Source organism: Zootoca vivipara, chromosome 5 (assembly GCF_963506605.1).
Source record: "Zootoca vivipara chromosome 5, rZooViv1.1, whole genome shotgun sequence".
Classification (NCBI taxonomy): domain Eukaryota; kingdom Metazoa; phylum Chordata; class Lepidosauria; order Squamata; family Lacertidae; genus Zootoca; species Zootoca vivipara.
In genome coordinates, this window is record NC_083280.1 from 32653882 (window position 1) to 32798060 (window position 144179).

Consider the following 144179-nt stretch of genomic DNA (forward strand, 5'->3'; position numbering starts at 1 on the left):
CATCCTCAAAGCCTTGCAGACCCCCAAAGTGTGTCTCTTCTAGCTGGGGGCACTGTCATACAGTGGTTCCGCTCCTTCCTCCTGGGCCATGTTCAGAAAGTGGTGGTGGGGGATGAGTGTTCGGACCCCTGGGCTCTCACTTGTGGGGTGCCTCAGGGCTCTGTCCTCTCCCCCATGCTTTTTAACATCTACATGCAGCCGCTGGGAGAGATCATCAGGGGGTTTGGACTGGGTGTTCATCAGTATGCGGATGATACCCAGCTCTACCTCTCTTTCAAATCAGAACTAGTGAAGGCAGTGAAGGTCCTGTGTGAGTGCCTGGAGGTTGTTGGAGGATGGATGGCGCCTAAAAGATTGAGGTTGAATCCTGACAAGACAGAAGTACTGTTTGTGGGGGACAGGAGGTGGGCAGGTGTGGAGGATTCCCTGGTCCTGAATGGGGTAACAGTGCCCCTGAAGGAGTCATCCTGGACTCACAGCTGCACCAGGAGTCATCCTGGACTCACAGCTGTCCATGGAGGCGCAGGTCAATTCTGTGTCCAGGGCAGCTGTCTATCAGCTCCATCTGATACACAGGCTGAGACCCTACCTGCCTGCAGACTGTCTCGCCAGAGTGGTGCATGCTCTAGTTATCTCCCGCTTGGACTACTGTAATGCGCTCTACGTGGGGCTACCTCTGAAGGTGACCCGAAAACTACAACTAATCCAGAATGCGGCAGCTTGACTGATGACTGGGAGCGGCCGCCGAGACCACATAACATTGGTCTTGAAAGATCTACATTGGCTCCCAGTACATTTCCGAGCACAGTTCAAAGTGTTGGTGCTGACCTTTAAAGCCCTAAATGGCCTCGGTCCAGTATACCTGAAGGAGCGTCTCCACCCCCATCGTTCTGCCCGGACACTGAGGTCCAGTACCGAGGGCCTTCTGGCGGTTCCCTTGTTGCGAGAAGCCAAGTTGCAGGGAACCAGGCAGAGGGCCTTCTCGGTAGTGGCGCCCGCCCTGTGGAACGCACCCCCATCAGATGTCAAAGAGAAAAACAGCTACCAGATTTTTAGAAGACATCTGAAGGCAGCCCTGTTTAGGGAGGCTTTTAATGTTTAATAGATTATTTTATTTCATTTTTCTGTTGGAAGCCGCCCAGAGTGGCTGGGGAAACCCAGCCAGATGGGCGGGGTATAAATAAAATGTTGTTATTGTTGTTGTTGTTGTTGTTGCTTCTGTCCTCAAGATCTGTCTTACATTTGGTTAAATGAGTTCCTAATATATGGTCATTCCCTCACTCACTTTTGCTGTGTTTATATTGTTGATAGCTTTAATATTTGATGGACCAAATTGGTGCCTCCATCTAACTGGGGTGAGAAATCTCTTTGGCTGGTAGTTGACACTTTGTCTATGCTGTCACAGTTGCAGAAAGCTGCTTGACTCCTGCGAAGCTGAGAGGTGAAAAGGGCCGCTATTAGGGTAGCAGTAGATGCTAGCATCTTGCCGTGGAAAGGAGGGAGGTCTAACAGGGTGGTGGAGGGAGGAAACTCAGAAAAGGAAGTCAAAATGGGCACATTCGTGGGAAATACAGGTCTTTTGGGAAACATGAAGGAGCTGTAAGTGAAAACTGTGAAGATGGAACAACTTCAACTGTAGCTTTTCAGACAAGCTCAGTGTCTCATACTGAAAGTGCAGTTTGTTCAAGTGGTACTTAACCATACACTCAGGATTAATAACTTTTCAGCTGAAATGGTCCTAAAACCTAAATCAAAAACATTTTTCCAGAAATTAAATATATGTTTGCATTGCATAAAAAATGTGAACAGATTGGTTTTCTCTAAATGAATATTTGCCTGTAGTGGAAAGAGCTGCACTCCCTCCGAAAGAGTAAGTCTGCTGTTTTGGGATACTCCTTGATCCACTCTGGCCCTAGAGCCCAAGTAACCTCTGTGGCTCGAACTGCTTTTTACGAGATGTGGCTGGTGCAGCAGCTGTTATCATTCCTGGAGCACAGCAACCTGACCATAGTGGTTCATGCACTGGTAAACTGAAACTGTGATTGCTGTAAAACAGCTTTCCCGTGTATCTGGGTCCAGAAGATGCAGCTAGCACAGAACGCAGCAACCACTCACAGCAGCAGGCCACTTGCGACATGTTACACCTCTGCTGAGGGATCTGCATGGATAGATCCATCTGTTGGTAGGGCATGAGACTCTTAATTTTGGGGTTGTGGGTTCAAGCCCCATGTTGGACGAAAATATTCCTGCATTGCAGCGGGTCGGACCACATGACCCTTGTGTTCCTGTCCATCTCTACAATTCCGTGATTTTATGATTGCCAATTTGCTGCTGCTGGGCAGGGTTCAAGGTTTTTCGGTAAACCACAAGGCCCTAAATAACTCGGGGCCCAAAGTACCTTAAAGATCACCTGACACCTCAGTCACCGAGATCCTCAGACAGGCCATTTCTTGTGTTTCCACATACCCCTCAGTTTTGATCGGCCTCTATAAGGACTAAACTTTTAGTGCCGCAGACCCTGCCCTGTGGAAATCTCTGCCGGTAGGGATTTGGCAGGAACCATCCCTGTCTTCTTTTAGACATCACCTAAAAATGTTGTTTGGACAGGCTTTTGAAATGTGTGGATTTTTTTAAAAAAAACCAACCAGTGTTTATAATGTTTTAAACTGATATTTTATTGATGTTTTTATCATTGCTGTAACTTTTGTATGGTATACATGGCCCTGTTGTATTTTTACAAAAATGTGGTTTATAAATATTTAAATAATACATGGATAAATAAAATTAATGCTGTTTAAATGCGACTACATCAAATCTTCCACATAAGGCACATTTTTGAGGCTAGTGAAGGAGTGGTTTCATTTCTCTTAAATATAAAATTCCTTACCCTTTAATAAACTAAACCTTTTGCATCTTTGTGGAAGGAAAGGCAGCCCCAAATAGCTTTTCCAGTACTCTGGGAATGTAAACTGAACAGTGCTCATATTATTTCTGGCCTATAATATTCAGAGGGCATCAAAAATTTAAAAAGTTCAAATCCCACCACTACTGTGTAAGATCCAGATTAAGGACACATTGACACTGATTTTTAGTGAGTGCTTTCATCTTTCATTTGTCTGTGGTTCATATTGCTAGAAGGAAAGCCTGTCAGCAGTTTCTCTATGAAATGCAAGGAGGAGAAAAACTTGTCAATTTTGTATACGTGCAGGAAGGAGGGGGAAAACCTACATTGCTTCTTAAGCAAATCTGGTAAAGAAAAAGGGAAAGTTGTGTATGTGTGTTGGCTGAATAGGGACAGCCTTAATGTCCCCTAGCTGGGTTTGTGTTCATGTGTATGAATTTTAAGAAGTGATTAACACTGTACTGGATAAATCAATGACTGTGGGCAGCTGTACAATACACTGTAATGGGCTACTACCACATAAAGTGGTCTACTCGTCAATGCTTCTTGTAGATACTATGGCTGAAAAATCCAGTAACACTCAGAATATTCCAAGGAGATGAGAGAAAAAGGAACACTGCAGATTGATTGGGGTTTTGGGGTGATTATTATTCCTCCCCCTCCTGGACAGAGATAGTGAAGAGGTGTCTTCTCTAACATAGTCTCCTCTGCATTCCATTATTTGCTGCAAAGGAGTGCATCCATTTTGTATTCATGTAATAAGGGCAGAAATGGTGCTGCAGAGAATAAGAGTAAGGACAATGAGCAGACAAAAAGAAGAGAAGAAGAGTTTGGATTTGATATCCCGCTTTATCACTACCCGAAGGAGTCTCAAAGCGGCTAACATTCTCCTTTCCCTTCCTCCCCCACAACAAACACTCTGTGAGGTGGGTGGGGCTCAGAGACTTCAAAGAAGTGTGACTAGCTCAAGGTCACCCAGCAGCTGCATGTGGAGGAGCGGAGACGCGAACCCGATTCCCCAGATTATGAGTCTACCGCTCTTAACCACTACACCACACTGGCTCACTGACAAGAGAGGATGACTATCAAGCAATCTGAGTGACTAGGAGAACCAGTGTGGTGTAGTGGCTGGAGTGTCAGACTAGGACCTGGGAGACCAGGGTTCAAATCCCCAGTTGACCATGAAGCTCACTGGGTCACCTTGGGCCAGTAGCTGCCTCTAAGCCAATCCTACCTCACAGGGCTATGGTGGGGATTGACTGAGGAGAGGGAGAACCATGTCCACCAACCTGAGCTCCTTGGAGAAGAAGGTGGGGTACAAATACAATTAAAAAGAATTAGTAAAAATAGTACAATAGTTACTACGGATTTGGATATAATTACTGTACTCAAGGAAACTAGTACGAGGGAAAGTATCCAATGGCTTGTTTAATGAAATTCAGTGCAGCATCTCTTACCATCTGTGAAGGAGGTGAAGCAGGTAATGTTTTGAAACTGTAAGTGTCACATGAGTCATAATAAACGGGGTTTTGTTTTTTTTACTTGGACAAAAAGTATGGTAGGGTGGCTTGTCTTCTGCATAGAGTGCACAGGGCAGAGGAAAGGAAACTGACCCAGTCATCTGGATCCTTATTTCCCCAAGCCCCACTGGTTGCCCACCTGTCCAGTCTCTCAACATCACAATGATACCCCATGTTTTGCCCATGGGATTTGAAATCAAACCTTGAGAGCAAAGCTTAGCTAGTTTTGACAAACTGCTGAACCTCAGGGCTTGCAAAGTGCAATGTGTGGTTCTGTGCAAACCCTCAGCAATTATCTGATGGTGAGCCTGATGGAATTGGACCCTGCTTGGAGGATAAAGCCTATGTTTGCAGTTCTTTCCTATGGTAAGAGAAGCTGCAACACCAAACTGGTTGACTTCGTGGCATTTGTCTGCAGCACAGATTCGCCACATGGTGTTTTGCATTAAAAGGTGTTTTGTCTGAGCACCTACTTTCTGTAAAGGAGGGAAGGATTGATGAAAGCGGACATGAATAATGGATGCAGCTTTGATTTTAAATGTTGTATTTTCCACCATATACATATTTTTGGGGGTGGATTTGTCTGTTTGAAATTTGCAGCATGTCTAGTGAGGTATCAATAGAATGTCAGAATAGGAGTGAGGGCGAGGGCTACAGTTTTACGTGCTAAAATATCTAAAAGAAACAGGTAGAGTCCATCCGCTCACAAAATCAGCTGCAGCTTGATTTATTTTCATCTTACCAAGTTCCTTATCTTCTTCAAAAGTGGAAAAAAATAAGGAAAGGAAAGGGGAGAAAAGCTTGGTCAATTTATTCCAAAGGCCAACCTCACTTCTTTGCAACATTAGACATCTTAAGAATTAATAGAAAGGATAAAGGTTTTTAATGATTTTTTTAAAATAAAAAAACCAACCCCCCCAAGTACTCTGATTGCTGGCTTCCCTGTAATACATAACAATCATGCATGCATTTGTAGCTACAGGAGAGTAACTCTGTGGTTTTCAATCAATAACTGGAATTTGTGGGCATGTCATTACCTTCTGTTTTAGCTAAGAAGAGAGGCCAAGAGAACAGAGAGGAGCTGCTTTTGCAGGTGAAAGAAAGAGCATTTAGCTGTTAATCCACTTTTTCTCCATTTGAATTAGACTGGGGGCATGCACTCCACACATATTTTAATTTGTATATAAGGACAAACTACAGTCTTTGCCATTCATAGCAGTAGACATTCCCTTTTGTGTTTGTCTCCGCCTTATAATTTGTTTATTCTATCATGCTGATTTAAGTACTGACAAGGCATGCATGCAGAAAGCTGCTTGCACATCTTTTTTAAAAAATTGCTCTCAGGAAGTATGTAAAAGCACACTGTTGGGCAATTGCAAATTTGCTTGTGCAGTTTTTGTGCAAATTTGAGGGAAAGAAAGAAAGAAAGAAAGAAAGAAAGAAAGAAAGAAAGTATTGAGCAGGGCTTGAAAACGAAAGCATTTGTAACCTCTAAGCACACACTTTTCAGATCACTGTACAGTGGTACCTTGGTTTATGAACACAATTGGTTCCGGAAGTCTGAAGCGTTCATAAACTGAAGCGAACTTTCCCATTGAAAGTAATGGAAAGTGGATTAATCTGTTCCAGACGGTCCGCAGAGTACTTAAACTGAAGCGTTCATAAACTGAAGCAAAGATTCCCATTGAAAGAAATGGAAAGTGGATTCATCCGTTCCAGACTCAACCTGAAATGTACTTAACCCGAAGCATGGGTGTAATTGGTTCCAGAAGTCTGTTCATAAACTGAAGCGTTCATAAACTGAAGTGAATTTTCCCATTGAAAGTAATGGAAAATGAATTAATTCGTTCCAGATGGGTCTGCGGCATTCATAAACTGAAAGTTCGTAAACCGAGGTGTTCATAAACCGAGGTTCCACTGTACAATATTTGCTGTAGACATTTTTGAAGTTCTTTGCTTGTGTCGATTTCCACTTCTGACGAATCTAATGAATGAAAAGAATAAAATTAGGCTACATTCCTCTATTCAAGAATGTGCTGGACATAGTTAGGAGCACAGCCAGAAATGAAATGAAAGCAAATGTAAATTCTCAGCACACACTTTTCAGATCGCTGCAGAATATACCTGCTTTGTGTCTCTGTGTGGTTTGATTGCGCAGTTCTGTGGTTTGGGCAAATTTGAGGAATCAAAAGCAAAAAATAAAAATATTCTGTTCAGGAGCATACTGGAAAAGAAATGAAAGCTTTGAGGAAGTAGTGGGAATGGAAATTAGAGTAACAGAAAGTGACAATTGAGGCACCCACTCAAAAACACTGAAACAAGTTATCTGCAACCCTGAGTGGGGCAGTTTGGAGCAGAATCCCCCCTCCGATTTATCAGATTATCCCTGTACAGCATAAACCCCCAAATCAGGGGCGGAGGAAGGGTGTGTGGTGGGGGCGGGCCTCCCCAGGTGTCACCACTGAGGGGGGGGTGACAAAATGCCGGGCGGCACTCACCACAGGGCCTGCAGCGTGGCTGAGCCACGTGTCTCTCCTGGGAGTGACACAGTGGCTTGGGCACCCACAGGCTCTGCACTGCCCCAAACTGTCTGCCCACCACCTCCCCCTGAGCTGTAGGGCAGCTGAGTGGGAGGAGGCAGGCAGACTCCTCGGAGGCCCCAAGGAACATCCTGCCCTGGTTCGCCCTGCCCCTGGGAGCAGGGCATGCACGCCGCCCCAAGCGCCCGATCGGCTTGCTCCACCGCTGCTCCAAATACAGTACAGGGGAAAAGAATCAAGTCTTTTGATTGTTGTTTGAGGATGACATCATGTGGACTATGCCTATTAAATGGGAGTGCGGTTGTTTACTCTGGTGTGGAAAAGCCCTACGTTGTACACAATGGACTTAAAGGTCCATCTTTACAGTGTACTGCCAGGCATTTCTACTCAGAAGCAAGTCCCACTGACTTCAATGGGAGTCATCCCTAGGTAAGTGTCAGGTACCATCATCTTAATGGTCTAATTCAGGGGTTCCCAACAAAATTTTCTCGAGGACCCCTCATCGAGCCGCTATTGTGACAAGGACCCCCATTAATTCCTAATCCTAAAATTAAAAAGTGAGAGCCAAATTAAGAGTCTTTTTATTTTTTTATTTATACGTTTTTTACAGTTACAACAGAGTACTCCATCAGTATACAGTTAGTTTTAATTTTCAGTTCTTAATGAGATGAACCACTTTTTAACCAACGGTCCATTTTTAACTACGCGAACTGTAGCTTCCGCGAAAAACAACGCTTTGTTTACAAACACTACTGTTTTGCAAAGAGGCAGCGCGCGCCAGGGAGGAGGGAGGGGAATGGAGAAGACAGGGTACCTGCACAGTAGCGCACAAATGAAGCCGACGCGCGCAAAGCATCTTGGGGAGGTGAGCGTTAGTAGAATGTGCGCGCTGCCTCTTTGCAAAACAGTAGTGTTTGTAAAGTGCCACCTAACAGCATACAGCAGAACTACTGCCTCTATCTAATTCTAGTTTTGCGCTAGACTCTGCTCATGCAGGAAGCGACCAAAACAAAAAATCTGTTATCATACGAAATATATTTAATATATTTTTTATTCTAATAGCATCTTGGGGACCCCTCTGGCATAGCTCGCGGACCCCTGGGGGTCCCCGGACCACCTGTTGGGAACCACTGGTCTAATTTTATTTAAAAGGAATGTCTCCTTTTCAGCTTTGAGAGGCCCCTACAGCTGAATTAGCAGTCATCCTTCCTCAGTATGCAAGGTGAGAATTTTCAAAGGTCTAGGCAGCTTTCCTTTTGGAGACAAATAGATGGCAATCAGCAGTAAATAAGAATTCTTGACAATCAAATATTGAATGGGTTTCTAACCTCCAGGGTCATTTACCATTATTGATGTTTTTGGTTCGGTCAAAGGTCAGTGGAAAGACTCTGATTAATTTCAGAAACTATCAGGGTGCAATGAAACATCATGTATGAAGAGCAACATAATGCCAAGCAAATGCTAAGAGAATTTTATGCGAGTCAGAGGTTGCAAAATGTAAAGCATGAAGCTGTTCTCTTAAAAAGAGATTTTTGTTGCCCTCTGAATCTTATAAGCCAAAAATGACCAAATTTCAACAGTGGTTAAGATCTGCTGAGTCAGAACTTCAGGTCAGGTAAAAACCATGCTGAAGGAAATTGAAGAAATTTTCATAAAGTGTTTGAAGAATATGCCATGTAGAAGATAGCAAGCACCCCAAATGTGGTTGCAGGGTTAAAATTTGATCCAGAATATTGAGTTCCTACACATAACCAAGTGTTTCCTGATGTTGGTGACAAATCCTTTAACATCCTTTAATGCATCCACTGGAGTTAGTGTGCAATAAATAATTCATTTTAGACATTCAGCAAGGTCTTACTCACAGCTCCATTCTGGATACCATTTATGTACATAGAATGGACTCAAATTAAACATCTTTATCATTAAAAATAAAAATTACAGGACAATCCTATACATAACATTTCAAACATGGGAGTTTTTAAGCAGAGGTTGGATGACCATCTGTCATGGATGCTTCATTTGAGATTCCTGCATTGCAGGGGGTTGGACTAAATGACCCTTGGGGTCCCTTCCAACTACAATTTTATGATTCTGTGGTAAGTTTTACTGTGCTCAGTGGGACTTAATCCCAGGTAATTGCATATAGAGTTGGAACCTTTAGTGGAAGATATCAGCATATCAGCACCTGAAAGAATCAACAGTTGTTTGATTTAAGATCTGGGAGGTGTTGAAAAATCAATTTCCTTCAATCATATCTTTAAGAGCTGCAAAATGGGCGAAATAAAAAGCATATGCTGGAAAAATACAGAGATTTTAGAAATGATTGTGCTTTTGAGAAGAACCCATTGGCTTTCAAAGGGAGTTTGATTACAAAGGATGGCAAAGATTTCAATTATCTGTGCAATTGCTACCAGAAAGGCACTTTTGTATGATGCTGACGTTATTACAAAATAGCACCATACAAAAGAATTGAGAAGGGAATCAAAAGGACCATGTAATGGAGAGCCATTACAGAACACAACCTTTGGTAACGCACTGTAGTGGCAGTGTCTTCTCCAAACGTCTGGTCTGCTTCCAGTATTCCCTTTCTTCAGGTGGAGAGAACTGTCTGAGACAATGTTTATTTGTGTCATTGCCGCAAGCTTTCTTGGGAAAGGTTCTCAGCTGATCTTTGATTGACAACCCCGCCACAGAGCCGCAATGAAAAATTCATAAGTGCCATCCCCAAGTGACTTGGAGAGAGCTTTCATGAGATTAGAGGGTTCCAGTTTAATTTCCTGTGCCTCCACTGGCTTCTGAAGAAAAAAGAGAGAGATATGAATGCATAAATCCCCTGACATTCACGATTGACTAGTCTATCTGTATAGCATGTAACAAAGTGTGGAGTGCTGCAGAAATATTTCCACAACTGTTTGATCAGTACAAACAGGATTCGTGTTAAAGACTCTCGCTTTCCTCCCCATTCATCCCAATGAGGATTACGTTGTTCTTGCATTGCATCCATGACAACATCTGTTGCTTGTCGAGGAGCGTATTCAGTTTTTGTACATCAGGGGGAACTTGGACTAAGAATGTGAATAACAAAGCCTCACTCTTTACAAAAGCGTGAGCAATCTTCCTCAATGGGAACATAATAACATGTGCCTTTTTGATAAAAACAACAACTCAGGAAGTTTGGGTTGTATCCATTCTTGATCCTACTTAGAGGGAGGCCCATTGGAAATAATGGCTGTAACTAGCATGACTAATCATTTAGATGGTTTTATGATTAAGTGATTAAATGATTAATTCATTAAATAAACTGAGGGCAATTAACTTCAGTGGGTCTACTCTCAACTTCACTTGCCGACAATCCCTTAGCCTTTGCCCTTCTTTTAGTTATTGAGAAGATAACAGCCATCTTCAGACATTTGCTTGAATAGGCATTTAAAGTGTGTTGATGGTTGGTATGTACAGTGGTACCTCTACTTGCAAATAACTCTACTTTCGAATGTTTCTACTTACGAACGGAGCTCCGTCCGCCATCTTGGATGTGGTTTAGATAGGATTTTTTCTACTTACGAATTTTTAGATAGGGTTGCTTCGACTTACGAATTTTTTCTCCCAATGCATTACTATGGGATTCGACTTACAATTTTTTTTGACTTACAAATGTGCATTCGGAATGCATTAAATTCATAAGTAGAGGTACTGCTGTACATGCAAGAACAACCTGCATGGCTCTTTTCAGGCCTCTCTGTGTTGACTTACTTCTTTTTTAACCAACACAGAATTTCTTCCACTGCCATGCCAAAGCGTAATGTTGGCGTCCATCTGTCTTGGGAGACAACGGAGGAGTGTGCCTTTGGAGCTGATGTCAAACCATTGGAGAGTTACGGTGCCTGCTGTGGCTGTAGAGACCGAGACAGGAGAGGCATGTTTTGTTGCAGCTCAGACAAATGAAGGCATCCGGTTGTGCTGCATATCTTAGTACAGAAAGTATTGAACTGATGTGTAGAGATTTTTCCTATTCTAATCAGTTCAAGAGGGTTCTAGAAGATTTCTTGTCTTTTGTGAAAAGTTTTCTTCCTGTATGAAAGAAACAGGGAGGTTTTTTGTTTGGGTTATATTTCTGCTGGGAAGCTGAGTACAGCTGGTTTAAGCTGGTTTTGTTGTTCTTTCTGTCAAGATCATACAGTGGTACCTCTACTTACGAATAACTCTACTTACGAATGTTTCTACTTACGAATGGAGCTCCGTCCACCATCTTGGATGCAGTTTAGATAGGATTTTTTCTACTTATGAATTTTTAGATAGGGTTGCTTCGACTTACGAATTTTTTCTCCCAATGCGTTCCTATGGGATTCGACTTACAATTTTTTTCGACTTACAAATGTGCATTCGGAACGCATTAAATTCGTAAGTAGAGGTACCACTGTACTGACTATAATAGTAAGACCAGGTGGAGCCTGGGTCTCACTCACTTTCTCTTCTGTCTCTCTTTGTTCTAGGGTTATGTTTTTGTATGCTTAGTGTTAAGGTTAAGTCTTATTATAAGTCTGTAAGTTTTATTGTAAGTGCTGCAACTGGATTTTGATGGACTGTGCCAATCCTGATTGTACTGGATTTGTGACCATTTATGCTCATTTGCCTTCAGTACCAGCAAAGCTCTGCTGGGTGTAGTACAATGGCATCTGGTCTATTTTTTTGGAAACTCTGCTACGTGTTTAAGTTTTTTCCTCCTCTGGCGCTGGCATGACAAAATGCACCATGTTGTTTCTTCTCTCTGCACTCCTCCCAGCAGTCATTGCTCCTCTTATCACTGCTATGGATATATGACCTGACTACTTGTCTCCAAGGCACTGTGGTCATCTGCACAGGATTCCCACATGGCAGGGTTAATGTTGCCAGCGTTCATGTCATGTTTGCAGACATCTTTGTAACACTGAGTTGGTCTGCCAACAGGCCTAGTGGCTGAAGCCAGCTCCAGGTAGAGAATGTCCCTGGAGATCTTCCATTCACATGACCAAGCCAACATAGATGTTGGTGAGACAGGAGTGCGAACATGCTGGGAATGTGGGCTTGGGAGAGCACATCTTTGTCTGAACGTCTGTCCTGCCATGTGATAACCAAAGACCTCCTGATGTAGCACATGTGGAAGGCATTGAGTTGCCACTCTTGGTGGTTGTAAGTTGCCCATGACTCACTTCTGTAAAGCAGTGTGCTCAGCACGCAAGCCTTGTAGACCTTCATCTTGGTATTGGTCATTAGTATCACATTCTCCCATACTCTTTTGGAGAGGTGAACCATTGCCATATCTGCCTTGCCAATACACTTGTCCAGCTCAGCATTAATGGAGAGGTTGCTGTTTATGGTAGAACTGAGGTAGACAAAATTGTCTACCACCTCAAGCGTGTGGTCACCTATGCTGATGTGTGGAGTGCTGGTGGCATCCTGGCCCAGGATGTTGGTCTTTATCAGGCTGATAGTAAGGCCGAACTCCCTGCAGGCTTGGGCAAAACAGCTGATGAATCTCTGTAGAGCGACGTACAATGGGCGACCAATAGTGGATGACCTACCCAGAAGGAGCATGAAGTGTCCCCCACCAGAGATAGTGCCCCTCTCCAAACACCCCAGGCCAAAGCCTAATGTGCTTTTGCATACTGTCTGCTTCTGCATAGTGGAATGTATTTACAAAAGGCATACAGAGAACATTGGTCACGAAAGGGTTAGACATTGTAATATATTGCATAGAAGCCAACCACATTTTGTGCCAATGATGAATAGTTAGCAAAATGCTAATCTCATTTTTTTAAAATGTGCATTGGCTGAATATATATCCACCTCTTCTAATCAGAACCTGAAGCAATTGCAAAGTACACTGGTAGATGTGATAAAAACCCACCTTCTTTGTGGAAACCTTTCACAGTATCTTTCCTTTCTGCAAGGAAAGATGCAGTGCTGAGATTCTTATCAGCATGTTACATCATGTGCACCCAGGATGAGGGCATTGTGGAGACAGCCTCGTGTTAAGTCAATGGTTTTAAAGCAAAGAATAAATTACCTCGCCTTAATTTGGATTTTTTAATTATACCAATAGACAGTTTGCTTGTGGTTATCTTGGACAGAAATGTGTTTTGAGGAACTGAAAGCAATTTCGCACCTTTGAGCCGTTTCTCGCAAACAGCAGATGAAGTGATGGGCAGAGCAATCTGAAGTGAGTGTGATTTGCACCAGGGTAAGTCATGCAGGTATAAGGTATAAGGTATAAGGTATAAGGGACCCAGGTGGCGCTGTGGTTAAACCACTGAGCCTAGGGCTTGCTGATCAGAAGGTCGGTGGTTCGAATCCCTGTGACGGGGTGAGCTCTCGTTGCTTGGTCCCAGCTCCTGCCAACCTAGCAGTTCGAAAGCACATCAAAATGCAAGTAGATAAATAGGAACCGCTACAGCGGGAAGGTAAACGGCGTTTCCATGTGCTGCTCTGGTTCGCCAGAAGCAGCTTTGTCATGCTGGCCACATGAGCTGGAAGCTATACGCCGGCTCCCTCGGCCAATAATGCGAGATGAGCGCGCAACCCCAGAGTCGGTCACGACTGGACCTAATGGTCAGGGGTCCCTTTACCCTTTACCCTTTAAGTCATGCAGGTATAGTTTACCTTTCAGGAATGGGGCTGCTGCCAGCTGCTTGCTCAGGAATGGGCTCAAAGCCTAAAGCCATCAGCTCCTTCAGGAGGAAGGACAGGATATAAATTCAACAAACATAGAGATAAAATAAAAAGTGGCACCAGCTGTACTCAGCTCAGTATTATTTGGCTGTGAGTTTAGTTGTGAAAGATTGTTATGAAAACTCCCATAACGGGAATCTAACACATCTCTGTAGAATTGTTGCAACAGCCCCAAGTTCTTACAGGCAAGAAATATAAAATAACTCACTTTGTTAGTCTCTTAAAATACACTACATTCTTTAAAAGGAGGGCTGCATGTTCACTGTCACATATGGATCAGGGGTGGGGAAGCTTGTTCAGACTGAGAGGTACCCTCCAATATTGGCAGCCTTTCCAGGGGTCACTTGCCACTAATGGGCTGGACCAGAGGCAAAGGTGGTCAGATTTAAAAAAAAATGTCATGTCAATTTTCCTTCCAGATAAGCAGTAGCCCTTATTGGAGTTCAGCAACACCTTCCAGCGAGGCAAAAACACTTGAGGTTGTGTGTGAAACATGGCTGGTAAAGGCCATCACCTTCGAAGGCCCAGATAACAAAGGGTGGTGGGCTGCATTTTGCTCCTACCCCACCTGGGGACTGAGGTTCCCCACCCACTGCTATAGAGACTTGTTTGCAACAACGATTTCCTGTTTACTTGAAGGGTTTTGTCAGTGGTTTAATCTGCAAGCTCTTTCAGCCTACTTTGAGTTTGCATGGTTTGTTTTTGCAGTCATAGTAACAGTTAGGGCTATTGAGACAAAATGTAGAGAGGAAATGTTTGAAGGTAAAACAACATTTTACACAAATGTTGGCATATACTCTCTCTTTTTTCTGTGTGACTGGAACGCTCCAAATTTATCTGCAATTGTGCAATTTACATGAGAACATCAAATGAGTCTTGCTGGTACGTAAATTGCTTGAAATGTTTTGAGACGACTAGGGCATGAGTAATGGAAGACATCCTGGCATGAGATTAGTGAATAAACACTCAGATGTCTGTTGGGAAATGTGGTGTGTAGATGCATGTGTAGGATGAGGTCATAGGAACAGAAAGGGAAAGCTGGTGTTGAGGAAAGTTTGAGTTCTCTAGCCATACACTGGTGAAAACCGGGCAGGTGCAGTGGACGAAAAGTTCAGCTGTACTAGTTGCTAGAGTGATACATATAATGGACTCTTTGTCCACCAAGCCTAACATTGTCTACTGGGATAAGGGGTGATATGCCGGCAGTGGGTAGCCCAGCGCTGGCAATGAGCATGGTCAACCGCACCCTCACTCTTTCTCTCATGCGCACCACATGCAACTTCCGCAGATCCGGAAGAGATCCCAAAGGTCATCTACTGCAGCCTCCTGCAATGCAGAGGTAAGAGGAGGGGCTGCAGAGCCCCTGATCAGTAAGAAGATGGCGGCTGTCTCTCACACAAATACACAGATGCGCTGCCATATGCACCTGCAGCATTCAAAATCCACCAGGTGCGTTTTGCCTCTGGGTATCAGCCACTTGTGACCAAGGGAAGATGCCCAGGGAGGTGCATGCCTGGGGAATCCTTGGATCTTGACTGTTTTCACACACTAGCAACACATCGTGTAGAATTCTATCTGCACAGTCAGAATGAATTTCAGGAACCAAAATTCATATCATATTGAATAATATGTCTTTCAAGCTGCCTGGCCCCCAAACTGGCAACTAGGCATTCCATTTTGGCGACTGTGACCCTGGTTTAAGGAAACATTTGGTGCCTAGCTTATGTATCGGAGTGTCTAACACTGTGTCGCTGCCAATCCTGGTGATTTTCTTCTCGCTGCTCAGCTAATTGGGAAACAACTGATCTTCAGAGAAGAGGGGAGTGCAGAATCCCATGCGTGCAGTACAGGAGGGGGTGGGGTTAGCAGTATGTATAGGAGCTGATCAGGCTTCCGAAGCAGTGACAGAGTGCTCCCCACCCCAGTGGGTTATTGGGCAGGCACAGCAGAGCACTCGCTCTGTGCTTCATTAGCCTCATCAGTTTCCATATTGGCTGCAGAGGAAGTGCCTTGTCTTCATCAGTGGCTAGCACAAAACCAGTTGGGATGGTGAAGCACTGTCAGAGGACTCTTATCCCCTAGGTTGTTTGGCTGCGAGGGGAGAAGGAACAGCAAAGAGCATGCCCTGGGAAAGTAGGTCTGTTTAGATTCTGAAGCCCTGTCAACTAGATCTGGTTATTTGGGGAAATAGCCTGCAATTCTCTTTGGAGCAATTAGTTAACTTCATTTGTAGTCCAGGCTGAGCCTGCATTTTCATAGAACTTAGGTCTTTTTGATTTCTGTTTGAATTTCATTTTTCCACATTTGCCATGCATCTTGATGGAGCTTTGTGACTCATTTTATTTCCATGAAACTATTTCTGATACTTATGGGAATTGTGGCACACATAAGTCAGCTGATTTCCCCCCCTCCTCCAGCAGCAGAGGTGACCAACAAGACTGGTCATCTCAAAGTATTTTACCAATCCATACCTCTTCCCAGGGATCTCTGGGAATTGTAGCTCTCGGAGGGGAATAGGGGTCTCCGAACAACTCTCAGCACCCTTTAACAAACTGTAGTGCACAAGATTCTTTGGCGGAAGCTGTAACTGTTTAAAGTAATACAATATCACTTTAAAGGTATTGTTACATACCACCCCAATCCTCCAGCGGTGCAAGATTCCAGGGGATCCAGGAGCTTACCCAGAACTTTGTATCTTTGGAATGAAGCTCTGCAGAGACTGGCATCCTTAGGATATATGGTTTATTTACATACATATACAACTTCAGCCTAAGATGGAGGGGCGCACAGCATTAACACCCCAACAGATCTTGCTTCTCCCAGCTTTGGATCGAGCCAAATCAATTGTGAGTCTGTCTCAGCTTTTCTGCCTGTAGTCTGCTGTTGGCTCATATCACAGACAAACAGCTATTCTCCCCCTAACTCCGTTTCTCCTAAAATAAGACATACCCATAAAATAAGCCGTAGCAGGATTTCTAAGCATTTGCGCAATATAAGCCATACCCCGAAAATAAGACATAGTGATAGGCGCAGTTCTGGAGGGCCCCAAGGAAGAGGCTAGGCTGGACATGTAATAAAAAAACAAAACATCCCCTGAAAATAAGCCACCGTGTTTTGTTTTGTTTTTGAGGAAATATAAATATAAGTCGGTGTCTTATTTTCGGAGAAACACGGTACCTGTACCAGCCAGGTGAGTTGAGAAGGAACACCCACCTAGCACAGATCAACTTCTTTGGTTATACTACTGAAAGTACTTAGGTAGCAAGCTAAGGCCATTATCTTACAGTTGCTTAGTTAGCATTAGAATCCGCCAGCTTTTAACCCTTACTAGGTACAGGACCCCCCAATTGGAAGGCACATCATGCAGACTTGACACCCCACCCCCACCCCCCACCCCCACCCCAAACCTGCAACACTATAGTGCAGATGAGGCCTTTCCTACGACAGTGGTGCAGTTTTCACATCCACAGCAAAGAACACAAGGCATTTGCAGTATCCCTCATTTTTGTGGCGTATTTGCAGCAAGCAACAAGAACCTAGAGCCTTTCCTTTGAAAAGCATGACTAATTCTGAATGGTTTAAAATATGTAAGCCAATAATGCAATCTCTGTGATGAGCTAAATTAGTTTCTTGGGGTTCATTTAAAAGCTTTTGCGATTAGCATGACAGCAAGGAGCAATTAAATATGTTTTTTTTTAAAAAAATCCTCAACCCTCCTTTTGTTTCTGAATTATTTTCTTTTCTTCTGTAGAAAGCTTAATTTGCTCAACTCTTTTATCCTTTTTATTCACGAAACAGGCCATTCCTCGAATGACCCCACTGCACTAAACCCTGTAGGACCTTTACAAAAGAAAAAGGGTAGCTGTTGTATCTGTGACAGGCTTGTGAATTCAAGTACAGTAATATGTTAGAATGGGGACTGACCAAATGAGATATTATGTTGCTTGTTTGAATTAGGGAAATGTTCCATATGCAAGGTAGCTACTTGTACAGTTCGCTGACTTAAGCATGTGTGAAGCTCCATCTGCATGTGTGAAGCTCATAGCTGTCAAGTTTTCCCTTTTCTCGTGAGGAAGCCTATTCAGCATAAGGGAATTTCCCTTTAAAAAAGGGAGAACATGACAGCTATGGTGAAGCTCCATCTGTATATCTGAATCTCTCAGCGTTTTGAACTCTTCTTGAGTCCTCTAGTGTTGCTGCCAGCTGGATGTAATCCTCTGATTCCTGTGCACCTCAGTTTACCTGTAGCATGCATGGATCCCAGATTGGGTAGGTATTCAATCCTGAGCAAGCCCCAGGTTACTCCAGAAATCCAGCTTGCATAGTTTATCAAGAAAATGTGAGAAAAGCAATCAAAGAAATGTGAAAAGCTGCCACTAACTAGGTGAAGGTGGGTGAATGAGCTATTTGTAAATTATGCTTTATGCTGATATGTGTTTTGTAGATCCTTCTTTGGAGGTCTTTAAGCAGAGGCTTGACAGGCATATGTCAAGAATGCTTTGATGGTGTTTCCTGCTTGGCAGAGGGTTGGACTGGATGGCCCTTGTGGTCTCTTCCAACTCTATGATTCTATGATAAACACCTGCTCTCTAATAACTGGTTGGCTGGGGGTTACTTATGCTCCTTGCAATCCAGCCTTCATGACCACAAATCTTCTAGTAATGTTCTATCACATAGTATACTCATGATTTCCCAAAGCAGAGGAAACAGGTGTGACATCTTCCATACAATTTCCATTTCTTCACCTACTCCAGTCCTTTAACTTCTATCAACCTTCTATTGCCACAACAAGCAGGAGAGGTTATTAGGAGAAACGATAAATGGAAGAACTGGTTGGGTAGCACAGCAACTCCATCTGCTTTCTCATTGACGGAGCAGACTGGAGCTCCATGTCAAAAGTGTTTAGTGTACTAGACGGGGACTGAGGACATCTGGGTCCAAATTTCCACTCAATCCTGAAGCTCATAGGATGACCACTATCTCACCCTGAAGTATAAAATGGGTGTGGAGCATGTACACCAGCCTGAACCTCTTGGAAGAAAATCCAGATATAAATGTATTGATTTCCCCTTGAAGGAAAATCCAGATACTGTATAAACAAACAAGCACTATTCATTCCTTAGACTAGTTATTTCCTAGTGATTTCCTTGGCTAGCTTTTTAGAGTAATTAAAAGATAACCCAGTTGTTTAATTTGTTCTGTCATTAAGATGGCTGTGTCCCCCCCCCCATCTATCTAATTGAATGCCTAAAATGTTACTAGTCGGGAGTTATCAGGCAGAAGAATTGGCTCCGTTCATGGAGAGGGTATAAAAAGGAGAGCACAGTTATTTTTCTCTTCACCGCCTCCCTTAACAACAGAAAATTTTCATCCTCAAAAATAACAAATTATCATGGGAATAAGCTGGAAGAACCAGCAGATTTTTAAACCGCAAGGCCTGTTTGACAGGTCTTAGGCAGGTGTGGAGAAATAAACAGAATCTGCCTTGAAAGTTACAGCTGTGTTTAATTGGTAGGATTAAACACATCAACTTCATGTTGAGCATCCTAGTTGTAAGTGGCTGCATGTGATATATATGACTCACTTCTCATTTTTGTTGCTCTTGTTGCAAGACTCAAGTTTCCTTCTGCAACATATGTTTTCATAGCAAATGGAGTTGTGAGAACTCTCCTCAGCTCATTATTTTTTGGCTCCGTTTAGATATTTGCAGAAAATAGGGAAAATGTCAGGTTAAAACCATTACATGTAAAACATTGAAGCTGATTGATATACTTATCAGAGCTTTTGGAAACAAAGTACGAGCCTCTTTGAAGTCAGTTGGCTTAGATTCAGAGAATCCTAAGTGGAATTACTATTTGTGAGAAAAAAATGAACACAGCTACCTATCATTGGGTGGGTGACCTGAGGTGCTTAGTTATTTAAACTAACTGGCATTCCACTTGGAAATTTGTTTGTAATACCTGCTGAATGCTGAAATATTGGAATGGGATTTTATGCATACAATTCTGCACCTCCAGATAACTGAAGCTTGACACCCATTTTCATGGAAGGAGGGAGGGAAATGTGAAATGCAACACACACACACACACACACAGAGAGAGAGAGAGAGAGAGAGAGAGAGAGAGAGAGAGAGAGAGAGAGAGAGAGAGAGAGAGAGAGGAGAGAAGGGGGGGGCTCTGTGCCCAAGACCAAATGGGTTAGCTCACTCCCTCACCTGGCTGGTAGGTAAAAGACAAAAGTGAGGGCTGGTGTTATGTGTGGGAGCTGAGAGCAGAAACTGCAGGCAGAAGCTAGGAGTCAGAGTCATGCATGCCTTCTGCTGGAATCCAAGGTTGTAACTATGGGAGAAGCAAGACCTTTTGGAGTATGAATGTGGGATAAATTCAGCCTCATATAACCAACACGCTTAACTCTAATTAATGAATGAAAGGGTTAAGACCATAGAGTAAACTGTCCTGCCAGGCTTATCTAGGTCACACCCCTTCACCTTGGGAGGAAGGGTTGTCCAACTCTTTTTTCTCTCCTTTATTTCCCAGCATGTAACCCTACCAGGAAGGATGTCTGGCTGGCTGCTCCAAGCCCAGACTGCATGGCTTTAGAAAGCCATCTTTGTGTTTCTATACAATACTTTTTTACCACTTTTTGAAACTAAGTTGCATTGCCTGTCTTTCTCACTGCTGTATGGAAAAACACACGAATCGGACCTGTGAAGAGTTAGTAAGTAAACCATTTTTAACTTACCACATGTGTGATACCACATGCTAAGGGAAGTGGGAAACTTTAAAAGGGTATATTTTAAAGGTCTAGTAGCCTATATTTCCATACTTTATTTTGCTGAATGTTTTGTGATTTTAAATCTCTGACAGGGCTCTCTCACCAAAGAGTACTTGCCTCAAATCTGGATCTAGGCAGCCAAGGAATTCCCCTTTTATTCTTTAATCAAAATACTAAAAAACAACAGTTCAAGCTGTGAGCCCCTCCTTTTTAGGCTCATGATGTATATATGTGTAAGTAAACCATAAATCATAAAGACACCACAGTCTCTGCTGTCCCTCATTCCAGGGAAACCAAATCCTGGAACCTCTGGAATTTTACACCTCTCACAAATTAGGGTGTGTAACAATACAATATTTCTAAGACTATGCAAATAGTAATATTCAGGGAAGCATAATGCAGGTGGGTATGACGTTTAGCTGATACGTGAAATGTGAAAGCAATTTGTGTCTTGTCAAAGCAGGCTAAGTAACAACATTCTGGTTTTCTAGTTCTTCTGATTAGGAGAGACCTTTTCTTGATTTTTGTTGTCTACTATGGTACTTTAAATAATGATCAGAACAATGTATCTCAGTCAAAACTTGGAGGTTTTCTCCCACAGCAGCTGGGGTTGATAGTCCCATCTCCCTGGCAAGTACTAAAGTAATGCACTTTAGGAACAGGATTAAAGGTAAAGGGGCCCCAGACCATCAGGTCCAGTCGTGTCCGACTCTGGGGTTGCGGCGCTCATCTCGCTCTATAGGCCGAGGGAGCCGGCGTTTGTCCGGGTCATGTGGCCAGCATGACAAAGCTGCTTCTGGCGAACCAGAGCAGTGCACGGAAACGCCGTTTACCTTCCCACCGGAGCGGTCCCTATTTATCTACTTGCACTTTGATGTGCTTTCGAACTGCTAGGTGGGCAGGAGCTGGGACCGAGCAAACCCTGCATTATTGTTAGTGCATTTCCCCTGGCCTTCAACTTTGAGGAAATGAATTTATTTATTTTTAAAACTAAATTGGAGTTTTGCTGAAATAATGGAAGTTGTCTATGGTTCACAATTATACATGCAGAAACTGTGATTTTTAGAAATGCATAATGAATAATGCTTTAAAAACTATTTGGTGATGTTTTCCCAAATCAATAAAACCCAATGTCTCTTCTGAAGTGAGTGAAATATAAAGATCATCTTATTCAACCTTGTGAAATGTAAAGAATTGCCATAAGTTGGGTACTTCAGTGGTAGCATTGCACCCTGTTGATATATGTCCTGTACACATGACTTACAACTGTATCCCCCCTGAGTTGGCCCATTGAACCCTTCAGACACCATTTCCATTAGGCTTCTAGCAGCCCTGATTTTCCTGCACAAGAGATGAATCAGCCCATATTAAAATAGCATAAGCAATCCTGGGGTGGCGGTGTCTTTCCAATGGCCAGATTTCCAGCAACATGTGGAGAGCAATTGGTTGCCCATGCATGCTTTAGAACACGAATGCAACCTGAACATGGAGACAAGTTAACAGTGCCTTGAAAACCCCCTTGTTCAAAGGTATGGCAGACAGAAACCTTTGTGCCAATCTAAATGACTATTATTATGAACTATTTTCACACAAAGATCACCAACCCTCAGACATGTAGCTATTCATAGATGTGAGCAGTTTGTATCAGTTTAATAAACCACCTTGTTGTCAGTGCAGTTCAGATCAGTCTTTCCTGACTTCTTATTAGCAGTTTCTACAATATAGCAACCATGTAGGTTTGCATCATGAAGCATGCCTTGTGGTAGCCAAGAGAGCATCTTTGCTAGAAATGTTAACAGAGCAATCCAAACCCAAGATCTGCCAGGATGGGATAATTCGATTTGGCAGATCTTTGACTTTTCCTGCCGGTGTTAAGTTCTTCACCCTGGCTCAGTCTACAGAATTTAACGTCTGCTTCCTATAGTTAGGATTGCTCTGTTAGAAACAATTTGGTACCATTAACTTGCCCTTTATTTCCCTCTGAATGGATTCCCAATTATAAAGATGACTATGAATTATTTCCGTCGTAACTTCTGTCATGTGTGTTCTGCCAATTACAAAATGTGTGAGCTATTTAAGCCACCTTGCATAAAGCTTTTTGACCCATGCCTCAAATGTTCATACAGTATTAATTTAGCTGGACAGACCCGTGTTCTGCCAATGTCAAAATCTTGTTGTGAGGAAGAAATACAGTCTTGGAATGAGATAATGATTAGGTCAAGGAGGCCCAATTGACGAGGATGGTTTAAGGAACGTGGAATCACCAGTCAAGGGCTGGTTGCCATGGAGACAATATGCAATGCATGGATCAATTAGTAGGAAAATGGGAGAAACTAATAGGAAGGTCAATCAAGGTTAGATGTATACTGTACAGAGCACATGTCCAAAATGTATATACCGGTAGGGCAGGCATGGGGAACCTCTGATCCACAGGTAGTTGGTCAATGAAGCTGAAGATGAAGCAGGCTGAGAAAGCTCATCTTCCAAATGTCTGAAAATTCTGTGGCATGGTTGGTCTCCTGGAGCAATCACTGAGCAAAATCTTCTGTTTAGAATAGTCACAAATGGTTGTCTTGTCTATAGGACCACTAAGAATTCAAGCCCACGTTCTATTTTAACCTTCTAATATGCTTGGCAGCCAGGTTGATCTTGACATATTCTATGTCCGGGGTGTTTGCCATATTCATAAGAACTCATGTGTGATTATGTTTTCCTGAGGAGAGGGTTAGATGAAGATTAGTGAGAACATCAAAGCTGGAGTTAAACTGAAGGGAGATGAGTTTGAGCCAAGTCATTAGAAAGGTCTTTGAAGTGATTACAGATTAAGCACTGTCTCTTTTAAGTGGGATACTTATCTGCCTTTCAATATTTCGAGTAATAAAATGTGACAGGCTATACTTTTCTGGGGGAATTATCATGTGCGAAGCAAGCGGACTGAAGGCTGTGTGTCTTTGAACCACTGAATTCTGAAGCAAGCACTCAACTACAAATCCAGCAGTTTGTATTTATTACGATTGGATATTTTATAAAAGGAGAAAACTGCAGCCACACGTATTTGACTTTGTCTGAATAATGTGCCCCAAAGATAGCCTTTTAGAAAATATAATTTAGTAAGAAATTGCAATAACCTCCAACAGATAGGTTTCCTGAATTTAGAACACTAAATTTGGTGTAACAATAATTCATTTCATACTGGCCAAACTCACATTCTGCTCCTTTTTCTAGACCTGATAACACAATCGTTATCTTGAAACAGGAAGCCCTGAATTTACACAAACTCCTCACAGTGGCGCTCGCCCTGTGGAACGCCCTCCCATCAGATGTCAAAGAGAAAAACAGCTACCAGATTTTTAGAAGACATCTGAAGGCAGCCCTGTTTAGGGAGGCTTTTAATGTTTAATAGATTATTTTATTTCATTTTTCTGTTTAATAGATTATTTTATTTCATTTTTCTGTTGGAAGCCACCCAGAGTGGCTGGGGAAACCCAGCCAGATGGGTGGGGTATAAATAATAAATTGTTGTTGTTGTTGTTGTTTTATTTGTTTAAACATTGCAAGAGTGAATTGAAGATTTAAGTGATCTGCAAAATCGAACAAAACCTGGCAGAATGAAGACCTATTGACTACACTAAAAACTTTCAGTGCCCGTACCTCAATACGATTGTTGCATCTTCCCAAAAGGCACCTGAGAACAGCTGGTTTGTATGGAAGGCCAGAAGTTGTCACTGGGTGTCTTTAGCCTGGGCACAAAACAGCAAATTGTGCTGCTCCTTTAAGGAAGCTGTGATATTTAACTAGTTTGTATTTGTGGTGATGAAATTCCCTTCTGAGACATACATCCACACTTAAGTTTTGCCCTGTGCTTCAAAGCTCTGTGTCTGACCGCTCTCCCCCCCCCCGCTTTCCCCAGGAAAACCCTCTCTTTAACAACAAAAGGCAATTGGAGTTTTCTGCAGATTGCTGTTTGTTCCGATTCAGCGGTAAAGAGTGGGTTTTCACAAGGGAAGCGCCTGGGGAAAAGGGAAAAAGCAATTGGACACTGTGATATCTGTGCCTAGAAATACAGGCCGGAAGAGTTGGATGAGCACAGAGCCACACAAGATCAATCTAAACTAATTAAAATACTTGAATCAGTTTCAAATGCTAAAAAAATTTCACTTACTGGTCCAAGTGTTTTAATAGTAAAATGACCTCATTCTGTGAATAAGAGCGAAGAGTTGCTGATGAACCTGAGAAAGCAATAGCATAAATTAATTGGCATTATATATTATCATCTATTTATTCTGCTATTAGCTGTTATCTTATGTTCTAAAACAGGGGTGGGAACCTATGGCCCTCCAGATGTTGGCAGACATCTGTACATGGGCCGTGCAAACTAGGCTAGTGGGATTTGGAGTCCAACAACCTCTGGAGGGCCACAGAGTTCCCCAGCCCTTGTTTGACATTTGCTAAGTTTGGTCCTCGTTAAAATGCCTCCCTCTTCCGGACCACAGGACTGGGGATGGGGCAAGCATTGTTGTCAAGTATATGGTCAACGTGAGGCTCCTGAGCATGCAGAATAGGATCCAAAGGCAAGTGGTCCCTTCTTGTCTGAATTAATTCCAGGCAAAACTTCCTAAGTGATGGAGGAATTAATACAGATGAAATCTGGACTAAAAAAAGACAAACCACTCACATTCTCAAGAGCGATAGACCAGAGTACCTGAATAAATTCAATGATAGAAAATTTTATGCTGTCTTTGTTTTCACATTTTGGCAGACATTGGGGGAAATTGTATTATTTACAGTACAGCAGAATTGTTTGCCTTTTGCCATTTCAAATTTAACAAGAGATAACTGCGACAGTGAATAATTCCAAAACTACTACTCTTGACAGTGTACCTTTCCCCTTGCTTGTGACATGTTAAATTGTCCAGGCTAATCTATTTGAGGAAGTAGAAAATATTGTGTGAATAGTTCTGATAGACTAGAGTACTTGCCTAGAAGACTTTTCACCTGGGTAGAATTTTGGGTCCTACCAGCTGCCTGGTGTTCAGTCATGATAAAAGATATGGAGAAAAAAACTATTACAAACCATTGCAAACAAGCCTCCCAACATTCCATGATTACCAAATTGAAAACCGGGTCAACATCAATCTCCCTTAAGATGCCCTCTGCTTGTGGCAGTAAAATGGTAACACAGGAAGAAGCAGAATATAGACACCTGCCTATAGGACAGTGTGTTTTCCAGAATCTGCGTGTCATTGTCATTTTGGATGGAGAAGATTCAGCCACTAGACAAAAATAGATTAAGAACAACAACAGAATTTTCTGTTGTTGCAGAAAATAAAGTTGGAAACAGAGTGGCAGATATGTTTTCTTTAAACTTTAGGATTTCCATTTTGTTCTGTGAAGATGGCTTCCCTATCATTTGGAAGGAAAAGGGTTCATAAGATTACATTGGGGTCTGGATGTTGCTCAGTCATAGATCACATGTTCTGTATGTAAAAGGTCCCAGGTTCAGTCTCCAGGTAGGGCTGTGAAAAGACTCCTTTCTGAACAGGAAAAAAAATACAGAGTTGGGGGCAAAGGATAATTTTACATAACTCAAATTTGTTGCCTTGATTTGTAAGGCACATTTACTTAGGTGTAAGTCTACAGTAGTAAACACACTTATTAAGGGTTAATTATGGGTTTTTGGCCTTTTTGATTATTTATTTATACTTTTCAAGTTTATACGTGTCACTAATTTTACAATCATTTTGATATTTCAAAACTAACTTCCCCCTCTTCCTGCGGTTCCTTAAATTGGTTTTTAATATCTTCTGCATATCCAAATTAACATAATTTACTCATTTATTCATCTTCTTTAAATATATACTATTATAAAACTGCGAGTTATTACAATAATCCAGCCAATGTTTTTATCTGTTTATAATTCATCAGTAAATATTCAATAAACCATTAGAATTAACCCTTAATACAAAATAACCTTTGTATTAAGAGTTAATTTTAAGTAAACAGGTCGAGGATTGTGTCGTAAATCCCATTGGACACAATGGGGTCAATCCAGGCTTAGTCATGTCAAGAGCAGACCCAGTGTAATCAATGGAACTTTACTTCCATTGATCTCAATAGGTCTACTTTAAGTTCCATTTCAACAGTGGTACCTCTACTTACGAATTTAATGCATTCTGAACGCACATTCATAAGTTGAAAAAAATTGTAAGTCGAATCCCATAGGAATGCATTGGGAGAAAAAAATCGTAAGTAGAAAAAATCCTATCTAAACAGCATCCAAGATGGTGGACGGAGCTCCGTTCGTAAGTAGAAACATTCGTAAGTAGAGTTATTCGTAAGTAGAGGTACCACTGTACTTTAAGCATGACTAACTTTGGATCCAGCTCAGTGAACCATTTCCCCCCTCAGCAAACATTTTCAAAGTCTGGGTTATGGGTAATTTGTATTTGCCTGTTCCTGCCTTTGAAATTTAGATGAACATACAAATAGTCAAGGGACATGGGTGGCACTGTGGTCTCAACCACAGAGCCGCCCTAGGCTTGCCGATCAGAAGGTCAGTGGTTCGAATCCCCGTGACGAGGTGAGCTCCCGCTGCTCGGTCCCAGCTCCTGCCCACCTAGCAGTTCGAAAGCACGTCAAGTGCAAGTAGATAAATAGGTACCGCTCCAGTGGGAAGGTAAACGGCATTTCTGTGCACTGCTCTGGTTTGTCAGAAGTGGCTTTGTCATGCTGGCCACATGACCCGGAAGCTGTCTGCAGACAAATTCTGGCTCTCTCAGCCAGTAAAGTGAGATGAGCGCTGCAACCCCAGAGTCGTCCACAACTGGACCTAACGGTCAGGGGTCCCTTTACCTTTACAAATACCGTAGTTGCTGTAGTTTCCCACTATCTCGGATGGCAGATTTGTTCTAGTGGTATGACTTAAAAGCTATAAATTGATACAGTAGGTGATTTCTCTTAAAGCTGTTGATGCGTGGTTATGGTTTAATGCAGGCATCCCCAAACTTCGGCCCTCCAGATGTTTTGGACTACAATTCCCATCTTCCCCGACCACTGGTCCTGTTAGCTAGGGATCATGGGAGTTGTAGGCCAAAACATCTGGAGGGCCATAGTTTGGGGATGCCTGGTTTAATTCATGGAATATGATTCATTGGGTAGACCAGGATGGATTGTTTTTTCCACCCTCTTCATCATCACAACAACCCTGTAAGGTAGGTTAGCCTAAGAGATTTTGACTGGCTGAGATCCCAGTCATCTTCGTGGCTGATTGGAATTTGAACCTGAATCTCCCTGGTCCTAGTCCAACACTAACTGCCACACCACACAAATCTCCCATGTCATATTTATACAATTCTAATAAACTTTGAATAGCTGCCACATTTCTGTAGATGCCTGATTGCTGTTTTATATATCCATTCTCAGATGTGATATTTCAGTAATTTTATACGTAAACATGACATTCCAAACTCTTAAAGAATTCTTCCCAAGAGGGTTTATTTCAATTTCCCCACCCCAGTGTTTAGTAATAAGAATTTTTGCTGCCCATAGCATATTTTCCCCCACTATGCTCCTATTTTACTTTCTGACAGAGCCTGCAGTATCATTTAAAAGAACCACTTGAATAAAATTGCAAACCTATCACCCTCTGTTTCTTGTATGGTTCTCATAACTTCTGCCCAATAGTTATTTATAATTTTACATTTTCACAATATGCACAAGATTTGCTTTACCTTCTTAGGATTTCCAGCACTTTTAGTATAATAACTGCATCAAGTATTTTCTTAACTGCAAGTCCTGTGCACACTTTCCTCCATTAGACACAACGGCACTGACTCCTGTGTAAAACATACATAGGATTGTGTGATTATTGTGCTATGTACAACTCCAAACCTTCTTTGATATGTTAATCTGGGGAAAAAGTTTTGCCCATTTTGTTTTTTATTTCTATTTTTGGATACCATTTCCATCAGAAGACCATAATTCTTAGATTGAAATACTTTACATATTTTTAGATTAATCAACAAATGGGAAAATTCTGTTAATTTATAGAATCGTAGAATTGTAGAGTTGGAAGGAATCCTGAGGGTCATCTAGTCCAACCCCCTGCAATGCAGGAATCTCAAATAAAGCATCCATGAGAGATGGCCATCCAACCTCTGCTTAAAAACCTTCAATGAGGGTGACAGCCCATCACCTCCAGAGGGAGTCTGTTTCACTGTCGAACAGAATCTCCTTTTTTTGTAACTTGAATCAAATTGTCTCTTGAGGGGAGGAGGGGTTTTCTGGAGATTTCAGGCTTAAACCTCCCTTCCCTGTGCCCCTTCCCCATGTGCCTATATTCATTTAATGCAGCCAAATAACATCATTAATGTCTTTATACCCTAAGAGACACACTGGAAGGAAGTTAGTGCCTTGTTAATGAAGGGCTGGTTAACTGGGACAAAACCTTGAGATCCTTGGAAGATATAGGTGGTATATAAATGTAATAAATAAAATAAATAAAACCCAGTTTAGAATATGATATGATGCAGGCAGGGCAAGGTTCAACCTGTACCAGCTGTTCTCGTATGAGCTTGAACAAACCCAGGAAAAACAGCTGGTGCAGACACACATTTAGGATATGGCTGCAACATATTCCTTGCACGGATAGAAATGTCTTAGCAGCTACTCCCATGTGGCTAGGGAATTATTGCAAAAGAGCAGATTCGTCAGGGGCACAGCCCTTTCTGTTCTCTTTCCATTCTACTAGAGAATGGAGCTGGAGGAAATACAGCAGCAAGTTAATTAAACTAAGGTTACCGGATTTTTTTCAATGAATCCAGGGACACTTTTCAACTTCCTATTAAATAGGAAGTTGGATTTTGTCAGGGGACATCCGGTAACCTTAAATTAAACTAGAGAGAGCATAATTTCCAGTGAAACCAGCATGTACAGAGAACAAAGTAAGGTCAGGGTTGTTTCACGTGCCCATAAGAGGCAGCTGACTGTCTGAACCTAAGAACACTTTTTGCAAGAGTTCAGTAAAGTGGTCCCATTATATTCTAAGGCGCTATCTGTGAAATTTCAGCTTTTCCAGCTTCCCAGAAGTTGCTTGCTTACTGTATCGCCCCCTTTTCGCATGGCATTTGAGTCTTCCGTCATTTAACCCAGCATGCAACCCCCTTCCACAAAAAAGGGCTTTTAGCACAATTATAAAATGAGCCAGAACCAAACTAAATACCTTTGTCAGCTTTTCCACAGGCTTCCCTAACTAATAGCTGAGCCTGGAATAAAACAGTTCTTTTAAAAGCAAGTGTTGCAATTCATGCCAGTTGCATTCAAAAAGTGTGTGCGTGTTTTCCTTAAAGTTAAAAGCAAAACTTCCCATTCTTTTTACACTTCCCAGTTATTTTTTTCATTTGGAACTTTTTATACTGCTCCAGATACAATGAAAACCTCTAAGTGTTTATCTAAAAGCAATAAGAACATGGCAACAAAAAACAAAATGTAGCTGCAAAAAGAAAACGGAACGGTGTATAAAGCGAACTGAAATGAAAAATAAAAATCAGGGTCCAAGAAAGTTTGGGTAAACAGGTAAGGTTTTAGAGGTTTTTATTGTATCCAGCTCACAGATTACCTGAAAAGCAACCTAGCACCCATAAGCATTTTAGCAGCTGCATTTTGCACTCGCTGCAACTTCCAAATAATGTACAAATGTAGTCCTACATACAGCACAGACCTGCTTTTCAAAACAAAGCCACAATATCCAACGTACCATTGCACAGGGTACTATTGCACTTCAACACAGCAGACGTGGGTGTCCATGAGAAATGGGGCTTCTCTTTCCTCTTTTCCTCTTGCATGCCCCAAAATCTGATCCAGAGATGAGATTTGCACAGCACCCAGTCTGTATGCCCCCGCATCATCGCCTTCCTGTTTGTGGCATCTCTTATCACATCTATGCCACCATCCCAGTATGCACCTTCTTCAACATCAACTTCGTTGCAGATGCCTGATTATCGACTTCCAAAGCAACTACTCTATTCCGAACTTAAAAATGGAAAGCGTAATGCTGGTGGGCAACAAAAGAGATTTAAAGACTCTCTCAAGGCAAATCTTTAAAAAATGCAGTATAAACACCGACAACTGGGAAACACTGGGCTGTGAGCGCTGCAATTGGAGAGCAGCCTTTACCAAAGGTGTCATGGACTCTGAAGACGCTCGAAGTACTCAGGATGAAAGGGAGAAACATGCTAAGAGGAAGGCACGCTTGGCAAACCCTCACCATGATCAACTCCCACTCCCCCAAAAACCTATGTCCCCACTGTGGAAGGACATGTGGATGCAGGACTGGCCTCTACAGTCACTTACAGACCCACTGCTAAAATCATGTTTATGGAAGACAATCTTACTCGGCTACGAGTGATCGCCAAAGAAGAAGATGCACATAGTTCTTTCTGCTTCTCAATGTGCTGACAACAGGAGGAGGGAGGTTTAGATTTACACCACCGCCTATCAATGAAATCCTCTAGGCGGCTTACAAAACAAAAGTATCATAAAGAAGAAGAAGAAGAAGAAGAAGAAGAAGAAGAAGAAGAAGAAGAAGAAGAAGGAGGAGGAGGAGGAGGAGGAGGAGGAGGAGGAGGAGGAGGAGGAGGAGGAGGAGGAGGAGGAGGAGGAGGAGGAGGAGAAGGAGAATCTTGTTTTTAAAAAATGTTCCCTAGTGATATATAGACAGGCTATATGATCCTCATCTGGTGCTCACTGTCTCGGGGGGGGGGGGTCCTGCCCTCTTCAGTCTCCTTTGCCCCGTGTAAGCAGCTGCAATGGCTGTGCTACCTCTTTTCTCATTTCAGAAGCCATTGTTGCCATTGCATAACTTTTGGCTTGGGGCTGGGATAGGGGGCATTTAAAGGACAACTGGAGAGGGCAGGGCTCAAAAGGTTTGAAGGTTTACCAAAGGTGGCAATGGTAGTGCAGCAGTCTACTTATATATAACTATTTTTTAATCACGGCTTTTTTCAGAATGCCCAAACTTGAGGTAGCACCAGAGGTAGGAGAGGGGGGATTCCTCATGTGTAATGTTTTGAGCTCTTGAAATTAGTGATGATGGGCGAATCTCAATTCAGAATTGGGCTGAGGAAACTGAGCTATTTCCATGCCCTGCCAGGATGGAAACTACTACAGCTATTGCAGCACTGAGAAAGGAAATTAGTGTGGAGAGAACTTTTTACATACGGTAGCTCAGCTTACAATCCATGCTCAAGAACAATAACCAGAGTATGGCAACTGGTTTGGAACACAGATCTGTGCTATTTCTGTGCCAAACCCCTATTGCAAACTGAGTAATTACAGGTTTGGGCAACACCACGAATTTGCCTTTTCAACTCATGAGCAGAAGTTAGATATACACTGGCAAAAAGAAAAGGAACACAGTAATCTTCAAACAGGGCCATCTTCTGAAAAACACCGCTTTAATAATACACTGGCTTTCCAGTTTTAAGGGGATTTTGACATGGGAGTGACATTAAACTTTGACCCCACAGGCATGCTGCGATTGGACAACTCCATAAGGACTTGACATGTGCTCTTTCCGAATGTTTGAATAGAATCTGAGTGTATTTATTTGTCTGTCAGCACACATAGTCAATGTAATTAAACTGAAAGAAAACTGCAAGTTAGCTATAGACTTACAGTACTGTATAACTTTGAGCTATACGCTTTCAAGCTCTGGTGCTTAACTGGCTTAGAAGCAGATTCCATTAAATGTCAGTATGACTGAATTTCCAGTAAATGTGTTCAAATCTGGGGTACGTGCAAAATAAGTCCCATATGTCAAGGGGAATATTACAGGTTTGTTGTGATCATGAATGATTTAGGGATTAAAAAACACTTTCAAAATATAGATTATTTATTGTTTTAGTGCTCTGAATGATAAATCAGTCCACTGTCCATATTTCCTCTGCCAAATTCCATTTCCAGAATCATGTTATCAGATAAGCAGATAAATTCCAACGAGAAGACAGCAAAACTCTCTATTCCCACTGCACACCCCCACCAAACAAAACACAACCCAGAAGAGGGTCAAAACAGTCCCATCACAAATTTCTATGAAAGGTCCTTTATGGGTTTGCTCTATTTTTTTTTTTACTTGAATTGCCTCATCCTTCAAAATGAATTCAAATGTTTGATAGTAGAAAATTCCAAATGATCACTAAGAAACTTTGGTGAAAGGAAAGCCAAACAATGGGAGCAGATAACATGTTCTAGCATTCAGAAATACAGGCGAAAGGAAATTCCGGGGCGCAGGGATCGTTCCTTGAGTAGTTCAGAGCTTTAGCTTTTGGGGGCCAATAAATCGTGTCCTCCCTCAAAGAGACCTGGCAACCGAACCCTTGTGTTGTGGGTGGGTACAATTGGATAGCCACAACACCCGATTGGTAGGTCCCTTAATGCTGGGTTTAATCTGACCAATGGGATGCTAGCCAATTGGATCAAGGGACCTATATATGCCAATGCACATGACCCTGAGCTTTCTCTCTTGGTCAGTGAATTCGGAACACCCGCCCACCTCTCCCTATATTTAGGGTTTGCGTGCTTCACCTTGCTATGCCATTGTGTGTCGTCTGTCGTTGGGACAGGGGCACGGCAGGAATTTCGCCCACTTGGCTGATTGGCTGGTGCCACTTGGGTTTCGCCTGCCGCGAAGCAAATTGTCACCACTTGTAAGGTTGCAGATAGGCTCTGGGGGATAGGGATGGGGGAGCACTCTCGCCATCCCTATGTGAAGGGGCATTCCGTTAAAGGAATCCAGGGACTCAATGGTTTGGTCATCCCTGCGAGGGGTTGTGCCCATGCCTGAGTCCAGGGGGACGTCTGGGTGGTGGACATAGCATGTCATTGGCTTTCCATCACTCCAGGTATTCACCCTAGGCTGACCTACGGTAGGGCCCTGGGTCAGCGTTACCTGCAATGGTGCAGGGAGCTAGTCAAACCAGAGCCTGTGCAACCACTCACTGTAATCAATAAAGTTGTGGCCTGAATTCTGCCAAAAACCCAACCAAAATTTGAGTCTTGTGGGAATTTATTTAAGGGGGAGGTTTAAAGGTCTGAACATGCAAAACATTCTGATCATTTGCCTCAAGTTTCTGGATGGATAAATCACTTATAAAGATTTAAAAACAGTAAGATTGCCATATTTCAAAAAGCAAAAACCAGTTGTTGTTGTTGTTGTTGTTGTTGTTGTTGTTGTTGTTGTTGTTGTTGTTGTTTGTTTTTACAAAAAAAGTGATTTTTGGAGCAACTTGCCTAAGATCCAGAACAAAGTGCCACCTTTCAGAAATTCCCCCCAGACGCTTTGTTTTGTTAACAGCCTTTCCCAGCCTGGTGCCCTCCAGATGTTTTGGACCACAACTCCCATCAGCCCCAGCTGGCTAATTTAATAGTGCACAGACTCCATTTACAGGAGGGTCCCACCCACTTCAATATACCCTCCAACATTTCTCTGATGAAAATAGGGACGTCCCATTCCATAATGATAATTTTACTATTTATACCCCACACATCTTACTAGGTTTCCCCAACCACTCTGGGCAAGTTCCAACATATATAAAAACATAATAAAGCATAAAACTTTTTTTTTTTTAAAAAAAACCTTCTCTATACAGTACAGGATTGCCGTCAGACAATTTGGGGGGTGGATAATTCCATACCCTCCAACATTTTCCCCTTGAAAATAGGGACATCGTAAGGAAAAGTGGGACATTCCGGGATCAAATCAGAAATAGAGACACTTGGAGGGTTCTGCTTCAAAACTTTTGGGACGCACTGCTTTAATGCCAGAGGAGCAGCTATATGAAAGTGATTGCAGTCCTGTAAAGAACAGGCAACTTGGTTTGGCAATTCTGTATCTGCAAAAGCTACATTTTACTTGTCAAATCTTCAGAAACAAATGTTTAATTCAAGGGTAGAAAGGCTTGCTTAGTTGGCCCGCGCGTAGTGTGTGTGTTTCACCTTTGTTCACCATCTGTCCCAGCTAAAACTGATGGCTGCCATCTGAGGAGAACTTCCTGATGTTCAGTTCTCTGTTTAGATGATCCTGTGTTCTCCCCCACCCTCTTTTGCTAGGGGGGGCGGAATACCACACACAACAAAAGACAGCGGGCAGCCTTTGTGTGGTGCACACGTCCATTTCCCCAAGGATCCTTTGTATTTGCACCCTTACTAGCTGCCTTTTGTGTTCTTAGCCCCCAGATGGTTTTCAGCAGCCATACAGCCCTTGCATATTCAAATTGAGTAATAGGTGATATAATGTTTTCCAGGCTTTAAAACTAAATGGGTACTTTCAAGTTTTAAAAAGCAAGTGGGCACATTGGCCAAAACATCCATATTTGTGCAAAACTCAGTAAAGCAACTAATTTAAACTAAAGACTCAATGATATTATTAAGCATAATTGAAATCCTTTTTGTTGAAGTAAGCTCTCTCTCTCTCTCTCTCTCTCTCTCTCTCACACACACACACTTGTAACAATGCAATAATCCGTGGTTCAGGAAATGCAATTCAGTAGGATAGGAGTTGAAATAAAATAACTCTGTAGGCCTTATTTGGTATTCCAGATATATTGTATTTTGATTGTTTGTTTTACTGGCAGTACATTTGCAGGAATCAATCTTCAAGACTATTTATGTAAATGTATTCCCTGATATTTTAAATCAGCTATCATGGTCGCTCAAAGTCTTTGTGTATCATTTGGTTTAGGCGAGCAAAAACAGTGCCAGAGAAGATTGATCTGCTAATCATAAAACTTTGTTCTCTTAATTTTTGACTCTATCCCAGTATACATCATGATAATTATGAGAGAGAAAAAACCAACCAAACCATATTAATCAAACTCAGATATAACAGCACTTTTGTTTGCATGATATTTTGGCAGAAAGATAATTAAATAAATAAACCAAGGTCAGTGGACGGACTTGTGGGAAGCTGAGTAATCTTGGATCTGGGCCACAGTGAACAAAGCTCTCAAGGGGATTATTTGCATAGTCTTGCAATGTGTGTGCGCGCACGCACAGACACACACACACACACACACACACACACGATATATATATAGTCATACCTCAGGTCTGTATAGTTAAAGCTATGGTTTTCCCAGTAGTGATGTATGGAAGTGAGAGCTGGACCATAAAGAAGGCTGATCACCGAAGAATTGATGGTTTTGAATTATGGTGCTGGAGGAGACTCTTGAGAGTCCCATGGACTGCAAGAAGATCAAACCAATCCATTCTTAAGGAAATCAGCCCTGAGTGCTCATTGGAAGGACAGATCGTGAAGCTGAGGCTCCAATACTTTGGCCACCTTATGAGAAGAGAAGACTCCCTGGAAAAGACCCTGATGTTGGGAAAGATTGAGGGCACTAGGAGAAGGGGACGACAGAGGACGAGATGGTTGGACAGTGTTCTCGAAGCTACGAACATGAGTTTGACCAAACTGCGGGAGGCAGTGGAAGACAGGAGTGCCTGGCGTGCTATGGTCCATGGGGTCACGAAGAGTCGGACACGACTAAACGACTAAACAACAACAATACCTCAGTTTAAGTACGCTTCAGTTTGAGTACTTTCAGTTTAAGTACTCCGCAGACCCTACTGGAATGGATTAATCCACTTTCCACTACTTTCAATGGGAAAGTTCGCTTCAGGTTAAGTACACTTCAGGTTAAGTACGGACTTCCAGAACCAATTACACTCATACTTCAGGTTAAGTATGCTTCAGGTTCAGTACTCCGTGGACCCGTCTGGAACGGATTAATCCACTTTCCATTACTTTCAATGGGAAAGTTCGCTTCAGGTTAAGTACACTTCAGTTTAAGTACTCCATGAACCGTCTGGAACGGATTAATCCACTTTCCATTACTTTCAATGGGAAAGTTTGCTTCAGGTTAAGTACGCTTCAGGTGAAGTACAGACTTTTGGAACCAATTGTGTACTTAAAGTGAGGTACCACTGTATATGACAAAATACTAACTGAATGTTTTAAGATGAAGCAGCTGAAATATGTAACCTGACTCCAGTAATATGCCTCTTCTACAATGAAAACATCCATGGAACTAAAGCTGGTGCTTATTCTTGAATCCCTAAATGGCTTAGACACAGAATACTTAGGGACTGCCTCTTTCCATATCATCCTGCCCCCTTCCAAAGAAGCTTGCCCCATGAAGTACAATTGGACCACTCTCATCATTTTCAGTCTGTTATATAAGACTCTGTTCAGGTTTGTGGGGTATTAGAGGAGGGTTACTACCTCTGGTAGGGACATGGGTGGTGCAGTAGTCTAAACCACTGAGCCTCTTGGGCTTGCCGATCAGAAGGTTGGCAGTTCAAATCCCCGAGACGAGGTGAGCTCCCATTGCTCTCCCCCAGGTCCTGCCAACCTAGCAGTTCGAAAGCACATCAGTACAAGTAGGTACATAGGTACTGCTACAGCGGGAAGGTAAACCGCATTTCCGTGCGCTCTGGCTTCTTTCATGGTGTCTCATTGTGCCAGAAGCCGTTTAGTCATGCAGTCCACATGAACTGGAAAGCTGTCTGTGGACAAACACGGCTCCCTCGCATGAAAGTGAGATGAGCGCTACAACCCCATAGTCACCTTTGACTGGTCATAATCATCCAGGGGTCCTTTACCTTTACCTTACTACCTCCGGTGAGAGACATGTTGTGGCCATCTGGGGTAGTTTGCCTACCTTTGGTCCTCACTCAACATTCAACTCTCACTGGTGGCTCCTAGAAGCTCTCAGCCTGCTCAGGTATTTCAACGTGTTGGATCTTCCTTTGCTGGGTTCCATTCTTGTTTAGTGGCTTTTGCTGATTTTATTGAGTTCACAGGCTTTATGGAGGCTGCTTCTAAGATTTTGTATTTATTATTTTAAATGGTATGCTGTCTTGGGAGTTTTGTACTAAACAACAGCCTATAATCTTATCAAGCAAATAAATAAATAAATCAAACAAAGTGATGCATAAGCTGTTCTGAGCTCCTTGCAGGAAGCATAAGAAATATGAGTAAGCAAGGGAGAATGCAGTCGTTGTTTTTTTTAACTTGCTCATAGGTGCTATACAGAGCTGTGAGTGGCTGGGGGGATATAATGATGAATTGTTGCAGGCATTTGTGTTTCTGTTTATGTAGCACAGGAGACAGTGCTTAATGAAGGAAATAAAATTTTAGTGAAGTGATATGAACTGTGGTTTATTCAATATGCTAATTAAAGAGTTCACTTTTACATGACCCAGCATAGTGGAAAAATGTCTACTGAATCTGGAAGCTTGGGTGGAAGTGTTTTAATGTGAGTTCTGCTATCCAAATGCACATGGCTGGTTAGCTCCCCATTTTTCTGGATCAGATATCATGAGTGAAATTGACACCCAGCCAATTTTCTTGGAGTGACACTGATTCAGATCTTAGGAAATGGGTCTCGCAAATCTTGACTAACTTAAACCAGAGCACCTTAGACTGCTTTTACCACTACTGTATATGGTTGCAGAGTAGTACTAAGTCTCCTGGTTACTGACATTCTCCATGTAGGACTGAGAAAATGTTAGCTGTGGGATTTGAGGGAACTATTTTATCTTGGTATTTCTGAATAAACAACTCAGTTCCTTCTGCAATATAATACTTAAAGATTCAAGGATCTTTTGGGCAAGGGTTTTCACGATCCTACTGGCCATGGAAGAGAACAACAGATATTTATAAGGACACAACCACTGCCATTTCTCCACAGATTTCATCAGTGTGAAAGAATCATAGAACCATAGAGTTGGAAGGGATCCCAAAGGGTCATCTAGTCCAACCCCCTGCAATGCAGGAATCTCAATTAAAGCAGCTATGACAGATGGCCACCCAACCTCTGCTTAAAACCAGCCAGGCTGCCCCTCTGTACTCTCCTCTTCACTGCAATCCTGTTGGTTGGTTGTATGTGTGCATGTCTTTGGTTAGGAATGGCAAACCATTTGGTCATGCTGGCTGACGGTGATGGAATTTGGGAATCCAACAACATCTGGAGGGCCACATACTTTCCATCTCTGCTACGGGTGCCTTCACAGGCCTCTCTGTTTCCTGTGGTGTTGTGCATATACCGTAGGCTCATTCTGGACTACACGTCAAGGTTTTTGCAGAGCACCGGTACATTCCATCACTTTTTGGACTCTTGAGCCACTCTTTTGAATAGTTTTTTTTTAAAAAAGAAAAGAAAAGAAAAGAAAAATACAGAATGTATGGATCCATTCGACACTGATTCAATCTACTTTTCTGGGATCTCTTCATTTGCCCAAACTCAGTGATATTATACTTCCAGTGTGTTGGGGGAGAGGGAGCCCATCTTTTCTGCGCTAAGCTGTGTACCAAATGGATGAAACAGGAGTTGCAAGAATGCTTACTCCACTTTACATGGAGAAATAGTTTTATATTAGCATCCTGGATCCACGGAGAAATCAATTTACGTTAGCTGAACCTGACATAACCTTAAGGACGGCAACTTTGATGAGAGTGAGGCATGAGCAAAACGTAAAAGGAATTGTGAAGGCATTTCTCTTTTACTTTGGAATGTTTGGTGTAAACAGTCAGGAAAACAAATATTTGGGTTGTGTTTGCTTCGTTGCTGGGGCTCAAAAGAGTTTATTTTGTGCCAAGGCTTGCAGGCCTGTTGATATCATAGTCTGATTTTTCACACAATGACAAGCACTGTTTATAAGGCAACTGGGTTTTTAAAAATAATAATAATCACAAATCATTTCTTGAAAGATTACACATTATGAACTTGGCTACAGACCTGAAAGCAAGACAGCTCTTCCTAGAAAACGAGAATGAATCTGGCCGACATTAATTAAGTTATCATGGCCTGTACTGCTTTTATGATACCTATATTTGCAATGTATTCAGAGAAGCAATGAACCATAAAAGCAAGAAATTACCTACCATTCTTTTCTCAGTTTCTTCAAAAGACTAAGACAAAAATCTGAAGCTGCCTTTACTTAGCCATATTCATGCCCTATGATTAAAGCCCATGACTCCCCCCAAAAAGGATCCTGGGAACTGTAGTTTAAGGGTGTTGTAGCTCTGTGTAGGGTAAATCATGTTTCCCAGGATTCTGTGGAATGTTAGTCACTGTGATATATGGGAGAAATATGGTTTCAGGAACACAAATGGAGAACTGGCTTTTCCTGAAGGGTGCATACACATTCATGCTCATGTACACACCATGTTTTTAGGTACATCCATGTGCATTAAGTGCATATGGGATGTTTGTGTACTCACGTTTCTGCGGCCCGCTCCATGCATCACACAGCAATAAAACCAAGCTTGCTAGGGATGCGGGTGGATTAAACCACAGAGCCAAGGGCTTGCCAATCAGAAGGTTGGCGGTTTGAATCCCCGCAACGGGGTGAGCTCCCGTTGCTCGGTCCCACCTCTTGCCAACCTAGTAGTTCGAAAGCATGTCAAAGTGCAAGTAGATAAATAGGTACCGCTACAGCGGGAAGGTAAACGGCGTTTCCATGTGCTGCTCTGGTTCGCCAGAAGTGGCTTTGTCATGCTGGCCATATGACCTGGAAGCTGTATGCCGGCTCCCTCGGCCATTAAGGCGAGATGAGCGCCGCAACCCCAGAGTCGGTCATGACTGGACCTAATGGTCAGGGGTCCCTTTACCTTTACCTTTATCCACTTGGCAGGAGGGGGTCAGCCAACCCTGGCTCTCTTGTGAATGTATTTTGCATGAATGTCCATATTGGTATGCATTTCCTATCAGAATTCTGTGAGCAGAGCTATCAATGTCAGTTTCCTTGAGGCAATGCCTCTTAAGGCTTGACAAAGGAGTGTTGATAACCCACATTGTTCTGGATATCCATCTCAATGGGAGCTAAGATGACCTGCACAGGCTTTTGGCTTGTCCTCCCCATCAGAATAAGCATGAATCACCTCCACCTATCACATCTTGTTTGGGCAAAAAAATTAATTAAAGGAAGCAGCCACAGTAGACTACATCAGAATAAGAAAAGGATAAAGTTGTGCTTTTTGGAGCTCTGAAGGAGCTAGCTGTTCCCCTAGAGAAGACCTGGTGTGGGTGCAATGAACTTTTGTGGACTACAGTTCCCTTCATCAGGTGTGTGAAGCCTTATCCTGACCATGGATGGAGGGAGTTATGAACGACGAGATCAGAGGGAAATGCAATGCAGTAAGGTAATTTACATTATTAACAGCAGTCACTCCTGAAACAGTTGTTGTTGACAGTTACAGATACCTTGGCATTTGTAAACTAATTTATACATGTATTGTGATCAAAACCAAAACTCTGACAGCAGGTTCAAGCTACAAGTGATAGCACTGGGCATTTGGATGAACTGACATTCTGTGATTTCATGGTGCAATCTCCCTTGAGGTTTTTAGAATCAATAAAAAGCTTGCTGGAATGAAAAATCCTTTAGGGACCATTTAAAAGCCACCAAAAAGGGAGCCAAGTTAAATTATTGGCCAGGAACTCCACAAGTATAGAGCCACCACTGAAAAGTCCCTATTTCTGGTACCTACCTACTTGACAAACTTTAGTGGTCTGTCCAAGAACAGAGCCTCTGAGGACAATCTTGGGTGGTGGCAATGATGCTTCTTTTGCCTACTTGTCCTGCCAATGATTTTTGCTTTTGGACATATACTCTCACAAAAATCCCTTAGCAACACACACAGAGAGAAACACACACAGAGAGAAACACACACAGAGAGAAACACACACACACACACACACAAACCACACTTCTTTCTTCCCTTTATACACATATACATCTCTTTCAAAACCAGCTGCTTTGGCAATGTTTCTGTGTATTTGAGAAAGGTCAGGTTCTGAAGAAGTTGAAAACGGATCATGCTACCTAGAGTATCGCTGATCCTCTTTGAAGGAGAGTTATGTAAGTTGTCAGAGGAAGTGTTTGGATTTTATATACTCTGTCATAGCAGCTTTCCACTTTAAGTGAAGCATATACCATCTTCAGTAATGCAATAATGGCTGTAGCGCAGACAGTTGCTATTTTTAACATGCTGGGGATAAACCTTGACAGAAAGTATGTGCTCTTTTTGGCAGATGATAATATGCTGGTTGGGGGCCTGCACGAAAGCTTTCTATTTTAACCTGTATTTTAACTAATTGTTTTTCTTTCTTTATGTCTTATTGTAATTTTACTGGTGTTAGCAGCCCTGTGCCCGGTTTGACTGGGGAGGACAGGGTATGAATAAATATTTATTATTATTATTATTTACCACATTATGTTATAGGATTATAATGTAGAAGTTAAACTGTGTTTCATTAGGGCTCACTTTTAAATTTTAAAAAACTCATGTAACTTTTACTAGCAGTTCACTTATTTTTGAGAGTCCCATGGACTGCAAGAAGACCAAACCTATCCATTCTTAAGGAAATCAGCCCTGAGTGCTCATTGGAAGGACAGATCGTGAAGCTGAGGCTCCAATACTTTGGCCACCTCTTAAGAAGAGAAGACTCCCTGGAAAAGACCCTGATGTTGGGAAAGATGGAGGGCACAAGGAGAAGGGGACGACAGAGGACGAGATGGTTAGACAGTGTTCTCGAAGCTACGAACATGAGTTTGACCAAACTGCGGGAGGCAGTGGAAGACAGGAGTGCCTGGCGTGCTCTGGTCCATGGGGTCACGAAGAGTCGGACACGACTAAACGACTAAACAACAACAACACTTATTTTTCATTGGCACATCAATATAGCATAAGAAGATCCCAGTTGGGTCAGGCCAATGGCCCATCTAGTTCAGCATTCTGTCCTCACATGGCCAATGAAGCAGATTCCTATGGAAAGCTAACAAGCAGGACTTGAACCCAATAGCACTCTTCCCCACTTGTGAGTAGTCCCAGCACCTGGTATTCAGAAACAAAAGACAGTCATACCTTGGATCCTGAACGCCTTGGTACTCGGACATTTTGGCTCCTGAACGCCGCAAACCCGGAAGTGAGTGTTCCGGTTTGCGAACGTTCTTTGGAACCCGAACGTCTAACAGGGCTTCTGTGGCTTCCGATTGGCTGCAGCCAATCAGAAGCTACACTTTGGTTTCCAAACATTTTGGAAGTCGAACGGACTTCCGGAAGGGATTCCATTCAACTTCCAGGGTACGACTATATAAGTTTCTGATGTACTAGTCTGTAACACTGAAGGAAATGTATACTTTTTTTTCTCTGTTTATCAATAAATAAGTACAATACTGACTTTTAAAAGTAGGTTTTCATTAAAAGATTTTCCATAAGTAACAAAAGCACATTCAGTGTCTCTTGTTTTCAAATCGTAGAATCCTTCATACAGGTCAATTGCAGTCAGTTTGAGACTTTTTTGTTATAGGCAATGTGGGGTTGAGGAGAAAAGAGAAATGGGGAATTGGGGGAGACAATAAACTTTCATTCTTTACATACCGGTAGTACATGAGTGGAGCTTATTTTCAGCATCACATGGATAGGCATCTTGCTTTTGTTGGTGTAAGAGATTAGAGGGCCCAAGGCGTAGTTTGTTGCAGCGTGTTTTGATTGTGTGTGAGTAGGGGGGTCGGGTGTTGCTGGGTTAAGTTAACCATATTGATTCATAGAATTGTAGAATTGGAAGGGACCCCAAGGGTCATCTAGTCCCGTATTTCTCAACCTTGGGTCTCCAGCTGTTTTTGGATTACAACTCCCATCATCCCTAGCTAGCAAGACCAGTGGTTAGAGATGATGGGAGTTGTAGTCAGAAAACAGCTGTAGAGTCAAGGCTGAGAAACACTGATAGTCCAACCCGCTGTAATACAGGAATTCTTACAGTACTTATTTCAATATATACCGTGTTTCCCCTTTTTTAATACGTACTCAGAAAGTAAGCCATGGCAGGGTTTTTATGCATTCGCGAAATATTAGACATACCCCGAAAATAAGACGTACCATGTTGTATGTAGAGCCTCGGAGAGGCTTGAGACCAGATGGGAGGGGGTGCATGAATTGAGTGCGCCGCCAGGCGAGCCACGCTGGGAGCCTCCCCGCTCTTCCCAGGACTTTTTCCCACTCGGGCCGAATGCCCAGACAGGGAAACCTCTCGGCGTCGGGAGCCCTGCTGGCCCCCTCCGCGCCGCCAGAACATTGTGGGCTGCATGGCCCAAGGCAGAGCGGCGGCCAGAGGTCCGCTGGCCCTTCCGCGCTGCCGGGGCGACTGATGGCGGCGGGAGCCCTGCTGGCCCCTTCCACGCCGCCAGAACATTGTGGGCCGCATGGCCCAAGGCAGAGCGGCGGCCAGAGGTCCGCTGGCCCTTCCGCGCCGCCGGGGCGACTGACGGCGGCGGGAGCCGCGCTGCCGGAACGTTGTGGGCTGCATGGCCTGAGGCAGAGGGGCGGCGGGGCGACTGACGGTGGCGGGAGCCCTGCTGGCCCCTTCCGCCTTCCGTGAGCAACAAAATGAAAGCGAGCCAGCCAGCCAAGAGCTCGCGATCGCTCCTCCAGACCACCCCGCCGAGAGCCTCCGGCCTCTCGAGCGGCGATGCTCGGGCACCCGAATGGGAAGAAAGACCCCCTCACCGGATTCTGAGCGCTCCCTGCTCCCCGACGGATCGGGGAAAACCTGGCGCGCAGCGCAGGCGCGGGACGGAAGGCGCGATCCAGCCTCGGCAGCCCTAGTGAGCCATTTAAAGCTGCGGCCGCCGCCGCTTTTTAGCCCCCTCCAGCTGTTTGCCAGTTTTCTGCGTCTTTTTTGTGGTGCGTGAGGAGCGCTGCCATCAGGCTGCGCTCTGGCCACCTTTCTAACCTCCCCCCCCCAGTTGTTTGGTACCTTTTGTGGCGCATGAGGAATGCTGCCATTGGGACGCGCTCCAAACTTTTTTCTACCCCACCCCCCCCAGCGGTCTGGCCGGCTTCTCCTGCCTTCGCAGAGTGCTGCCAGCCCAGCAGCAGCAATGCCGGTCGCGGCAGGAGGAGGCAGGAACCATACTAAGACACCCCCCGAAAATAAGCCATAGGCTTATTTTCTTGAGTAAAAAAATTATAAGACGGTGTCTTAAAATGTGGGAAACACGGTAACATGCTATACACAAGGAAAGCTGATCTAGCCAAATTCCAGTGGCCCCAATGAAGTCATCCAGACACTATATATTATAATGGCCATGTACTGTAGTCAGTTGTGTCAGGGTTATAATCCAAAGGCACGTGATGCAGCAATCTTGCTTAGGCTAAGGTTCTGGTCTGTGCCTGGATGGGAGACTGCCTGGGAAATCTATGAACATTACACTGAGTTCAATAAAAGAAAGGTGGGATAAAGGTAGAGTGAGTAAATAACTCATTTGTCTTGATTAAATGGGGTTAGACTTCCATTTCTGTAACAAGACTTCTTCCGCCTCTGCTGTCCCCTGGAACAGATTTGCATGGGAAGAGGAAAGGGGAACACCTCTGTGCACAGCACTGGAAACAACACATGGTATTTTAGGTTTAACAGTATGCTGAACTATATGTTGATCTGAAATGGAGATACTGAAGTAAATGAAAACTGAACTTTAGCAGAGTACCTATTGATTTATGGAAGCTTCTGAGAGCATTCAGCATGACAATACTGCGAGGGTATGAGTCCTCTTGTCAATGAGCGGCTCCACACAATCACTATAGTAGAAAAACAATTGCCTAGAAAATGTATATTATGGCATAGCTAATATATACAAATAGTAAATAAATTAAGAAATAGCACTGCTATTTCAAACCAAACTGCCTTAAAGATAGATTGGATTTGAGAGACTCTTCAAAGGAAAGAACAACACAAGTTTTAGAAGATATATGAAGGCAGCCCTGTATTGGGAAGTTTTTATTCTTTGATGTTTTATTGTTTTTATATTTTCTTGGAAGCAGCCCAGAGTGCTTGGGGAAACCCAGCCAGATGGGCAGGGTATAAATAATAAAAATTTACTATTATTAATAATAATAATCCAAATGGCTTTGTAGCAGGAGGAATAATCCACCCTATAATAAAAAATCAGAAAGTTTCTCTTTTTCAAAATATTCTATTTCATGCATGTTTAAATCACACTTGAACGCCTCCCAACTGAGTACTGGATCAGTTAAATGTGTGCTTTTGTGTCAACAAAACAGGTCCACCCTCTAAAAAGGTGGTGGTGAAAGACAAATAAAATTAAAATCACATTTTTTTGGGGGGGGATATCACTGCTGATTAATTGTAATATCTATTTGAAAGGGAAGCGCACTCTTGAAAAGAGGTGTTTTGAACCCCTGAAACTTAAAAATTGCAAGAGGGACCCAATTTAAATGAGAGCAAATTAAGAAAGAACAGCTGTTACACTTGTTGAGCTCCCATTATGTCCAGCAAGAGTGAAAAATAGCATCTAAACTTTTCCATAAAGCACAGACAAAAAAGGAGTACTCTTGGTCAGCTCAAGCCAGAGCAGCAAATGTCAAAAGGGTGCGTAGTACCCTTGGTTCTTTTTGCACAGGAGGCAGAAAACCCCACATGCAGCTCTTCCCCGCCCTGGCAGTAAAAAAAGACAACGGTAATACATGCATCTGCTGCCTCTTCACCACACATCAGTGTCCACTAAAGAATAAATAATTCTGTCCCCAGAGAATAAATAACTCTGCTAAACACCCCATTCAGAAAACAAAACAAAACTAGATGTTCTAAAAACAAAGAAATCTTGAATGGCTAGTGACATATAAACAAGCCACACCCTTGTAAGAACTCTCCCATGCACCTAAAATTGCAAAAACCACCCCACCTTTCCAGAGGTTGACTCGCACCGATTATGCACAAGGGGTTAAATAATGCAGCTTCCTCGCCTGGTGTAAAACGCTGGCTATAGGGAACTCTGGTGTGGCGCGCAGGCAGGAAATGAAGCCTTGCCACCGCTGGCGAGGAGATCCGCTACCCTTTTGCAGCCTGTTGGTGTGGACTCGGGTGTCTGGGGCGCAAGCGCGCTTGCTTCGCTGCCTGTAGGCTAAAAGGTCGTGGTTGTTTTTTTTTTTTTTTTGCGGGTGGGGGGGTTAGAAAAAAAAGGCGAGAGAGAGAAGGGGCGTCACCATCTGTTCTTAATTCCCTGGCCATTGGATTAGTAGCCTTCGGTGATGAGATCAGCAGGATCAGCTTTCAGGATGGGGCACCGGCCTGGCTTCAGCGGCAGGCTCTTCCCATCTGGGCTGTCTGTGTCATGAAGGAGGGAGGAGGAGGGGGAGGAGGGCAGAGGAGAAAGCGGAGGCACAAAAGCGACGGCAGCTTTTGAAGGAGCAGCCGCGAGGCGGGCGGGCCGGAGAAGCACCAGGGCCGGCTCGCTCCCAGGCCACTCTTCCTTCTGGGGAAGAGTTTCCAGCGGGGAGTTTCCTGTCTGCGCCTCGGTCGTCTCCGGCGGGCGCGTGGAGCGCGGGAAGCGGGGCCTTGGCGCGAGTCGCCTCCAACTTCTCTCCAAAGTCTCCGCAGCCTCCCCCCCCTTTTTAGGCGGGTGGTGCGCGGAAGATTAACCTGCCTGGATCCGTCTGGTGCCTCCGCCACTTTTCAGGGAAATGCTCTCGGGAAGTCCCAAGAAGATCTCGTGCTGTTGTCTGTTGCCTTCCTAAAGGCTGGCTCGCGCGCTCTCCTCTCCTCTCCACCAGCTTTCCTGGATTTTGTCTCGAACATCCGAAAAGACGAGAGAGAGAGAGAGAAGTAATAACCCGGGATCCAGCCAGAGATGCTTTTCTGGTCCCTTGGAGGTAAGTTTTCGGAAGAGGGGCCGCTCCCCGAGGCTGTTTTACGCACAGCCGGACTCCAAAATAGCCACGGCTCCGTTCAGTTCTACAGTAGTTAGTTACAACGGGTGATGCTGGGGCAAGAAGAGGCTCGTTTTTGCGACTCAGGAGCGAAGGGCTAAGGGAGCCGTTCTGAACTTTTCCAGTCCTTGCTTTGGCGTAGGCTATATGTGATAATAGCCAGCGCTGGCCATGCTCTAAACTCATTGAAATCAATGGATTTAAACGTGCCCATTGATTTCAGTGGGTCTGCTTTGGGAATGACTAGCGTAGGCTCATTTTTTCCCTTTTAAAAAAATCTTTGGTCTGTCCAGGCTTGTAGCAGCGAGCTAAGCAAACGGTTTTTCGGATAAATAAGCGCCTTATTGTCCCCGGCCAAGTGGTTTGTGACAGGCAGCCGCTGAAGGTTTTGTTAGCAACTTCTCAAACGAGCGATTGTGAAAGAGTCCTGAGCGAGATCTGTGCAGTTGTCCTTAGCAAAAGTGAGGCAGGAATTTTTTGCACGAATCAAAGCTAAGCTTGCTCTTTTTTTTCTGGCGGGGGAGGGGGGAGAGGAAGGGTGACTTTTTAGATTTGTAGGAACTGGAGGGTTCTGAAAGGCATCAGTTCTGCTCATGCCTTTCCCAGAGATGTTCTGCAGAACTGCTGAAATTCCATTCAGAACGCCCCACATCTCACGCTATATTGTGTGGGGTTTCGCATAAGACCCCTATTGAATTTCTCAGACACCAAATCTCATTCATTCTAGAAGAAGGAAGAGGGTGGTGGGGAAACAGAACAATATTCTGATTTTAATACCTGTACCTTTAGGATAGCAAATAATGTTTTGTGTATGGGGCTGTGTGTGAGACAGAAATATCCCACCTGAAAAGTTCTTTGTCCACAGATGAGCAACTGTTTTAATCTCCCATTTGATTACAAGCTGCGATCCTTAGCGCCAATCAGCCTAGGCTCCCCCCTCCCTCCCTTTAAACAGTGCTTGCCTGCCCTTGGTGACAGAATCCATTCATAACAAGATAACACTGCATTGTGAAATGACTTATCCGGAGACAAGAGACTGGCTGCTCCCAGAGGACTATTTTTCAGCCTTGCAACTGTTTTCATCTTTGTGTGTGTGTGTGTGGGGGGGGAATAGATCTTTGTAGCTCAGACAGCCTGTAGCTTGTGATGCAATTTCGTTTATTTACTTTTTACTAATGGCAGCAGGAAGTTGTGTGAGTATACACTGAGGGGGAGAAGATCGCTGCTGGTCAGCGTAATTGTCATGGCGTTCATGAGCAATAGGCTTGTGGGGTTTAAAATGCAAGAATGGAAGCCATTCTTCCATTTGTGCCTGCCAGTGTCTTGCTGTTTGACCTAGGGCAACCTCTCTTTGCTCTGTTTCACCACTTGCACTTAGGGGAAAAATAATACTCCTCCCCTCCTCTCGCAAGAGCACTGAGGCTTAATTTATTAATGCATGTGAGGCACTCTGACTTTCTCAGACACTGCTGAGGAGGGAGCACAGTGGATGGACCAGGAGCTGTGAAACGAAAAACCACAGCCCTGCATTAACTGTTTATGGGAGTGGTTGCCTTTGCTCTCCCTGGACAATTGCTCCCAATGAATCTCATTATTTAATAGTTTCTTGCTACTTGGGGTAATAATAGGTCTCCTACACGAATCCTGGTGAAATTGTTTGCATAGCAATGTAAAGTTGAAGATAATTACAGAACTCCGTTGCTTGGGGCGCATGCATAATTTCCAGATAAGCAGCAGCCATAATATCTTACAAGTAAGTGGATACCAAATTACATGCAAAGGGGCACAGGATCTGGATAATTGCAGTGTAGATAATGGCTATTTGGGAGGATGAGGAGGTGAGTAGACTTCAGAGGAAAGTGTTCAAATGCAGGTTTTGGTTTACCTTAAAAAGAAATAGCATCTTGTAGCATAATGCTTGCTGAGTGAAAGCTGTACCTTGTTAACTCTGCAGACTTCTTGTGGCACAGGGACAGTGTGAGCTTGGTGTAATGGATTTTCCATGTTCCAAGAGCAGGCAACTATTTCTGTCTCCTTTTCTTCCCTAGATACTGTTTTGTCCCACTTTGTGTAGGTCAGTGTCTATGTCTTTGTGTCCTGTTTTTGCTGGTATTCCACCTGCTGGATTTGTCATTCTTTGGAGGAGCAAGAGTTAATTCTCCTGTTCCAGGCTTTCTTGAAGAATATTAAAGCACTTTTACCCCACTTACATCCCTGACCTGTAGGGTTGCAATTGACAGCCACAATAGGTTCACCACCTGTCCAAGCTGATCTGGGATTTATCTTTCATGTTCATGGGCAGTGATGTAGGTTTTCCAGAAACTTCTGAATTGGGATTCTTTTCCGAAAGGAATGTTTGGAAAATGTTCCCATGCACATTAGGGTCATTTGCACTGGGAATTTTCCAGATTGCACTGAAAAAAATTCTGATATCATAGACGTTGGGGGAGAGAAATCTATGACCCTAGATCAGGGTTCCCCAAACTTACCTCGCCGAGGGCTGGTGCTACCAGCGCCGATCATGCTGTGGGCCGGAGCGCACAGGAGTGCGCACCCATACACGTGTGCACACGCAATTTCCGGCACACTTCTGGAACACCGGAAATCGCTTGTCCGCATGTGCATGGGCCTCCTCCGGCCCGGAAGTGCACCAGAAATGACGCTTGCACATGCGCACAAGCTATTTCCGATGCTCCCGGTGACCTGGGAGTGGGCAGCCGCGCCAGTAAGAGCAGGCAGTGGCAGTGGGTGGCGGGGGTCGCATAAATGAGCCTCGCGGGCCGCATCTGGCCCCCGGGCCTTAGTTTGGGGAACCCTGCCCTAGATGTTGTTGTACTTCAACTCCCATCATCTCTAGCTAGGAGTGCTAATGCTCAGGAATGTTGGGAGTTGTAGTCCAGCAACATCTGGAGGGCTATGCCCTAAAGCAGGCACCCCCAAATTTGGCCCTTCAGATGTTTTGGGACTACAACTCCCATCATCCCTAGCTAACAGGACCAGTAGTCAGGGATGATGCGAATTGTAGTCCCAAAGCATCTGGAGGGCCGAGTTTGGGGGTGCCTGCCCTAAAGAGTGATCTAATTTAGCAACTTTATTTTACTTGTCTTTTGTAAAGAAACCTAAAAACGTGCAAACTGTTGAGCTTGCCTAATAAGCTGTTTGCAGTTGGTACCTATTAAATGTTACTGTCCTTTCTTTTGGCTTTGAAAAAGTAGGGGTGCTTGCATGTTACATTCAACAAGTGTACAGCCTGTGTACCTGTTCACACAGATAGTTGAACTGTATGTTTGTACAGTAATTCACATGTAATATTCAATGAATGTATAGTCTGTGTACCTGTATCATTCACACCTTATTTGCAATCTTCGTCCATGACAGACACATCACTTTAGCACAGCTCCTAAGCTGTACATTTTATTATGAATGATGATGGTAAGATTCCCAGCTTCCACTCAACTTCTGAGGATAAAATGCTTTTCATGTGTTTGAAGTGAGGAGGGAGTATAGCTGGTGTTGCATCGGCTTAAGTTGGAATTCTCTGATACTGTGGAACTTGCAAATCCAGGCCTTAGGCCAGCAGAGCATAGAATTAGCAGTGGCTGCTGTTCCACAGGGATCTATGGCCTCATTTTGTAATCAAGAAGCAAACCTTATTTCATTATGATTATTGGACAGCAACAAGGCCACAATGTATTTAATATGAGAGCTGCAAAAATTAAGGATGTCAGTATATAGTAAGCAATTAGATTATCTGAATCAGCCTTCCCCAACCTGGTACTCTGAAGATGCTAGCTGGGGTTGATGGCTGTTGTTGTCAAAAACACCTAGAGGACTCCAGGTTGGAAGCTGAAGATGACATGGCTTATTGGCATTTAAAGCAGTTGAGAGTTTGCACATTCTTCATGCCAGCTTTGGCGAATTTAACATTAATGGATACAAGATGGATACATCTTGGCAGCAGGATTTGCCAGTAGGTCTCTCCCCCACTGCTCCCTCTGCCCTGCATTCCTGGCTTAACCAGTCCAGACAACTGCTTGTCATCTCTTGTTTCTTGGGCACACATGCTTTTCTCATTGTTTGCTGGCATGGGATTATTCCAGCACAAACCATCTGCTCCAAGGATGTGTGGCCAATACTTTGCTTGTTGTCTGCCACCCTCTTTGTGTCTATGACTTGCATTTTCAATTACTCTTATGTGCCTGCAGAAGTCAATCACCACCTGCTTGTCCTTTCATGAATCTCCATTTCCCTCAAATATTGATGTGTGTCCTAACTACTATGTTTTGTTTCCCTCTTTGATGCAACAATTGTGCATTTTCAGCTTTTGCTATACTATTAGTGTAGAGCAGGGGTAGAGTTTAGAGTTCAGCATGTCCGACTTGTTTTTTCTTCATTGAATTTACATTCAATATATTCTGCCCCTTGCCCTCTGATCTTCCATGTTTTATTGTTCTTGGCACCATGCCATGCTAGGTAACCTTTTAAAGAAGTTTCCTCTTTTTCTGTATTACCTGGGAGAAATTCTAACTGAACACAATGGGATTTACTTCTGAGTAGACATGCATAGTGTTACACTGAGCAGGATCACACTGTCCTTTCCCCCTGAGACATAATGCCTCTTTTCTTGAAGAAAGGCATTGTACTTATACTTGTTTAAAATGTTGGTTGGTGGGGCTGTTGATGGTAGGGAAGATGGACTGAAAGGTCACCTTCCGTAACCAGAAGGGTAGCTTGCCATAAAGACATTTGATGGTTTCCCCCCCAAAAAATGTAAGTGTAAGTTAAAAGTCTAGGACAATATCTCATGGTGGGTACAAGCTAGCCAAGAATTGTATGGCTGGGCCCAAGGAATGGTTAATGCCTTGTGGGAGAACATTGTGTCAAAGGCTTTGAAAGAGGTGATGGCATGACCCCTTCTGGAGAGGCCCTCCATGGACCTCGAGATATTGGACAGCCTCTACCTTGTGGAATATTTTTCTGGGCAAAGTACAGTAATCCAGAGTGTGGTGGCCAGGTAACTGCAGGCGCATCTGTATGAAGTGAATTATCTTGACCCATTTCAATCTAGCCTCTGGCCCAGTTTCAGCTTTGGTTGCCCTCTGTGATGACCTTTATCAGACAGGGGGAAAAAATACTGTACTAGCCCTTTGGTTCTCCTTGACCACTTGGGAGCTTTTGATACCATGGGCCATGACACTCGAAGGATTGGTGGCCATAGAGAGTTCCTAGCAGAGAGTAGCATTGAAGGATTTGAAGTGTGAAGCCAATGATACTCAGCTAGCCATTCTTTCTGACTCAGGAGAATCTGTAGATGTGCTGGACTGATGTCTGGGGTTGTTGACAGGCTAGATGAGGGTCTGTAAACTATGACTGAATCCTGATAAAACACACTGTATAAGCAGTTCTCATGTCTGGAGATTGGGGAGACATCCTCCTCTGGGATAGAGTGGGATAGAGACTTTCACCCAAAGGGGTTTGTGTTTTGGTTTTGCATGTTTGTTATCAGTGTTTTGTGCCTTAGCAACTTCAGAGAAACAGGTTCCTGACTTAGGTACTGGGTTGCTGATAGTAGTAAGCAGTGAAGCCTGCCAGGCAGCGTTTTCCTTTGCTTATCTTAAAATAGATAGCAGAATGATATACAGCACATAATTCCTTTTTTTTAAGTGGAGCAATAAGAGTGGAGAGCAATATGAAGGTTGTTTTCCCCAGTATTGTAAAAGCTGACTTCAGATGACACATTGTGCAAAGAGGATTGCCTGCCAGCTGAACAGACTCTGGAACACTGCTTGGCAGGAAACCAAAGAATGACACTGCATTTGCAGCAATCCTCTTTTATAACCAGTTCAAATAGGGGCTTCATTCAGAATGAGGCGCTGGATTGAATTCTGGGTACATCGGGCAATCAGGAGGCAAGGGCAATTTAGTGTGCGGTGGGTCACACACTTACTATGATTTCAATTTGGAAAACAGGACTCTTGGCTCTTTCTTTACTGTATTTTCCCATTCCATCCCAACCACAGTTGAAAAGGCATCTCTTAGTAGATGAGAGGCATAATATAGCCTTCAATTTGGCAGTTCAGTCTGACAGCAATCTCTTTGTTGTGGATTTTTACAAAGTCTAAATTGCAGTATGCTTAGACTGGACACCCAGAGTTATTTAGTTTTCAATTTGATGCTGTTGTGAATTCATTCAAAGTATTATTTATCACTAAAAACCTGGCACTATCCACTGTCCAGGAGTAGCTAACCTCTATAGGATAGCAGCCAAGTATTTTGGGTGTAAGGTGACAGTGTTTTATGCCCCTGCAAGGTATCTCGGTGATGCAGCTGAACTGTGCAAAAGAATGAAATTTAAAAATTGTCCAGTAGCACCTTGGAGACCAAACGTAAGTTTGTTCTGGGTATAAGCTTTCGTGTGCATGCACACTTCTTCAGATAGGTAGACCAACACAGCTACCTACCTGAATGTGCAAAAGATTAGCCAGATCCCTAACTCTGTGAATGGAGAAGTAGAAAGGACAGTGCTGACAAGCACCGTATGCACAAAGCCAGAATTGCAACTCCATATGCAAAAGCAGGCATAGACAAACTCGGCTCTCCAGATGTTTTGGGACTACAACTCCCATCATCCCTAGCTAACAGGACCAGTGGTCAGGGATGATGGGAATTGTAGTCTCAAAACGTCTGGAGCGCCGAGTTTGCCTATCACTGCAAAACATGATTTTTTTACTGAAACCACGTCCACACAATAGACACCTTCTCTTTGTCTCTCTTCGTCTCTTTCACTCTTTTTTCAGTAATAGCCTCCTCCCCTTAGAAAACTCCAACAAACAGACTATCATGGCCCTCAGTGTACACATCCCTCTTTTGTCAAAGCATGGAATAAAGTTCTCAAAACACAAGGGATTGAGAATACAAATGGGAAGCACAGAGAGGATTGGTAAACAAACTGAACCAAGTCCAGTACCAGTGGAAAAGGATGGTTCAGAGACTCAGGAGTACTATGGTGCTCATCTTAAGCCAATCGTAGGAGAGGGCTGCTGGCTACACCTCTTTACAATCCACTTCAAAGTTGCACTCAGGCTGGTGACTTGGAACTTCCAGACGAGGACCAGTTCAGAGGGTACTCCCACAAGGCTGCAGTTATCTCAGAAGCTTATGTGGGGGGTGACTGGAGATAATGATTGTAATTAGGTTTATTGGATCATCTATCTGAATCATATGGAATGTGTATGCATACCAGGTCCTGCCAGGTGGTGTGTCTGTGAGATAAACTCCCCATTGTTGGTCTGGTTTATATGATAAGCTCATTAGAAATGTTACTCCTTTTGCACAGATTGCTGCTCTGTGGAAACAATTTCCTCCCCTTTTAGTAGTCTACATAAGGGCTGAGTTATGTTTTAAACTGGCCTTAAGAATCTTTGGCTGAAAACACTCTGCACAGTGTGCCTGTGGTTTCTGCCACTAACAGTGCAATTCTATGTGTGTCTACTCAGGTGTAAGTCCTATTGAGTTTAATGGGATTTACTTTCAGGTAAATTTGTGTAGGATTTCAGCCTAAGATTGTAGTCTTGTACACTCAGTCCTATGCATGTCTCAATTTAGTTCACCACAAGAAGACCACCAACGAGTCTTTCCAGGGAACTAACCCTGCAGTGAGATTCCTTAGGCAAAATGTGATACCATTCTCCCCACATCTGTTCTCTGAGCTAGATTCTGGGCACCAACAATTTCTTTTACATGTCTTTTACTCCCGCCCTAGAAAGTTGTGGTTGGTTCCCTCTCTTTTAAGCTTCATGTGTGTGCTTTTAGACTTTTCACCAACATTCTAGTGTAGTTTAGTATTGGTATATATTGTTATTATTATTATTCTGTTTGTTGTGTTGGTCATTTTCTCAAGTTGCTTTGAATTTATAAAGGAACATTGGGGTAGAAATTTTGCAACAAATCTTTTTAGTAATTACCTGCCCTGGATGCTGGTACGAAGTGAAAGACCCTTTCCCTGCAGTTAGAGGAGTTGGAGGGACTGAGTCTTTCATACCCAACAAAAGAGACAGACTTTGTCCCTCTCTTAGCTTTTCTGGAATCCATAGAGGGCTTGTGAGACACAGTCACTTTCTGACATCATTGAACTTTAGACCATTAGAAGGAATAAGAACTAACTTCACTGCTTCTGGGGTTTTTCAAAGCCTAACATGAAATGAAAGACCAACTCAGAACTCCCACGGCATCCTCCGTCAGGGATGCAGGATTTGTGGCCTTCCAGATGTTGCTGGACTGAAACTCCCATTATCACTGAACATTTGCTGGGGATGCTGTCCAATGACATCTGAAGAGACACAGGCTCCCCATCTCTTTTCTGTGTACCAGGAGTCTGGGATAAATTTGCATGTGTGTGTGAAGTTGGGGGTGACCACAAATTAAAGATAGCTGCTAAGGCTGCCAAAATTTGGGCCCTGTCTACAATATACTGGTGTTTTCCAAGTATTTGTCAATAGATAATTATTGTGGGTATTAAATTTACTATAGTGGCTACTCTCGGTAAACTATGTGCAAATACAAATCCAGTCCTGCTTCACTGACATGTATTTTGAAAAATTATGGAGCTGTATATGCCCTTCAGAGTTCTCATAATATGCCTGAATTTTGCACTCTAGGTCCAACATAATGGAAAAGGCCTTGACAGTCAAAATCTTTCTTCTCCTAGCAAAAGCGGTGAAGGAGGAAGCCATATCAGAGAAGTAAAATGTGATAGCTGCAGTGACCTATCACAAAACAGTAGTGGATGTCCCAGGTCCCTTCTGGTGTACCAAAAATCTCATTTTGTGTAGGCTTCAGAAAAATCTCATGTCCTCCTATAATGCTCCATATACTCAGATATCCTCCACTTGTACTGTTCTTTCTAAGAAACATAACATAACTAGAGACAAAATACTCTTGATTATAATAGAAGGGCTAAGTGCTTTATCACAATTTCACTTTTTCCCCCTGGAAGTTCTAGTAATAGCAGAGTTTATAAATACGGGCATGATTTATTTGCTGATAAATTGAACAACTTACATCTATTTAATTTGTTGTGTTTTCTGTTTGCTTAAATATTTTGTTGTGGCCTGTGGCTAAATCAATTAACTTTCTAATGCTAATAGAGATCCCCTATGCTTAAACTTTCCACATTTCCACACAGACACTTGCACCTTTTTAATGAAATAAAGCTGCTCTGTATGAAATAGAAAGTTTTATGTGCATCACTTCCAAATGTTCTGTTTTAAATTACAGAGATTTAAATATGTGGTGGCACTTCATATTACAAGACACGCTTGGCTTCTCCAGCAGCTATTTAAAAATGTTCATGTCTTATTCAATGTATTATTAGCGTACTCTGTTATCTATCAAACCTTCTCTAGGAACTTTCAAAAAAACATTGGGCTAAGCCTGCTCTTAAGTAGGAGTTCTATAGAAGCAAGTAAAATTTTGGCCACATAAATTGTGTATGAACTTTTGCGGATAAATAGAATATTAATATTTGTATTGCATGCTTCCCCAAATAATGCAAGGCAGATTGCCTGGTCTCTGCCTTCCTCTTCACAACAACTCTTCAAATGGTCTTTGATAACAGACTGAAATGGTGGAATGGTCCAGTCATACTTCATGGGGCAAGTTGTTCCATAACCAGTGCTCAAAATTACCCAGGTGCCAGGCACATTTTGCACCTGGCTATTGGCCACTTGCAACCAAGTGAAGATGCCTGGGGACCTAAATGGTGCCTGACATATCCACCATGTGGAGGTGCATGCCTGTGGATCACTGGATCTTGACTGTTTCACACACATCCTGTGGAATTCTATCCACTCCACTCAGTTGTGAGGTGTGGATTCTCACGCTATGAATGGCCTGGGTCACCATTAAAAAAAAGAGAGAGGTAGAAATAGGCCAATATATATTTGGATCAACCTGGTGGTATTATTAGCACTGCATTTGAACCATCCTAAGGAAGCAGGTGGTGCTGTGGTCTAAACCACTGAGCCTAGGGATTGCCAATCGGAAGGTCAGCAGTTCGAATCACCGGGATGGGGTGAGCTCCCGTTGTTTGGTCACCTAGTAGTTCGAAAGCACGTCAAAGTGCAAGTAGATACCGTATATTCCAGCGTATAAGACGACTGGGCGTATAAGACAACCCCCAACTTTCCCAGTTAAAATGTAGAGCTTGGGATATACTCGCCGTATAAGAAATACGACCCGAAGTATAAGACAACCCCTGACTTTTGAGAAGATTTTCCTGGGTTAAAAAGTAGTCTTATACGCAGGAATATACAGTAAATAGGTACCACTCCGGTGGGAAGGTAAACGGCGTTTCCGTGTGCTGCTCTGATTTGCCAGAAGCGGCTTAGTCATGCTGGCCACATGACCCAAAAGCTGTCTGTGGACAAACGCCGGTTCCCTTGGCCTATAGAGTGAGATAAGCGCCACAACCCCAGAGTTTTCCATGACTAGACCTAATGGTCAGGGGTACCCTTACATTTAAGGACTAACCAGGCCTGTTACCTGTCTGCTAGGGGCCTTCCTAAATAGGCAGCTGCTGAATAAATTGTTAACAACTTTCAAGGGTTCATATTAATTTACTCATATAAATTTGTAGTCAAACCCAAATATTTGATGTCTGCTGTTATGCTTGGCTACTCAGAAGTAAGTCCCACTAAATTCATTGAGGATAACTCTATATTGTGGGATTATTGTAGTCATAAATGATTTTGTCTTGCCCTTCAGTTTAGTGAGAGGCCAAGTGGGAGATGATGATGATAGATAGATAGATAGATAGATAGATAGATAGATAGATAGATAGATAGATAATGCCTTATCTTGTGACCTTCAGAAGCCTTAATTTGTCTTCAGTGGTACAGTTTGTTCTTCTGAAAAAATAGTTTGCCAAATAAAATTCTGTTAGATTGTGTTAAGGCACTACTGTGGCTTTTAGTTGTGCTCTTTAATGTCTGTGGTTTTGGAATCTTTTTGCAGGGCTGCAGTAGAAACAAATCAAGAGCATGAATCTTCAGAGAAACATGATACTAAGCTGTAAATCCTCAGCAGCAACTAATGTGCAGAATCCATTCAGACCCCATTCACATTCCTATAATTGAAATTCTCTTAAGAGTGTTGCCCCATAGCATAAAGAGATCTCTACTCGCCAGCCCCCTTTACCACCAAAGTCTTTTTTAGCCATTGTGGTGCTGAAAGCTATTGTCACATAATCAACAGATGATGGTGGAACTTGGAAAGTTAAGAATGCCAGGTCTCAGTGGGTTGTATTCTTGCCTTTTGTCATTGGCAAACTAATCAACCTCATTTTGAGTGCTTGGCTGAATTGTAATACTTCCTCCAAATTATACGAGCAAGCCCCTTCCCCAGGGAACAATGTGCAATCCCTTAATCTCTCTCATACAATTGGCAGCTCTCTTCAAAGTTAAGAGTATCACTCTTTAATGAAAGTATATTATTCACCAGTTTCTGCTTTCCATTTTTTTGCTGAGGGTATTGCCTTTACTAAAGGGTAAAATCTACCAGAATCTGCATGCTCCTGTTGGTGTGACTTGGAAGTTGGGGTGCAAAAGTGTTTAAAAAAGCCAAAGACATAATAGTAATTAAGCAACAACAACTAACCTATAACTATATCCTCTGCCACTGTACATGGCAAAATATTATTGAGAATAACTGAGTCAGACTTTTAGCTTTCTTTTTCAGGAGATAGGGGCTAGTTGCTCTTCTCCAAAATATGTAGGTAACATTATGGGAAAACAGAACTATGATTCTAGACCAGGCATCCCCAAACTTCGGCCCTCCAGATGTTTTGGACTACAATTCCCATCATCCCTGACCACTGGTCCTGTTAGCTAGGGATCATGGGAGTTGTAGGCCAAAACACCTGGAGGGCCACAGTTTGGGGAGGCCTGTTCTAGACCTTGCAAGCACACAAACTTCCATTTTTAATATCGTACCATAACAAGACAGTATAGAAGGGTATACTCATATTTTTCAAAACTGGGAAATAAATAAAGTGGACAGATTCAGCCCCTTTATTATAAATGAGCAAGCATTGTGTAGACACAGAATAGAGTTATTAATTGGAGGAGAGACCTCAATGTTTTCAATATCTACCAATACAATATTGAAGAGTATTTTACCAAAAGCACTCAGTCCAGCATACATGGTTGGGAAACTTACAACTGGAGAAAACAAGACTGGAAAAGGTACTAACAAATGGGGAAGCTAAAAGGCTGTTAGTTAAGTTTTTTGCTTTACAGTAATATGAAACTTTTACAATAAGATGAACAGATTTAAAGGTCATTGTGACAGGCATCTGGGAGCGTCCATTTGTGTAGAAAAACACGGCAATGCTAGTATACTGTTGGGCAACAGGAATTTAGGAAAAGGTAGTCTGTGGCAACAAGAGTTTTAACCCAGTTGTAGCCAAACCATGACTATACAATTAAACAGGCTTCTTTTGCATCCTAACCTGTTGCCAAACGGGTCCCTAGTCTGCTGCCAAATTTGGATATGGAGCATTGAGGCTTAATTTATGAAATCGCAAAGGATCATTAGTTTGTTGAGAGGTCATACGGTTGAGGTGATAATTTTGCAATGCTCATAATTATACTTTCATTTATCATTATTACATATTTATATATACGATCCCTTCATGCCATCTCCATATGTCTGATGGTTCAATCCAGTGTTTGGATGCTATGGCATTTGCTTTCTAAGAAAAACTTATTTGTCTTTACAAGGCGAGGTTGTGACCTTTTTCCTGGGCCTGTTCTCAGAGCAGATTAGTTACACCTGACTTAAATTAACATTCCAGATGTCTCAGTAATAATGTCAGTTCCTGAAATATTTCTGGTAGTTTATATTCCTGGTGCGCTGTGTCTGCGTATCCCCCACCCCCTTGAGGTTCCTTTTCCCACTATTTTGAATTGTACAGATTTTTGGTTTCGCTTTAGCATTGCACATAATTTCGAAATGGTGTGAGGTGCAATAGTATTGGTTTTGTTTTGGGGGTGGGTGGGTGGGGTATCTGCTTCTGAGGAGAGAGTGAAGAGAAAGGTTTCACACACACCCCTTATAACACTTGGTCATCTACATGAAGCTGACTGGCAGCGATTCAGGACAAACAAAAGGAAGCAGTTCTTCATACAGCACATAGTTAACTTATGGAATTTGCTGGCACAAGCGAATGATCATCATCTTGGATGGCTTGAAAGAGAGCTTTAGACAAATTTATGGAAGGTAAAGCTATCAGTGGCTACTAATTGCCTTTGAATGTCGGTCATTTGGGAAGCAACAACAAGAGAGAACTGTGGCCCTCATATTCTCCTTGTGACTTCCCAAAGGCATTTGAAAGAGGCATGCCTTCCCAGAAGCATACCTGAAGGAATGCCTCCCTCGTACCAGCCTGTTGCTGCTTCAAAGTCATCATCAGAGGCAGTCGCCAGTGCAGTTTGACCAGACCGAAGGCTTGTTTTCTTTTAAAGAGAAGGGCCCCTTGCATTTTCACTCTTAACATTCAGAAGTGACTCATTCCAGACTAAGAGCAGCCACAGTCCTGCAACGTGACAGTTTTGTGTCCGAGAGGGATAAAGTGTGTTGGCAGAGATGAATTGTGCTCTGGTGGCTTCGGTAGTATGGCCCTGCTGAATTCCCTGCATGGCGTATCCGTTCTTGTTTGAACTCTTTCCCGCCTCCCCCTCTTTTGACTGCCTTTAATTCATTGCCTTTCTTCTCTATCTGAACGTGCAGAATGGGAAGGATACCATGCCCGCTACTGCCTTTAAGAAGACCTGAAAGATAGAAATGGTGCGAAAATTGGTTTGCACAAATAGGTTGCTCATATGAACGAGAGCTGCCCTTGAACTGGCATATGTATGTAGCCTACAGAAGGTGTGCCAGCTTTTTTTGGGGGGGGTTGGACTTTTGTACAGAAGTATCAAGTTGATAGGTTTTGGGAGGGGTGGTGGTTAGAGGATGCAGGGTTGAGTAAGGAATGATAAAAGGGGTCCTTCTTGGGTCAAGGAATAATTTCCCTTTGCCGTGTTAGATAGCTGGGATAGCTCAGTCAGTAGGGCATAAGACTATTTAATCTCAGGGTCATGGCTCCGAGTGCCACATTGGGCAAAAGGGACATGGGTGGCGCTGTGGTCTAAACCACTGAGCCTCTTGGGCTTGCCAGTCAGAAGGTTGGCAGTTCAAATCCTCACGACGGGGTGAGCTCCTGTTGCTCTGTCACTGCTCCTGCCAACCTAGCAGTTCAAAAGAATAACAGTGCAAGTACATAAATAGGTGGTGGGAAGGTAAACAGCATTTCCATGCACTCTGGTTTCTGCCACGGTGTCCCATTGTGCCAGAAGCGGTTTAGTCATGCTGGCCACATGACCCAGAAAGCTGTCTGTAGACAAATGCCAGCTCCCTCAGCCTGAAAGCGAGATGAGCGTCGCAGCGCCATAGTCGCATTTGACTGGACGTAACCATCCAGGAGTCCTTTACCTCCTTTACCTGCCACATTGGGCAAAAGGTTCCTGGATTGCAGGGGGTTGAACTTGATGGCCCTCGTGGTCCCAACTCCTACAGTTCCATGATTCTGTGTATGCTTAGGTCCACCCTGAGCAAGAGATTCCACTGTGAGGTTCTCTTTTCGTAGGGAGGCTTTTATGCAAGGAGTCCTCCAGAAGTTAGACTTACAGCTCCCATCATTTGTGACCGTTAGGTGCTCTGGTTGTGGCTGGTGGGATTATACTCCAAAACATCTGGAGAGCATTGTGGGACCAGGCTGGGTAAGCATTGTGGGCATATCGGGCGAGTGGGTGGAAACACCAGCTCTTCTCTAAAACAGTTACAGTACTTACAATACTGTAGTAGTGAGGGATTCGTGTGTGTAAACAGGGAGGGTGTTGTTTGTTTCATTGAAAAAGGAAAACAGGGTGACTGGGCAAGTTAATATAGTAAGAAAAACATAACACGTCCAAAGCCCTGGTATCTCTATATGGAATCATTCTGCTATCCATTCAATATCTCTGTATGGTTTTATTTGCTGCAATTCAAAGAGTGTATCTAATTCGATGTTTAGAAATGATCATAACTAGATCTGCAAATGTTTTCCGGATGTTTTCAGTAGCGTTGTGTGTTGCAGGAAGTCTGACATGCTTATCTTGTCCCAGTATCAGGCTGCATTTTTTTTAACGGTGAAATAGCATCTCCCCAACTTAACTTTTTCGGGTAAGATTTCAATTTAACTGTTAGTGCTGAGAATAACATTCTTTAATGTCTTGGCAGCTCCACTGAGAGTGCTGGAAAGTGAAACTGACACTCTTTTTCCGGCTTGGATTTGGCATGCTCACTGCTGGGTGCATGCCCTGCTTTTAATCTGACCATTTCCCAGCTATGTGGGGGATGCTTGTGAAACAATTACAGAAATATTTCTGCCTCCTACAGGAGTTAATGGGGTTTTTCCCCTCAAAAGAGTAAGGCTGCAATCCTATTTGTGATTACCCAGCAGTTTGTCTCGTTGATCACAGAGAGGCAGGCTGGCTGACTTCTGAGTAAACATGCCCAGGCTTCTGCAATGAATCAGTTTCTTTCAGCAGAGCTAACCAGAGTATTAGTGCCCTGTTCATTTGCCACTGTGTTCAGTTTGTGCGAGGTGGCCAGTAGCACACAGCTTCTGTAAATGCCAAAAGTTAACCAGAAACATAAAATGTTTTGGCAGAGAAATGGGAATTTGGATGTGTCTTGAGCAAATTACCATGGCTTAAAAACAACAAGCAGTAAAGGCTTGAACTTGGCATGTTATATAGGATATAGTGTGCTTTTGCAATTTGCAAGTGAATCAGGAGGAGAATGTTTAACATGCACCATGTGTAAATATTCCTTAATGTGTACATTTATTTATTTATTTATTTGCATTCTGTATTGCAAAAGGTCAGGAAGGGAGCTAATCACAATGCTGTTAGGCAGGCAGGCTTGCCCTTTGGCTTACCTTCGGTACTATGAATTGCATCCCACAATGGAGGAAAACTGAATATTGATTTCTGGGCATACTCTCTTCCATTCCTGCTTCAGTTTATTGGGAAGAATTTGTATTTGTTTGAGGTCATGCCATTGAAACTAGCCTCTTTCCCTCTCTCCCATAATAGAAGGAGAATCATAAATGTGCAAGGCTTGTGTGTGTGGCAGGGTGTTTGTTAACTGCTTGTATCCTTCCGTCAACCTCACATATTGGCAATCTTGTTAAGAGGCTATAATCTGCTATTCCAGTTGTTCTCCTCCAGAGCCTATAGGTGGCATGAAGGTTTGCAAGGAATTCTGTATCTACAGTGGTACCTCTACTTACAAATAACTCTACTTACGAATTTTTCTACTTACAAATGGAGCTCCGCCCGCCATTTTGGATGCAGTTTAGATAGGATTTTTTCTACTTACGAATTTTTAGATAGGGTTGCTTCGACTTACGAATTTTTTCTCCCAATGCATTCCTATGGGATTCGACTTACAATTTTTTTTCGACTTACAAATGTGTGTTCGGAACACATTAAATTCGTAAGTAGAGGTACCACTGTACTAACCTCTTTGTGTGTTCATGTGTGAAAGTGTTTCTAGGTGCAAGCATTTTCTAGCCTTACCTTCACTTTTCATTGTCTAGAGTCCAGGAGCAGATTGTTTTTGCAGTGTGAGCGCTAGAGAATGGGTTAGGAAACTTGCTGAGATCGCTGCCGCTTTCTGTGGCCCAAGGATGTGTTTTCTCCACCATGAAAAGTTTTGAAGAAAAGAACTGCTTTAGAAAAGATCGGTCATGCGTAGACATACAGTGGCTGATAGGAGAAAGAAGAGGCACAAGAGCAGTTGAGAGTTCTCTAACTTGAGAGGTGTGTACCACCAATATCTAATGATGCTTGCTATTTGGTTCAAAGCCAATGGCTACATACTGTAAAGTCTGGTCCCAAAATATTTTGTTCTAACTTTTTGGCAATCCCCAATCATTTCCATACATGGATCTATCTAAAAGGCCTATGTATGCATGAAGTGGTTCCGTATGTGCACTGGGAGATTGTTTTCACTCCTTGCAGCAGCTCCTTACATCTTATGGAATTCTACTCTGAAGGATGCTGCCTTTTTGAAGATGCTTATGAGGGCCTTCTGTCAGGTGATGCTTGGCCCTCCTTTGCCTCCCAGATGCAGGTTGAAAATTTCTTGAATTCCTGAAAGACTGCCACTTTTCAATATACTTTGAGGTGCTCTGAAACCATATTTAGAAGTACAGTGGTACCTCGGGTTACAGACGCTTCAGGGGTTACAGACTCTTCAGGTTATAGACTCCGCTAACCCAGAAATAGTACCTCGGGTTAAACTTTGCTTCAGGGTGAGAACAGAAATTGCATGGTAGCGGCACAGCGGCAGCGGGAGGCCCCATTAGCAAAAGTAGTACCTCAGCTTAAGAACAGTTTCAGGTTAAGAACGGACCTCCGGAATGAATCAAGTTCTTAACCCAAGGTACCACTGTAGTTATTGAAGACATTCAACTCAGTCCATTCAAGGTCACCAAAGATAATGATTTTTTTCAAAATTAGATGGCCATCTCCCTTAACTCACCAGCTATCAGTTTCTTGAACAAGATACAACATCATATTGTGATGAGATACTGAATGTAATGTACGTGTGTGTGAACACTTACATTTAATGACTTTGCTGCTTGCTTTAATAAAAACGGTCTGTTTAAGTTGCTATGAAGACTTCATACATGGGGACTTTGCATGCATATTATTATTCAGCAGCCTTCCAATAACCTAGCCAAGAATTTGCCTAGCTACAATTAAGTACACAGTCTTTTGACACATGACATTATACAGTTTGTAAACCAGTCTTCTGTGTTGGGAGTATTCCTTCCTGTCTAGATGGGATTTTGACATTGTTTCCATGCAACCTTGGTAAAATCAACTTCTGATGTTTTGCTATTGGGCATTCAGAATTGCTGTTGTGTGAATATACATCACTTGAAGTCTGGAAACTTAAGACATGTAGCTTTCTTTTGAGCTGTGTGGACTTTGCAACCTTTTGAGACTGTGTCCTTAAACACACATGCAGAGCTGTCTTAGCACACAACTTGTGGCTCATTGTGGCTCCCTAGCACAGATACAAGTGAATATTCAGTGTCTCTTTTTCAACAAGACAGTTAATGTAATGCACCGTCAAAAAGCATGTTGGATGGGAAATACCTCATGTCAAAGACCCATGGATTTTTGGCATGGTATGTAGCATAAATAAATACATTTGCAGGCAGTATCCTGCTCAGGCTTTTCAACATAGTAGCAGCACCACTTAACACCTCCACTTGTATTTTCAAACCAAACAATCCACAGGATGGGCTGGTCAAAAGACTTTCAGAACCATAAGCATTTGTTAAATCTCTCCAGCTTCCTTTTCAGAAGCCCACCACAAATCGTAAAACAAGTTTTGCCTATATATTTATTTAAGGGGCATGACTTTTTTTTAAAGGTGAAGTATTAAGTTTCACAGCTGTTTGCTATCATCCAGGGATACCTTCCAGCTATGCTAGTCTGGGTTCCTTTACAAGGTACACCGATTGGAAAGGCAGATTTAGAAAAGAGAAATGCTAGAGGTAAACAGCTTGCCGAAAGAATTTCTTTTTGAAGCAATACAAAGAAGCACAAGTGAAAATGGATGGTCTCATGCATACCTGATAATGAAGAGAAAAGCTCTTGTACAACCTGACAGTGCTGACTAGACTATATGGGTGGAAGGGCAAAAGGTGTGGAATGTCTGTGTCTATTATGAAAAGACGGAAATTGCTGTCTGTATTTGGAACACTGCAGGCTCAATATATCCTGCTGACAGTCTGGCTAGTGACCGCTGTTGTACAAAGCCCATGAAGCCGAGAATTGTCAGTTCTTCATTTTAAAATAACTTGGCACCAATCGTAGAAATTCCGTTTTTTTTAAGAATACATATGTGGGTTATAAGGTGACTGCTTTTTAACTGGAGACTCTCTCTACTTTTTCTCCCCCCCTAGGAGTGTATTCTCAGAAAACATTGGCTCTAAACAGGTCCAGAAGGCAAGAGTGAATCCAGTCTACATGCACAGAGTCCACTGGCTCAGCTTGAAAGTGTTTTCATGAGTTAACACTAGGACCAGATCCACCCTTCGTTCCCTGCAGCCAAGCAATCTGCAGCCAAGCAATGGGCCAAAAAATCTCAGGGAGCATAAAGTCTGTCGATGTTCGGGAGCCCCCTTACAGACCTGTCAAAAGAGAACTGAGGGGTCCAGATTTCTGCAAGCCTGCGAGATTGGATATGTTGCTGGATATGCCCCCGGCCCATTTGGAGGTCCAGTACAAGCACGCTTGGAACAACGAAGACCGATCCTTAAATATATTTGTGAAGGAAGATGACAAACTGACGTTTCACAGACACCCGGTAGCCCAAAGCACAGACTGCATCCGAGGCAAAGTTGGGTATACAAGGGGCCTACATGTTTGGCAGATCCACTGGCCCGCCAGGCAGCGAGGAACACACGCTGTGGTTGGAGTGTCAACGGCAGAAGCACCTTTGCATTCTGTAGGATATACGTCGTTGGTTGGTAGCAATAATGAGTCATGGGGCTGGGACCTTGGGCGCAACAAACTTTATCACAACTGCAAAAATCAGCCTGGGGTGACATATCCTGTATTTTTGGAACCAGACGAGTCTTTTGTACTCCCAGACTCCTTACTGGTGGTTTTGGATATGGATGAAGGGACACTTAGCTTCATTGTGGATGGACAGTACCTTGGAGTGGCCTTCAGGGGACTTAAAGGGAAAAAACTCTATCCTATAGTCAGTGCGGTATGGGGGCACTGTGAAATCACAATGAGATACATCAACGGACTTGATCGTAAGTGTTCCACCACACTTCTAATTTCTTTTTCCCAAAGACCCAAACATGTTTCTAGCTTTGCCAGCTTAACAGTTTCTTCCATACTAAATGTACAGTAGGGGAGAAGTTGCACCTGCCTGTCCTGTAACCTTCTGGTGAAATAAGGTCATCTGGGTGATAGTGCTGCGGATATCTGTAATTTGCAGCTGTAGTAAGATGAGTGTGCTAACATCTAAAAGGAATGTGGCACCTACCTCATCTTGCAGCAGTTCTGTCCTCCCTCCCCAACAATTTTTTTCAGGCTAAAAACTCTGTGGAATTAATGTGTGAGTATTATTTTATGCTTTTGTGGTTTTAAGCTTCTTTTTTTAGAAGTATGCAAAAATGTACATTAGCAGTGGAAGGTTTTTTCATGTTTGCAAACTGGGTTCTTGTTGAATTGATGATGGAATGCCTTGCAAAACTATATTCTTCAAAGTCAGGCTTGAAAACTGGGTTCTGATCTCTCCAGTTTGTGTGTTTATATATAATTTAGAAGCAGCTTTCCTATTCACTAGGCAGGAGCAAAGATTGTGCACTTATAGCTCTGGAGTATAGTTGAAGATAGATGGGTTGTGACCCTCCTCTTGGACAGGATTGCATCTGTGTTTGTACAGTGTTACGCTTACATTAAATCAGGGATGGCCAATGTGGTGCCCTCCAGATGCTGCTTGACTACAACTCCTATCATCCCTGTCTACTGGCCACCACTGACCATTGGGGATGATGGGAGTTGCAGTTGGGAGAGACAATTTCAGTACTGCTGCAGTCTCACAAGATTCATCTTACGTTTGCTAAAAACAGCACCTTTAGTGTAACAAGACCTGCCCTTGGAATGCACTCTCAGTAAATATCTACAGTCCTGGTGATTCAGAGCCTGCTTAATGCTCATTTGTTCACTCAGGTTATCCCTGAGGGGTAGTCTGCTTAAGTTCATGATTAATTTGAATTCCAAGTTATACTGCTCTTTTCGTTGGTGATTTTATGTTGGTGATCACATTGAGGGTTTTTTAAATACTTTTTTCTGTTTGGTGGTATAGAAACTAATAACTTTTTGCCTGATACAGCTATCACTGGGATGCCAAAATAGCGGAGGAGAACTCAGGCTGATCTAGATTTCTCAATCTGCTGTTTTCTAGTCTGGATTTGAAGCATCAATGGCCTTCAACTTTATTCTGTTCTGTCAAAGTGAGGTCTAACTCCTGCTGTAAGGATCAGCAGGCAGCGACTTGCAAAAAATGGATTGCCACATGGAGTTTTGCCAGTGTTGTATGGTGAGACCTTTTCCATGTGTGTATTTCTATATATAAAGAGGGTTCGAGTTCTATTACACCATAAAGGTTGACTAAACCCATATCTTAAAAAACAAAACAAAACACCTTGCAAGGCTAAGCTTTTAAGTTCATTTTAAATTTATCCTATGAGTTTGCAAATAGGGTGATCTGGCTCACTAAATAAAAGCAGTGAGCAAAAACGAAAAGATACAAATACTGCTGGCTGCATTTTTCTTAGTTCCACTTTCTTCCCTTTTAGCCTCAAAAAGGATGTCTAAATTATCCTCCTTATGAACTTTCTCTGTTTTTGTGTGCTAGCTCTTAAAAAAAATCACAAAGGCCTTTTAACTTTTACTTTTAAAATAGCCCCTTCCCATTAGGAGTTTTTATCAACTGAACTCTTGCCAGCACACTGTAGCTGTATTTTAAATGAAACTTCTAACATCTTAAAAGGAAGATAAAAGGACCTCAAAGTTTTATAGCGATTGGGGTTAACCTGGAAAATATTCTCTGCACAGAAAATGCTTTGTAATTCTTTTGGAAGTTGACAGAAGTTTGCTGAATAGAAAACGAACTGTAAGCAAATAGAAATGGCCCTGAGCAAGGCTGTGTTCAGATAGCTAAAAATATGAACAACTTCACAGACAAAACAGGATTTTACTCCTCTCCCGGCAAAGGGCTTATCTATTATGTAACAGCATGATTATAGTACTGTTTCTCTATACAGTGTTGCCTCGGAACTCAAACAGCTCTGTTCTCAAACATTTTGGCTCCCAAACACCAAAAACCCGGAAGTAAGTGTTCCGGTTTTTGAACGTTCCTTGAAACACGAACATCCAACATGGCTTCCGCTGTGCAAAAACCTAGCTGACGGCCAGTTGGAAGCCGCGCCTCGAAACTCGAACGTTTCAGAAATCGAACGGTCTTCCAGAACTGATTACATTCGAGTTCTGAGGTACCACTGCATGAAACCATTGGCCGAAATCTTGACTAGGGATGGGAATGTTGTGCCCCTTCCAATGCTGTAGTTTGTGAAGTTCATAGTGGGCTGTCTGGACCACATGGGCTTCTAATGACAAGGAGCACCTCCAGACCACTCACCTGTGGTTTCATAGGATAACCACCCAAAAGCTGGTACACATCCAGTTCCCAGACGCACCCAATTCCCATCCATCTTGTCAGGATTCAGCCATGGTTTACTAGCTGTCATCAAGCTCATAAGTGCATTTGGACACCAGTTTAGGACATGCATTGCATGGCCTCTCCTGATTCAGATACTACAAAATAGAGCTGGGTATCAACAGCATCAGTAACACCATGCCCCAGTAACATTTTGCTGAGTATTCTTTTTAAATGTTTTATTGTTCTTATGAAAAACCATGTAGATATTCTTATGTTTAAAAAAACCCCTTTCTTTCCACAATATATCTGCTACTCCCAGAAGTCTCCTCAACTTGTTACAGCATCTAATCTGCTTCTCTGGGCAAATATTAATGTTCTGCAGTATTGCAGTATTGCTGCAATATTTGCATAACAATCCAGCATACTAGAGCCACCCATTCACTCTCTGGGCGGGCGGGGGGGGGGGGGGAGATTCCTAGAAAAAGTAATTAAGGACACTTGTCTAAGTGCCTTGACTGTGTGAGCTTCAAAGACCAATGGGGAACTAAACTATGAAGCCTACCGACAGATCACTCAAATACATTTTAAAAGATCTCGATCACAGTTTGCCCCCATCGCTAGATGTAAGCCACTAGTGATCTTCACATCTCACATAAGTCCTATGATATAACTCCCGCTGGTTTTAATATACCCAAGCTATAGAATGAAGGATGTTGCACTTTAAGAAAAAGGTCCTTTCTGAATTGCCTGCAGCGACTTCTGTTAGGTGAAGCAAAGAGCAGAAAGGAGTTAGGACTCAAAAATCATAGTGCAATTACTGCCCCACCCTCCCCTTCCTGGCTGGCTGGCACAAGTAGCTCAAGCGCTTGATCCCCACTGCTCCCAAGCAGGAATTTGGATAGTGCCCTCACCAAAGAGTAGCTCAGGGATGTGCTTGATGAATGAGCGATGGGACACATTCCTATTGGGAAGAAAAAGTACACATTAGCCGATTATGAAAAATTGTGCAAATTTCCCCCCTTGAATGAGAATTTCACGATTAGTATATTTGCTTATACCCTGCCTTTTCCCCCTGACAGAATCATGGTGACTTACAGCTGAAATAGAAACAGCTTAAAAACATAGGTGAGGGAAAGCAATCATTAAAAACAAATGAGCATTAATAGAATTATGATATACTGTATGTGTATTAAAACACACAGATCATTACAACAACAAAAATTGTAGCACTAGCCCAGGCTTCCTCAACCTCGGCCCTCCAGATGTTTTTGGGCTGCAACTCCCATGATCCCTAGCTAGCAGGACCAGTGGTCAGTGATGATGGGAATTGTAGTCTCAAAACATCTGGAGGGCCAAGGTTGAGGAAGCCTGCACTAGCCCTTCCCTTAAAAGCAGTCAGTTCCCAAAATCCTGTTGGATCAAGAAAGTCTTCACCTGCCAACAGGACAACGTGAAAGCAAGCCAGTTTAATTTCTCTAGTTCCAAAGTTTGGGAGCAGCCACAGAGAAGGCCCTCTTCTGCAGACAGAGAAGCAGCCATACCGAGACCATGGCATAGCTCTCCCGACAGTGGTGTTGCTGCCACTTACTGAGGCAAAGCAGAGACAGGGCAAAGAGGTTTCTCTTAGGGTGCCTGCACAATCCCAACCTCATCACCTTCCTGCCTCGCCTCTCCCTGTCGCACCCCAGCTTTCCAGTTTGCGGCAAAATGTAAATGGCCATTGTGCTCACCGCTTTCGTCTATATTTGTTAGGCTTTATATGAAATAAGTGAATGGATGGGGATGCTTCAGCGGGAAGCAAACAATTAGATAATACTTTCACATATATGCAGCGGCTTATTGGGGCAGCCTTTGCAAAGTCTTTATTGAAGGTCAGTTCCTCTGTTATGCTGCTGCTTGCAACCTATTTTTTTCACCATGCCAGATTACAAAAGCTCTCTTGGTTTTCATTGCTTTGCATAATTCTCAAAACATGCTTCTTTTTCTTGGCCGCTTCAGTATTATTCTAAAGGGGGAAAGTGTGTTATAAGGGATTTTTCTGACCCGAGGTATGTTCTTGTTCTTTATTATTTATTTGTAATAACTGCAGTAATGATGTAGAGAACTTCCCTACATCCATCTTTCTCCTCGCTCAAACTTTTTAATGGACAAGGGTTTCATTTTGAGGGGAGGGTGCAATTTATTTCCTTGTTTGTGTCAAAGAGATTTCGTCTGTCATTTGAACAAGCTTGTGTTTGTATGCCCTCTAAAATATGATATCCAGTTTTATGCTGTTTCTTGGCTCCAAGTACTCTTGTATGTTTGTGAAAGTTGAAGGGTTCTGACTCCTGCTGCTAGCATATTTGTAAAGTAACAATAAATGTCTAATAACACCATCTCTACACATTTTGCTGGTTCAGTTCATTCGAAATTCTTCACATTCTTGGCTAAGCTTCTTGGAAAAAGAAAATAAATTGGCCTCTTCCTCTGTGTAGATTCAGCAGACTTGCAAGTTGATGTAGACTATGTACTGCTCAATATCTTTCTAACTTTTATGGTCTTCTGTTTTTGTTTTTGTTTGAGTGGCCTCGATTGGTATCTCTCTGTAAAAGAGCCAGTAATCAACTTGGAAAAATGCGCTCTTGGGGCCATCAAATTCAAAAACTACAAAATGCAAAATTAATACCAGTGGAGTCCTTGTAAACTTCACAAATATTTGTAATTATGGATTCTATTCACTTGTGGATTGGAATGTCATCCAGAGTTTTCCCTAAACACCTAGGCTTTTTATAAGGGAATGGCTAATGAATATTGTAGTCTCCTTTGTCAAGTGGCAAACCACTCTTTAAATTGGGTAGGTTGATGGAGAGTTTTTCAAAAGCATTTTTCATATGGCATGTGGGTTTGAAAGGCAAAATATATCATGTGCCAAACCCTTGGGCTTGCCTAAAGTGGATATTTGGATTCCATTCATTGTGTGTTTAGGAAATATTTTCTTGGCTGGGTTTCAGAAGAACCTATGTGTGTGTTTTGCCCACTGTTTGCATTGCCTAGAGCAGCTCCCACTTTGAAATGACAAGCTGTTGTGTTGTGGCTGCATGCAAAAATATATCTTAGAATCCTGGCCTTTTTTAAACCTTGTTTTGTCTAGCACACAATGCTTTAGCCAGGCGGCAGCATTTATCGCCCAATGACAGACCTATCTCCATCTTTACTAAAAGGTAAAAGAAGGGAAGGGAGCGGGTGGCGTGGCATTGTGGTCTAAACCACTGAGCCTCATGGGCTTGTTGATCAGAAGGTCGGCGGTTTGAATTTCTGTGACAGGGTGAGCTCCCGTTGCTCTGTCCCAGCTTCTGCCAACCTAGAAGTTTGAAAGCATGCCAGTGCAAGTAGATAAATAGGTACCACTGCAGCAGGAAGGTAAACAGCTTTTCCATGCACTCTGGCACTCGTCACGGTGTTCTGTGCACCAGAAGCGGTTTAGTCATGCTGGCCACATGACCTGGAAAGCTGTCTGTCGACAAACGCCGGCTCCCTCAGCCTGAAAGCGAGATGAGCGCCGCACCCCATAGTCACCTTTGACTGGACTTAATGCTCCTTACTCATTTAAGGTAGAACTGAATATGGGGCGGAGGAAGGGGGTGTGGTGGGTGCGGGCTGCCCCGGGTGTCACCACTGGGGGGGGGGTTTGACAAAGTGCTGGGCGGTACTCACCACGGGGCCTGCATCGCTTCTTCCGCTGCTGACTGAATATAGATGTCAGTCTTTCTCACAGTTTCAAATGCATTAAATTATTCTCTTATTTACCCTGACAGTACTGAGTTGGCAGTATCTGAGGGATAAGTTGTTGTTGTTGTTTTGTTTAGTCATTTAGTCGTGTCCGACTCTTCGTGACTCCATGGACCAGAGCATGCCAGGCACTCCTGTCTTCCACTGCCTCCCGCAGTTTGGTCAGACTCATGTTGTTAGCTTCGAGAACAGTGTCCAACCATCTCATCCTCTGTCGTCCACTTCTCCTAGTGCCCTCAATCTTTCCCAACATCAGGGTCTTTTCCAATGATTCTTCTCTTCTCATGAGGTGGCCAAAGTATTGGAGCCTCAGCTTCAGGATCTGTCCTTCCAGTGAGCACTCAGGGCTGATTTCCTTCAGAATGGATAGGTTAGCATAATTCAAATAACACCATAATTCAAAATCATCAATTCTTTGGCGATCAGGCTTTTTTATGGCCCAGCTCTCACTTCCATACATTACTACTGGGAAAACCATAGCTTTAACTATATGGACCTTTGTCGGCAAGGTGATGTCTCTGCTTTTTAAGATGCTGTCTAGGTTTGTCATTGCTTTTCTCCCAAGAAGCAGGTGTCTTTTAATTTCATGACTGCTGTCACCATTTGCAGTGATCATGGAACCCAAGAAAGTAAAATCTCTCACTGCCTCCATTTCTTCCCCTTCTATTTGCCAGGAGGTGATGGGACCAGTGACCATGATCTTAGTTTTTTTGATGTTGATCTTCAGACCATATTTTGTGCTTTCCTCTGTCACCCTCATTAAAATTCCTCCTCACTTTCTGCCATCAAGGTTGTGTCATCAGCATATCTGAGGTTGTTGATATTTCTTCCGGCAATCTTAATTTCGGCTTGGGATTCATCCAGTCCAGCCTTTCGCATGATGAATTCTGCATGTAAGTTAAATAAGCAGGGAGACAATATACAGCCTGGTCGTACGCCTTTCCCAATCAGTTATTCCATATCCAGTTCTAACTGAAGCTTCTTGTCCCACATAGAGATTTCTCAGGATAAGTAGTCATGTAGATAAGTTGTCGTTCACTTAATTGAGCTTTAGGAATGCATGTCAGTATTTTATTTAGGCAGCCTTGGTGCTTTTATTTCCCTGAATCTGAACTCAATCTTGTTATATTTAAGTGAATTGGTTTAAGAACATGTTAATTTATATAGGACATGGGGGGTTTTGGGGTTGTTTTTTAAAAAGTACTGGAGTTCTGTTCCCCAAAGCCACTGTAAAGTGAAATTGCTTATTCAGATGTCTGATTGTGGTATAACCCATATGGCTGCTGGTAGTGCTCCAATTTCAGCGATATGTTTCAGTGCTTCAGAGAGAAATCAAGGTTGACTCAATGAATTTTAGAGGAGCACAGAGAACTGATGCAGATATAATGCTGCCTTCTAAGGATTATATAGCAGAATGGGCAGAGGGTTCCTGTTTATGAAATCTACCCCCCCTTTTTTTGTAAATTACAACCCCAAACTTCACCAGCTGTGGAGCAAGGTTAAAAACAGTACCCTGGGACAAGGGGATATGCAAAGAGTGTGGAATCAGTGCTTGGGGATAACCTGCTGTACTTCTTGAGAGTTTGTACATAGCAACATAGGAAGCTGTCTTCTATTACATCAGACCATTGGACTATCAAGCCTAGTCTTGTCAGCAGTGACTGGCAGTGGTGCTCCAACATTTCAGGCAGGAAATTCTCCCATCCCTACCTGGAGAGGCGGGGGGGGGGATTGAACCACAGCTGTTCTGCATGTGAAGAAGATGCTCTACAGCTGAGCAATGGCCCTTCCCTAATGGCTACAGACAAGGAGTTCTAATGCACGACTCAGGAAAGGCACCCAGTCGATGCCTTACATTTTGTAGATGAGAAATACTTAGAGACAGGAATAATTATCCCAAGATTTATAAACAGGGCAGGTACCATAACAGCCATGGGTGTGTTGCTTTCACGTTTTCTAATTGTGGGTAATGTTACAGCTGAACTGTTGTTGTATACTGCTTCAAATCATGGTGTTTTTCACAAGCGACACTTGGATCTGTGTGCTGTGTTGCATTTCTCATTACTGAAATGTAAATGTGCACTCAAAACCGGCCACAATGGGCAACTGATTTTTAAAGTTGGCAATCTTCCACTTTTCTGTCCCTTGTCAACAATAATAACAAAGCCCCCCTTCTGGACAAACCCCTTCCCTTCTCGTATCTCTTGTGAAAAGGCCTCATAATTGATAGCTGTATGTAAGAACAAGCAAGTTAATGCTCTCTCCAACCATTTTGTTCCCTCATAAAAATCATACTTGTGATAGCAGATGTTTCCAGGACAAAACGCCAGCTCCAATCACTTACCTTTATCATCTTTGACGTGCCCCATCATTGCCATACTTAACGTCTGAAAGGGATTGATACTTTAAATGGGGAGGTTTGCATATATCAGTGCCAAATGCAGATGGATATAAAGTGAGGATATTCAGCAAGAAGCAAACTATTGTTTTAGTATAATGTGACAGTTCAGATTGGCTCTTTAATACTACCGGTAAGAATGTGTGTGTGCTTCGTTGTGAGGTTATGTCTGTTGCTCCTGGCAGTTTCTCTGATTTTGCAAATGTGCCCACAGGCCCACCCCCTAAAGGTTGGGGATGCTACTAAGACAATAGATTTTTATAAAGGTGGCTATCTCTCCCCCCCCCCCCCGGTTTACTAGTCCCCTTTTTTTTTCTTGCCTGAAAGGCAGGTGGTAAATCTTCTTTACAAATGCTAACTTGAACATAATATCTCGATTCTCGGGGAAGTAGGAGAGCATAAGTACTTCTCTGGACTGTCGGAGTTTGTCATTAAAAGTAATTGCATACAGGAACGTTCTGTATAGAATATTGAATAATGTTTTCGGGCAGTGGCAGGCTAATGTTCTAGCTGGGGAGAAGAGTGGGATGGAGAACACACTTTGCATCTTTGCTCTTGGATGTTGTTTTGCAAGGCTGAGTGTACCATGAGGGATGGGAGGAAATGCTGTGTTGTCCTTGTTCAAGGGTCCATAAAACATCTTTATTATTTGTGTTTTGTTTTCAAAGGGTGTAAACAGTATCCCTTTGGGGGAAGAAAAACGGAGTCTCTGCTTTGACTTGCTCTTACAGGAGCTTATTTTGCAGTAATTTGGAGCCAGTATAAGCAAGTCACATGATTCACAAAAGGTGTATCTTTGCAACCTCTGCTAGAAAGTTTAGAAGGGTAACCATGCTGGTTTGCAGCAGCAAGTATACAAAACAATGTTCTTGGCTTCTTGCAGCAGGAGCATTTTACAGGCAACACCTACACTGGATGTGGAGGCTGAATATTCTGACGCTGCCTTTCAATACATGTGATCATTGGTCCATTTTGTAACGGCTGGCAGCGGATCTCCAAAGTCTCTTGCCCAAACGACTTTCCCAGGGTTATTATCAACAAATGAAAACAATACAGGCACTAAAAAGAGTACTAATCCAACTCTGGGGTCACTAGCATGGCACCTTCTGGGTGCAGTGGTACCTTTGAGGACTTACCCTGTTGCCTGAGAAACCCTCTCCCAACCTACTTCCTCCATCATGAGGTAAGAGTGGTTTCCTCCCTTCCTCCTTTAATAAATAGAGCTGAAAGAGCAGTTTAGTACTATGTACTGTATGTGCTAGGGACACGGGTGGCGCTGTGGGTTAAACCACAGAGCCTAGGGCTTGCCGATCAGAAGGAGGAGTTTGGATTTGATAACCCGCTTTATCACTACCCAAAGGAGTCTCAAAGCGGCTAACATTCTCCTTTCCCCTCCTCCCCCACAACAAACACTCTGTGAGTGGGGCTGAGAGACTTCAGAGCAGTGTGACTAGCCCAAGGTCACCCAGCAGCTGTATGTGGAGGAGCGGAGACGCGAACCCGGTTCCCCAGATGACAAGTCTACTGCTCTTAACCACTACACCACACTGGCTCTCCAGAAGGTCGGCGGTTCGAATCCCCATGAGGGGGTGAGCTCCCATTGCTCGGTCCCAGCTCCTGTCAACCTAGCAGTTCGAAAGCACGTCAAAGTGCAAGTAGATAAATAGGTATCGCTACTGCGGGAAGGTAAACGGTGTTTCCGTGTGCTGCTCTGGTTCGCCAGAAGTGGCTTTGTCATGCTGGCCACATGACCTGGAAGCTATACGCCGGCTCCCTCGGCCAATAACGCGAGATGAGCGCCACAACCCCAGAGTCGGTCACGACTGGACCTAATGGTCAGGGGTCCGTTTACCTTTACCCTACTGTATGTGCTTGCACATTCTCTTGTTTTGTGAAAGACAGCTGTAGAAGCTTATCTCCTATCTTAGCATTCTGGTACATAGAGCTAAGATCAGAGAGAATAGATCCTTTATCCCCAGTGTTAGTTTTTAATTCTGAGATAACAGATCCCTGTGCCAGATGTCACATGAGGTGGGTATAGTTAGCCCCGCTGCCAGCCAAATTTTCAGAGACCTATAGGGCTTAATTAGGTCCCACACCAGATCTTATTCTGTAACTTGTGCCTGGAGCCTGTGTAACGTTGAACACACAGGCTACTTACTGGGGACGGACACACACACACACACACACACACACACACACACACACACCTGTTTTCTGTAGCTATATATTGGGGTTTACCTTGAGTTTGTGTGCAACGCATTCCAAAAATGCTTTCAGAAGAAAAGAAAAAAATTGTGATCTTGATTTATTTCTTGTCCTGCATTTTTAGTTCCTAGCTAAGGACTTTGACCACCGATCCATTATTATAGTGCATTAGCACTGACCACATAGACTGCAAAACCAAAGGAAGTTTTGCTATCGGTAATGCTCATCTTTGCTGATGGGAATCCAAAAGACTGGCAAAAAGTTCATTGTTTATTCTTTTTTTCTAAGTTGTGCAGAGTCTGTTCATGTGGGATTTGCTCATTAGGAAACAGAAGACATGTCCATTGAAACTTCACCTAGTAGCAAAGAGCTTGTGGAAATGGAAATTTTATTCGAATTCGTACATGCTCAGCAGCTGGCATGTGAGTTTTTAGCTGGATTACTCAATTGTATATATTCCAATCCCCATTGGTTTGATTTCTCCCCCACCCTTTTCTTATGTGCGTGTTTATGTTTTTCAGACTTGTTTATTCTAGTTTGGCAGAGCTGCTCATAAAATTAAGTAGCCCAGTATTCTTTAAAAAAACATCAACTGTGGGGGGTTGAAGGGGCAGGGAAATTGTATAGCTCCCCCCTTGCTTAAAGCCCAAACGTTTAGGTTGGGATATGGCCAAGCTAAACAAAATTGACTTTGGTTTTATAGCATGCACGCCTCCTGTTTTCAGTTGTTGAAAAATGAAATACCTTCCATTTCTTTCCTTTTTTAAAAAAAAAAGTTCTCAGATGAAATCCATGTTGTGAACATTTTAGCACCCACCTCTATATAGAACATTGTTATATGGAATCATAGAAACATAGAAATTGTAGAGTTGGAAGGGGCATTTTGATAACTTCATCTAAGATTCTCGCAAAGCAGCTTTGAACAATGAAAATGCATCTGAAAGATTCAGTGCCTGAGGAATTCTTGGGTCATCTTCTGGCCACTGGCATTGCCCTATTGGGAAATGATCTCTCTTCAACAACAACAACAACAACAACAACAACAACAGCCTGCCCATCTGCCTGGGTTTCCCCAGCCACTCTAGGTGGCTTGCAGTGTGTATAAAAACATGATAAAATGTCAGACATTAAAAACTACCTGATATAGGGCTGCCTGCAAATGTCTAAGTTGTGTAGTTCTTTATCTCCTTGACATCTGATGGGAGGGCATTCCACAGGGATGGTGCCACTGCCGAGAAGGCCCTCTGCCTTTTCCCCTGTACCTTCACTTCTTGCAGTGAGGGAACTGCCAGAAGACCTTCGGAGGAGGACCTCAGTGTCCGGGCTGAACGATGGGGGTGGAGATGCTCCTTCAGGTATATTGTACACACCTGCACTTTATTGATGGAGGTAGGAGTTTTGTGCTGCCCAGGGGCATACAAACAGTTGTGCCTGGGGCATCATCCAGGCATCTTCAGAGTTCTGGAAGTCATGGTTAGCAACATGCTAACGATAACGGGCAGACATGGCAATCTTAAGAATGCACGTGCGGTTGAAAGATTTACTTTACACAGGATACTAAATATTCTGAAATGAGAATGAAAATCCTAGGTCAGCTAGTATGCCTGTTGAGACTCCTTTCCTTCATTAGCAACATTCATAGACAGAATATTGAAGCCAGCGGGAGTGGGGGGGGGGGGTCACAGGTGTCAGATCAGTGGAAGCTGGGGCAACCACAGATTGGCACTTGCCCAGAACGGGGAGGCAGCTGAAAATGAATATCTGAGTATCAAATGGGACACTTCTCACAGACATGTGCCCCCAAATGGTAGCTGGGCTAAGATGATTTAAACCTGTACAACAACCATGCATCCTTAAACTGGAAGAAGGGCGTTTTTATTCTTTTTATTTCTTGTAACTCATGTTGCGTAGTAACCTGAATGCCTTGCATGGTTGACTAGATAATGCTCACAACAAGAGACAAGAGAGGTTTGGGCCCACAAAGCCCATGGAGTTCCTGAATAATACATGAGCACCTGACTGACAGCTGTTTTTATAGGCCATGTGCCAGAATAAGCCTTGAGCTGTCCAACTAGGCATGAGTTTAGGGAAGGGCTTCACAGTCTCTCTCTACCCCACCCCCCCACCCCACCTTTAAATATCACATACTTGCTAACATTTCTTTTAGAGGTCAGCTAATGGGATTATGGATATTGTTTGCCATATCTACATCAATAATGCAGTGTGAGGCTCTTGAAGAATTGATTTCTGCTGCTCAAGGAGAGCAGCAAAAAGCAAGAGTTTAAGGCTCGGGTCGCAAGAGGTTTGCAATAATTCAGGTTTAACATCGGTCCTAATTAAAGCCCTTTGATGATGACTCTTGTTTTATAAGCATTTGGAGTTAGTTCCTTGGAAATATTTTTGGAATTTGGAAGTACATGTAAACAACAACAACAACAACAACAACAACAACTCATATACATATATTAAGCATTCAGGCTGACATACTTTGTTACATCAAAATGTGGCTAGGTTCACACAAGTAGGATTTTCCTGGTGATAAGCTCTTCCTTGGGGACATTGGAAGATGCATTAGACCAGGGGTCAGCAACCTTTTTTTGGGGGGGGGGAATGAACGTATTCCTATGCCCCACAAATAACCCAAAGATGCATTTTAGACCAATGTTTAATAGACTATTGTATTTTCATATTTTGTTGGAAGCCACCCAGAGTGCCTGGGGAAAGCCAGCCAGAAGGGTGGGGTATTATTATTATTATTTATTAATTATATATATATATATATTAAAAAGCACACATTCTATTCATGTAAAAACACCAGGCAGGTCCCACAAATAACCCAGAGATACATTTTAAATAAAAGGACACATTCTACTCATGCTGATTCCTGGACTGTTCGCAGGGCAGACTAACAAGGCAATTGGGCCGCATCCGGCCCACGGGCCTTAGGTTGCCCACCCCTGCTTTAGACAGAGGCAGACCCCCTGGCTCAGTACTGGCTGAAAGTGGGTTTCATGCAGATATTTCTCAGTCCTTCCTGCAAATGTCAGGGACTGAACCTGGGGCAATGCAAGGCCTTCCTTGGTCTGTGTTGTGCGGATTCCTTCTGACTAGTAATTGGAACACAAATAATGGTTCAGTTTTTATATGCTAAATATGTATGCTCTGGATTGTTGCTAGTGTTCACAGTTGGAGCACATCTAGCACTGCCTCTACTCCACAGCAAGCTATTAACACATTAAAATAGTCATACAGAATCTAATTAATTGTAGGCTGTTGCTGGCAATTAAATGGTACTGTCTCTTATTGTATCCTGGATCAGTAGGAGAAATATTTATTTGTTCATTTAAAGAAAGGCACACATCTGTTCTCCTCATGAAGTTGGCTCTTCTTACAGGATTGTCATTTGAAATCTCAAGAAACTTACCTACCAAAAGAAGCTGCAATGAAATACTTTGCCGTTTGTATTCTGATCTTTACCATCAGCAAAACATTTTTTTAAAAAAATCAAAGCAAATTATATTTTGAATCCTTAGTCCCATGTAAAGTGGCAGACCATGCAGAATTACATCTAGTTATGCTGTCACTGTGGCTCCAGATTACTTCTGATGACTTCAACGTAGAAAAATAGCATGACTCATCCTTCAGTTTATTGTAAGGCACTATAGACACTGTTGTAAATATATCCTGTCTGGAAAGATCCCACTCCAGTAATTGGTCTGAAATAACTGCTGACATCACAAATGATAACTCGAAGTACTACCCTGAAAGAAAACAACAAACTTGGGGAGTACTCCAGCTGTGTGAAGGTATACAAAGATTTTGCATCAAACTCATAAAGAGGAGGTTGGATGGCTATCAGTCATGGATGCTTCAGCTGAGTTTCCTATATTGCAGGGGGTTGCATTACAAAGATGACCCTTGGAATACCTAGAATCATAGAGTTGGAAGAGACCACAAGGGCCATCCAGTCCAACCCCCTGCCAAGCAGGAAACATCATCAAAGTTTAAGGCTTGCTATATGGCTGTCATATGTCATACCTTCCAGCTCCACGCTTCTATGTTTTTCTGTTTCAATAAAATGTCATTATGTATCATTTTATGGAATTGTATTTTGTATCGTTAACAAAAAAAATTGATAAAACATGTTCCATTTACAAACAAAACGTTTAAATAGCTACCTTTCTACTGATAGGACTGAGATCGGGGCATGTGCATAGCCAGGATTTTTGTTAGGGGGGGGGCAGAACCTCAGATTATTGCTGATTTTTACTTATTGGGGGGCAGCTATCTCCTGCCCTCCCCCATTGGCTACACCCATGGGGAGGCACAGGAAGAAAACAAGGTCGGAAGGGGACCATGGCCGAAAAAAGGTTGGGAAACACTGGTCTAAAGTAGCAGTTTGCTTTTTCTGGGAACAAGTTGGAATTTAGTGAAGGTGATACGGGCTTTGACTGGCCCGCCCCTGTGAATGTTTATTTATTCAAACTGTTTTGATCCCTCTATTCATTACACAATACATGTTGCAATGGATCATCATTAAAATACATTGCCAACAATAAAACACCAAGTAAGACATCTGCAGCCTGTAAAAATATAAAACAACACCACAGTAAAATAAACTTAGGAGCAGCATACAGTAGAGGCAAATGAATCACCCCAGGGCTTGGATAAATAAATAACGCTTTAATTGGTGCTGAAAGTGGAAAAGAATTGGCCACCAATCTGATTTGGGAGGAGAGGGCTTTCCAGAGCCAGGAGATCTCGCCCTTTTCTGTGCCACACAGCATGTTTCATTTCAGGATGGTGCAGGACCATCAAATGCCCCCCCCCCGATAGTCACATTATAGACCTATTTTAATCCAGGAATTCATCATCCAGCCCAGTGTGAACATGTTGCTGTAGTCTAGAAGAGTGTGGTGGACTCTAAACAGTGAACACCTCTTTTTAAATTATGTGACTAACCCAAGCTCTGGCTTCCATTTTTTTGCCTTCACAATCACCATGGCAAGTGCATTGCCACTGACTGACAGGGACGTGGGGAGGAAGACTATCAATCTTTTCTGCAGAGGAATGAAGTCAGGGGCTTTTTGAAGCAGAGGTGCCCAGAGCTCTATGGTTGTATCAGGCCAAACCAGGTTCCGGAGGCTGCAGTTTCGACGTTGCCATACATAGTGCTGCTTCTGCACTAGATTATTTTCTCTTGTCTTTTGATCTAACTTCAATTCACTGAGTTACTAGAATAAAATGGAACAGTTTTTTGTGTTTGTCTCTTTGAGATACAGGAAAGGGCAGGATTTAAATGCCATAAATAATGTTTCTTCAGCAAGTAACAATTTATATAACAGTGTAGAATTGCAATGCTTTTACACTCCCTGAGGTCAGATAATGAAACCTTTTATCTTCAGTCTCCTTCCCGCTTTACTCTCTTCTCTTCATTTATTTTTTTCTTGGCATTTAGTAGAACATGCCTTTGCTTAGCAAGTAACCAATGCTATATGACTGTTTCCTTACTTTCAAGGTTTTGTCTCTCTCTGTGTGTGTTTTGGGATTTTTGTTAAAAAACAAAACAAAAAACTTGTGCGGGAATTCCATGCAGCAAATTCATACTTTATAATCTTTTTTGGCCTGGCAGTTCTTTTGATTATGTTCTGTGTCCTTGTGGCTCTAACAAAACTATTTGAGAATATTTAGCTCAGGGGTCAGCAAGCTTTTTCAGCAGGGGGCCGGTCCATTGGCCCTCAGACCTTGTGGGGGGCTGGACTATATTAAAAAACATATATGAACAAATTCCTATGGCCCACAAATAACCCAGAGATGCATTTTAAATAAAAGGACACATTCTACTCATGTAAAAACATGCTGATTGCCGGACCGTCCGTGGGCCAGATTGAGAAGGCGATTGGGCCGCATCCGGCCCCCGGGCCTTAGTTTGAGCACCCCTGATCTAGCTACTGTTGGGGCTTTAACTCTTCCTATAAAACTATTGGCAAATCTTCTATCAGTAAGTAGGAAGCTGAGCACAATTCTAGGGTTTTCTTTTTTGTTTACATTCCTTCTCTTTCCTGCTCCCTATACCACACATTCCTCACATAGGTGTTCTAGAGATTTAGTACTGCTCCTAAGCAAAGTGTTTTCTGATGAAGTCAGGGGTTAGAGAACTCGTAAAGTTAAGGAGGAAAATAGTCTGCTAGAGCCTGCCATTTCGAGATCATTATTTAATCTTGAATTTATCAGTAAGACATATTTTATTTTTGCATTGGGTTTTGCCCGGTATAATTGGTTTCTGTGATATGTGTGAGGTTTTTTTGTGGAGGTGATTTGAAAGTTCACAGAAGATGCAAGGGGAGATGTTGGGAACTTATTTTCAAAAATTGACATTGATCATGTCAAAGTGTTGTTTAAAGTTGTAGTGGGGATCCGTTTCCCCTATGCGAATGCAACATTTCCTTCAGGAACAATCTTTCGGGGCCAAACGGGCCAGTTGTGGGTCAGACCAAAGGCAAACAGCAGGCAGAGCAATAAACATGGCTCTTCTGCATTCCCGCCATGCAAAATTCAGGTGTTCCTATCCGTATATCTCTACATACAGGAAAGCAGTAGACACCATCCTGGTTCAAGGACACATCCATCCAGGTAAAGGTGTTTGAAAGGAATGCAGAGCAGGGCCAGAGAAGAACCAGAGCCTGGAGAGAATCCAGGGGTTGAACAGAGAAGCCAGGAGGCTACATTCAGCCCCAAGACCTGATCTCTTGTATTAAATTCCTCCAATACAAGAGGCGCTCACATACACTTTCTCTTTGAAATTGTATTATGGGGCATGTTTTCTCCATGGTATGCTAGGAAGTAAGGACCAGCAACATGTGAGGTTGGGACAGTTGTGTATCTGGAGGGTGCCATGTCAGAGTGCACATTTGAACTGGGCCTCTGGTTATGTAGTTTGTGATTCTTCTCTCATGGAGAAGGACTGTAGCTCACGGCAGGTCATTGGCACCGCAGGCAAAAGGTCACACGTTCAACTCCTGGCACCTCCAGGTAGGGAAGCGAATTGTCCCCTGCCTGAAACCCTGGCAGCCGCCTCTCCAGGCAGCATAAACAATATTGAGCTAGATGGACTCTGCATAAGGCAGTGTCATGTGTTCCTATGATTGGGGACATTCCTGTCCCCCTTCCTGTTCTCTCAAGTCGGAGCTGGAGGCTGGCCAGAGGTAAAGCTCTGGCGATGAGGTGAGAAGAGGTTCCGTTTTCTTTCTATGTGCTGCTTTTGCTTCTAATGTGCTGCTTGGGCAGGGATAATGTAGTCTTTTAGCCCAGACCCGGCCGGCTGCCACAGACTTCATCCATTGAGCTCTTCAGGCCAAGGTGTCTAGTGCCTAATCTTTTTTATATATATAAATCCTTCTTTTAACTACAGATAAGCAGTAAAAGTAATAAAGCCATCCTTTCCAATTTTGTGAAAGAACCAGCCATGAAATGTGTCTAATACACTGACATGTGTGGAATGATTAAAATCCTGAGCAGACAGGAAAAGTAGATTGTAAACCTGCATCACTTGTGGTTATGCAATTGAACTGACAGTTGTTGTGTTTGAAGTGCTGTCCCTGTAATGGAGTGTCCTTGAGCTGTCGGAGCAATGAGTGGGTGCTGTCTTTTCAGAAGCAAACATCCAGCTTTCTGAAGGAGTTGCCTGTTTTGCTTGACGCTCTCAAGACTCTGGTTACAGACCCAGTGCCAATTAGCTACTTAAGCTCAGCCTGAGAGCAAAATTTAATGGTCCAGGTGAAAAGATACTGAATATTGATGGAGATGGTACCCTTCTTATTTATTCCTGCATGAATGACACTCAAGACACTCAAGCAGCTTTCCTTTTCCTTTCAAGCCAAAGCAAACAAATTGCCAGGCCATGCAAGCTTCCTGGGGCAGGGGCCTGTTTCTTGTTCTTTCTGCTTACGTACATTTTAATGTATTTAAATATTTGTTGGAAGCCACCCAGAGTGGCAGGGGAAACCCAGCCGGATGGGCGGGGCACTTATTATTATTATTATTATTATTATTATTATTATTATTATTATTATTATGCCAGTCTGTAAACTAGTGGTAGCCAACATGGTCCAGACTCCTGACAATATGACAGCTACACCTGCTAAGTGAGATGGCCCAATGGTCTGACCTAATATAAAGTAATGTGTTGAAGCTTTTTCTGAAGGTAGCACTTTTATGCTGAGAGCAAAGGAGGTGGAATGCTTAGAGCAGGCTTCCTCAACCTCGGCCCTCCAGATGTTTTTGACCTACAACTCCCATGATCCCTAGCTAGCAGGACCCAGTGGCCAGAGATGATGGCCACTGGGTGACCTCTGGCCAGTCACCCAATTTAAACTTAACCTGCTTAAAGCTGGGGTGGGGACGACCATGTACACCATCCATGAGCTCCTTTGAGGAAAGATAGCTAATTTTATTACATGTATATTCTATCTGATGCATTGTTACTATATACATTTTCCCCTTAGTATGAGTGGTAGACAAGACTTTATTAGTAGCTCTGGGTTTGGATCCAAAAACACGTAACTAAGAGTTATCTATACCTTTGAGCTGTAATAGAAACCTCTCTAAAATGTGCTGAAACTCTTCAGTAGTGTCTTTTTGGAGCAGTGTGGGGAAGGAGTCAGTGCCCATTCTACTCCCAATTTGGGGTTCAATCCGGATTTATGCAAAGAAAAATATAAAGGACACCCAACAGTGCCCGTGAGTCTTTTGTATGCTTGGAGCTCTTTAGCCCATGTTATGGGGAGGAGGTGTGGCTCAGTGGTGAAGCCCACGCTTGGCAAGCAGAAGGCTGCAGATTCAGTCCTTGGCATCATCTCCAGATAAGGCTTGGAGACCTGGCTAGCCACTGCTAGTCAGGGTAGAAATGCTGAGCTAGGAAGGATCAGTGGTCTGACTTTGAATAAAGCAGCTTCCTCTTGTGGAATTTTGGCCTTTTTCGGTCATATGCTTAATCCTCTTTGGCTCAGCATTCTCCAAGATTTATTGCACCACCATTCACAGTCTCCCTTTGATGAAACATCAAATAGACTAGGCACCTTCAGCGCACTGGGGCATTGGATGATCCATCTGGGAAAGCAGAAGGTGTGTGTGTGTGTGTGTGTGTGTGTGTGTGTGTGTGTGTGTGTATACTGCTCATACTCATCTCAGGAATATTTTCCCATCTCTAAAAATGGAAACTAATTACAGCCATTCGAATGATCCCAAAATCCAATTGCATTTGCTTGAACAGATGCAATTGTGTTTTTACTACAGAAGTAGCAGATGCAACAAAACATGTCTCTCCTGTACTGATCTCTATAGCCACAGCGAACTGTAACCTTCCAACAGTTTGAGTTCACCCCCAAAGGCATAATCTTCCACTACTATGTGAAACTGTATACTTATCATCAGTATTTGCAATTTTGTTGAGTGCCTTAAAATGTCCACCCATTTTTTTTATAGCCTAGCACAAAGAAGGTTTATGTTCTGTATGTGGAGGGGAACACACTTGTAAAATTTCACCTCACCGCTAGTACTAGATTTTTGACTTTGTAGGGCTGGATATGATGTCAAAAGGGGCTTGTATGTGTGTTTATGTATTTAATGACCATCTTGGACTTTTAATATTCAGGTATTTGAAAGTTACTGAAATTTATCTAACATAGTGGTGACTGAAAAATAATAATAAACATGGTTTAAGAAGCCTGGAAGGATCCACTTACCAGAAAATATTAGAAAAACTAGTATGTTAATTTAGAAAAATTACCAAAGAAAGCATGGATGGAAAGTATAAAACCTTGATTTCTTATTTGATGACTATCTGGTCACCCCATAACATAATTTCTTTGGGTGGCTCACAAAAACAAATGTTATTGAAATAAAATACAAAATGTTAATTAAAACACAGCTATTTAAAACTAAATGTAAGTCCATAAGTTATTTAAAAGGTAGTCAGCTTGTGCTATAAAGACCCAAAAGATGGCTCCAGGTGAAGCACTCTGTTGTAAGAATTTTGAGGTCATAGCTGCCAAGTTATCCCTTTTTTTAAGGGATTTTCCATTATGCTGAATAGGCTTCCTCACGAGAAAAGGGAAAACTTGGCAGCTATGTTTGAGGTCATATATATATATAATAAATGCCCGAAAACCATTTTGATTCTCCCAAAATGACCAAATGTTTCTCTGCAAGGAGAGAAGGGGGGTGGGGGAAACCTTCTCATTGTCTTAGGAATTAAAGTGATAATCCCTGGCATCCTGATACCTGAGTGCCAGACAAAAGGGTGTGATTAACTTGGCTGGCAAACAGGGAAATGTAAATCTCTCTCTCTCTCTTTTTTTTCTTGATTAGGTTTGGGGGGCAGGGGGCAGGGTCTAGAATGCTCAGATTACTGCCAGTAGACCTCCCCTTTCATGATGAATTTAGGGAAGGCGGTCTTGGGCTACACCCCTTCTGTGACGTATGGGTGATGCTTCTGGGGGTGGGCTGAAACCAATTTCAAATTTCTATTTAAGGGCAGGACACCTTTGTTTGGGGTTCCTTCCTTGTTCTCCTGCAACAGCAAAAATAAAGGCTTTACTTCTCAAAATTCTCTGGTTGGCCTCTGTTATATTCTCCGACCGATGGAGAATCCAATAAGGGCTCTTGTGTACCCCAAGGGAATAAGGGCAGATTTTTGCTTATAACAACTCTAAGAAGGCTCTTCTATAACTGGGGTGTCATTACGAAAAGGCCCTCTTCTTTCCTACCTCACTTCATTTAGCAAGTATACTTAGAGCAGGACCTCTGAAGAGAATCTTGAAAATAGCCCCAAACAAGTGTGTTAATGACAGGCATTAAGAGAAACAGAGAAGAGTGTTGAAGCTCTGTGAAAGTCGAATAGAGTGGGAAATTTAAAGGTGAATTGTAGTGCTTGGCAAATAGAACATTGGCTGAAAAATATACCAAATACGGTTATTTTTGTTCCTTGGCCATTAGTAATCACCGTTGAGAAAATATACTATATCTTAGTCAAATACAGTAAAATATAAATATTATGTGGCACCTTCTAGATGCAAGAAGACATCTGGAAAACTAAAGCACTGCAGATGTGGTCAGTTAAGTGAAAATGCCATCATCTTCAGTTTTAAAAACAGGATTTCTGGTGAGTAATGTTGATGTGGCATAATAGACAGCTTAAATCCTATCCTAACCAGAGATTGACCTAGCTAGCCTCTGTTCCATCTTGCGGCATCAACATCCAGAGCAAACTTGAGATTGTAAAACATTAGAAATGTTCTATAGATAACTGTCGGAGAGTATCAGGTAACCGAGAAACTACTTGGTTTTATCTTAACCTCATTACATCTCCTAGGAGATAGCAAAATAGATCACAGCTGTACTTCTTGCTAGAAGTTGCAGGGGACAATTGTGTTTTTACTGCAGAAGACTGACACAATTACTCTGTGTAGCTTGTTTCAGAGACTGAAACCCATTGTCTTAATGGCCCTGTTCTGAAAGCTAATGCTACTACTTTATACAATAACCTGTTTAACTAACATCATTAATTTGACACAGTAGCCCTATACGAGTGTTCTATTTAATGAGCATGTGGGGGGGCGGGGGGCCATGCTGAGTAGCACCACCACCAGCCATGCTGTGCATGCTCAGTAGTGCTTCTCGCTGGCATGTACACACAGCACAAATGTCTGCTGGAAGGGGGGCTTTTACAAGTACAGCTATTCTCAAAGGCCAGCAACTATTTCTGCTGCGTGCACAGATGCAAAGGCAAGAGCTACACAGCACAGCCCTGTTTTTCCCCCCACCCCCAATCTGTTGGTTTAACTTGTAGGTAGAACTTCAAGGTAGGCCTTTTCTAGTCCTGGATTTTAGGTATTCAGACACCCAGGTGCACAGAGTGAGTTGAGATAGTAGGCTGGCCAAATAGCTTGCCACATTCTAATTGCTGTTGATTGACAAAATATGCCTCCAATTTTTGTGGTCAATTTCCCTCCCGTGCATTAGAATTGTTGATGTTGCAATGTTTCTTTTTTCGTATATGCAAAATTCAACTATTTCCATGGGTGACAATCAGTTCCTCTCAGATCTGTCTTCCCTCGTGACCCCACCACCGCCCCACTGCCTTTCTTCAAGGATGTTGGAAGGATAAAGAACAGTTCGAATGCTTAACGATGGCTAAGAAAAATGATTGATTGTCTTATTCTACTACCCTTCTAAATGGAATTATTTAATAATGGAAAAGTATGGACTTGACAAGTTCCTCATAGGAAGTTTATGACCTTCCCCTCCCTCCCTCCCTCCCTCCCTTTCTGTCTTCACTTGTTCTACCACGACTGTTCATCATCATTTTTTGAAATTTATTTAGATTTATAACCTGGTACATACGGTAATACCAAAGGGAACTATCCAGAACCTATCTTTAAGCCCTAAAGGCCCATTCCTAAATGGGAGTGTAAGAACAGGCATGTCCTAGCCGCTGAAATATCAGTGCAACAATAATCTCCTATTCATTATCTCTGCAGATTCAGGGACCTTCCCAGTTGCACGAAATATAAAAATTTGGGGAAGTCAGCCTCTATATTTTCTCAAGGCTTGCCATGGTGCATTCAAGTACTGTAAAGTAATCACAGTTCTGTAGTGGGCAGTATGTAACCCAGCTGAAAAGAAGGGCTAATGTAATGTACTAGGGGGACTCCTTGCCCCTGTCCCTGCGTGAATCTTGCACTGTTCCCAAATCTGCTCTGGAGAGTTGGGTGGACCCCCAGAAGAGATGTTGGGGGCATGTGGCAGGGCGAGAGGTAGGGACTGTTCCATTGTGCAAGGAGATCTCCTGCTGGTGACAAAACGATCTGCAAAGCACTGTGTTGAATGCAACCCTAAATGTTTGACGATGTGTAAAGTATCGAAGAGATGTATTATTTATTATTTCAAATCATTTTCTTAACATTCCAAGGAGGTTGACTATCTAAATAAACCAAGTTAGAAAAGCATTAATAAACGACAAGAACATGACAGGAAGCAGAACAAAGTAGAAACAGCAATAAGGAAATTGCCAGTTAAAACACAGGCGGCACTCAAACAGCAACAGGTTTTTTAAAACATAGTTAAGAATGTGCCCAACTGTCCTTTACCTTTCCCCCTAGTGTGCAAAGCTTACTATCCTTTCCCCACCAGAACAGGGTGGATTTGATTTTGATCAAGGGAAGTAATAATACCACTGTATTCTGCTCTGGTCAGACCTCACCTGGAGTACTGTGTCCAGTTCTGGGCACCACAGTTCAAGAAGGATACTGACAAGCTGGAACGTGTCCAGAGGAGGGCAACCAAAATGGTCAAAGGCCTGGAAACAATCCCTTATGAGGAACCTCTTGGAACTTAGCATTTAAGAGGCAAGAGGTTGATTCTGTGTCTATAAATTTGCAAAGGAACAATGGGATTAAGGTTTCCCCCCTCAGCTCTGTATGTTTATTTTTTAACATTCTTCCTGTGAAGAAAAGGCATGTTATCTCTGTAGACACAAGTCCACACTTTTTTGAGAACTGCAAAAACAAGCATCTGTGATGATATCTTCTCGTTAGAAAAACTGCCCCAAATAATCTTACAAAAACCTCTGGAATAGCAGGACATTGTGAATGGATTAATGGAATTCATTTACCAAAATTTTTAAAATATTGCATATGAAGCCTCATGCTACATAATTAAAAACAAATACTCATTTCCTAATGAATAGCCTTTGGACTATAATGTAACTTAAGTAGAAAATCTTTTTCCTCCAAAAGCATTTTATTTTTTTAAAAAAATCTGATTTAAAATAAAATAATTGATTTAAAATTAAAAAAATCTTTTACACACACACACACACACACACACACACACACACACACACACACAAGTTTTTATCAATGACTCTGCTTTTAAAGGTATGCTGGTAGTGATGAACTTCATGGTGTGTGGGTTTGCACTTTGCAAATGGACAGAGCAATCCAATGCATGTTTGCACACATGCATGCACACTTTTCATTGGGTGGAGGTGTCCCTCTGCCCAGCTCTCCTGGAGTTTCCCCTTCCACCTACAGGATCCACACTGTTGGCAGCCAGTGAAAGCCCTTAAAATGAGACCATTCAATAGGCAGGTTTGGGAGGAGCTAAGCTTCCCTGGAATTAGCTGGACTCTGAGCCAGCCCCACTACTGCCCATGCCCCCCCTCCACCTTGAACCCCCAGCTGCCATGCATGACAGGGCTGCAGATGCTGTGGTAGCTCTGCTGCCCCATAAAGTGCTGCCACTCAGTGGCCAGAGTCTGGATCATTCACTAAATTCTCTGCCATGCCAATTCTGAAATTCAGATCCTGATGGCAGGTCTCAGCAGATGCTAGAACAGGGGATGCTAGAACAGGGGCTGGCAAGGTTTACCTCGCCTGAGCTGGTTCACTCCCGCAGAGATCACTCCATGGGCCGGACCACGCCTGCACAGACGCGATTCCCGGTGTCTGCATCTGCGCAGATGCGGTTTCCGGTGCTGTGGAAGCAAGCCACGCTGCACTGGTTTAGCGCAGCGCGTGGGGACTCACTGAGCAGGTGCCTTGGTTCGGGGGTGGCTCGTGGGCCATTTAAACGACCCCCTTGGGCTGCAGGTTACCGACCCCTGTGCTAGAAACTCCTTTTGAAAGCCTACATGAAGATTTAGATCAAATTGGAGGGTAAAGCACTCTGCTTAATAGCCTTTTGTGAAGCCCTGCAGTATTCTTTTTAAACAGCCTCATCCTATTTCGTGACAAAATATACCATCTTTTTCCATGTATAAGACGCCGTGATGTATAAGACGACCCCAATTTTTTTTAACCCCAATATTATGAAATTAAGTTGCTTAGCTTTGGGGTGGGGTGGGGTGGGGGAGGTCACTTCCGCCAATTGTTCACCCGCCTGCCCACCACTGCCGATTGCACACCTCACCGCAGTCACCGCAGCGGCCAATTGTCTCACCGTCACCAACAGCCCACCCACTTGCCATAGCTGCCAGTCGCCTGCCCGCCTCGCCACAGCCACCAATCGCCTGTCCAATTGCCACAGTGAATCGCCAGCAGGCCCTGCCGTAGCCACCAATCACCCGCTCAATCACCGCTGCCATTTTCCTGCTTGCTGCTGCCATTAATCGCATGTCCCGCCTCTGCATTCACTATCCATGTATAAGACTACACCCAATTTTTGCCCCCCCCTTTTATAGAAAAAAGCACAGTCTTACACACACAAAAAATACAGTATCTGCTTTCACTTTTTTCACTTCCAGTTCAAAAATCGTGTGGGTGGAAAGAGAAGAGTTGTGTTGCAAAGTGAAGAGACTAGGGCTTGTTTATTTGTATAGTGCAGATCTTTTCTTAGCTCTGTGCGTGTTGTTGAAATGAAGTGCTTGGATTTCCTGTGGATTTCTGCTGCTGACACATTGCTTTAAACGAACAAATTTTCTTTCAATCAAAACTCTGAACGTTCATCCGGTAGCAACTTAAAGGTTTCCCTCGTCTTGTGAAAACAGCTTTAATGGAATCCACTCTAGCATAAAGGTCACCTTCTTTTTAATGACTTGCTTTTTACTTTCATACCCTTGGCAATTGATAGAGATTGCGCAGTATGAGACACGGAATGTCTTCAGGTATTGGATTTTTAAACATATGTGCTTTTGAAAGGGAATGTATATTTTTCCCTGGGTGAGGCAGACAGTGGCCATAAATTACTCTGCCTGTTGACCATTCAGGGATGATGATCTGTAAGTGCATTGCTACGTGTTTCATCATGGATAAGTTTTTTGTTTGTTGCAGTATAAGTGTGTGATGAAATGATGGCATTCAACAGTGCAGAAATTATACAGCCTGCTGTGATGTTCAGTCTTATGTCCTTATCTTTCCTGGTCCATAACAGGAGAGAACTCAGGGAGTGCAGTGAGAGTCTTGGCAGGATTGTGACAGGAGTTGGTTGGGCAAGGCCTTCAGGAGGGATACCGTAATTAAAATACAGAAGCAGGAAGGATTTGTAGATAAAGGCATCTGTCACTCAGCCCAACATGGGTGAGAGTCCTTAAAAATGGACTGTGATATACAACCTTTGTCCTTCCCATCAGGGATTCATCAGGTCCATTACTGACCACCAGCCCTGCAACTTTACTCTTGAGGAGACCAGAATGTCCTGCTGTAAGTAGTAAGTTAAGGTTCAGACAGGTTTCGGCCACAGAGCTCCATTTATTTTCAACTTCTTTTTCCGTTTGCCTTCTTCCTTTCCTTATATCCTTAATAAAACCATTCATTCATTCTCTTTATTGAGTTTACATTAATCTTTACATTTATCAAAAGAGAAAGAAACACAATTTGCTCTCAATTTATTTCAAAACCAGTTTTCTCTGCCCGCCCCCTCCAACCCTAAGAGTCAGCAGGACTCATCCAACTTTCTGTGATACTTTACTTCATTAAGGAACAACTCTTAATTTGTAATGGTAATACTGCTGATCAAGGGCAGAGAAAGACAAACATAGGAGACAGCAGCCTTGAGAGGCAGAAGGAGCAGGTAAATTGCTTGGAGCAGGTGACTTATGTCCCCTCCAAGAAACAAAAATGATGAAGATAAGATCCCAGATCACATTGCAGCAATAACTTAATTATAAAAACAGTTGTAGCCATGAAGCAAAAATGTGCAAAACATTCCATGTCTAAAAACAGTTAAATTTGGTCCCAATGCAGTATTTCCACAGCCTTCATTAAAAGCCAAAAGATAAGCGAATCTCAGCAATTTATGGGAATAGTAAAGATCCAACTATCATTACTGGTAATTGTATTAAGATCTTCAGATATGCAATATTTCTGTATTTTTTAAGAAGCATCAGAAATCTCAAAAGAATCTACAGTTTGTGATAGAAAAGCTTTTACTAGGAGACACAGCTTCCATGAGGAACCTGAAATCCAGTTTACATTGGCTCAACATTCCATCATAAAGACTGTGAGAAGGCCAATGCCAATGTGAACAGACTTGTGAGGAGTTGCAATAATTCTCCTTATCTCAGTAGGGTGTCTGAGGTAGGTCTGGAGTGAAAGTCCTACCAGCTACAAGGGACAAGGAAGGGAATGTACTTCTGCCTAAAGTTTTGCTCAGTTGGATCGGGGAACTTTGCTGGTATGAACCTAGATGAGCTTGGGAAATGCAGAGATTTCTTGCCCCTGAGAGTCAGCTGTTTCCCTGGACTGTGATTTGTGCGCTTGTAAAAATCAGCCTTCGGAGGCTTTTTATACAAATGGTAATTAGGATTCAAAACTTGTACGTGCAGCAGGGAACACTTTTTTGGGGAGGGAGGGAATTGTTTATTATCTGTAGGTTCTGCATTGTACATGCAGATATTGGCTTGAAAGTTAACAATTTTGGCTCTGCTCTAGTAAATATGTTGTAAATATACCCTCCTGTGTTAAAGGATCTGCCATAAACCGTGAACATCAAATGTGGCACTGTATTTTGCTTAGAAACCGCACCTTTTTGTCTAGAGTGGTATTCTTCCTTGTGTTTTCCTGTAATCTTTTAGGCTTACCCCAAATCTCTGCCTTCTTTTATGGCAGAACAAACATTCCTCTCTCTGTGTCACCTTTATTGTTTATACTAGTTTTAGAAGTTTTGGCACAAAGAATAAGATGCAATCCAGAAATTAAAGGAATAAGGGTGGGACAGAGACAATGCAAATTAAAAGCATTTGAAGATGACTTGGTGATCTCTGTAGAAGCACCAATAGAGTCAATTCTGAAAGTAGTAGATGAGATAAAAATTTGTTTGGAGAAATAGCAGGTCTTAAAATTAATAAAGATAAAACCAAGCTCCTGGTAAAAAACATGAATGATGAGAGTAAAAATAAATTACAAAATATATCAGGTCTAAAGACTGAAAAGAAGGTTAAGTATTTAGGTGTATGGTTAATAGCAAAGAATATAAATTTATATAAAGATAATTATTTGAAAACCTGGAATTATTAAAAGAAATTTGCAAATATGGCGTAGAATGAAACTTTCGTTGCTGGGCAGAGTGTCGACCATAAAGATGAATAGCAAAGAATATAAATTTATATAAAGATAATTATTTGAAAACCTGGAAATATTAAAAGAAATTTGCAAATATGGCGTAGAATGAAACTTTCGTTGCTGGGCAGAGTGTCGACCATAAAGATGAATGTATTAGCAAGAATGTTATTTTTGTTTCAAGCAATACCGGTGATCGGCAAGACAGATTGCTTCAACAAATGGCAAAAAGATATTTCTAAATATATATGTCAAGGGGGGGGGACCGAGAATAAAATAGAAAATACTGATAGACATGAAAGAGAGAGGAGGTGCCAAATATGAGGTTATACAATGAAGCATCTTGTCTGTGCTGGCTGAAGGAATGGTTAATAAGCATAGGGCTTATTAATTGGCATGCTAAGGTTTCAGAGTGCTGATCCTAAGCAACTTGTGATGAAGCATTAACACCAGCTGACTATCTTCCTTGCTTGGAAGTAGGGTTGCCAGACTCAATAGTGGACAGGACTTCTGTGCATTTAATTGCCCTGCTCTCTTTTGAGTCTGGAAACCTTAAAGAGAAACCAGCAGACCCTTTGCTTGGAAATTAAACAAAGGGTCTGCTGGTTTCTCTTTAAGGTTTCCAGACTCAAAAGAGAGCAGCGCAATTAAAGGCACAGAAGTCCTGTCTGGAAACCCTACGTGGTCTGGAAACCCTACGTGGTCTGAGTCTGGAAACCCTACGTGGAAGAGGGAACTGCATATCTCCTGTTCAGGCCAAATATGTTATACAGTGCTGAGAAATCAAGAAGAATGAACACAAGCTACAGGGAAGTTGGGGGGGGCAGCGCTAGCCTAAGTAATAAAGAAGAGAGAATCAAACTAAATAAATTAATAAATTACCCATAGCTTGTGTTTATTCCTCTTGAGTTCTAATAAAGGAAGAAGAAGGAAGTTGTCTGCAGATTAATGCTCTTGTGTGCCCTTTCATTATGAATAAAGAGCCTTGGTACAAGTGAAGCAGTTAACGTTCTGTGAAGTGTGTCTGAAGACACTCCAGAAAAGTTTCAAGGGACCACTCCTACATTTCTCTAAACTTTAATAGCAGGTACGTGCAAACTGAATAGTGGGGGAAAGGGTAGCACACTGGTTATTTTACATCTTTGGCACTGATGTGTGATTGATTTTATCATGTTTTCATTCCTTGACACTAGAGCCCAGAGTCAATCCTAAACCAATTAGTGCTTGTAGATTTACTAGTTCAGCAACCATCTGTTGGTGTGCATTGATCGCAAGACATTTCTGCCCATCTATGGAATCAGCTGGCAAATTTTAACATTGCTTTTCCCTTTGTGTATCTGATGGTGTGTTTTGAAAACAACTTTGTTGTGTGTCCAAAGGACCACCTGGTTATTTATGCTGCACATTGATCACAGAGATCTTCTGAGGGGGCACTTTTGGTGGTTCCCCCCGAGCCCTAAGGTTGGGTTGGACTTCACTAGGCCCTAAGGGACTCCCTACCAAATAGTAGTTCAGTAGGAACTATGTCTCCCTTCTTTCAGATGTCTTTTGAAAACTATAATGTTTAGGCAAGCCTCTGCAATACTAATTTTCTCTTCTTAAACCATCAGCATATATCAATGCTTTATTGATGTTTCTAACAATGCTTTTATGGGTGCTTTTTAGTGATCTTATTTCTGTACGTTGTATACTGCTTTGATGTATTTTTTTAATGGAAGTTCGGATTATAAATCTGTAAAATAAATAAATCTGTTAGGGATGAAAACAGGATTGGTTGTGTGAGTATGCCTTAAGCATTGGGAGTTGTAGCTCAATAACACCTGGAGACCCAAGGTTGGGAGACGCTGGTCTAGATTATAAAGATGTCTACAACTTGTCCTTTAAGTGGTTGTGTCAATTTATTGCCATGGATCAGCTTTTATTGTTTAGAGCCTCATGAAAGGGAGGGACAAGGAAACCCACATTTAATTGATGTTATCAGGCATATGAAGGGCAGTGATTAATAATGCATGGTCCTGCTTTTGTACGTAGAAAGTACATCAATAAAGTAAATTGTATGAAAAAGTGTGACCTTTTTCAGGATCAAGGGGAGAGCCCGATGAATAATTCAAAGTGCATCTCAACCTGAAAGGTGTAAACCTGATAGTTCTGATAATGCGGTAGTGAATTAGCTGTATAGGTTTGCACTTAACCGCTGTTGTCAGGCTGTTCTCGAAACCAAGAGATAATTTGAACATTATGGAAAATCAAGTTGACGTTAAATAAGTCTGAAAATAAACTGTGTTGGCTTTTTATAAATGTATTTAGCCAACTGGCCCGTCATTTTTTTAAAGCCTGGAATCTCATTACCTTTTATAATTTAGGGGTGATCAATGTGTACATTAAAGCGTCCGGTGCATTTTGTACTGGCATAGCTAGTAAAAAAAAAATCTATACTGCAGATGTAATGGGGGAAAGTCACTATGTAAGTCACAAAGGTGAATGGAAATTGTGACAGGGCAAGTTGCAGAACTTCACCTCTAACTTTCCTGCACATCTTGTAGGAGCCGACCCAGGTCAAAAATCTGGCGCCCTCCAAGTGTTTTAGAATATAACTCCAGTCAACCCCAGCCAACATTACCAATAGTCAGGGATGGTGGATGTTGCAGCCAAAAGCATCTAGAGGGCACCAGATTCTGTAAGTTGTTTAGCGCTGCCTGTATGAGTTGGAATATCCTGAGACATGAGCTTGCAAACATCCCTCTCCCTTTTCCTCCTGTACTGTAGTAGTATGAGAGGAGGACTTAGGCACACAATCCAGAGTTGTTCCATGCAAACCAAAGATCAGGGTTTAGCACAAGCCATCTTTATCATCTTTGTCTTGAAGATTTGAAATTATCCAGAGTTAGCTATAAGCCACAAAATCTGGTTTATACGAAACAAGCCATGATTTGGTGAAAGCAACACTAAAAACTGCTTGGAGGGAAAGGGCACAGACTCAAGTTTTTCTGTAGCTTTTCCCAGTTCATTCACACAACACTAAGCCATGGTTTAGTGCTACAGTATGTGTCAACTAGGCTGCTGTTTAGCTGCCAGCACCATTTTGGTGTGTGTGTTTTTTAGGTTGCAGGACTCTCCTGAAAAATCAGCAGTTGTAGTAGACAGTAGAGAATCTTTCTCTCTTCTCTGCTGCACTGAGCAGGCACTCAGCCAGCCAGCCAGTCTGCAGACCTGCTTCCCACAGAGAGAAAAAATGTCTCATCAAGAAAGAAGAGCGTGCTTAATCTGGTAAGGTCAGGAAGAGAATGGAAGAGACAGGATGAGAAAAGAGGGAGGAGGAAAGTTTTAAAAAATGTTTGGTGAACATAGAGAGGACATCTGTCATGGATGCTTTAGTTGAGATTCATACACCGCACGGGGTTGCAAATAGATGACCCTCTACAATTCTATGATTATGTGAAAGTAGAAATTTATTTCGAAGTTCACAGAATGCATTCATGCTGGCTGTTGTTAACACCACATGAAGTGATTGTAGCATTTAACCTGAACATGTTTGCTACCATGTGTTGATATTAACGGCTGAAAGCTGTGTCAAACATCCCTTTCACAAAGGAGCAATAAAACCCTTAAAAAAATAAGTAATTATGTAACACCTAAGCAGCCTTCATTGTTACGTTTTGCCACTGTAACTCAACTAACTTGATTATTTAAAATCCTTGTGTTCCTTTGTAAGCCTTCAACAATATGTGAAAAATTAAAAGTGTTTTTTGAACACAAAGGCCATTGTTGGTTTCATCACTCCAACCAGCCATATGTGTGCATTGATCGTCTTTAACTGAAAGGATTAAGGAAAGGTTATGCAGTGCAATGTTCAACAATCAAATATTTTTAAAATTTGTTAATCCTGCTTCTTTAATTTGTTAATCCTATCTGAGAATTTAATGAAGCCCGTTCTCCATGGTTATGACATGGATATATGTGCACATAACCAGAAGGCAGGAATTCTCTTAAGTCAAATGTCACATGTGATGTTCAGTGCATCATGAGGATTTGCTTTGGTGGGTGTGCAGGAGGGATGACATGTAAACCTTTGTAGCACCCAAAGCAGATCTTTCTATTATCCTACCAGTGGGGCAGTTTTTCTACAGAGTAATGGAAAGTTTTGTGGGATGCTTAAACCGCAATCCTTGGGAACAAAATACGTGAACACCAAGGGACTGACTCTTCATTAAGGAAGCATAGAACTTGTAAGTTTTAAAAGCAGCTATAACCTTGCACATTTTATGGCTGTGACAAAGAATGATTTGGTCACAATAATAAAACTTTAATTTTGGTTTTGAAGAGAGTTTCTGCTACAGTAAATATGAGAGGCAGTTTTAAGATTCTGAACTTGGGGCATGTCTGCATTGGATTTTTGTTCAGAATTGCTACCAGGATGCTATTTTTTAAGAGCAGCCTTTACCATTCTGGCACTTCCACCATTCCTGTAGTCCTACAACATCTGGAGGTTCCAGATGAAGCCCTGGTGAAGGCTGTCTAAGAGGATATGTTTCAGACAAGAGATTATTTATTTTCTCAAGTCCATCTTATCTGTGCTGCTTATGGGGTTTTCGACACACAAGTTAGTGTGAACATCCCTTTTGAAGAAGGATATTGTCATGTGAAAAATGTGTACAACTCTTTGTGGGTCTTGGTTCTAGTGCACTATGCATAAGTTTATAAATCTCTATTGTGTCAGCCCTTGCCATGTTGTAAACATGGAAAAGTCCCAAATGTGACCTTTTCTCCATGGGAGGGTTGTTCAATCCTTTCTCCAGGTGGACAATTTCCAGAACTATATATTGTTTCAAGTGTAGTTGCGCCATAGATTATACAAAATGGTGCACCGTGTTATTGGCAAATTTATTTCTGAACCCTTTCGCAATGATCCCTAGCATGGATCCTGGTTTGCCACCACCAGCTCAGGCCCTTCAATGTATAGTGAAGTTAGGGATTTAACTAGTAGATATGCCAAGGAATCACTTTTTCTGTAGACATCCGTTTTGCTCCAAAGTCAATGATTTTGTTTATTTGTTCTAACCCCAGCTTGCAACACTTAATGACTTTATAGATTTCATGGAATAAGAACTGGAAGACACCACAAAGGTCATCTAGTCCAACCCCCTGCAATGCATATTTTGAAGAAATCTTTGGGGTGGGAGGGAGTTGGCTTGTTTTTCTTTACAGGCAAGGTGTTCAAAGGTAGGACTTTCACCCAGTTTTTTCTTAAAAAATGCAACCACAATCAGAGTTGCCAGTGAACCTCTCCACATCTTTCTGCACTCAGCTCCTTCTGGACTCATTCCTCTTTCTGTGCCAGGTCACCCTGGAAACAGCACTAGTGCTGATCTGGCACAGGAAGAGCAATGCGACTGGAAGAAAGTCAGAGGGCTGCAGTGATTGAGAGACTTGCCAGCCACTGATCACAACTATTGAGACTTTATTCTTTTGGGGGGGGGGCGGAATTACCCTTAGTGTTCTCATCTGTAAACCCAACTCAATCCCAAAATTCTCGGATTTCTCACATGCCTCCTAACCCTTTGGAGATGCTGTCTTTTTGTCACTGCTCACAAATACTGTACTACAATTCAGTGAGACTAAAAATACCTGCCCGGCACTACAGTTGATTGTCCTTTAACACAGTTTGGAGAGATTCTTTGGGAGCACCTCATAATGTCCATTTTGTTTGGGGTGTCACCCACAGACTTGACCACCTTATTGCTCAGCCTTTGTTGTTCAATGGCCTGTTCATCTCCCTAGCTGGTTTTCTGCTTTTGGTTTATAATTTTATTGCTGTTGTGTCTGTTTCTAACGATGTTCCCCATACTCTACTCCTACTCCACTCCGTGTGTGTGTGTGCGCGTGTGCATGCGTGCGTGCACGGGGAGAGAGAGAGAGAGAGTTTACATTTGAGCAACACTTCATTCTGCCGAACAAAGCTTTCTTGCCTCCAATAGCTTCTTTGTGCTTTATAACCACACTGGCATTGGTTTTGGCTAGGCGCTACCTTTCCTGATCTGTGGTATATATTTTAGCTGATGTTCTATTGTGGTTTTAAATAACCCCCAGTCTTTCCATAGAGATTTGCCTCCCCTGACTTTCTCTTTAAACTTGTTTTTTTGTACTATTCCCATCCATCTTTTTTAGAAACTTCGTTTTGAAATCAAATGTGCTACTTTGGGGCTACTTTCGGAATTGCACTGAAGAATAAATAGAACAATTAATTTTGCTTCTCTGGCTGGACTCTTTTATCTGTAAGCCTCCTTCAAGTGGACTCTGCTCTGCTCAGATACCAGAAAGGAGCAACACTCTTCTGTGAAATGGAGAATCAATCTGACACTGCAGGAAGAACTTGCTCTGCTCTGTAACACACTTAGCATAATTGTTATTCCAGTGTTGCTTTTCATCATTGCACTTCTGAAAAAAAGAGAAAATCTCCAGAAATGCATGCATCTGTTCTGTGCATAGAATTTTATTTGACTGGAAGGCTAATCAATAAAGTTCTATAATTCATTCTTTGTTCCATGTATTCAAAGTCACACTTCACAGACTTCCAAAGCTATGGATAGAGATGGGGAGATGGCAGAGAAAAAAGCCACTTCTAGATTGCCCATATCTTGGAGGTGGGATTCAGTCACATACAGTAGTACCTCGGTTTAAGAAGAATCATGTTTATGAATGATTCGGTTTACGAACTCCACAAAACCAGAAGTAGTGTTTGCGAACTTTACCTCGGTCTACAAACAGAACAGTGGAAGGGCACCAGCGGTGGGAGGCCTCATTAGGGATAGCATGCCTCGGTTTAAGAATGAATTTGGTTTAAGAACGGACTTCAGGAATGGATTAAGTTTGTAAACCGAGTTACCACTGTATTGGCAAATTCAGGCTGCATGCTTAAAGCTGATTTGGAGATCGTGCACAAACTCGCTTCACCAAACAACAGGACTTCATGCAATAAGGAAATTGACAGGAAAAGGCAGTGGGAAGTGTGAGATAACACTTGCTTTGGTGCAAATTCATCTCTCCCTGCTGCCCGCTCACCCCCCCCCCAAATCAGCATGAATGCTCAGTAAGCAAGTTGTCTGGAAGCTCCCCATAAGGGAAACTTGTAATTTAACTGGTGTGTGTGTGTGTGTGTGTGTGTGTGTGTGTGTGTGTGAAACCAGCTTGAAAACAGTTCTGTTGCTAATTCCCATTACGTTACTGGATGGTCCTGAACCCTTCTTGAGTTCCATCCTTTACTGTATGCCTGTTGACACGTGCCCATACTGTACAATGTCAGTCTCACTTCATCCAAGGTAATCTCCTGCACTGATCTCTTGAATTAATTCTCACATTGATGTATCATCTCTCTTTACAGTTGAGTAAAGACCATATTATACAGAATTAAGATGGTATTTTTGGCAGGAACGTTAATGAACCTAATTAGATGGGCCGTGGGCCAATTCTGCTTCTAAAATAAATGAGGTATTCTAATGCACTGGACTTATCATCTTTTCTTTTCTGACCACTCCTATGCCTTGTACATGAAAGGGCATGAACCCTTTTCCTGTGGTGGCAAGAAATTTCTGACTGACTATACTATTTTCAGAGTTTAGGGTATATTCCAGCAAGTTAGAATGCAAAGCTGAGTCAGTGAGGGGTGTGATCTGGTCAGGATATTGACTGCAAGAAAAGTCCCATGGGCAACATGTCAAGCAAAAATCTTAAAAGGAAGATATCCATGCAATGGTTCTTGTACTTATTTCCATGACAATTTATGGCAAAATGTGCAGTAAATGTTAAACTGAAATAAATCATCCTGTGGATTTGGGACCCCCAAATCTGCCTTGCCTCCTTGACCCATGGGCTCCTTCATGAGATGAGAATCAGGCACAACTGTTTATTTAGATATATTTGCCAGACATTCAGAGATGTCCTAATAGTAAATGGCAACATGTGATCTCTACGGGACCGCCTCTCCCGGTATGCCCCACAGAGGACATTAAGGTCCACAAATAATAACATACTGGAGATCCCAAGTCAAAAGGTAATTAGACTGGCCTCGACCAGGACCAGGGCCTTCTCAGTACTAGCCCCGACCTGGTGGAACGCTCTTTCCTCTCAGGAGACTAGGGCCCAGTGGGAGTTGTCATCTTTTCGTACGGTGTGCAAGACAGAGCTGTTCCGCTTGGCCTTTGGACTGACTCCCCTAAGGCTTTATCCCAGTGTTTCCCAACCTTGTGCCTCCAGCTGTTTTCAGACTACAATTCCCATCATTCCTGACCACTGGTCTTGCTAGCTAGGGATGATGGGAGTTGTAGTCCAAAAACAGCTGGAGGCACAAGGTTGGGAAACACTGCTTTATCCTACGGATATTTAAATGAGGTTGCACTTGTAGATTCCTAATTTTAAAATTGAATTTTAACACTGTATTTAATCTGCATTTTAATTGAATTGTTTCTTTTATACTTGCTTTGATATTCTTGTTGTTAGCCGCCCTGAGCCCGGTCTTGACTGGGAAGGGCGGGGTATAAATAAAATTATTACTATTGTTATTATTATTATTATTATTATTATTATTATTATTATTATTATTGCTGAATGGTTTCACTTGCAGGCTTATTTTACTGTAGGATAATTTGTTCCCTGGATGATACTGCTGATCGAGATGATATTGGTGCATGAAATGGTGCTTCCTGACCTAGACAGGCTCCTGTTCGCTTGTGCAATCATGAGACAGCTTCTTGGTCAAAGTACGTCACTTGGGCACTCTCTCTTTCGTGCTATTTGAGTGCGCATGGTGTGAATCAGGGGAATCTGGGTGTCAAGATATGGCTGAAGGAATACCGTGGTACCTTCCTGTACTTTCTGGCGTTCTTGCGACATGAAGTTTCATAGGCAGAATCCTATTTCTTCAGGTGCTTTGTTGGAATGCCAGCCATTTTTTCTTTACTTTAATTAAATTGAATAAGGGAAGGTGAGAAAAAGTAAAAAAAATAATCTCTCCTAAAAAAAAATTTCTGAAGTCGCTAAAATGTGGTGTTTTTTTTATCGTTCTTGGCTGATAACAGATAATCTGTTGCCCATAGGTTTGGGGATTATTATTTTTTTAAAAAAAGAAGACAACATAATGGCTTCCAGCTGCTCATATGTTGATAAATTGGAGGGGAAAGTATGTACCAGGTGAAGAGGGGTGTGTGTGTGTGTGTGTGTGTGTGTGTGAGAGAGAGAGAGAGAGAGAGAGAGAGAGAGAGAGAGAGAGAGAGAGAGAGAAGCAGCAGAAGCTCACGTTTCACTGTTTGATGGGTTACATCTAGGCCAGGCATCCCCAAACTTCGGCCCTGCAGATGTTTTGGACTATAATTCCCATCATCCCTGACCACTGGTCCTGTTAGCTAGGGATCATGGGAATTGTAGGACAAAACATCTGGAGGGCCGCAGTTTAGGGATGCCTGATCTAGGCTCTCCTTATTAAAAAAAACAGAATGCAAGGACACATGATTCTGTTTTACAATGGATATTATCACTGTGTATGAAAACACTCAACTTTAAAAATTTTAAAAAGAAAATATTTTCAATCCTGCATTTTCCTTTTTTAAATTGTGCAATGTGTGTAATTAGTACAATTGCATAAATTATGTGTTCAGTCTTCTTTAAAAAACCCCCACATACTTTGAAACCAAGAATGGCACAAGTTTGCATTTATATTGTCTATATTCTTTATTTTTCACCGCACACAAAATCTGCCCCATCATTCTGAGTATTATCTGGTTGTGTTTTCCTAACAGTAAACAGAGAGTATCTTTGGAGTACCCTTACCTTATTAAATGGCAACCATGCTGACAATGCTATTTATCATTTCCATAAGACCAATTGGTACAGAATTTATGTTAGAATTTTTGGTACACCAGAGATTTGGATCAAGTCATGAGTCTCCTCCTCCTCTAGTTTTTGGGGTTGTAATAACAGCCTTCAGCAATTTGGTACCCTCCAGATGTTTTGGACTAAAACAGGGGAGAGAGAGAGATGGGAGTTGTAGTCTAAAACACCTGGAAGGCACTGGCTGCTTTAGTTGAGATTGAGTGGTATGCAATTGTACAGCAAGCATTTTCTGAAGACTCCTGTTTGACTCATGCTAAGACAAGTGATAGAAATGGAAGACCAACTTTGAGCTTTGAGATTACCAGATATTCAGCTCTTTTAGTAACTAAAGTCTAACTAAGGAAGAGACCAGTGCCGGGTGGTGGTGGTTTAAAAAGGGGGGATTAAAAAGGGAGAGCAATCTAGATGGAGGGTGATCATTCATGAGTTCGGGTCATGACCAGTAATTAATTTGATATGGCTGAAAACTGAAAGCTGATGGAGGGATTACAAAGGAATGTGGCTAGCGAGCTAGTGGCATTTCAATTTGATACAGAAGGGGGGTGGATAGGGAAAGTAAACATAGCAAATGCATGAATGAAAGGTCTTTCTCCCTTTTTTAAATGGAGAAACAGCTAGTGTAGATTTACCTATACTTAAAGAATAGAAAAATCAGAATTTTTCTATTCAAGAAAAGTGGAATTCAAAATTACGAAATAAAATATTCATGTAACAATAAGCTGAAAAGCAGCTATCCACTATATTCAGTTCCCCACCCCTCCGGAAAAAAACAACAACATGAAAGAGGGTATCTCTGTGAGAAATGTACAATTCTGTGTACATCTGCCCAAAACAATTAAATAACTCACAGCCATTACATGGCTATAGAACTGCTTTCATCTTGTCCATTCCCCCCCCCAGCCCCAGCCTCCCATGTTTTTAACTGCCAACAATATCAATCATCTCATTAAGACTGTGAACCTAATTATTGCCAATACGGTAACGTGTGTGTGTGTGTGTGTGTGTGTGTGTGTGTGTGTGTGTGTTTTAAGAATGAAGCAAGGGTGAGGTGAGGAAGAAAACATTTTAAAATATCTGCTTAGAAAACAATGTTTGAAGGTTGAAAGCTAGCTGCTGCTGCAAGAATTCACTGATTCCCCCACTCTCCCATTTTTAGCATTTGCTTATATTTTTGTTTCTGGAAGGCCTTCGTTGAACATCAAATTGCTTTTGCTTACATGCATTTGCTAGTCTTTGAGAAACGATGGTTTCTTAGCATTCTGAGACCATCAGGAATTTTGACCACTCTTTAATCTTTAATCATGGTTTCAGCGTTGCCATTGAGTCCAAGGTTTCTGGGGCAGCAATCAGCAAAGTGTTGTTACAGATGTAAGTTCTGATTTAGTAGCTCCAGGAAAGGGAAAGACCTTTGTATGGACATTTTAAGTGTATAGTTGTCCCAGTGTGCTTGGACTTGTACAGTGTCTGACAGAGCTATGGTCATAGTTACCCCCTGTTGCCCCAGATAGTGAAATTATTATCCTAAAGCTTTCCGACACATTATCTCTCCTTTTAAGTGTAGTTGAATCTGTTTTCTTTAATGTCCCATTGCATGCCCATGAAAGTACCACGTTGTGAGTGTGAATATTATATTGTATGTATTTGCATTCTTCTTTTTCTTCTTCTGCAATCACTCATAGCCGAGTAAGATTGTCTTCCATAAACACAGTTTCAACAATGAGTCCGTAAGTGACTGTGGAGGTCAATTCTGGATCCACACATCCTTCCACAGTGGGGACATTGGTTTCCAGGTGGGAGTTGATCACGGTGTGGATTTGCCAAGAGTGCCTTCCTCTTAGCATGTTTCTCCCTTGCGTCTTGAGTTTGAGTGTCTTCAAAGCCCATGACACCTTTGGTAAAGGCTGTTCTCCAACTGGAGCGCTCGCAGGCCAGTGTTTCCCAGTTGTCAGTGTTTATATAGTACAATGTCTCAGATTTGTTTATCCCCAACAACTGAAGGGCACTGAGTTCATGAAGGCTGTGCTAAAGTATAGCTTTGCATTAAATTCAAGTGTTCCATGCATGTTTTGAAGATCTGCACTGAATATTCCACTGAAATGTTAGTTGATTAACTTCTTCATTTTCAGTCGGGAAAGCTATTATACATGAGTGCAATTAATGAAGGAAAAGGAGAAGGGGGAAATGCACTGATACTATATCTTCTGTTTCATTTTTCAGCGGAACCCCTGCCTCTCATGGACCTGTGCCGAAGATCAATCCGCTTTGCCCTGGGCAGAGAACGCCTGCATGATATAGAAACTCTACCTTTGCCTCAGTCTTTGAAAAATTATTTACAATACCAGTAATATGAATTCTAGACCTCTAAATGGTAGAAATTGTTTACATCAGAATATAAATCTTCGTGGTGGATATTTTGAGTGTTATTTAATTATTATTTTTAAATGTTTCTTTTTCTTTCTTTTTTAAATCAACCGTGGCAGAACATTTTGGAGACTACTAAGGAATGTGAAAACTCTTTGAGTTGGTTTGGATCTTTCAGTGAAATTATTGTTGCCTACACTGTTAGCAGCCTTGTTATTGCAGAATCCAAAGCTTGCTTGTCTTCACAGGTCACATCCAAAGATGAGCTGTATGCTGACTTAGGTCTGGCGCTGGATATGCAGCCCATGAAGATCTAATCCCCAAAAGCAGCCCTAGAGCAAAGGGGGCTAGGAACTCCCTTTGTACAGGTTAAACGTATGCTACCAAAAAACCCCACCAATAAGCTGTTTGGAGGTTTCTGAAAACCAGAATAACAACGTCACAGAGATTTAACTAGTAAGACATGCCAAGGAACCGCGTTTTCTGTAGAAATCTGTTTTGATCCAAAGTACGGTAAGTTCCTTACACATAGAGGTTGCCTGTTGTCATTTGTGAAGGAAAGTGCTCCGGATTGCGCTCTAGATTCCCACAAGCTCTGTAGAAGGGAATTGGGAATCTTTGTGCGCACGGAGCATATGAGCTGCATTGGAACTGCTAGATTGTGGCCTTTACTTTTAGGTGCTCTGCCTTTTCAGAATAACATGCTCTTGGTACCCAACCCACCATATTTTAAATTATGTCATAAAAGAGCTGTGTCTTGGTTTCAAAGGTAGTTGATCTTTTCTGAAGAAAATTGGCTCAATCTGAAAATCAGTTAAGCTAGCACATTTCAGCTGGTTTTTGTTCTGTTGCTTCAGTAGGGTGGAATTTCCTCAAATCAGTGTTTTCTAGCTTAACTTGGTTGCCGATTGGGCTGACAATTCAGTGTTTTCAACAACAAAACACACACACCCTGGCTTTCAAAATATGTCACTTTTTAAGTTGGATTTAAAAAAATCATTTGTACTTCATGAATTCCAAATGCTGGGTTTCTTTTAATATGTATGTGACACAGTATTTTGCATATCTGTTCAAAGCTCTGTACAGAGTGTCCAATTTTAAGTTGTCTCCCCAGGGGGTGGCTTTTTTGTCATCTTCTCCACTGCTTGCAATATGTATCCATTTGTCGGGATCAACTTTTTTTTTTTTAAAGACACTGCTTTCTTTTTTGCATTTCCTACTTTGTTCAAAGTTCTCTGCCTGATCAGTTATCTAGTTTATAACTGGAAGTTGTTGTAAAGGCAGGTTGGCGAATGTGCAGACTGAGCTGCCTTCAGCATATTTTAATGTGAATTTACCGAAGAATGAAGAAAAAGTTTCTAATAAAGTCTACTGTCCAAATTGCGGCTCGTGCGAGTCTCTTTTCCTTCCCCACTCTCAAGTAACTTGTACAGAGTAGAAGCAATACAACTGAGTTGTGCTCACAAACCACCAAGCCAGTACTTTACCTTCCCTACCATTTGTTATTTCTGCAACAATATTTTTCAAACCAATGGAAAAGTCAGAAACAGAATGGTATGCATTATGGATTACCTTGTTTTATAGAAACTGAACCACATCAAAGTTGTCATAGTATACTGGGGCTGTACTGTTTCTACCATACCTACAGTCGTTCCTCCCATCACTTCTGTCCTTCTCAGTTCGATACCTTAGTATTTTATTTCACCCTTTAGCCTGTTTCCCCATGTCAGCCGACACTCTTCACAATGCAGCTCCTACTCCATAGGGTAGGATGGCAGGTGACATACAACAAAGGATGCTGGTTATCTCCCAGATGTCCAGATAGCATTGTTTCCAATTCATATAGCACCACCATCAGGCCAGGAGACAGGATCAGTCTCCTCATCATGCCAAACTGGTCTTGTCACTGAGACAGGAACCAGCTTTTCTGTAGCGTTTCCTCGGAACGCTATATTAAGCCAATCACTTTCCCCATAGTGAGACCTTCTGCCAGCCTTTTCCCACAGGAAGGCCTTCCTTTGATTCCAGTTCCAGTTTGGAGACCTCATCTTCATAAGTTCAGAAAAGTTACCTGCCCTTCAGATTGCTCCTGAAAGTATGTCATTAGATGCTCACAACATTTCTGAGTGGGTTTTTTATTTTATTTAAGAATGCTCCTGTTTTTATATAGTTACAATGTTTAATTATGGATGGTTGTTATGTGTTCTCCCCCCCCCCCAACTTGATTGTAAGACGCCTAGACACTGCCCTGCACAAGGTAATTAGAAAACTGGATATCACCAAATACTTATCTGTGTATGTTAGCCACCTTAGAGTATCGGAGGTAAGCTATAGTCATTGCTTTAACTTGTGTTAATATTTACATGCTGTGAATGATTTGGAGAGCATAAAATGAAGACACCAGTCAACTTCTTTTAAAAACGAAGGTAAGTGGTTAATTTGTGGGGCAAGCAGCAATAAAATGTTTTTTTCCTGCTTTGAAGGAAAACTGCCTAATACTATTTTTGGACTTAAAAGATTTATGCTTTGTCATTATTGTCTTTTGTTTACTGTGTTTCCTATCTATCCATTTTTGTTTAGGTATTCTGTTTTGTACTTTTTCCTCCACAGATGTACTGCTATATGCTTAATGGGCAAGTTAATGGCATTTTTGTGGTATAAATTAATGTACATTATCATTGGATGAAACAAGCCAAATCAATAGCCATCTCTCCTTAAATACTGTCCATTAATTTAATAAGTGCACTGCTGAGATTTGACATTTCCATGGGGTTCGGCTGCCATCCTGCCGTTTGCAAGGAAAGGCAGAGGCCAAGGTAAGAAAGTATGAGCAAACATAGCCGAGATTTGTTTCAGTCTGAGATGAAGTTGAAGAAGTGAAGCCAGAAGTGAAGAACCTGAGGGCCACTCAACCTTCCAGGGGCCAAATGCCAGTGGTGAGGAAGGTACAAAGCAGGGCTGGTGAGGGGTGTGGCTCAGAAGGATGTGTGGCCTTAGGGGAGCCCCAAGAGCAGGCACCCCCAAACTTCAGTCCTCCAGATGTTTTGGACTACAATTCCCATCATCCCTAACCACTGGTCCTGTTAGCTAGGGATCATGGGAGTTGTAGGCCAAAACATCTGGAGGGCTGCAGTTTGGGGATGCCTGCCTAAGAGCATAGAGAAGCCTAGAGGACCACATTTGGCCCAAGATTCCCCATCTCTGGGTCAAGCTACATCATTACAACAAAGAAGGTAGGTTTGATGGAGGGATTTGATGAAAGAGAAGTAGTGCCATGTGCATATTCTGGAAGGCAGTTTCCAAAGAGACCAGATAGCTAAGGGTAGAGCTGGAAAAACAAGAGATTGTGGCAAAGCCCAGAACAGCTTTACATGTTTGTTCTGAGTATGGAAAGGGAGAAGAAGTCCATGCAAGATCTTATCTTAGAATTGTAGAGTTGGAAAGGACCTTGAGAGTCATCTAGTCCAGTCCCTGCAATGCAGGAATCTCAACTAAAGCATCCATGACAGATGACCATCCAACCTCTGCCTAAAACATCCAGGGAAGGAGGGTCCCCCACCTTCCAAGAGAGTCTGCTCAGTGTAGTTAGTTCAGCTAATTCATATAATCCAAGCAGCAGATTTTAGAAAAAAACAACAATATCATGAGAAGAAACAGCAGCAGTAGTGTGCCTCACATAAGCTGCACCCTGTTTCTGTTTAAATGTAATATGCAGATTATTGGTAGCCAATAGGGAACCCATCAGATGTTGGGGTTGTTTGACTATAATTCCCATCAGCCCTAGCCAGGAACAATGGCTCTTGTAGTTCCACAGAATCTGGAAAGCATCACATTGGCCATCCCTGCTATAGATGGATGCAGGTTCAAAATGGAGCCCCAAAGCTATAAAGTTAATATATTAAGTGGTACTTTTAGAAAAGAGTGCAGATGGCATTTATATTTTGAAATTGCTTTTTACTAAGCCTAAATTTCCTAACCTACTCTATCACTGAAACTATTGTTTAGACACATAATTTTCCAGATAGTACATTCTTGTAAACATTAGCATTGACATTTTGCTGTTTATGATGCAGAAGCAAACCACAGATATGTCCTTTCAGCTCATTTGCCTGGATTTCTCAACACAAAAAAACTATTGCTGATGTAAAACCAGCAACAGCGATCGTAGAAGTTGCTAATTATAAGAGTTCCAGTGAATTTTAGATATGGAATTAGATGGTCATAAGCTTTTATGCATACAGTGCTATAAATGCAGTTGAGTAAAATATTAATGGCTGTGCAGACATACCAAGTTGTAGGGAAATTTTAATGTCAGATTAATGAATTTACTTGGGACTCCAGATTGGCTGCACTGCAAAATTGTATAATATTAATAAAAACACTTTAAAAACCGAGCCTTTAAAAGGAATTGGCAGCTAGAATAGATGTTCAGCCTTCTGTTTGTGGCCCTTTGCTTCCCATTCCCAACACCATTTACTTTATTTTTGTACCTATTCATGCAAGGGCACGGCAATCCCCTGAGGAAGATCAACCTTCTACTCCCTTCACTTTAACATATAAAATATATGCATTTTGATCTCTCTTTCCTCTCTCACTCTCATAAGAGTTATCAACCATGCCAGCTTGACTTTTTTTTACATTTTGGCTCCTCTTACCTGATTTGGTTCCCCTCATGTCTGGAGTTAGTTTTCCCCTCCTAAGCTTCTCAATATTACTCACACTCTGTTTCGTCTTCCTCAGTTATCATCTTCTATGTCAAGGGTGGAGAACTGTAGCCATCCAGATGTTGATGGACTACAGCTCCCATCAATCCTGACAATTGGCCATGCTGGCTGAGGCTGATGGGAGTTGGAGTCCAACAGCATATGGAGGGCTACAAGTTCTCCACCATTGCCCTGTGCCCTCTATAGATTTAACCAAATAATTGCAGATCAAATGTGGGTCAGGGACTACCGGCCCCACTCCCCTTTTCACTACCCGCTTTTAGGATTCTCCCCTCCCAAAAAGACTATTTTGGGGTGCTGCAGTCAAATATTGTTTTCAGGATGAGTTGTAGCCCCTCTATGTCTTGTTGCTCCTGGCTGTATGGAAGCAGTTTCAAGTCCCTATGACCTGTCATGTTGCCCCAGAACGTTGGTGGGCCCAATGACAAAAGATTGTTTTGAGATACCATGTGTCCTGGTGGCAAATCAGTATGTCAAGTCCCCAGTCCAGGCAAAGTCCCATGGAGATCCTAGAGCAGCAAAGCTGATGTTCCATCAACATGGGCAATTGAGAATTGAGCAGACACAGCACCTGAGCTCTGCTGCCCTTTTATACTTTGCATGCTGATTGCAGCACCTGGGCTTGACGAGGCAAGTGACCTTCACCTGCTCCAAGCCTACTCCAGTTGAGGAATCACACCCCTTCTCCCAGAGCTAGCAAGCCTCACTTGGCCAGCTAGTGATCTGGACTATGGGCTCTTGCCTGCCACAGCCTCCCTACATCTCAGAGCCCACTGTGTTTGTGGAGACAGGGGCTCCTCTGGCTCGGATTATGGGTCCTGCTGCTCTGGTTCCTGTGCCCTGGCCTCTTCCTGTTGCTATCCTCCATCACCCTGTGAGTATTTCCTTCATTGACCTCTCATTCCCTATTCCTTGCCTGCCCTGGTGTGTTCCAGTCCCGGCTACACCCCTAGCCAGGATCCTCTTCTCCCTGTTGTCCTACTAGTTCATGACACTCTGCAACGTCTGTATGTGACCTCATCATTGTTCCCAAACAGAAGGAGCAGGTTTCAAAGCGCTCCTGACTTCCTATTTCCCTAAGAGTCATTGGGCCCCAAATATTGTTTTGGAGTGTAAGCCCTCTATATTCCTGTCCTTTTATCCCTGATCCTAAGGAATGGGCTTTTGAGTTCATGCCATGCATATGGTCCTTGGGGTGCAGTCCCCACAAACTATAGTCTCTCATTAAAAATTCCCCAGTGTTTTGAGCTACCCTAGAAGTAGCCCTCTCATACCCCAACCAGTAGGAATATGGGACATGAATGTGCCCAGCCCTCTCCCTATAGAAGCAGGCCCTATCATGGTGCTGAGAGAACCATTTTGGTCACATGTCAATGATGGACCTTCTTTGCCTACCAGTACTACTAATCATATACAGTATATGACTGACTGCTTTCCCCAGCCAATAGGAATACATTTCAAAGCCCCATCATTCTGAGGCCTACATTTTTATTGTATCTGTAGGAAATGTACATGTATGGGACAACATTATTCATGTTTGTTGATGCCCACACCTGTGATCACAGTTAAGAACTCAGCATCTGGAACATTACAAGATAGGCCTCTGAATGACAGAGCTTTGAAATGTGCTACATTTGTAATGGTTTCTCAAAAGTAATTGTTGTTGTTGTTGTTTTATATGCCATCCATCTGACTGGGTTGCCCCAACAATATATATATATATATATATATATATATATATATATATATATATATATATATATACCCATTAAAACCAATGTTTTATGCCATGGGTTAAATATTCCAACACATGTTGTTTGGGTGTAATATACAGTACATATGTAGTAGCATGTATGAAGAATAATAAAGGCCCTTTAAAGAAGAACAAGGAAGACTTATGACAGGAAACTGGCACATTTTTTTTTACTTTATCTGGGTATTGGCAGTGAAGCAACTGTATTAATTGCTGTGTTTCAGCTGTGGAGACTTGATACACGCTGAAGTAAATTACATGGCATTATATACCTACTCCCCACCTATTTAGAGATTAAGGGTTTTCCTATGTAGGCTCAATTTGATCAGTTGGGTTGTTCCTTTTTTTTACTGACGTTAAAAGTGTGTCACATTTACAAGAAGTAGCTGCCCAAAGCGGAAAATTTTCTCTAGACAAAAAAAGACTGACAAGCCTATTGTGTTACTATGTCTACGCTGCTAAAAAGAAAAGGGAAGAGTGATCTAATGTGTTTGATGTTTTTATTAAGTACAATGAATTCTAGTGTCTGTTTCAAATAGCTGTTGTGAGCCTTTGTCATAGAAGCCGTCACTGGGGTTAACATCTGTTCCATGATCTGCCTGGATCAAATGCTTTCTTCATCAAAAGGGTGGCATGGGGGCTTGAGGGGAATGAAATGGCAATACATAAAGGTAGAAATATTGCTCCCATGTCAGGTTTCATCTGAAATCCACATTCTTCCAGAGTAAATAAAATCTGCTCTATGACACACACACTTGGAAAACACACACATTGCCATTTAAACACCTGGCAGAAATGAATGTGTGTTTTAATAGGAAAGGGCTTTAATCTTCCCCGGGAAATCCAGCTGGCAAGTGAAAACACTACTGAGATAAATTTATGAATTGCCTAAAGGGGCATGGCCTGGGTTTCATTATAAATCCCATAGAGAGATCTCAAAGACACAAGGATGTTGCGGCAGGGTGTAAGGGGCGCTTGTTGAGTGCATTTCATGATTGTGTCACACAAGTGTAAAAGGGAGGGTCAGGTGAAGAATTCAGAATCTTAGCTTTCCTCCGTATTGGCCTTTTCTTCAGAATTGCCATCTATACTATATCTGAGGGAGAGGGACAGACCACTCAAGTTCTCTCTGTGGCTGCATATACACAATACATTTAAAGCACTCACCTGCCCCTTGAACCTTGGGAAGTGTAATTTATCCTTCACAAACAACTTCCTAGCACTCTTAACAAACTACTGTTCCCAGGATTATTGGTGCTTTAAATGTAGGGGTGTAGTGGGGATTATGCTGTTGTTGTTTACTCATTTAGTTGTGTCAGACTCTTCATGACCCCATGGACCAGAGCACGCCAGGCACTCATGTCTTCCACTGCCTCCCGCAGTTTGGTCAAACTCATGTTCGTAGCTTCAAGAACACTGTCCAACCATCTCGTCCTCTGTCGTCCCCTTCTCCTAGTGCCCTCAATCTTTCCCAACATCAGGGTCTTTTCCAGGGAGTCTTCTCTTCTTGTGAGGTGGCCAAAGTATTGGAGCCTCAGCTTCACGATCTGTCCTTCCAGGGAGCACTCAGGGCTGATTTCCTTCAGAATGGATAGGTTTGATCTTCTTGCAGTCCATGGGACTCTCAAGAGTCTCCTCCAGCACCATAATTCAAAAGCATCAATTCTTCGGCGATCAGCCTTCTTTATGGTCCAGCTCTCACTTCCATACACCACTACTGGGGAAACCATAGCTTTAACTATACAGACCTTTTTGAGGGGGGATTGTAGACACCCTGAAAAGTGGCCTAATGATAAAGGAGTGTGTTTCTCTGTAACCAAAATAACAAACACTTGAAAAACAGAAGCCACAGAGCCACTGAGGTGAGGCCCACAGCTAAATTCCCACCACCCTTTCCTGTTGGCCTGCACCTTGCATTACAACGAGCCTTGAATTGGTACTGATGCATTCTGTTGCCTAGCACTGTGACAAGAGGGCAAGGAGGTGACTGCCTAAATACTCTCTGATTTTACTTTCAATTGGCTCAGCAGCAGAAGTAAGGAAATCCATTGTTGCCATACCCAGCCCCTCTCTTCCCCTCCTAAAGCTGCACACAACTCCCCCCCCCCCCACAGACACACCTGTCCACCCAGGAAAAGGGATTTATCTCACCATCAGTTAACCTTCAGCTGGGTTCAGTCAGTTTTTATTTTTTTTTCTACTGTGTTCCTTACAATGCGGTCCAGTTAATATATCAACACTCCGGATTCATGTTAATGCAAATAAAATATTAGGTTTTCAAATGATGTAACGGTCATTTCCGAGGTATGTTTGGTAATAAAAAGTGCTTGTTGAATCAGAGGAATTATGTCTCTGTCTTCCTGCTCTTCCTTGCCCTTTGCCATCACGCCAAGACATGCTTTTGCTTCAGCGAGTTCTACTGTAAAGGTCACCAGCAACAGCACCCACGAGTGTACATGCACACCCAGAGGCCTTCCATGGCACCCACAAGGTCCCAGCCCTCAGCTGAAATTAGGTTTAAAGAATCATCCTGTTGTAGCCAGTAAAATAGGTTGTGGTATGTGCTTTGTCACAGTACGTGTGCTGCCCATGACAGTTTCTCCAGTATGCAAATGTGCCCATAGGCCCTCAACATATGGGTGACCTCTGTTCTGCTACAATAATATATGGGTCTATGATCATGGTTTCTGATTGGTCCGGAAACCAATGTCCCCACTGTGGAAGGACGTGCGGATCCAGAATTGGCCTCCACAGTCACTTACGGACTCATTGTTAAAGCCGTGTTTATGGAAGACAATCTTACTTGGCTACGAGTGATAGAAGAAGAAGAAGAAGAAGAAGAAGAAGAAGAAGAAGAAGAAGAAGAAGAAGAAGAAGAAGAAGAAGAAGAAGAAGAAGAAGACAATAATATATGGGTCTATGATCATGTTTTCTGGTTGGCTGCTGATTAGAATCGGAAACCATGGATTGAAGCTAATTTGCAAACCACAGTTTGGGCAAACATTGGCTTGGCATTGCATCACAACTGACAAACTGTGAGTCTTAAGTGCCACAAAAAACTTAATTTCTTGAACAACAGATGCTGGGGCTGAAGCCTGCATGCAAGGTGGGCCTTTTCCCCCCTGAAGAGCCTTTCTCCTAGTTCCAGATGTGAAGGAACAGTTGTGGTCCCTCAGTGGTCACAGAAAAGCATTCTGTACAATTAGCATGGCACTGAAACCAGAGTAGAGGGCTTAGTTCTGATGAATGCTGCCTCAAATTGAACCCTGATGTCAAAACACTTTTTGTCATCTTGCCACTTTCTACTAAATATGCTCTTGACTGACTGATTCCAGCCCTTTGCTTTCATTCTGACAAAACAAGCAAAGAAATCTCACTGTGCTCGCTTCTCAGTGCCTAAAATATGAGCTTACATGACCTCTTTGTCTCTAAATATCCTAGGGAAAGCAAAAGAGTGCTGTATGTCACTTGGCAATTCAGACTCCCCAGTTTTCACCCACAAGTTGGGGGAAACCATTTTGTTTTGTTCTCAGCTAGCTATCAATTGATACTAGAGAGAAGAATCTTTCCAAATACATGTTTTGGAAGTCTTGAAGATCGATTTTAGAACGGCACATAGGAAGCTGCCATATACCAGATCAGATCAATCGTCCATCTAGCACAGGGGTCCCCAGACTTACCGCGTGGCGGGCCGGAGGGCGGGGGAGTGCGCGCCCGTGCGCATGCGCACACGCACACGGTCGGGGAAAAATCGCCGAAAATCCTTTGTGCGCATGCGTATGGGCCTCCCCCGACCCGGAAGTGCATCGGAAATGACCTCTTCTGGGTCGGGAGAGGCCCATACGCATGCGCACAAAGGATTTTCGGCGTTTTTTTTGCCGATTTTTAAGATCGTCGGCGCGCCGCGCGCCGTAAGAGCGGGCAGCGGGCGGCGGGGGTCGTCGCGGGCCGGATTGGGAGGCCGATTGGGCCGCATCCGGCCCGGGGGCCGTAGTTTGGGGACCCCTGATCTAGCACAATATTGTCTGCACTGACTGGCAGCAGCTCTTCAGGGGATATTCCCAGTCCTACCCGGAAATGGCTCTTTCAGAAATACAAGCCCAGGATCCTTTTGGGGTGCAGGCATAAGTCACTGTTCAATTATGATTACGGCCACAGTATTCCCCTCAGAGGTGGAGAGGCAATGGAAAGAGATACATAAACAGCAAAATTAGCAGCCAGGAATAGGAGCTACCCTTTCTAGCCACAAAGGCAGGCAAGAGGTATAGGAACCACTTTATCTCTCAGCAAAAGAAGGTGCAGCATTATGTATTGACTCAATGAGATGATTAATGTGTAAGCACAGTGGCTCTCTCAAAATATTCAATAATGGAGCCTCTCTGGCACTTAAAAGCCTCAAAGCACTGTGCTACACGCGTCTCAATGAGATTTTGTAAACTTATGTTTTCTGTTTTCACTATCTCTTGGATCAGCCCTTGCTAACAATGTTTATTTGTATCGATTCATTCTGGCCATGGGTGTTTTCTTTTGCAACTTAAGAGAGCCTCATCCACCTCTTGATTTACGCAGCTGCACTGGGAGAACTTTATGGGCAATTTTTCTTTGGTATATCGGCAACCATTTAAAAAACAAGCGGCTGTGACAGAGATTTGCTTCATTCTTAACATCAGAACTATAGGAAGGGAATGGTAGGTTTCTTAGCTCTTTGTGCACTTTGATATTTCTGTTGTTGCAATGGCTTTCTCATTATACTGAAAGGTAGGAGAAAGGCAGCTCTCGGAGATACTTAAACCTAAGGATGAGACAGAAAGAGGTGTTTGGCTTCTATTCCTAGACTTATCACAGCACTTTGGCAAGTCTACTTATCTACCAGAAGTGCTGGTTTTTGAGGGTAGTTCAAGTTAAGGTTTCCTACAATGACTATCACTAAAAGGGAAAGGACCCCTGGACAGTTAAGTCCAGTCAAAGGTGACTATGGCGTGCGGCGCTCATTTCGCTTTCAGGCCAAGGGAGCTGGCATTTGTCCACAGACAGCTTTCTAGGTCATGTGGCCAGCATGACTGAACCGCTTCTGGTGCAACGGAACAGCGTGACGGAAACCAGAGCACACGGAAACGTCGCTTACCTTCCTGCCACAGTGGTACCTATTTATCTACTTGCACTGGCATGCTTTCGAACTGCTAGGTTGGCAGGAGCTGGGACTGAGCAACAGGAGCTCACCCCGTCACAGGGATTCGAACCGCTGACCTTCTGATTAGCAAGCCCAAGAGGCTCAGTGGTTTACACCACAGCGCCACCTGTGTCCCTTTACCAGCACTACTGATTGTGAGAAGTGACATGCTAGAGGTGTATAAGGTTATGGACGGTGTGGAGATTGTAGATATGGAAGTTTTTGTTCCTCATGATGCTAGAACTTGGGGAGATCCAATGAAGCAATAGATTCGAAGCAGTGCATTGGGTGAAGTGTGAAATTTGCTCCCACAAAATGTAACAATGACCACCAACATGGTTGACTTAAAACGGGGATTAGGCAAAGGCAGAGACTATGACTACCAGCTACTGTCAGAGGCAGTATGCCTCTCTTTTTCCAGTTGTTGCAAATAGGTGGGGTGAATGTTGTTGAACATAAGCCTGCTTGTGGGCTTCCCTGCTTGTGGACCTTTGGCTGGCCACTGTGAGAACAGAGTGTTGGACTAGATGGTCCCTTGGCCTGAACCAGTAGGAGTGTTATTGTATTCTTACCCTTTGATATAAATATTTGCCCCTCCTCAGGAGAACTACATTGACCTCTGGTCAATGCAACACCAGACCGAACAATTCAGGATGTATCACGCTTTAGAGCCTGATGAAGCTAGGTAGAACAAATGCTGAAGCTCTCTGAGAATAAATGCCATAATGATAACAACTATGGTCTTAAATTTATTGGAAGTAGAATGCTCATCCTAGTATACCAAATAAACTCACTTCCAAGTTCTGGAGCTATTTCTGGGAAAACTGAGCTTTTCTCTTCTATTAGGATTTCCCCCTCTGTGTGGTACAGGAACAGGTTGTTCTGCTGTTTGCACACAGACATGAAAATAATAGATTGTGACTCACATCCTTCCACATTTGCAACATACATTTTAAAGCCTGAGAAAAGTTTTGTTTACAGACACCAGTAAAGTAACCGGCATTCAGATGATTTTCATAATAAGATACTTCTCAGTGTTGTACAGTCCTTGGAAACTAGAGGCAAATGACCTAGCAACTTTAATTTCCTTATAGAAACTGTAAGCTATCATAACCCCAAGCTATTATTTACCAGACAAGGAAACTGCAGAGGGAAAAGAAAACCCCACTCTACCATCAAGGTGCTTCTCATACTTTGTAGGAACTCTTTGGGGCAGATTCCAAGTTGGGTGTGAATTGTTTAGCTTGGGTTGTGTGTGACTATTGATGGTGGAGCTTTTAGTCTTAGTCTGTAGGGAGTGATATAATCAACTACTCTGCAGAAAAAGACTTCCACTGACACAAGGGAAGTCCTAGATTTCCATAGACTCCTTTACTCACCCACAACCCCTGTCCTCAACATCTTCAAGTAAGGTGGGAATATCCCAAATCTGAAACCCGGGAGAGTTGCTGTAAGGCAGTTTAGTCAGTGCTCCACTAGATGGACCATTGTTCTTGACTTCATATAAGGAAGCTTCCTATGCTCCATCCCTTCTGTATCAAACATTATTGCGAATGGATCTCCACTACTCAGGGCTGGGTTTCCAAGGTGCACAGGGAACCATAGAGAAGAAAATCCTGTTCTGTAAGCTGAAGTCTGCTAAAGGCTCATTATATCTGAGGCAATGAGGGAAACAGATAAGAATGGAGTAAAATGTGTGCAGAACGGGCTGGCACCTGTGGGTTTAAATTTTCTCTTCATTTGGATATGTGCTACATAGCCTTTCAATTTTGTAGCATTAACTTTTATCCTCAATTTATTCTGTAATGTATCCTGAGCTTTGGGGACATCAAAGGACAGTGTTGCTGCTGCTCTTGCTGTCATGTTTGATCCATATTTCTGCTTTGATCACTAACAGAAGGAGGGTGGGATTTTATTTTATTTTATATTTTATTTTTTTTGCCTTTTAATCTTTGTGTGCAGACTCCCATGTTGCTTGAAAATCTGCTCTGGAGGGCTGTGGAGCCCTTCAGGAGAGCATGAAGTTGACATAGGAGCTGCAGAAGGGGAGGGGAGTTGATGAGGGAACCTCCTTTGGATTGAGGAACTTTGTCAGAATCCAACTTGTTTTATGTAACAGTAGTAGTTGCTATTATTCAAGAGTATATTGCGGGGCAAACACAATTTATTGGGAGTGGGGGTTATTGGTTTGTGGGGGAGTTCTTGGTTTTATTATGGATTTTGTGTATTCTGTATGTTGTGAAGAGCCCTGAGATCATAGAATCATAGAGTTGGAAGAGACCACAAGGGCCATCCAGTCCAACCCCCTGCCAAGCAGGAAACACCATCAAAGCATTCCTGACAGATGGCTGTCAAGCCTCTGCTTAAAGACCTCCAAAGAAGGAGACTCCACCACACTCCTTGGCAGCAAATTCCACTGCCGAACAGCTCTTACTGTCAGGAAGTTCTTCCTAATGTTTAGGTGGAATTTTCTTTCTTGTAGTTTGAATCCGTTGCTCCGTGTCCGCTTCTCTGGAGCAGCAGAAAACAATCTTTCTCCCTCCTCTATATGACATCCTTTTATATATTTGAACATGGCTATCATATCACCCCTTAACCTTCTCTTCTCCAGGCTAAACATACCCAGCTCCCTAAGCCGTTCCTCATAAGGCATCGTTTCCAGGCCTTTGACCATTTTGGTTGCCCTCTTCTGGACACGTTCCAGCTTGTCAATATCCTTCTTGAACTGTGGTGCCCAGAACTGGACACAGTACTCCAGGTGAGGTCTGACCAGAGCAGAATACAGTGGTACTATTACTTCCCTTGATCTAGATGCTATACTCCTATTGATGCAGCCCAGAATTGCATTGGCTTTTTTAGCTGCTGCATCACACTGCTGACCCATGTCAAGTTTGTGGTCAACCAAGACTCCTAGATCCTTTTCACATGTACTGCTCTCAAGCCAGGTGTCTCCCATCCTATATTTGTGCCTTTCATTTTTTTTGCCCAAGTGTAGTACTTTACATTTCTCCTTGTTAAAATTCATCTTGTTTGCTTTGGCCCAGTTGTCTAATCTGTTAAGGTCATTCTGAAGTGTGATCCTGTCCTCTGGGGTGTTAGCCACCCCTCCCAATTTGGTGTCATCTGCAAACTTGCTCAGGATTCCCTCAAGCCCATCATCCAAGTCATTGATAAAGATGTTGAACAAGACTGGGCCCAAGACAGAACCCAAGATCTACAGATGAAGGGCAGTATATAAATTTAATAAAAAATAAATGAATAAAAAAAATGCATCCTGCAATTTTTTAGTTGGCCGGTTTCTGAGGTTTTGTGGTCTACTCCTCCCGGGTTCAGTGAAAACATTATTTTGAGGTTCTGGATGTTCTTCAATGTGACTTTCTGTATGTGTGCAGGAAGAACTGACAACAGTGCATCCCACATTACCATTTTTTTTGTCCCTTCAACACCTCCTTCAGAACAGTGTTGCTTCTAGATAGGCAAAAGCCAGCCTGGACCAATGCCCAGATGTTTGTTTTGACTGAGTGGATTTGCGTCTCTTGACCCAATGTGCTTACCCTGCTTCCATTAGAGCAACAGGAGTAGGGCAGACAGCAGGGCAGACAGCCAGTTCCCCTGATTTGAAGAGGTCACTGAGTATTATTTTGGGTTGCTGGTGATCAGGTGATGCTAGGTATGAAAAACCTCCATATCCTGCCAAAACAGAGAAATGCCACAGACATTCAGACTCCCTAAATGTGAATCCCAAAAGAAACTCCATTGTAATTAAATACTTTTGTCTGGCTGGTATTGCCACTATCTGAATCCAGTCTGGAGAATATAAAAACATTTACTGTATATGCAATCAGAGAAAGTTCTGTAGCTTTCAAAAATGCAGCCTGCTCTATCATGAAATATGTATGGAATGTAACCCCCAAAATATTTTTGCGCCCCAATTACCAGCAGCTCCTGAGGAGACATTAGAAACCCAAACTGAGATGAGTTGCACTTTAATGTACATCATGCACAGACAGTAAATTTTTTCGAAAGCAATTAAAAATACAGAACACATTCAGTATAAACAGTTAAACTTATCCCTGGAATGTTAATAGTCGTATCATGAGGCCTGGCTGGTAGAATTGAGAAACTCTGCATCCATTTGTGTTTGTGACTTTTTTCCTGGTAGAGACTTTTATTCTGGTAGAGAATAAAGGATCACATAAGGATCCTGCACCTATGGAACTGAGTCAGTTCCCTTTAAAAAGAAGAAGAAGAAGAAAAAGAATATGCATAATTGGGAGCACTGAGGGGGGAATCAAATTATACAGATATCAATTAACACATTTGCAAGTAATATTGAGTTTAGAGAATATGCTTGAATCCCCTCCCCCCCATGATAAATGTCAATTGTAATATGTTAGAAGCAGCTGTATAAAAAATGCATAGGGTGCAGACTTTTCTAAAGTAAAAGTATTGATCTTCTAAAGCCTTGACATCCTATCCGAGATACTACCTCTGTTCAATTTATAATATAGTCATCCTTCATAATTCTGACTGCATTGCATAGTGGCTTCCTCAGCTGCACTTTGTACGTAAGATGAGTTAGTCTTAAATAATTTGAGGTGCATCTGAATTGATCTCACTTAGCTTATTGTGATTATGGCAACAACTCCATTACATAGGAGAATGGATGAATAACTTGTCACCTGCTTGTCATTTGTAACATAGCCCACCTCATCCCCATAAAGTCCGTTGTAAGTGGAACTGTTTTATTTGGCCCTGGTATCAACATCCTGCCTTTGGCCTTTTGTTTAACAACACTCTGAATTAATTAAGAAAGGGTATTAATTCATTCCTGTCGTGATTATATAGATATTCAACTATGTACTGTATATATCAGCAATTCTTATGGTATGCTACTGAAGAGATAAGACAGTCTTCCCCAACCTAGTGCTCTCTGGCTGTTTTGGACTACAATTCCCATTAGTCCCAGTCATAGGGTAGTGCTGGCTGATTGGTGAAAGTTGAGATGAGGTAAACCAAAGAACAGAGGGCATTGTATTCTATACTTCAAGATAGGCTGATAAGGAATTTCTAAAGTCTTTAATTTGCAACAGTATAAAAAACTGGCAGTGATCTACCCATTGTCGTTGGGGGGAAGCAGGTCGCTGAGGGGCCAGAGATCAAGCAGGATCTACCGGGAACACACCAGTGGATCACGATCTGCCTGTTGGACATGCCTGCTATAAAACAAATGAACATAAAATGAGCATGCTGGATCAGGCCAATGGCCCTTCTAGTCTAGCATCCTGCTCTCACAATGGCCCGCCAGATGCTTATGGGGAGCTTGCAGGTTAGACATAGCTGGACAACAGCACAATAAAGCAAACTGAAGAAAGAGACAAAAAGGCTACAGTTTTGCCTGTGATTTGGCTGCTGAAATCTCCTTGGGATTTAAACACCCTAACTGCATGCAGCAGGATTGCAGCCAATAACTACGAGGGCAGGATAATAAAGGTGATAAATGTGCTAAATGCAGCAGCCACCACATGCACTAAAAAATACGGTGGAGGTTATTATAGAAAAATCATTGAACCCATTAGGACTTACACCTGGCAGTATTGGGAGAAAATGACACCATAAGCTAGAATAGACCACATGAACAGTACAATACTTCAGTGTTTGAAGTGCTCCCTTGCTGTATGCTGGTTACTCATTCCAGCATTTAATGGTGACTGAGTGGGAGTACAATGTGCAATAATGCGAAAGCTCAAGATCATTTAGAGAAACAGAAGGACTGATCTTATATTGATCCAACAAGTGATCAACTTTAGGATGACCCCATTTTTCTGAATAATTTCAGAAAGCAGAATCTATTTTGATTTTGGTGCGATTGGGGACAAAGACGGCATTAAAAATTGGAACTCTTTTCCATGGCTTTCCATGGTTGTGCTATATGCTACCATTTTAAAGTTTGAGAATTCCAAGGGGTACCGTGAAATGAAGCAGATGAAAGCTGCTGGGGCCTTTCTGTGCTATAATGTCAGATCCTGCAAGGTTAGATGCCCCCTTTGCTTTGCTTTCCTTCAAACATCTCAGCATGAAATAGGTGCATGTTGAGAGCTTTCACATGCTTGGATCCACATTATGCCCTCACCCCAAAGGCATGAGGGTCACTGACCCTGATGACTTTGAGCTAATGTTTCAGCAACCTGAAAATGTTTGTGGCTAACATGTGTATTTATTTAGTGAAAACAATAAAATAAAATACCGGTAAGTAATAAACAACACACACCCACACCCCAGAAAGTATACCTAAAGGAGCATCTCCACCCCCATCTTTCAGGCCGGACACTGAGATCCAACTCTGAGGACTTTCTCGTGGTTTCCTGACTGCTAGAAGTAAAGTTATAGAGAACCAGGCAGAAGGCCTTCTTCGCAGTGACACCCTCCCTGTGGAATGTCTTCCCATCAGATGTCAAGGAGATTTTTTTAAAAAACCAAAAACCCTATGTAACTTTTAGAAGACATCTGAAAGCAGCCCTGTATCAGGAAACTTTTAATGTTTGATACCAGAAATGCAAGGTTGCACAATTAAGGTGGATTAAAATGCTCTGTTGTTCTAGTGCAATGAATTTATTTTTTGAAAAACAGAAATTGAAACTTTTTGCAGTTAGAAAATAGTGAGGAAATGCACAGTGAAGTGTGGGATGAATGTACAAACATCATGCAAGCACTATGAATGCTTATTGTCATATAACTTCACCGCAAACAAATCAGAATGAATGCTCAACTACCGTCTAACCTCCATGTAAGTTTTGTGCAAGCAAATTAGGAAAAATGCCTAATAAACAAGCCATCTAGTGGAGCACTTTGTGGTTGCCACCGTTAAACAAGTGGGTTTCAGAAATCCTTGCTGATTTCTTTCACATCACCCAGAGATCCATCGGTAGGAACCAGCCTATGTTTTGTCCATGTATTCTTCCAATCTGGAACGAATCTTTTTTTTCCAATCATCCAATGTATTAAATGGTGTTCTTCACATCTTGATTTCTCTTGGTACTAAGAAGAATGCTTTTACTAACATTCCCAAAGGCTGAAACCTGGTGTAATGGAATGATCACATGTGGCATCTCTTGAGAGAGAAAAGAAGCTTCTTACTTGTGATAATACATATTAACTTTTTAAATTGTAATATCACAGATTGCCCTCTTTATTTTTACAAGGTGGATGGCAGCCACTTTCAGGGGGGAAATGTATGGGATTTGTACAGATCATTGAGATAATATATAAGCTATGTCTGAAGCACAGATACCTTTGACAGAGGAATAACTAATGGAAAAGAACAAATAAGAGTTGTGTTGGTCATGGCCTTAAGAAATATGGGTAAAACGAAAACCTGATCTGAAATAAATGTCCAGCCTGGTTTTGGGCTTTTCATCAATCATTCAGAGAACTTTGTGGAATTTAAGCCTTTGATAGTACTGGAGCAGGAACTCGGTTAGGGAAACCATCTCTCTGTCCTCATTCTAACAAATCTTCCAGGCTTAATGAACAACTGAAACAAATTTGAAAATGATCCAGGAAAACAGGTGCAAAGGATTAGCCTGTCTTAAGGCAGAAATTGTGATTTCCAGCTCTCCTCACATATACCATCCCTTTCAAATTATGACCTTATTTCCAATAAACTATTGAACTAAAAAAATGTGAAAGAAGTGGACAGCTGTTTTACCAAATTTTAACAATGCAAGTATTGGAACACATGTACTTCTCAATCACTAGCGGTTTGTCTGCAGCAGGGAATCTTTCTGTTCTTGGTTCAGTGTGTTAACATCAGACCAGAAACAAGAAGTCCCATGAAGATGCATTTACAAAACCAGGGGACAAGGAAAAGCGCCACACAGTGGCACTGAGGGCCTTTCCGCACTTAGAAATTATAGTGGAAGAGTTGCTGTTTGATTTGACGTTTGTAAGAATGAATTTGCAGTTGATTGCACGTTTCCTCAGATGGCACTATTATTAGAGAGTGAGTGTGGGGTTTTCCTTTTCACACTAATTGCAGGTTGTGCTTGAACTGATTGTTTCTGGTGGTTTATAAATATGTATTTATTTGGATTCGTGCTGGTGCATGGCCTTCTCACAAAACTTTTGTCTCCTGCTCCTTCCTACAGTTCTGAGAAGTTGCTGTCAAGTGCTTCCCACAAATGTAGCAATGTTTTCTAGTAGGCTATGATACTGGGAACATCTTGGCCTCAATGATCTTACTGCCTTATCAGAGCTGTTCCACAGTGTGACCAACAGCAGTTTCTTGCACTTTCCCCTTTCTGCTTCAACTGTGAATACCAGGACTGCTGTGTTTTAGTTTTGTAGTGATGCAGGGTTGGGGTGTATTGGGTGTTTCCAGAGTGGTAGTACCTCTGGAGAGCAACACATCATGCTCCTTCTGCAGTAGTTTGTCCGCCTTTGGACAGTTCTCACATGTGGCTCCTAGAAGATGTCATCATGTGACAGCCGCACCCTGGGAACAGCTTCAACTGGCCAGCTAACAAGGTGAGGGTAGCCAATGGTCTCAAACCCTCAATGAGTTAGGGACTTCCCCTGCATGCAAAGCTAGGCTCTGGCAGATTGAGCAGACAAGACCAATAGTGGGGCCAACTGTCAAGAAGGCTGTTTCTGCACATGCTGTAGAGGGAAGAGAGTGGTAGATGGGACTCGTCAATCTGGGAAAGGAAAACTCTCATTGTAAAGATGTCTTGTGGGACATCTTTGGAAGAAGAAAAGGCTATAAACCCTACACAAATCTGGAGTGAAGTCCCTAAGACAGTTGGATGATGCCTTGTATGTCTCCTTCCAGCAACTCCTGCAGCTAAGTTGGTGCCAACTGTATTGCTCTGCTTTTCTTTGGGCCACATCAGTGAGGCCAAGAGGAGGGTCTGTTTGTCTGGGCAGCTGAGAACCTTCAGACACACTGCCTAGGCTTATGCCCCAGGGAGGTCACTTCAGTGCTGCTAATGCAACAGTTTTACTTCCCCCTGGAGGTGCACTCCATTGCCTCTCGAGACAGATGGATGGCAACAACAACAAAGATACAAGGTTAACTGGGGAAATGGTGCTACTTATTAGTGCATATTAGAATAATGCCAGACAGCACTAAAGAAATGATCTATATACACTGTTTGGAATTCCTGCCATTCTCTTTGTCAATGTCAAATTCTGGAAGGATTGGAAGGGATTGAAATGCTCAGGACATCCTACTTCTGTGAATACTAAGTAAAGAAAGGATATCCCCACCCCCACCCCCGCTTGGTAAGTCCATGATTCATTCAAATGAAGGAGACTGTGAGTTGCACATCTAAGGTTTATCACATTCACTGAATGAACTTTGTGTGCTAGAAGAAATTTAAAACTCATCTCATTGAAGCATCTCACTTTGGAAATATGTCAAGGTTTCTAAATTAAGGCTATATACGTTTGCAGTATGCTGTTTCTGCTAACTGAAATGGCATGGTATTGATTAGTACAACCTTCAAGCACTGAAGTTAGTTACACAAATTTTCTTGTAAAGATTTTTAGATGGACATGCACATTCACAAACAGGAATGGTGCTCAAGCAGGGGTTGGGAAGTATAAAGAAGTATACACCAAACAGAAGTACAGTGTTCAGATCAAGGGAAGTAATAGTACCACTCTGTTCTGTCTTGGTCAGAACACACCTGGAATACTGTGTCCAGTTTGGGGCACCACAATTTAAGGAGGATATTGACAAGCTGAAATGTGCGCAAAGGAGAGGGCCCAATATGTTCAAGGATCTGGAAACCAAGCCTTATGAGGAATGGTTGATGGAGATGGGTATGTTTGGCCTGGTAAAGAGGAGGCTGGGAGAAGATATTATAGCCATCTTCAGATATCTAAATGGCTGTCATATGGAAGATGGAGCAAGTTTATTTTCTTTGCTCTGGAAGGTAGGACTTGAACCAATGGATTCAAATTACAAGAAAGGCGATTCCGACTAAACATCAAGAAGAACTTTCTGACAGTAAGAGCTGTTCAACAGTGGAATGGACTCCCTCAGAAGGTGGCGGCCAACTCTCCTTCCTTGGAGGTTTTAAAGCAGAGGTTGGGTTGTCATCTGTCATGGATTCATTAGTTGAGATTCCTGCATTGCAGGGGGTTGACCTTCGGCATCCCTTTCCGCTCTACAATTCTTCAGTTCTATGATTCTTTGAGTCCCACCATGCCATATCTAAAGTTCTTGTTGGTAAACTCCGTTCTGCTACTTCTGATATTTCTTTTCCTTGCCTCAGATCCATCAGGCTTCTTTTTCGTAGTGATTATACAATATCTGCCTCTTTTTCTCTCTTCACATTCACACTTGTCTTATTCCTCCTCACTCCCCATTCCCCAAATACCCTGCCCCACCGACTGATCAGGATATAAGTCAACTCCTAGCTCATAATTCAATTCATGTTTAAGTCAGCTACCACAAAGTTGTCAACCCCATACGGTAAATATGGGCTTAATTAAAAATGGGCATATGGTGAAGGTGACATCTGACTGCTTCACTAAGTAGAGAAGTCTGCCTACATTCACCCATCCCACACTCTTGAGTTTAGATGGCTTATTGCTCTCGCTGTGGGAAGTGTTCTCCTTACTTACATAAACCCTATTACTAAAACAATTGTTTCTTCTTCTTCACTTCTTCACTTCTTCTTCACTTTGTCCGATACTTAGACAAGGAAGATACAAAAGGCTAGAGCTGTTGGGTGCAAAAATGATGCAATGCCAAGCTGATCCCTGAGGGGTGTAGATTACAATGTAGTTTTGTTCTTACAAAGTTTGACTACAGAATTAAGGTTCTGTCTATACTGTGCCTTAAGAGGACATTCAAAGTACATTCTTCCCCTCAAATAATTCTGGGTTTGTTGCTGGGGGTTGTAATAAACTACAGTGCCCAGAATTCTTTGTGGGAATGAATGTGCTTTGAATATGCTTTAAAAGTAGAATGTGTGTGCTTCCTAATAGTCAAATCACACTATTCTCAGATAAAAATATTGTTAAAGTGTGCTATCTCAAGGCTTCAATAATGATTTCATATTCAAAAAACACAAGGTTGGTATTACATCCTTCTTGTACACCATATGTTTTTCATTTTTTTCCACACTGTGGGGTATCCCTCTTCCTTTCTGCAGATAAGGCATAGGATCTATGTTGAGATTTACACATTTGCCTTTATAGCCCAATGGACAATAGTATATTTGAGTGCCGTTGTGAAAATTCCCATTGCATATTTGGTTTGAAGCCTTTGTTACTAAAAGCAACATCATGTCACCTTCTAGGCCATAATGAAGACACTTTGAACAGTCCGTGTTCTAGTAAGAAAGTCATGTGTTGAAATATTTGCTGCAAGTATGGAAATCTTTTCCAGACTGAACTCCAAGATCAGTCAAAACACTGTCAAGCCCGATGGGGTGAGAATATATGAAGTATTACATTTCCCACACTATAGCCTATCCGCTGTAACCACAACAGAACACACTCCATACAGACGCTGTTCTTGAATAATGTTTCTCCAGCTGTCAGAGAGAGAAGTAAGAGAATGTAAAGATGGGTTTGCTGTACAGATGGGCTAAATTCTCTCCTTTCAGAGACTTTGGGAGATGCAGTAGGACAATTGAAAAGAAACTTTGCCTAAACCAGATGTACACAGGATACAAATGCACTGAGTCAGTTATGCTCTTTGCCTTAAAATACGTTGTGCTAACATGTATTTTCAAAGGGAACATGTTCATTGGCACACATGCTTGGTTTTCACACCAAATGCAAGTTGTGCACACTTTGTTCTCCAGAATTTGCACCCAAGTCCAGCATGCCTCAAAAGAAGACACTCTCCATTTGTCTTCATTATCCCTTTGTGCTGTGAGGTTGTAGACAGTACTTTGATCCTTAGAGGTTCTGAGGGTAGAATTTGTACCAGAATTGATTTTGCCTTGAGGGAAGACTCTTGTCCTGCTCCTGGTCACTGCACATCATCCCTTGCAATGACACATTTCCTTGCTCACATTTTGAAAAATATGTGGATGAAAGAGAAATAGGAAATACAGGCACATCTCTGTAACCTAGGGAAGTTAAGACATAATTCTGAGAAGTGTGCTTAGTAGTATTCCATTATTCATGCATCCCCAAAGGCTTGTCTATATATAGGCTTGGGTGGAATCCAGTTGTGCCCTTGTGCTCACTGAAGGACTTCTGATCCTGCAGAGGCCTCTACAAATGGAAGAGGGCAGGTGACTTCTGCCAATTTCCTCTCTCCTTTGCAGTCTCCAACATCCAGAGAGAGCTGAATAGGCTCCAGAGGTTGGAAGACCCTCCAAAACAGGATGAGAGGTGGCATGGTGGAGATAGGGAGGCATGTGTAAGGAGAAAAATAAGTTTCTTTCTCCCCACCCACCACTGCTTGCATTCTCAAATGATGACTCTCTTACATTTTTATTATATAGTAAGATTGGTGGCTATGTCTGATACAGTCACATGCAGCAAAACACAACTGCAAGTGGCTGCATCTGTGATTATATTCAGCCAGAATGAAAGAAACTAAAGCTAAATAAATACAGTTAACAGACCCAGCAAGAGTGTTTCCAGAGCTAATACCTTCAAGTTCATGACTACCTTCAAGTAGTTCATGACTACTGTCAGTTTTATCCAAGGAACTACCAGACACAGAATCCCAAAATTTATTTAAACATCAGTAGAGTTGGGCTGTAGAATGCAAGCTTCCAATTAATCTTTTATATGCTAATATATATTTCTGAACCATTTTAATAAGTTAACAGACTCTCTGCGATACCCCTTTACATAATTTAGTGCATTGCTCATTGGCAGCTGCATACTGGAAAAACAAACAAAAACAAAATATAGGCCAGGTAGAACATACTTTTATACAAGCATTTAACTAGATATCAGGCTATTTAAATGCTAATAATATGTGAGTTATAGTTTCCATAGTATGTGCACTGGATATACAGTATAATAAATAAGAACATACCAGTGCATGGAAAGAAATAGTGCTATGATTTAGACTAGCATATTAACATGCTTAACTTTTACAAATGAATTAGTGGAACAATGCCCCTTTTATTCATCAGTAAAGACTTGTGTTCGCTGAGATACTGCATTAATGATAGAAATGTGTTTACAATTTACTGTTAGGGATCAGTAGGGCTCTGTAGCACACTGTGTCTGCAAAAAGCTTCATGTGTTAATTTGGCATGAGGGTTAGCACACTCTTCTGACAAAAGTTGCAATCCTGAGCACCCTTGCTAGAGAGTGAGAACTTTGGGACACAAGAAGAGCCTTGCTGGGTCAGGCCAAAGGGGGCCCATCTAGTCCAGCATCCTGTTCTCACAGTGGCTAACCAGATGCCTATGAGAAGCCCCCAAGTATGACATGAACACAACAGCACTCTCCCCATTTGGGCTCCTTGACAATTGGCATTCAGTTTCACAAGCAACTGTTCTAGGGCACAGTTGGTTTCTGGAAATCTTAATTGTTTGCCATGTCTGGAACGCTAATTTAGCCAGCCCATGTGATTTAATCTCATTGGATTCACTACTCCTGAGTATACACGCATAGCACCATGTTGCACAAACATATATTTTTAGCCTCCATGAATTCTTGGGCCCCCATGAATTCGTCTCCGCCCCCATCATTCAGCCTGGACACTGAGGTCCAGCTCTGAGGGCCTTCTGGCGGTTCCCTCACTGTGAGGAGTGAGTAAAATAAAAAAATTCCTTCAGTAGCACCTTAAAGACCAACTAAGTTTTTATTTTGGTATGAGCTTTCGTGTGCATGCACACTTCTTCAGATGTGAGGAGTGAGGTTACAGGGAACCAGGAAGAGGGCCTTCTTGGTAGTGGCGCCTGCCCTGTGGAACGCCCTCCCATCAGATGTCAAGGAAATAAGCAGATACCTGATTTTTAGAAGACATCTGGAGGCAACCCTGTTTAGGGAAGCTTTTAATGTCTGATGTTTTATTGTGTTTTTAATGTTCTGTTGGAAGCCACCCAGAGTGGCTGGGGAGGCCTGGCCAGATGGGCGGAGTATAAGTAATAACATTATTATTATTATTATTATTATTATTATTATTATTATTATTATTATTATATTTTATCACTAGTCTTCTGTGTGTCCTGGTTGCTGGACCCCCATCTCCAGCACCTCTACATTCAGCCAAAGAATCTAACAGCCTACATAACTAAAAGTTATATGCACATATCTATGTGAGCAGCAACCCAGCAAAAGGTAGGGAGCCCAATCACATGTGCAGTTGTTCATGAATAGGCTCTGTTCAGACCTGTGGATGAACATGTGGAAGGGTAAACTAACAGGCATGACCGCACTACTCCCTGTCCATACGTTCTTATATATGAATATGTCTCATGAACAGGGCTTTCACTATGCTGTTAGCCACCATATCATTTTCTGGTGACAGGGGTGTCAACTTGAATAAAATATTGGGGGCAGGTAAGCTCCGCCGCACATAATTGATCACATGATGTGCACACACACCATTTGAATGGCAATGCCCATCAGCTTTCGGGGGGCCTGGCCCCTTCAAATATTTTATTTGGGGGGCAAAGGCCCCTCAGCCCCTAGGAGTTGGCTCCTGTCTTGTGTATGCATTTTTGTGTGTGTGTTAAAAGGTAAAGGTAAAGGCCCCCCCTGACCATCAGGTCCAGTCGTGTCCGAATCTGGGGTTGTGGTGCTCATCTCGCTCTATAGGCCAAGGGAGTCGGCGTTTGTCCGCAGACAGCTTCCGGGTCATGTGGCCAGCATGACAAAGCTGCTTCTGGCAAACCAGAGCAGCGCACGGAAACGCCGTTTACCTTCCTGCCGGAGCAGTCCCTATTTATCTACTTGCACTTTGATGTGCTTTTGAACTGCTAGGTTGGCAAGAGCTGGGACCGAGCAACGGGAGCTCACCCCGTTGCAGGGATTCGAACTGCCGACCTTCTGATCAGCAAGCCCTAGACTCTGTGGTTTAACCCACAGTGCCACTTGTGTATTCATTTGTGTGTGTGTGTGTGTGTGTGTGTGTGTGTGTGTGTGTGTGTTAAAATCATACAATTTTTTCTGTCTGTTGATTTCTCTAGTTATCCTCTTTCCCTAGAATAAGCAATTGCTTCCTGTTTCAAATTATAATACTGCAGGAGTAGACAACATGGTCCATTCCTGATGTTGTTGAACTGCAACTCCCATCAGTCCCATCCATTCTGACCAATTGTCAGGGATGATGGGCCTTACAGTCAAATCTGGAGGGCATCATGGTAGCTAAAGCTGCAATACCGCTTGAAGAGATCATAAGGATTTGCAAAACAAAACTCTTGAGCTCTCTTTTTAATATTACTAATTAGACAATTAAAAATTATTCTCCTAAAGGCAAATCCTTGCTCAGAATTAACTTAAGATAGGAAAATAACAATGGGGAAGGGGCTGGAGCTGAAACTAGCTGGGATGGTACACATCCTACAAAGTTGTAGAACTTTGTTAAAGAGAAAGATATGGAGTGGTCCAAATATTGAAGGAAGACAATTCTACAGAAAGGAACCAGACCAAATGAGAGAAGCTGGTGAAGCTGGCGAAGTTGGAGGTGGGATTCAGTACAAGGGAAACCTGTGCTTTGTAAAAAGAAAAGAGAGAGAAAAGATCCTCTGGAGCAACAGAATGTAAACATTTACTGAGAAAACGGAAGAGTGGAGAGGAAGAAAAAAAGAAAAGAAGAGTGATATAATCACACAAGAAGCAGAATGAACACGCTGAGCAGCAGAGTGAGGCAGACAGCAGAGGGAGGAGATGAAATGAAAACTTGCAAAAGCAGAAAGAGGGTTGTTACAGTAGTCATTATAGGAATTTTCATAGCAGGAGATGGATGGAAAGAAGGGAGCTTAGCGAGATCAAGATGTTCAAAGCAACAAGAGCTGGCAGCTTCCTGGATAAAAGAACAAAAAGACAAAGTGAATTAATAATGACTAGGGATAAGTGGAGGCACTCAGTTCTGCGTCAAAAAGGGGTTTTGTGTGTGTCAAGAATGGAATAGATATGTACAGCTTTGCCAGGATTCCATCATGGAAGGTGGGAGAGCTTCCAGCTAGTGGCTCTGTCAGATTCTGGAGCAAACTCTGGTAATGTGTAACTGAATAAATATGGACATATCCAGCTGAAAATAAGATTATAGACAAGTAGTAAAATAAGGAGGCAAACCTGTAAGCCCTGCTGAAAGTAGCTGAACTTATTTTGGGGCAGAAATATATTGTGTTTCCCTGTAAACCTTATGCAACCTTAAGAATGTACACAACCCTTTAACACCAAACATTTCTACATGTCCAAAATCTGTGTTTTCCATTAGCAATATTGCCTGTCTGTCAATGAATGAAGCAAAGCCCAATAAAGCAAATGCATAAATGGCTATGAGCTATGATGGCCATGCTCTACCTCCATGGTTGAAGTCAGCATGCCTCTGTATATCAGCTGCTGGGGATCAAAAGTGAGGACAGTTCTGTTGTGCTCATGTCCTGATCGTAGGCATCTGGCTGATCACTGTGAGATGTACTTCTGAGATGGCAACAGGGAAAGGGATATGGCTTACCCAAACTGTCAAGCACTGGGAAGGTTTTGTGTATCTGAATGAGAGGTGACAGACCTATTTTTGAACTGTTTTCTTGCGTAAACTCTGAATGAATTTAACATGATGGCCCTTCTAATGCCTGCCGGGAGGCTTTCCCCTTGTGTCAAGAAATGTTTCAAATCATGCTAAGTGCAAACAGTCAAGAGCTCTTCAGAGTTCTTTATAGTGTACATAGATACAGTAACAATGGAGTACAGAGGGACAAGTCAGAGAATTCCTTACCCCAAGGAATACAACGTTTACTTTGCAAAGTTTGTTTAAGTTTAAAAAATAGAAAAAAACCTGCTTTATCTGCTACAGGGAGGAAAAAATTTAATCTGCTAAAGGGAAAAAAAGAGGTCATAGTTCTTTATTCTTAAAATTATTGAAGGACTAGTCTAACTTTAACTTGGGTTTGTCCAACAGCACTTAGCTGAAGTGTAAGGTGAGGATAATTTAAAAGCCAAAAGTAAAGAAATGTAAATTTGAGCAATTCTCTTGTCTACAATTAGGCAGCATGCAGCATTAGCTCCATGCAACAAGAGGTAATAAAATCAGACTAGGCTCTTATAAAATATAAAGGAATCCTCCCCAAGAACTGTGAAAAAGAAAGAAATGTAAAAAATTAATGCATGCATATTTAGCGCTATTAAATCCATGCAGTTAGTGTAAAGTTACAAGGAACATGTTTTTTGGTTGAGCAGTCAGTTGAATACAGTGGTACCTCAGGTTACAAACACCTCGGGTTACAAACACTTTGGGTTACAGACTCCACTAACCCAGAAGTAGTACCTCAGGTTAAGAACTTTACCTCAGGATGAGAACAGAAATTGTGTGCCTGCGGAGCAGCAGCAGCGGGAGGCCCCATTAGCTAAGGTGTTAAGAACAGGTTAAGAACAGTTTCAGGTTAAGAATGGCCCTCCAGAATGAATTAGGTTCGTAACCAGAGGTACCACTGTAGTTGCGAACCCATATATTCTGGCACCAAAACTTAGGTTGGAACAGAGGTTTTATGTTCTGTTGATACATTGTGTCCTCTCTCAAAGAGAGGTGAGGTGTTGCAGTGAGACCTGGCAACCAAACCCTTGTGTTGTGGGTGGGTACAATTGGATAGCCACAACACCCGATTGGTAGGTGTGAGGGACAAGGGATACAGGGAAGTCCCTCCCATCTTAAGTTCCAGCCCATCCCCAAGCGCTGGAGAGAGTAGGGAGAGCTCTGCCTCTAGCAGAGAGTCAGGAAGTGGGGTCCGAGGCTCAGGCAAGGTTGCGGAGCCCATGCACCAGGTGGGACAGGAAGTGGGGGGCCCGGGGGGAAGGCCAATCCCCCCAACTCCCGAATTGCGACGCAAACGTAGGGGGAAGAGGTTGGGTCTCCCAAAGCTTCTGTGCTGGAAGAAAACGCGCCAATCGCCATTCGGAGGTTCTGACACCTCACCTTAAGGATGCATATTTACCGCTCTGAACACTGTAAATAATCAGCACTTAATAAAAGCCTAAAAAGACCATGCTGGAGTCGTTACTCTAGAGTAGCCATATCAGGCCCCCTGACAGCAGGTCCCTTGTTTCTGGGTTTAATCTGACCAATGGGATGATAGCCAAATGGATCAAGGGACCTATATATGCCAATGCACATGACCCTGAGCTTTCTCTCTTGGTCAGTGCATCGGAACACCCACCCACCTCTCCCTATATTTAGGGCTTGCATGCTTGACCTTGCTATGCTGTCATGTGTCGTCTGTCATTGGGACAGGGGCACGGCAGGAATTTTCCCCACTTGGCTGATTGGCTGGTGCCATTTGAGTTTGCCTGCTGCATAACAAATCATCACAACTTGTAAGGTTGCGGATAGGCTCTGGTTCAGGTGATAGGAATGGGGGATCGCTCTCGCCATCCCTATGTAAAGGGTATTCCTTTAAAGGAATCCAGGGACTCAATGGTTTGGTCAACCCTGCGAGGGGTTGTGCCCGTGCCTGAGTCCAGGGGGACATCTGAGTGGTGGACATAGCATGTCCCTGGCTTTCCGCCATTCCAGGTGTTCACCCTAGGCCGATCTATGGTAGAGCCCTGGGTCAGCGCTACCTGCAACGGTGCAGGGAGCTAGTCGAACCAGAGCCTATGCAACCACTCACTTGCTGTAATCAATAAAGTTGTGGCCTAAATTCTGCCAAAAACCAAGCCAAAAATTTGAGTCTTGTGTGAATTTATTTAAGGGGGAGGTTTAAGGGTCTGATTTCCCAACATGGAGAGAGAAAGAGAGTTCTTTTGCATTAAGAGAAACAGAAAGCCCCAATACGCATGGAAGCTTTGAAATCACAGCTATTCACAAATATATCTGAAAGAATAAAGGGAGTACAAAGAGAAACCCTACCTCCTCAAATCAAGTTATAGCACACTCACTAGCTGCTGGGCTTAGGAGGCCTTGCCAAATGGGAGGTCTGATCCATAATTGCATCTTCTTTTGAAGTGCCTAGTACAAATCAATGGCTAAGATTAGGTAGATGCTGATATGATCTGACGCAACAGTAATTCTTATGTCCCTATATATCCCCCGGTGAAGGCAGGTTTCTGGCTCCTTTGCACTCATAATATATTGATGCATAAAAGCTACTTTATTCCTCATGCCAATTTTTCTTTCTTTCTTCAAAGTCATTAATCTGCCCCATCATGCTTAAAAATCAAAGCATTATCTTGGATATATAGAGATGTTTACACCTTGTCAGGAAAAACAGAATCAATGTAATAGGAAGCAGCTTCATAGGGAGGCATAGTCCTATAAGTCATTGGCTTCCTCAGTATGAGGGGTGCGTTACATATTTGGATACTGTGATGCATGGTGCCATGAAGTGTTACTGGAGTGTAGGTGGGTTTCCACAAAGCAAGACACAGTCATAACAGCAAGAACCGTTGTTGAACTAACAGAACTGGACAACAGGGGCAAAGCAACTGCTTACAGTGGTCCCTTGACTTATGAATTACTCAACATCCGTAGGTTTTGACTTACGAACGGGACAAATGGCCGCACGCTTACAAATTTTTCTACATCCGAACGGAAACCGTTGGCGGCTTTAAATGTGGTTTCCTCGACTTACAAATTTTTCCATGTGGTTTTTTCGACTTACGAGTTTTTCCGAATATTTTTTTCCCCTATGGGAAACTGTGTTTCGACTTCCAAACTTTTCAACCTACGAATGTGCATTCAGAACGGATTAAGTTCGTAAGTCGAGGGACCACTGTATATACATTTCTGAGCCACTCCCACTCTCAACATGATTGGCTGTTGAAACTCCCAATCATAACTCAGAGTTTAAGGGCCAGTGGCAGTGGCCCAAATCTTGAAATGTTCTGTGATTGAATATCATGTATCCAATCATAACACAGGGGCTCAGAATCCTTAGTCCAGACTCAAGCTCAGGCAAACACAGACCACTGAATACATAACAGTTACCTGTTGAGTGACCAAGAGATCACCGAGCGGGGGAGTCAAAGGTGGCAGAGAATCCAGTAGGTATGATTCCTGAAGAGCTATAAAAGGTGGAACTATGATCTTAGAATAGAATCATAGAATCGTAGAGTTGGAAGAGACCACAAGGGCCATCCAGTCCAACCCCCTGCTGAGCAGGAAACACCATCAAAGCATTCCTGACATATGTCTGTCAAGCCTCTGCTTAAAGACCTCCAAAGAAGGAGACTCCACCACACTCCTTGGTAGCAAATTCCACTGCCGAACAGTTCTTACTGTCAGGAAGTTCCTCCTAATGTTTAGGTGGAATCTTCTTTCTTGTAGTTTGAATCCATTGCTCTGTGTCCGCTTCTCTGGAGCAGCAGAAAACAACCTTTCTCCCTCCTCTATATGACATCCTTTTATATATTTGAACATGGCTATCATATCACCCCTTAACCTTCTCTTCTCCAGGCTAAACATACCCAGCTCCGTAAGCCGTTCCTCATAAGGCATCATTTCCAGGCCTTTGACCATTTTGGTTGCCCTCTTCTGGACACGTTCCAGCTTGTCAGTATCCTTCTTGAACTGTGGTGCCTAGAACTGGACACAGTACTCTAGGTGAGGTCTGACCAGAGCAGAATACAGTGGTACTATTACTTCCCTTGATCTAGATGCTATACTCCTATTGATGCAGCCCAGAATTGCATTGGCTTTTTTAGCTGCTGCATCACACTGTTGACTCATGTCAAGTTTGTGGTCTACCAAGACTCCTAGATCCTTTTCACATGTACTGCTCTCGAGCCAGGTGTCACCCATCCTGTATTTGTGCTTTTCATTTTTTTTGCCCAAGTGTAGTACTTTACATTTCTCCTTGTTAAAATTCATCTTGTTTGCTTTGGCCCAGTTGTCTAATCTGTTAAGGTCATTTTGAAGTGTGATCCTGTCCTCTGAGGTATTAGCCACCCCTCCCAATTTGGTGTCATCTGCAAACTTGCTCAGGATGCCCTCAAGCCCATCATCCAAGTCATCTTTAAAGTTTGTGGTCATTTTAACAGGCTACTAAGACATTTTGGTTTCAGCTTGATGAAAGTTACGGAAATGATGATTAAGATTCAGAGTAAAGCAGGTGCATAGATTTGGAACAATGCAAAAAATAGAAATGGAACCAATATAGCTAAACCTAAGCTGTGATTTGGATTAGCTGATTCTTCTAGGCATTCGTACAACATAAAAATGTTTCAGAGGAATGGATCCTGGCAGTTCCTGTATTGCTTGTTTGAGTCAGGGTCTTGCCACAAGAAGTTCATCAGTTGCTACATGGCCTTGCCCAGTTTGGTTAGCGATGACCTAGCATGAACTTGTTCTACACGCCTGGTGGGTCTTACCAACCCATAGGAGGCCTCGTGGCTAGCCACTACAGTGCTGTTTCAGGGTCTGAACTTTATAGTTTTGTTGTGTGGAATGGATAAAGTAGTAAGGAGTCAAGCGTTACTTCAACATTAGTGGGCTGCTGCTGGAACTAGTAGACTTTTCACCATACCTGTTTGTTACACGGTGCTGCTTCTGGGTTGTGCTGATTGATGGCTGCTACACAGGGCAGAGCAAGGTCAGATCAACAGGTGGCCTTGGGAAGGGGGAGAATTTTGGTTCAATTTGCATTGGCAATCCTTCAAGATTTACACTTCTCCAAATTTTCCATGCATATCTCTAGCCAAGAATTGCGTGCACATATGTGAATAATAGGGTGCGCACAGACATGCATATATTAGTGAAAATACCCTACAAAATACATATTAAATAGAATAAAATAATAAATAAATGTTAGAGGAAATTGCTTGCAAAAATTTGTATATTGAGCAAAATGTGTTCAAAAATGTGTGCAATAGGAGAAATTCACACTAAAATGCCGATGAATTTCCCTGAAGGCATTTAATTGCAGTTTTCGCAGCAATCATAAATATGTAATTTTAGAAGGAAAATGTACATTGCTCGCTATTCTTGGACGAACCCTTGATCGCTTCCTATATGCCTATCTTGCTCCTTCAAATTTTGGAAGCTAGCTATCTTTTTCAGCTAGGCAATGAATTCTAAATCCTAGAGATGTAATTCAGACTTTGTGAGAGAAGCAGGAGAGTGATGGTTCACAGAAAGATTTTGCTTGACATGGGACAGTGATAAAATTGCTCACTAGTTATGGGAAGAGTTCATGCACAGTGCACAGAAGGAAATCGTGTGTGGTCAACAAGTTCCTTCATATATCCCAAGTTTCTCTCTGAACTGCTGAAGCCAGCAGGAGCTTCAAAACTTAATGGTCTCTTTAAAAAAAATGAAAGCATGGCTTAAAGCACCATCTAGTGTTCATTTCAGAAACACAGAGTTGTATCGGGAAATCGATAACTAGGGTTGCATGCTCAGTAAACAAAACAACAAATGTAATGCACACAGTGAAACTAAGCACTTTAAAAATAATACTGTCATTGATTTGGTGCTCAGGTGCAACCCAGCTGACAAGTGCCAGAGCACCGGAATGGAAGTTGTGCCCTTCTTGATGTCCCAATTCTGGAGACGAAAATGATGGAGGGTATGCAATGTTTGATTTTCTTTCTGAATGCACGGCTGCTGTGGCTATGGGGGAAAATGAGGTCCTTTTGGGATGTAGGCTAACAGATTGAGGTTGAATGCTGACAAGACAGAAGTACTGTTCGTGGGGGACAGGAGGCGGGCAGGTGTGGAGGACTCCCTGGTCCTTCAGGGGCAACAGTGCCCCTGAAGGACCAGGTGCACAGCCTGGGAGTCATTTTGGACTCACAGCTGTCCATGGAGGCGCAGGTCAATTCTGTCTCCAGGGCAGCTGTCTATCAGCTCCATCTGGTACGCAGGCTGAGACCCTACCTGCCTGCAGACTGTCTCATTAGAGTGGTGCATGCTCTAGTTATCTCTCGCTTGGACTATTGCAATGCGCTCTACGTGGGGCTACCTTTGAAGGTGACTCGGAAACTACAACTAATCCAGAATGCGGCAGCTAGACTGGTGACTGGGAGAGGCCGCCAAGACCACATAACACCGGTCTTGAAAGATCTACATTGGCTCCCAGTACGTTTCCGAGCACAATTCAAAGTGTTGGTGCTGACCTTTAAAGCCCTAAACGGCCTCGGTCCAGTATACCTGAAGGAGCGTCTCCACGCCCTAAATGGCCTCGGTCCAGTATACCTGAAGGAGCGTCTCCACCTCCATCATTCTGTCTGGACACAGGTCCAGCACCGAGGGCCTTCTGGTGGTTCCCTTGTTGCGAGAAGCCAAGTTGCAGGGAACTAGGCAGAGGGCCTTCTCGGTGGTGGCGCCTGCCCTGTGGAACGCCCTCCCAACAGATGTCAAAGAGGAAAACAACTACCAGACTTTTAGAAGACATCTGAAGGCAGCCCTGTTTAGGGAGGCTTTTAATGTTTAATAGATTACTGTGTTTTATTTTTCTGTTGGAAGCCGCCCAGAGTGGCAGGGGAAACCCAGCCAGATGGGCGGGGTATAAATAATAAATTATTATAAATTATTATTATTATAGGTGCAACAACTTTTTGAAATATGGCAACCTTAGTTAAGGCAGTGAACCTTTCCACAGGGGCAAAGGAAGGCTAACCGCCCCCCGGTGTGGGGTGTTGGGAGTTGGGGCAAACCGCCTGGTGGCGGATGCGTGGCGCCGCTATGCACAGCACGCGCATGTGCCGTGGGGTGGTTTGCTGATGGCGCCGCTTGAGCGCCGTACGGATGGCGGTGGGATCCTGCCACAGCCGCGATAGCGGCAGCTTGTGTTGCCGCGCCCAGGGGCAGTGGGGCGAGCCCCCTGCGGGGGTGCCTTCTTGTCACCCCCCTAAGAGATGGCACCCGGGGGGGACTGCCCTCCACCCCCTTCCTCTGCCACTGCCTTTCCATTGTTTCTGCTTCTGATGCTGCTTTAAAAGAAAATTGGCTCCTGTGACATAATGCGCACACTATCGGCCACCTCAATCTCCCTCACAAACTGGTGCCTCTGACAAATATGCATTCCATGACATCACAATAACTCATCCAGTCACAGCTAGAGGGCGTTCAGTGGTGGTCTTTGTCTTAGCAGAAAATGCTACTTGCTCATGCATCTTGGGGAGCCCAGTTTTCGAATGAATTGCCCACAAAAGAAAACTAGAGAAGGTGACGTGATTTCTGTTTTAC

The 144179-nt window shown here is 42.6% G+C and overlaps 1 protein-coding gene across 1 annotated transcript; it reads left to right on the forward strand.

The window, feature by feature from the left end:
* The first annotated feature begins 46651 nt into the window (after positions 1-46651).
* SPSB4 (splA/ryanodine receptor domain and SOCS box containing 4) lies at positions 46652-114606 on the forward strand. The gene is made up of 3 exons (XM_035133462.2): positions 46652-47172; positions 66299-67159; positions 108106-114606. The coding sequence occupies exons 2-3, from the start codon at positions 66466-66468 to the stop codon at positions 108231-108233; spliced, it is 822 nt and encodes a 273-aa protein (XP_034989353.1). The 5' UTR covers positions 46652-47172; positions 66299-66465; the 3' UTR covers positions 108234-114606.
* Positions 114607-144179: the final 29573 nt, after the last annotated feature.

Bases quoted from the DNA above. Each gene is read 5' to 3' on its own strand.
- SPSB4 (XM_035133462.2), top strand. From the start codon at position 66,466: ATGGGCCAAAAAATCTCAGGGAGCATAAAGTCTGTCGATGTTCGGGAG. The intron at 67,160-108,105 runs GTAAGTGTTCCA...TTCATTTTTCAG, and splicing joins ATACATCAACGGACTTGATC to CGGAACCCCTGCCTCTCATG.